The sequence below is a fragment of the Carcharodon carcharias genome, chromosome 2 (genome assembly GCF_017639515.1).
Source record: "Carcharodon carcharias isolate sCarCar2 chromosome 2, sCarCar2.pri, whole genome shotgun sequence".
Classification (NCBI taxonomy): domain Eukaryota; kingdom Metazoa; phylum Chordata; class Chondrichthyes; order Lamniformes; family Lamnidae; genus Carcharodon; species Carcharodon carcharias.
Genome location: NC_054468.1, coordinates 85,003,039 through 85,136,524, shown reverse-complemented (window position 1 = coordinate 85,136,524; position 133,486 = coordinate 85,003,039). Strand labels below are relative to the sequence as shown.

The 133,486-nt window shown below is 45.2% G+C and overlaps 1 protein-coding gene across 1 annotated transcript; it reads right to left on the bottom strand.

Moving 5' to 3' along the window:
* Nucleotides 1-37,641: 37,641 nt before the first annotated feature.
* Nucleotides 37,642-114,553, bottom strand: LOC121287722 (espin-like protein). Its single transcript, XM_041205623.1, has 12 exons — nucleotides 114,260-114,553; nucleotides 111,428-111,618; nucleotides 88,139-88,325; nucleotides 82,961-83,143; nucleotides 73,018-73,149; nucleotides 55,319-55,477; nucleotides 48,541-48,682; nucleotides 47,599-47,729; nucleotides 43,504-43,704; nucleotides 38,806-39,393; nucleotides 38,754-38,775; nucleotides 37,642-38,666 (listed from the first exon to the last, which is right to left on the bottom strand). The coding sequence occupies exons 1-12, from the start codon at nucleotides 114,551-114,553 to the stop codon at nucleotides 37,642-37,644; spliced, it is 3,255 nt and encodes a 1,084-aa protein (XP_041061557.1).
* Between the last annotated feature and the right edge of the window lie 18,933 nt (nucleotides 114,554-133,486).

Genomic DNA, 133,486 nt, shown 5'->3' with positions numbered 1-133,486 from the left:
GAGCAAGCAGTGATAGGAGGAGATAACCAAAAGATGTCACAGACAAAAGAACAAAGAGGTGTTGAAGGTGGTGATATTATCTAAAAGAATGTGCTAATTAAGAATGGAGAGCAGGACAAGCAAGGTACAGATAGCTCTAGTGGGGGTGGGGTGAAATAAGACTAAAAGGGCATAAAAGGTATAGATAAATGATCGGTGGAATACATTTAAAATAATGGAAATAGGTGGGAAAAGAAAAGTCTATATATGTTATTGGAAAAAACAAGAAGGAGGGGGAAGAAACGGAAAGGGGGTGGGGCTGGAGGACGGAGTTTAAGATCTAAAATTGTTGAACTCAATATTCAGTCTGGAAGGCTGTAAAGTGCCTAGTCGGAAGATGAGGTGCTGTTCCTCCAGTTTGCATTGAGCTTCACTGAAACAATGCAGCAAGCCAAGGACAGACATGTGGGCAAGAGAGCAGGGTGGAGTGTTAAAATGGCAAGTCACAGGGAGGTCTGGATCATGCTTGCGGACAGATCGAAGGTGTTCTGCAAAGCGGTCACCCAGTCTGTGTTTGGTCTCTCCAACGTAGAGGAAACTACATTGGGAGCAAAGAAAGCAATAGACTAAGTTGAAGGAAATGCAAGTGAAATGCTGCTTCACTTGAAAGGAGTGTTTGGGCTCTTGGACAGTGAGGAGAGAGTAAGTGAAGTGAAGGTGTTACATATCTTGCGTTTGCATGGGGAGGTGCTGTAGGAGGCAGTTGAGGAGTAGGAGGTGATGGAGGAGTGGACCAGGGTGTCACGGAGGGAACGATCCCTACAGAATGCGGGCGGGGTGAAGGGAAGATGTGTTTGGTGGTGGCATCATGCTGGAGTTGGCGGAAATGGCGGAGGATGATCCTTTGAATGCTGAGGCTGGTGGGGTGATAAGTGAGGACAAGAGGGACCCTATCATGTTTCTGGGAGGGACGAGAAGGCGTGAGGCACGGGAGATGGGCTGGACACGGTTGAGGGCCCTGTGAACTACCGTAGGTGGAAAACCTCGGTTAAGGAAGAAGGAGGACATGTCAGAAGAACTGTTTTTGAAGGTAGCATCATCGGAACAGATGCGACGGAAGCGAAGTAACTGAGAGAATGGGATGGAGTCCTTACAGGAAGCGGGGTGTGAGGAGCTGTAGTCGAGGTAGCTGTGGGAGTCGGTAGGCTTGTAATAGATATTGGTGGACAATCTATCACCAAAAATTGAGACAGAGAGGTCAAGGAAGGGAAGGGAAGTGTCAGAGATGGACCATGTGAAAATGATGGAGGGGTGGAGATTGGAAGCAAAATTAATAAATTTTTCCAGGTCCAGACGAGAGCATGAAGTAGCACCGAAGTAATCATTGATGTACCGGAAAAAGAGTTGTTGGAGGGGGCCGGAGTAGGACTGGAATAAGGAATGTTCCACATACCCCATAAGGAGACAGGCATAGCTGGGGCCCATGCAGGTACCCATAGCCACACCTTTTATTTGGAGGAAGTGAGAGGAGTTGAAGGAGAAATTGTTCAGTGTGAGAACAAGTTCAGCCAGACGGAGGAGAGTAGTGGTGGATGGGGATTGTTCAGGCCTTTGTTCGAGGAAGAAGCTGAGAACCCTCAGACCATCCCGGTGGGGGATGGAGGTGTAGAGAGATTGGACGTCCATGGTGAAGAGGAAGCGGTTGGGGCCAGGGAACTGGAAATTGTTGATGTGACGTAAGGTGTCCAAAAAACTCAGGACAGACAACCATTAAGGAGCAACAACTTGCATTTGTCTCCACCTTTAACATAGGCATTACACAGAAACACATGGATATCTAACCAGTGGAGGAGATGTTAGATGGGGTGATCAAAGGTTTGTTCAAAGAGCTGGCTGTTAAGGAAGGCCTTAAAGGGGAGGACAGGTCCTCCAAACCTCCTCATCCTATCCCGCTATGAGCAGGAGGCCTTGGAGATTGAGAGGCGCAATGCACCTGGGTCAAGCGGCTGCAGTGAGGCTGGGTTGTCAGAAGGTAAGAGTGCAACTCACTGAGGTGAGAATTTCGGCTTGTGCAACCATACTAGCGCAGTCTCTTCATTGATGTGAACCTTGAACTTGAGTCCCCATTGATCATTGAAAGACGAGGGCACTATGATGCAGATCTTCATTGTCTCACCAGGGTGCCTGGCATGCATAGTGAGTGTGATGACTTTAACAAATACCATGTCCTTCTTGTCCCATTTAGGTTCATCAGCAGGCGTTTGCTTTCCTGAACATGAAGGGCCACCCCTGACACTGGAGGACCACCATGCTCCCCAAGCACCTGTATCACACCCACTCCCTGAAGCAGGTACCAGAGCAGATACCAGCACCTCAGTGGGCATTAGTTCGGTGGATACTATCTTGGTGCACACTGGTGAGGGCACTTCACACTCGCTTGAGGGGCAGGCAGAGGCAGAGAGTGCTCAGGGCTCCAGCAGTCAGAGGACTGCTGGGGACCAGGATGATACCCAGTCGAAGGCTGATGATGGGCCTCTGGAGTGGCCCATTAGGCGGCAGATGCTGGATGTCCAGTGGGTGTGTGAGAGGATCTAGCGGAGGTCCAAGAGGGTAAGCGTGTCATGTTCTCCGTAGTGGAGACATCCCTGCGGAGCGTGAGCACTGTGTTCACCATCATGGCTGAGTGTACTGCCTCCTCCATGGAGAGAGTGGTGACTCTCATGGAGAGACTGTTCCAGGAACAGAATTAGGGGTTCCTGAGATTGCGTTCGGGCCTGCAAGCCCACACACAGGCATTGACCTCAGCTGGTCAATGTCCGTGTGTGAGATGGATGAGGCACCAGTATCCCAGCTAGATGCCGTCCATCAATGGTGAGCAGGGAGGTCCAGAGCGACCTCACATTGGCGCACGAGCTGCTTGACTCTTCCGGCTCCATTCAGCAGCCTCTGCCAGTAATCATCACATCCGTTGAGGCTGCGGTGACTGGGGAGATGCCAGCTGTGGCACTGGCCGCTCCCTCCCAGGCAGGTCCAGCACAGGCTCCATGGGCCAGACAAGGACCGCCAAGGTCATCAAGGCCAACAGGACAGCAGAGTCAGCAGGCTGTCTCCAGTGCTGGTGCCAGTGATGGGGGAGCACCTAGTCGTAGCACCCATAAACAAATAACTTAAAGCACCTTAAGCACAAGAGGGGCTGCTCACGGGTGATCTTTTGTTCCCCCTTTTTATTCTTTTTTTAATGGTGTGACTATGACACCAGTTTCTTTCTGTTCAAGACTACGTGAGTTCAAACATACAATTAAATTTGCTTTTGTGTTATTGGCCTGAGTATGCTTCAATTATTTTGTAGATGCAGGGTAGGCCAGTATGTAATGCTGGACATGGGTGGCTTGAACCTTTATTGCACAGGCACTGACTGTATCCCGGGGGCCAAGGGAAGGGTCATTTCTGCGATCCATGATGGTGGCAGCAGCCCTGGCATGAGGTAGTTCTTATTTGGCAGCCTAGCTGAAGGAGCATTGGATCTAGGCATCCCTGGTGTCCCTGCTTCCCTGAAGGATACAGAGGTCTGTCTCCACGACCTCAGCGTTCTCATCACTGGGCTCCTCTTCTGACTCACTACTCGATTCATCATCTGTGGCCCGTGCAGCAGCATCAAGATCTTTTTCCCCACTGCGTCCCCGTTGCCAGTGCCAGATTGTGGAGAGCGCAGCATGCAACCACTATCAGTGACACCTGCTCTGGGGGGTATTGCAGTGCGCCTCCTGAACGGTCCAGGCACCAGAAGCACATCTTGAGAAGACCTATGGTTCTCTCCACCAAGCCCTTGTGGAGCTGTGGCTCTTGCTGTACCACTGCTTGGTCTCTGTTCTTGGATGGCGGAGAGGAGTCATGAGCCAACTTTTTAAGGGATAGCCTTTGTCCCCCAGCAGCCATCCATCCAGTTGGGCTGGAGCACTGAAGAACCTCGGCACCTGGGAGTGTCTGAGGATGTAAGCATCATGGGTGCTACCTGGGTACTTTGTGCAGACTTGCAGTTTCTGCATCCTGTGATCACACACTATCTGCACGTTCATGGAGTGGAAGCCCTTCCTGTTGACAAAGGCACTGGGCTGACCCGCTTGCGCCTTGATGGCCGATTGCACCCTGGATCCGGGGGAACCCAGCAATCGCTGAAAATCCTCTGGCTCACTCGGCCTGGCTGGTCTCGTCCTTACGGTAGTAAATAAAGGTCAATACCCACCTGAACAGAGCTTCTGTCACCAGCTTGATTCAACTATGGATAGTTGATTGGGAGACTCCACATAGATCCCCCTGGAAAGCCCTGGAAAGAGCTGAAGGCATAGAAGTTGAGGGCCACTGTGACCTTCAGAGCCACTGGCATGGAGTGTCCACCCACACAGTCAGAGCTGATTTCAAGCCCAATCATCTGGCAAATAGAGGTGATGGTCTCCCTTGTGAGGCCGAGCCTCCTTCGACATTGCACCTCAAACATATTGAGGCAGCTACATCGTTGCCTGTGAACCCTGGCAGCAGGATAGTGGCATCTTCTGTGGCCTCTTCTGCCTTGGACTACCAGCTAGCCCTGTGCCCCTTGTGCCTGCGCCTCTTCTCCCACAGGTCGCTCCCCTAGAAACTGCACTGGGACACCTGGCCTCGTCTCCCTTCTGCCCCTCTGTTCCTCCTCAGAGCAGGTGCCTCCAGCAGAAACCACTTTCCCCATTACCAGGTTAAGGGAATGCTGTCTGATACCTGAAAGGGTGCACACCGTCTGAATCCTCAGGGGGCCTGGAAGACGCCAATGAGTCCAGAAATGAAGTCTGGAAATACTAAGAATGAAGCCTTGATCAGAGAATAAGCTGCTAAGTCTTAATAAGCCACCAGCAGCAAACTATCTCCAAAACTCCTCACTACTCACATTGACAATGCTGCTGACCCTTCTTATCCCGCCCGTGGATGAGGTTTTGCAAATTCTGGCCTGCCTGTCTGCCCATTTTTCCCGTGTGACGAGCAAAAACTCACACAGGCAATGTTAAATTGCCGTCAAATTGATTGTTAAGAGCCTTAACTGGCCTGTTAATTAATGGTGGTTGCGTCTCGGGCTCCCACGTGTGAAATATCACGCGAGCACGCGATGACATCGGGATGTTCGCCCAACATCATCTCGTATCATTTCACACTCGAGCGGGTTGGGCACACGCCCACCCACTCTTCAAAAAATTCTGCCCCTGAGTTTTTTAAAATGCACACAAGCCATTGGCTGGAATACTGCAGGGCGACTCCCTAAAAAGTAATGAAACCCCACCATGTTGCCAGACAAGGTACTTCTGAAGACATCCAGAAACTAATTGCTCCCTCCTGTAGAGACCAAGGGACATAATGGGAGATGAGTATCATCTCATCAAGAAATCCTGTAAGTAATGCCCAGTCAAATTTGAGAATTCGCTTCCCACCTGGAATACACAAAGGAGGTGATAAGAGTGAGCTGAAAAGCTGCCCCAGTGTCTGTCTGTTGGTGGGTTTTCTGAGAGAGAGTAAGTGCTGGAATTTTGATTCAGGAGTAACAGCCTCACACAGTACCCCTGCAAATCACCATTTTGCAGGTATCCTGATCTCTTTCCCTTCATACCAAATTAAGCGGTACTGGAACTTCAATACCGACTATTTGTCTACTGGAGCCAACTCTACTGGAACCTCGAATTGACTATTCATCTACTGGAGTCAATTCTACTGGAATCTCGAATCGCAATGGCTGCAACACTGAATCACCTGCTCCCCACAAGTCAAGAACTGTTCCATATCTCTTTTATATATATATATATTTATATATACACACACACATATATATATTCACTTACTTCAAGCTAAATTCGTACTTTTAATCAGTATGACCGTATATGCACATATTTCATCCTTTCTTGACTTTAGCAGTTAATAAACTTACTTTTTCCTTTAACTCAAGAAAGTTTGATCAAACTAGGTCCTTCAAACGATTGGGTCTGCGAAAAGGTATCCACGATTAAATCTTGTTGTGACCAACAGAAGTGGGGGGGGCGGTGGGCGCTGAATAAAGATAGGGAGTCAGTTCATCAATCCTCTCCCGGGGCATAAAGATTTGGGGGTGTCCCAGCTAGATGGTGACAAATTGAAGGGTCTCGCCTGGATCAACAAGTTTGGGTAACCTTATCTTCGCTGCCACCACTCTCCCTCATCGTTAAGATGCCATGATTCAAAGTGTAGTATAGCTTGAAGGACAAATTGTCACCTTTCTGAGCAACTGGTAGCAAGCTCCTCTCAGCTATTAATGCCAATGCTGCCAGGCTTCAAGGAGAGCTTCTTAAGAACATAAGAATGTAAGAAACAGGAGCAGGAGTAGGCCATTCAGCCCTTAGAGTCTGCTCTGCCATTCAATGAGATGATGGCTGATATTCTACTTCAACACCATTTTCCTGCACTATCCCCTATTCCTTGAGGTTTTAAAATGTAGAAACCTATTGATCTCAACAACTGAGCCTCCACAGCCCTCTGGGGCAGAGAATTCCAAAGATTCACCACCCTCTGAGTGAAGAAATTCCTCCTCATCTCAGTCCTAATGGCCTGTCCCTTACTCTGAGTGTCCCTTAGTTCTAGGCCCGCCAGCCAGGGGAAACATCCTTCCTGTATCTACCCTGTCGAGCTGTGTAGGAATTTGTTATGTTTGAATGAGATCACCTGTCATTCTTCTCAACTCCAGAGAATATTTAATCTGCCTGCATAGGACAATCTCTTCATTCCAGGAATTAGTCGCTGTGCTCCCTCTATGGCAAGTATATCTTTCCTTAGGTAAGGAGAACAAAACTGCACACAATACTCCGTGTGGGACCTCACCAAGGCTCTATATCATTGCAGTAAGACATCCTACTGCAATACTCAAATTTTCTTTTATTAAAGACCAATGCCTTCTTAGTTGGAAATGAGGTGGATCAAGTAGATCAAGTGTCAGTGGGGGAATATTTAGGAGACAGTGATCGTTGAATTGTACTTTCAGGATGACGATAGAAAAGGATGATGGGCAATCCAGAGTAAGAATAATCTACTCAATGAGAACCCACTTCGATGGGGCAAGAATGGAGCTGGGCCAGATAAATGGAACAAAAGACTGGCGGGAAAAACTGTAGCTGAACAATGGGCCACCTTCAAAAAAGGATTGGTTTGGGCACAGTAAAAGTATATTCCATTGAAAGGGAAAGGCAGGGCAAACAAATCCAGTTCCCTAGATGAAAAAGGAGATAGAAATTAAGATAAAGAAGAAAATGTGTGCTTATGAGGGTGTCAGGTAGAAAATACAATTGAGAACCAAGAGGAATACAAAAGGTTCAGAGCGGAGGTGAAAAAGCATATTAGAGAAGCGAAGAGGGATTATGAGAAAAGACTGGCAGCCATCATAAAGGGGAATTCCAAAGTCTTCTATGGACATATAAATTGTAAAAAGCTGGGAAAAGAAGGAGTAGGGCTGATTAGGGACCTAAAAGGGAATTTACACATGGATGAAGGGACCATGGCTGAGGTATTAAATGAATACTTTGCATCCGTCTTTACCAAGGAGGTAGATGCTACCCAGGCCATGGCGATAGACGAGGAAACTCTGTCACTAGAAGGGTCCAAAACTCTTGTCACTAGAAGGGTTCAAAACTGCTAAGGAGGAAGTATTGAATAGGCTTTCGGTACTTAAAGTTGACAAGACCCCAGAACTGGACGAGATGCATCCAAGGATATTGAAGGAAATGAGAGTAGAAAATGCAGGGGCACTGGCCATAATTTTTCAGTCTTCTCTCAGGTGAGGTGCCAGAGAATTGGAGAATTGCAAACATTATGCCCTTGTTCAAAAAAGGTTGTAAGGATAAGCCCAGCAATTACATACCAGTCAGTTTAGCTTCAGTGGTGGGCAAGATTCTAGAAACAATTATTTGGGATATAATTAGCTGTCACATGGAAAAATATGGGTTGATAAGGAAGAGCCAGCATGGATTTCTAAAGAGGAAATCATCTTTAACTAACTCGCTGGAGTTTTTTGAAAAGGTAACAGGAAATGTCAATGAGGGTGATGTTGTTGATGTGGTGTACATGGACTTTCAATAGCCATTTGATACTGTGCCGCACAACAGACTTGTGAGAAAAGTTATTGCTCATGGAAGAAAAGGGACAGTAGCAACATGGATACAAAATTGGCTGAAAAATAGGAAGCAGAGAATAATGGTCAATTAATATTTTCCAGGCTGGAAGAAGGTTTGTAGCGAAGTTCCCCAGGGGTTGGTATTAGGACCCTTGCTTTTCTTGATATATATTAATGATCTAGATCTTGGTGTGTAGGAGACAATTTCAAAGTTTGCAGATGATACAAAGCTTGGGAGTGTTATAAGCTGTGAGGAGGGCAGTGTAGAACTTCAGAAGGACATAGACAAATTGGTGGAGTGGGCAGACAGATAGCAGATAAAGTTCAATGTGGAGAAGTGTGAGGTGATGCAGGCCAGAGGCTAGGAATCGTGCAACGAGTAACTCACCTCCTGACTCCCCAAAGCCTGTCCACCATCTACAAGGCACAAATCATATTCACTACTTGCCTGGATGAGTGCAGCTCCCAAAACACTCAAGAAGCGTGATACCATCCAGGACAAAGCAGCCTGCTTGATTGGCACCCCATCCACAAACATTGACTCCCTCCACCACCGACGCACGGTAGCAATGGTGTGTACCATCTACAAGATGCACTGCAGGAATTCATCAAGGCTCCTTAGTCAGCACCTTACAAACCCACGGCCACTACATCTAGAAGGACAAGGGCAGCAGATAGATGGGAACACCACCATCTGGAAGTTGCCCTCCAAATCATTCATCATCCTCACTTTGAAATATATCGCCATTCCTTTACTGTCGCTGGGTCAAAATCCTGGAACTCCCTTCCTAACAACACTGTGGTTGTATCTACACCACATGGACTGCAGTGGTTCAAGAAGGCAGCTCACAATCACCTTCTCAAGGACAATTAGGGATGGGCAATAGATACTGGCCCACATTCCATGAATGAATTTTTTTAAAAATCCTTAACGATATTGCTTCTGAAAATCTTGTTGTTCATAAACATTTAATACTGCTTTACTTACTGTCTCGTAATCTACAGAATGCTCCTCTGATAAGATTGCATACACATTCATTGCTATCCCTGAAAAAACATTATGTAACATGGTAGCCAAGCTGTTCTTGGCAACTTCAACTTCACAGCTATCTTTTCAAATGAGGTGAGATATCTTTCAACTCCATCCTCTGTAAATTTAGGCACTAGCCAAACATTTTTAGTTAAATCAATTTCCTCAAAGGAATCAAAGCCGTCATCTGAATCATTATCTCTTTTCTTGCTTCATTCTAAGTTTTACTTTAGTCAATTCATATTGTCTGACTTCTTTCTCTCTCTGAAGCTCTCTACCTCTTTCTCCCTCTCTTTCCTTAATTGCTAATTCTCTCTTTGAAGTTCAAGTTCAAGCTTTCGCATTTCTATCTCTTGTAATCTTTCCTTTTCCTTTTTACTTCTCCTCCTTTTCCCATTGAAGCTTTTTTATTTCTAGTTCTTTTAATCTGTCTTTTGCTTTTTCTTTCTCTTTTCTTTCTAACTCAAGTGTTTTTTATTTCTAATTCAATCCTTTTCAATTCAATTTCTTGTTCAAGTTCAAGCTTCTTCATTTGCAACTGAAGTCTTACTACTTAGGGCTGTGACACACTAATTTCAGGTATCCTTTCCTCCAACGTTAAATGCTGGGTAAGTACTTTAACCATACCAGCCTTATGAAATTCCACTTTTATCTTTAAATGCAATTCATTTGCTAACTCTTTCAACTGAGTTTTAGTCAGAGATTTCAAATGCTCCACAGTTACATTTTCCACTACAATAAAAATCATAGTAAGATCCAAAGCCATTTTGCAGTCCAACAACATTAAAACTCCTCAACATGAAACCCCTGAGTCCAGCATTGTTCTTGTATTTGTATCATTTGGATTCAAAACTCTAACACAATCAAGGAATTTTAATAATCCTGCAAAGAGCCCCCAAATTTGTTATGACCGCAGACAGTGTTAATCGCTGTGCAAACCAAATCTCAGAGGGAAACTTGGCTTATGGGCCATTCCCAGTCCATCAAAGTTGGTTTGGCAGGAGTTTTGCCTGAATGCTTGTGGGGCTAGTGTTTGCTTGACAGTCCTCCCATTGAACCCGGAGGATGTGGTGAGTGCGTCACTGATGGAATTTCTCTAGCGTTCCTATGTGTTGCTGATACACAGTTCAGGCTCACTGTGTTCAGCTGTAATGTGCCCATGACAGACTAGATAGTCAAAGCTCAGCATAGAGCAGATAGATGAAGGTAGGATGATTGTTTGAGGCACCAGAGGACACCAGGTGCTTGTGGTACCCATAGCTGAGCACAAATCCACCTATTCAGCAGAAAATTGTGGAAAACACCATCGCCTGTGATGGAGTCTGAAAGTGTAAGAATCAGGTTGTGCAGTCATGAGTGGAAACATTTTAAACTTGCTTCAAGAAAATTAGTCTAAAGAGCAGACAAACAAAAGTACAGTGGAGAATGTGCAGAAGATAGCAAACAGCCATCAGCAGGGATCTCTTCCTGGAGTTAATATGAGACTGGGAATATCTTCATGGTTTCTCCTCTGGTAACCCTGTTCAATGCATTCTTTTTCTGGCAAATTTATGATGGCAGAGCAGGAGAAAGCCCTACCCCCAGGAAGTTCCCAGTGAGGGAATCAGATTATAGACCGACTTTTCCACAGATCAAAACAAGACAAGGAGGCTTGCTTCTCTAACAGAATCTGTCACTGACAGCTGTCAAGGCATTGGGGAAACTCGCATATTAGGGCTCTGTCTGAAGTATTCCAAAGAGTAGTTTCCCTGACAGCTCAAGGGGCCCATTCCCTGCCCTGTGTGGTGCTGAGTCACATCAGTCAGTAAAGGTCCCAGGTTTGCTGGTAGCCAGGCTGCTGATATGGGCGTTACAATTGGCTCAGCCTCCTTGGGTTTAGAAGGGTTAAAAATCAACTAAGACTTATAATCCTGACTCATAATCAGTGGCTTCTGCAGGAAGATGTGCATATGAGGATGTTGACAGAGAATAGGATCAAATTTCTCTGTGATGGCCACCTGCTTACATTACCTGTGGACACACATGGATAATGGCCATCTGAGGCAATGGGCAGAGCCAGGAGGAGAAAATTTCCTTAATGACCTGAAGGACTAGTTTATTTTTATCGGGATAGGGCATCAAAATAGCAATAAAATATCTGACAGGTCTGCTCCCAGCGAAAGACGTTCAGAGCACCAGCCTACCATGGCAACCAGGCCCTTCCCCATTCGGTGTAACTGATATGTCTTCTTGTTTCCAGATTTTGAAATAATCACACTTTTCGACTCAAAGTACTGGAGCTTTATCGAGTGTATTTCTTGCTGCTCTCCATGTGGCTGGACCACAGATAGACTGATACATTGTTGCTTGGCACATAACTCCAGTGCTGCAATAAAGTGTGGCACACCAGGATATATATTCACACAACCATTGGCTCTTTACAAATAAGATAACACTATAACACCCCTCTTCCTTTTCAAAATATATAATGCCACTATATCAATATAACCGTTCCAATCATTTTTTTCTGAACTAAAGAAGATTAACAATCGGCTTTTATAATTAAACTGAACACCTTTGGAGTCTGTTCAAGCTTGTTTTCTTTTCTAAAAATATTATTCACTGTGTACTGCTTAGGTAGTAGTAGATGATGATCCACATTGTGCCTCTCACCTATGCATCAGTGAGTTGTTGTTTTTCTTCCTCCTGGTCACTTGGTAAGACTATCTTGCTACATATTTATGCTACAAATAATCACATCAACACAGTTGAACTTGCATTATATATATATCAGCAGTAATTAGCAGACGTCATTGCACTGAGTCTGACAGCTGCTGGGGAATATTATGAAAAGTACATTATCAATAAAAGTATGGGCGGATCTGGTGCCTTCATGCTTCTGGAGAATAAAGTTTCACTAGGTGCTGCAGTTCAGAAGGGTAGCCTGTCACAGGACATCGCTGGTGGCACTTTACATAGCTGTAAGCACATCGGTAACAGTAGACATATAGCAGAGTTGTCTTATACTTTCTTCCATTCAACAGTTCTGCAGATGATTTCATGTCAATCCTGAGAGGTGTAGGTTGAAGTGACAATAAGACAAGGTTTGGGTCTTCTTTTGTCTCTTGGCCTTTCATGAGGGTTCTCTTGACTGCTGGACCTGTCTTTCCATAAACCTGTGTCCCTTTGGGTAATATGGTGATGAAGTGATGATGTTGAGCCTTTATTGTTTAGTAAATTCTTTAAAGCCTCTAGTGGCGAATTGGGTTCCATTGTATATTATTCTTCCAGGAATCCCTTGTCCAGTGGAGAGAACTCACTTTTTGGATAAAAGTGAATTTTGAGTAGTAGTCTGCAACTATATTATTGATTGAGTATGAATAAAACAGCTCCCACAATATGCCATGGTCTGAGCGGTACTTCAGTAGCTATCACCTCTTTCAGCTGTGTATTTCTGTGTTTCTGGCAGACATAGACACCATTCTTTCAATGTTTTTGTAAATGCCAATCCAGTACACAGGTAATCTGGCTCTGAGGTTACACCTCTCCATTATCATGTGGCCTTCATGTATCTTATAGAGCAGTTCTTTCGGCATCATTTTGTGTATGATTATTCTGGACCTGGCTATCTGAACACCATCTTCCAGTGAGAAAGCATCTCTGATAGATCAGTATTGCCGTATTGCTGGCTGTGATTGCTGTATCTTATCAGGTCACCTCTGGATCACTTGCTGAAAGAGCATCTGTAACGTCTCGTGTCTGCTGGTCTTGTGGTTTCTGCTCAGATATGGTAATCAGTCTCCATTGTCTCTGCAACCACAGGAGATTAAAGTTCAGTCTTTTTCATTTCATCTCTTCCTTTCAAATGTCTCTGTCTGAAGTAGGCCTGGAGACATGTTGTCTTTGGACTGGTCAGTCAACTTTAATCCACAAAGGAATTTTCCAGAAGGTGCTTACTTTACGTTCTCAGCCAGCTTTTGCTTGTATGCCTTTTTAAAAAAAAGTCTTCCTTAAAAGTGCAATATGCCTGTAAGTAATTTGTGACTGTAATCCACATCGTATCATAGGTTTGCTGTGTGTTTTGATATGCGAGGTATGAAAGAACCCATGCACTAGATCAAGCCAAGGAGACCTCTCAACTCTTTCTTTGATTTTTGGAGCTTCCATCTCAGAGATGCCTCAGAGATCAGCTATGGTCTTTCTGAATGGCGGAGCAGGCTCAAGGGGCCGAATGTTCTTAATTCGTATGTACAAATGACTCATCTTGACTCCATCAGTTGTATACAGCATTCTGAAAAACTGGCATGCTGGCACCTTTACAATGCATTTGCCTGCATTTAGTTTGATCCTAGCTTTTCTGGTTTGCTCCATGACTTCATGTAGATGGAGGTCATGATATCTATCAATTTACACTATAGGTTTGGATATCATCTGCTATGCCGACTGATCTTTACATCCTTGGTATGTCTCGTCTACTTTCTGTTGGAACACATTGAGGCCTCACTTTAAGGCAGAAAGGTAGATGCAGGAATTTGTACTGGCCAAAGGCTGTGTTGAATGTTATCAACAAAGAGGATTCCTCATCAAGCCTCATGTTCCTACAACCATTTCTGCAAAAAAGATGCAAAGTGATTTTACACTTTAATTTTCCGAATTACCTTTTTATCTCCACATGATTCAATTTCGTTTTTAACTGAATGGGCTCTATTTCCTGAAGAAACTTCCTTCATGAACCATGGCTTTATAAAGAAAACAATAATTTTACTGTTAATCCATTTGAAAATTGACACTGGGGTTCAAACAAGATATTGAATTAGAATTGTTAAAATGATACAGTACATTCTGAACTTCCAAAATGCATGATCCTTAATGTCCATCTTAAACTAATCCCATAATCCAAGTCATGTACTCATGATTGGTTCAAGTTTGTTGGGAAAATTGGAAGCAAGAAGCAAAGAAGATACCAGCTAAGGTGGCACCACCCAGAAACAAATGGCCACTCTGGATCAGGAGTGTCTCTTAGCACTCTGAATAATCTTGCCTTTTAATAACTCTTTTTAACCTAAAAGAACACCTCTGGAACAGTGACTTGTCAACAACAAGTTCCAACAAATACCATCCACCATTGATTGACACATAAAATAGCTCTGTGCCCTCAACCCAGCTTAACTGAGTATTCAAAATGATCTCCAACTTGCCCAGGCTTGTTGCTACAATGATTGATCCTCTGCTGTTTGGCCTACAACAATGTGTCCACAGCATAGCCAAGTTAAGTTGATTGCTGTTCAAATGGCCTTTCAAGATTCCTTTTGTTTTCAGACGCACTGGAGCTAATTTAATATTGGGTTTTCTTCACAAAATACAAATGTTCACGATATCTCCCCTTCCTGGGATGCAAATATTAACAGATTTATCTTCGCATTCCAAACCTAATGATATTGAGCGGTAGGTTACACATTGTGAAAGTGGAGGAGAAGTTATAATCGACAGAGGGGTGTACTTCACCAATGTTCAGTCTCAAAATTATACAAATTCAGTTCATGCCTTCCCTGAGCTGGCTGCCTGGCCTTTCTCTGAAGAGGATAGGCTTTAAGCAAAAGTGGGGTTCTGGCAGTGGCGGTTCATGGGGTGGTGTGCAGGGAGGGTGGCTGGTCAGGGCCCTGAAGGACAACCACATTGCTGGGTTCATGAGGAGTTCATAGCCAGGTCACTGAGGGCCCAGGATTTTCATCACAGGTTCTCATTTTTATGTTTATAATAATTTATAATTCATATTTACATTTATTTATTTATATTTACATGTTTATAATTATAATAATTATATACTGAATGTTAGTGTGCTTATTTATTTCTGTAGGGATCTGGGGCCATGTTAATTTTTAATTGTTAAAATGGGATCTTATTGGAAAATAGTTTGCCAGCACTGCACTAGTGATTTTTAATTTCAAAGAAAATGGGTCAATTCAGATCTTGTATGATAGCCTAATGGAAGTCAATAGAAAAAAAAAGCACTGCAAGAGATGCATAACAGGTGGCTGAATCACTCAAAGTCAAGTTGTCATCGATTTCCTTTCTTTATTTCTAAATTATATTTAAGCTTGAACAAATACTTCCATTTCCATTGTATAGCTTGTCCTTTTAAGGAAGGGACAGACTACACTTATATCATTGGGGAATTTTCTGTGATTTGCCCCTCAAACTGCATTGTTCACCAGCAGTTATGACAACCTTTTACCTGGAAGCAGTATAGTTAAGAGAAATTTGTAATTTCTTTAAAGGGTCTGTGGAATCTGTAATTGTTTTGAATGATGTTTGAAATGGACTTTTAAGAGTTTGCATCAATCGTAAAAGGATCAATTGTAATTTGCTTGGATAATAAGGAATACTGGTCCACGTGACCTGGTCAGTCTTGACCTGGAAGCAGTGCCAACAGGGAATTAAGAAAGACGCCATGTGTCTGGCACACACCAAGGAGAGCTGCAGACACAAAGGAGAGCTACAAGAAGAGGAGCTGAAGGGTGAAAGCAATCAGTACACAGAAGCAGGCACAAAGTGAAAGCAGACAGGGACAGAAGGAGGAACACAGATAATTCCTGTGAGAAGAAGAAACAAGTCACTCTGAGAAAGAGGTTAGTGTTTCTTATGGTAACTAGAGGTCCTGGTTTTGCTAGGGCAGTCCCAGCTTTTCATTAAAGGTTGCAGTGCCCTGACAGTTTTCTCCAACTGCTCAAATATCCAGGTTTTCACCTTTCCTGGATTTCACATGGTATCAACCATCAGCATCTCTCTAAACTGTCTCACCCCGAGTACCCTCACCTTTATCCCACACTTTGCAGCCGAATTCCTTAACTGCTGGCTAAAAAAACCCTCTCATGTCGCACTACACTGCACTCTGCCAATTGGAATGCCGGCCACTTGCTGACTGTTAAGTGGCTGTGCTGAGATGCTCCCACATGAGCAAAAATCCTTCCTGGCAGCAGGAGGTGTGAGGGAATCAGCTGGGTAAAGAGGGTGAATAGCCAAGTTTGTCCTGCGATTGTATGGTGTAATGTTCCCCTTTCCCTCAGAGACCCTTCTTACACCTAAGTTCATGACACCAGATTCACAAGCGTATGGCTTGAAAGGGTGACCAACGAGACAAGTTTCTCCTGATAATTCACAATCGCTTTATTGAATCACCCACAATGCCACAGTACAAAACCCAAGATTTAACACATCCTGGTTCCCAGCACCCGACATGAAGTCAGCACCAATGGGGCTTAAACATACACAAATGCTAACTCCACACCCATGACTTGGTTAAGACTTACAAAAACACAGGCAAAACACCATGGGCAGAATTTTATGAGTCAGTGAGTAGGGGCGGGGCCCCCTTGCTGATGCATTAAATGATGCACGGTGGCATCGGGCGGGACTCCCGATGTCACTGCACCCCATTTAAATTTTCAGGAAGGCGGGAGCGCAGCTAAATCAGCTGTGCACCCGCCGAGCTGTCAATGGCCAATTGAGGCCATTGACAGGGTCAATTAAGTAATTAAAGGACCTGCCGTCCAACCTTAAAGTTGATGGGCAGGCCAGGAGCCCCGGCGGGCTTCTGAAAAAACATGAAACCTCATCCACGGGTGGGATGAGGTTTCATGTAGGCTTTAAACATTTTTAATAAAGATTTAGTAAAAATGATGGATGTCCCAACTCTTGTGACATTGTCACATGAGAGGCCATGTAAGGGAAATTTTATTTTTCTATTTTTGTCTTTGTTACATTTACAGACAATCTCCCTGAGGCAGCACTTAGCCTCAGGGAGATGAGTGTGCTCATTCATGCGCATGCGCAAAAGAGCACACTCTCGATTTTGGGAATCCCCCCCCCACCCCCACCCGCACAGGAAGTGCATAGCGCTTCCATGTAGACGTCACGCTGGGCGGGCCTTAATTGGCGCCGATTGGAAGCACGTCCGTACACACCCGCCCATCAACTTCCCCCCAACAGGGGGGCAATTCAGCCCCATGTCCTGTCCTGAAACTTTAAGATAAAGCCCTCAGACCAATATCACCAAGATATGACTGAAACAAGTTACCAGTTACCGCCAAAAAACACCAAGGGCAGAATTTTACGTCCCGCGGGCGGGCGCAGCCTGACCCAATTGGGCATAAAATTGCAAACGATGATGTCAAGTGAGCATCCCGACATCATCATGCACTCGCACGATATTTTGATCAGCAGGCGTGCACGGGAACTGCATCCGCGCCTGCCATTGATTAACAGGCTCCTTAAAGCCCTTAACAGTCCAATTAACGGCGAGTTTTCCTTGCCAGTGCAATTTTGCGCTTGTCGCATGGGCAAAACATGCAGGCGGCCAGATGATGTTTTCAAAAACCTCATCCACGTGCGGGATAAAAAGGGTCAGCAGCATTGCCACTGTGAGTAGGAAGGAGTTTTGGAAATAGTTTGCTGTTGGTTGCTTATTGATACTTGGCAGCCTCATCTCTGTTCAGGGCTTCATCCTTAGCATTTCCAGGCTTCATTTCAGGACTTATTGGTGTCTGCAAGGCCCCCAGATGATTCAGACCGTGTGGACGCTTCCAGGTATCAGACAGCCTTCCCTTACCCTGGTAATGGGGATAGTGGTCTCTGCTGGAGGCACCTCCTCTGAGGAGGAACAGCGGGGCAGAAGGGAGAGGAGGCCAGGCATCCCAATACAGCCTCCTGTGGGAGGAGAGGTGCAGGAAAAAGGGGTGCAGGGCCAGCAGGAAGTCCAAGGTGGAAGGGGCCACAGAATACACCACCATCCTGCTGCCAGGGTTTACAGGCAGCGATGCAGTTACCTCAATATCTCTGAGCTGCAATGCCGAAGGAGGCTCTGCCTCTCAAGGGAGGCCGTCACTTCGATTTGCTGGATCAGGCCTGATTTCAGCTCCGACTGGGTGGACACCCCATGCCCGTGGCTCTGAAGGTCAAGCGGCCCTCAACTTCTATGCCTCTGGCTCTTTCCAGAGCCCAACTGGGGATCTATGTGGAGTCTCCCAACCAGCTGTCCACAGTTGCGTCAAGCAAAGTGACAGAAGATCTGTTCAGGCAGATTCTTTATTCTTTACCGTATGGATGAGGCCAGCCAGGCAGAGTGAGCCAGAAGCTTTTGCAGCATTTTCTGGGTTCCTCCGTGTCCAGGGTGCTATAGACTGTACACATGTGGCCATCAAGGTGCCAGCAGGTGAACCCGGTGCCTTCGTCAACAGGAAGGGCTTCCACTCCATGAACGTGCAGATAGTGTGTGATCACAAGATGCAGATTCTACAAATCTGTGCAAGCCTGCTGACTCTGCTGTCTTGTTGGCCTTGATGACCTTGGCGGTTATCCTCCAGCCAGTGGAGGCCGTGCTAGCTCCACCTGGGAGGGAGCGGCCAGTGGCACGGCTGGCATTTTCCCAGTTGCTGCAGCCTCATCAGATGCCAAGGTCGCTAGCAGAGGGGCGGAGGAGCTGCTGCCATCATCCAGAGCGTCATGAGAGAAGCCTGCGTAGACAACAGGAAGCTCGTGCACCAATATGAGGTCACGCTGGACATCCCTGCTTACCACTGATGGATGGGCACCTAGCTGGAATACTGGGTGCCTCATCTATCTCCCACATGGATACTGACCACCTGCAGTCAATGCCTGTGTGTGGGCTTGCAGTTCCAAGCACAACCCCAGGAACCCCTATTCTGTCCCTGAAGCTGCCTCTCCATGAATGTCGCCACTCTCTCAATGGAGGTGGCAGTGCGCTCGGCCATGATTGTCAATGCAGTGCTGATGCTCCGCATGGACTCCTCCATCACGGAGACCATGGCATGCATACCCTCACGGATCTCTGCCATATCCTCCCGCACATCCAGCATCTGCCGCCTAATGGACGACTCCAGAGGCTCGTCATCAAACTTTGACTGAGCATCGTCCTAGTCTCCAGCAGTCCTCCAACTGCTGGTGACCTGGGCACTCTATGCCTCTGCCTGTACCTCAAGTGAGTGTGAAGTGCCCTCACCAATGTGCATCGAGATACTAGCTGCCGATCTAATGCCCACCGAGGTGCTGGTATCTGCACTGAAGCCTGCTTTAGAGAGTGGGTGTGAAGCAAGTGCAACAGAAGCTTGGTAATCCTCTGGTGTCAGGGGTGGTCCTTCGGGGTCTGCAGCATGGACGTCTGCTGGCAAGCTTAAAAGTGAGAACAAGGGTATGTTATTAGTTAAAGTCAACACACTGTCACTGTACATGCCAGGTACCCTGGTGAGACAATGGAGATCTGCATCACGGTGCCCTCGTCTTCCAATGATCAATGGGAACTGCAGGTTCGAGGCTGACATCAATGAAAAGACTACACTAGAATGGTTACACAAACCAAAAGTCTCACCTCTGTGCATTGTGCTCTTACCTTCGCCTGGCACCACCGCCTCTCCACGTCTGGTTGCACGGAGCACATGTCGGCTCTCAAGCTCTGGGGCATCTTGCTTGTATCTGGACAGGATTAGGAGGCTAGTGGGGCCTCTGTCGGTCCACGACCTTTCAATATTGTTGTGAGCCATTTTCTCCTGAAACAACAGAGGAGCTTTGATTAGTCCACTCTGTACCTGCAGTTTGATTGCAGCCTGGCCAACCCCAGCTGAGGAGCACCTGGCAGAACACATCCAAGTCATGGCTCTTGAGCCGGAAGGCACTCAGTCCAAGCAGCCAGGACCCACCCCCTTGGTCAGCTCCGCGTCATTGACAGTTGGCACTCAGACTCTAACACCCCTGAGGTCCACAGGGGGAACGGCCAGCCCTTAACATTTCTGCACACTGACCCATGCCAACATGATACTCACCCTTCCTGAGCGCAACAAGTCATTGGAGCGCTTCTGGCACTGAACATCGGTGTGCGGCACCACATCATGGCTGCTACCAGTGCTGCCATCTCCTCCCATGCCCTCTTGGTGAGGTGTGGTGTCCTCCTCCTCCCATCCCTGGGGACAAGGGTGTCTCTCCTGGCTGCCATCTCCTCCAGGAGGACAACGAGGCACTCATCAGAAAAGCGGGGAGGCCGAGTGCCCACCCGATCTGCCCTCCCGCTTGCCGTGTCCAACTGCACTCGAATCTATAGCGAGAGTACAGGCGACGTCCCTCCAGCCTTCCAGGGGCTGCCTGGGCCACTTTTAAACTGGCTGCCAGGTCGCCATTGGACCCAGCGACTGGCAGGCCCCCGTTTGGCCCTTCCTGGCCAGTGCAGAGCCACCTTTCATGCTGGGCGGGTCTTAATTGGCCCACTGGCCTGAAATCATGGCACTGGCCCGATTGCGGGCACCGTTCCATTTCCCAGCCGCTCCTGGGCCCGCCGCTGAGCCCGCCCAACAGCCTCAAAATTCTGGCCCAACTTTTCACCCCAAACCTTCACAAGACCCTCAGACCAATATCACTATAATTTGGCTGAAACTTAAAATTGCCAACACGGCTGGTCTGTACGGTGTTGATTGTAGGCCTGAGTCAAAGTGACCAACTCAGCCCTTCTTCCAACTGCAGCCCAAAACCTTCAGGCCAATATCACCATGATATGGTTGAAAACACTTACAATCCCCAACACCGCTAGTCTGTCCAGCGTCGAATGTAGGTCAGAGTCAAGATGACCAGCCCTGACCATCCTTCTGACTGCAGCCCAGATATTCCGATGTGCTCTTCTCTTATAATGATTTAACTCAGACACGTCGAAACATGTTTTTCCAATGTCCATTTTTTTGATTCCACACAATGTCCAGACAAATGTCATCAGCTCCTGCTGTTTGAAATAATACGGCCTTTTCCACGGAAGATGTATCCAGATGAATATTATCAGTACTCATTGTGTGAGCAGTTATCCTGCTGTTTGAGATGACTCAATACCATCATCCTGGTTCCAAACTTAATGAGGGATTGAATTACGCTATTTCCAGTACTATTATCTGTGGTGCAGAACTTAGTTGCATAATTCCTTGAGTGTATTGTATTGATATGTTCCTTGTGCCATTGTATTGGGTAATCAGACTTCTTGATTGCAGTACTCAATTGCAGGTAATGGCATTTCCCTGGTATCATTGTTCCTGATAGCACAGAGACAATGTCCAAATCCTTTACAGAGATAAAAACAAAAAAACTGCGGATGCTGGAAATCCAAAACAAAAACAGAATTACCTGGAAAAACTCAGCAGGTCTGGCAGCATCGGCGGAGAAGAAAAGAGTTGACGTTTCAACTCTTTCTTGGACTCGAACTCAAGTTCTGTCGAAGGGTCATGAGGACTCGAAACGTCAACTCTTTTCTTCTCCGCCGATGCTGCCAGACCTGCTGAGTTTTTCCAGGTAATTCTGTTTTTGTCCAAATCCTTTTGATGAGTCACTGTTATTGTTAAATGTCTGAATTAACCCCTTGCTGCCCAGCCCTGTACTGCTGACTGCAGCTTGGCTTTTGTAATTTATAATTCCAATTGTGAGGTCAAAACATGTCCTTGGCTTTGAAATTATGTTCCATAAATTTTCCAGCTGCAGGGGATTCCAATCCTACAATGGCTCTGATCTAACATTCCATTGAAGAAGCACTGACCCAACAAGAAAGCCAGTTTGGAGCAGTGAGATTCACAGGAGCTGGGGACAGGAGATTACTATCAATGGTCAGGAGACAAGGTTATGGCAATTTGACATGGTAAAATTCAGCCCTTAGTTTCTAATAAGCCAGAAAGAACTACAGTCTAATGGAAAAAAAGAGATGTGGTCTACAGCCCATTGCATTCATGTGGCCCTGGTCATAACAGTAAATCATAGTTCTCTACCTACCAGACGAGTTGTAAGCCGGGGGTGGCTTTTCATCAGCTGCAGGCCTAGGGCTTGATTGGGGAAGGGGTAGAAGTGGCCTCAGGAAAGGGAAGAGGCTGCAGGGTGAGACCTGTACTGGGGAAGGGGGGTATCCCAAGGTGTGTGTGGGGGCACATGTTGATCAATGCAAGTGGCCTCAAGAGGGTGAGGGCTGAGGAGGTAGTCTCCAGAGGAGATGAGGCCAGATGGAGATGTGATTGTGTGTGTGAGAGAGTGAGTGATGTCCCTTGAGCTGGAAGTGAGTGAGATGAATTTATGATGGGCTTGTGAGTGTGTGAGTTTAGAGTGATGAGATGGTTGCCTTACCCTGGTGGCACAGGTGAGATCATTCATCCTCTTTCTGCACCGGATGGCCAGCCTCTTCGGTGCAGCTTTGGCACTGACAAACTCTGCTACCACCTCCTAAGCCAGAGTGGTGACACTGATAGGTCTCCTGCGGCCATAGCAGGAGTAGAGGACATTGCAGCGGGCTCCAATGGTGTCCAGAAGCCGTCCCAGTGATGCGTCACAAATTCGAGGGCTGTAGTCTTCTTGCCTTTTGGGGCCATGTCTTCTATGCATCAGTCCTGGGCTGGAAACACTGAGAGGTGTGCATTTTAAATATGGCGCCCGGCGTGACGAAGTGGCGAGTGATGTTGTGCGCGAATGAGAGCCTGCTCGCCATTGAAATAATGTGTTTCCCGGGAATGCGTGAATATTGAGGCAGGATTGGGATGGTATGGCGTGAGAAGCTGCCATTGCAGCTGGTGGGTAAAACATTCTTTTTCCCATCCACTACCACACTTTGTGCAAATCTAGGACGATTCCACTCTTGGAATCCAATTGCCCCTTCTCTTTTTTCCTAAGCTAAGGAGCAGCCCTTTATAATGTACAATTGTTCATCTCTAGATTCTGGAGTAAAAACAAATAATTTTCCATTACTGGTTCCATAAATATTACTACTGAAATTACATAGCTAACTGGGGAAATCAATTGCCGTTGACTCCAAATTATTCTACTGTAGAGGATGTAGTGTTCTAGCAGTTATCTGCAATCCACATATAAGATACCTTCCAGGCTGAGCCTTTCACAGCCAACTATCACTAGGCATTATAATGACAATCGACAGTGAAAGGTTTAGTTCTGGAAGATAGCTTGCATATGGATTGCAAATAACTGCTGGAACACTATACCCTCTACAGTAATTTGGAAGCCAACAGCAGTAGATTTCCCCAGTCTCCAGGTAACTATATAATCTTAGCCGATAGCGACAAAATCAGTGGTGGAGAAAATGTGGTTCGTAACTGCTTTCTTCAAGAATTGGGTGTCTTTATCAGCTGCCAGCGCTGGCTGAACATATTCTGGGAGATGGCTTTGCTTCAACTGCCTCTCCCCCAGACTCTTTTCATTGGTCACCCAACATGTCAAACATCATGGGAAATCCTACCTTCCCAATGCTTTTCACTGTGTCCCAGTTTTGCTTTTAGAAAGTCCAGTCACTGTAGTTTCCATGTTTGACAGAAAAGGAGATGTGAGCTGTTGGAGGTACTGTGTGAGCTGGCTATAAAGGTCTAAAACCTGGAAAGCTGTGTGAATAGCTCACAGACACTAAAGAGCTGGGTGTTTTCCCAGTGGTGGCCAAACCACGAATCAGGGTGTTATTGGTTGGCTGGTCAGTTGAGAAGGAACTTTGGAAAATTACACTATCTGGACTGTTGTGACCTGAGGGAGACAGGGTTTGTAGAAGGGTGATGATAACTGTACCCATGAAACTCGGAGGTAAAAGTTGTTGTCAGATAAGAACAGCATATTGTGAAACTGTAACAATGTAGTACCACACTTGTGGAGAGTATTCTGAAAGCTTGTGGTTGCATAGACATAACTTTGTTGTTTCAACTAGTTAAAGTGAAATTTATCTTTCTTTTTGATGTATCATTTGTTTGTAAATTCATGTGTAAATTGCATTGGTTCTGATTCATGTTCAAGTAATAATGACAAAAAGTGGAATCTTATTGGTATCAATCGGGGCTCATTCAGTAAATTTGGTTATTTTGGTTTATTGTTTCCTCACAGGGATTGTAACATGGTTTGCAACCTTATTCTACAATGAACTAGAATTGTTGCTTGACAGACCAATGACCAAATAGTGGAACTATTCCACGGTTTTTGGTACAATGGGGAAATGCATTTCCCATGAGATATATTCAGCGTAATTGCAGATGTGGGCCAGATTTTTACGTTTACAATTCAGGACAGCTCCCATCTCACGCCTGTGTAAAATACGGCATGATGGCATCAGGTTGCAAACCCATTGTCAACATGCCAGCTTCTCATAATATAGAAGGCAGGCAGGTTGCCAATTTTGGCGCCCACCCACCATTTTCAAAAATATTATTAATGGCCAATTGAGCTTGTTAACAAGCCATAATGCAGTTGGCACGGACAGGTGGGCAAGAGTGGGAAGTCTGCTTTTTCACCACCTGAGGTAAAAAAGTGGGAAGGGCGAGGGGGTACATCTTAAGGGGGTGTGGGTGCCCTGTTCACATTGAGGGCACTCCCAAGATGAAGCCCCCCCAATCCTTTGTGCCTCCCTGCCTGGCTTCCAAAATCTGCCCCCCGCCCCCAGCCCCCTTGCCCTCCTCCCTGACCAAAAATCCCAGAATTATCTGAGTCCAGGTCCTCCGGGATCCATTGCCATCTTCTTCGTGGGCCTGCCTGCAGTCTCAGCAGCACCCATTACTGAGTTCTGGTGCTGCTGGGACTGCTAGAGAAACTGGTCAGATTGGCTGGCAGCTGTTGAGGGCGGGACTTGCTCCCATTGAGGGTTGGAAGTCCCACTCTCTGCTTGTTTAGATTGCTGCCAGTGTTTAACATTGCGGGGTTGCCTTTTTTTTAAGTTGATAGGTTTGCGAATGACTTTTGCAATGGCGGAGGTGTGGAAGGAGAGCAATATACCCCCACATAAGGTACATCCTGTGATGTACAACATTTATAAATAATGAGCTTTCACAAAAAGTAATTTATTTAATTACATAATTATAGCATTGTATTATAATAATTAATCATGCCTCTGGGATCATCAACAAGCAATAATTTGTAAAGTCCATTCAGTTCAGATGCTGTGACCCTCAGTTTGCCACATTTATATTGGGCTGCAATGATTTTCAATGAATCACAACTCAAAAAAGGCCACACGCTTCCCTCTGAACCAGAGAGGTGGGTAAAAGAAAGAAAATTGGAAGAGATAGAGTATCTTGTTCACATACATTCACTCTCTGGGATTGACTGAGAGGAAGGCGTGGTGTGAGGATTTGAGTATGACAAAGGCATGGTGTAAGACCTTGTGGCAATATTTATGTGAGTTTATGAGTGTGAGCATGGTGATCTTGTAAAAGAAAAGCCTGGTGTGAGGACAGGAGTGCAAAAAAGGCCTTGTGGAAGGATACAAGTGGAAGACTTTTTATGGAGATATGAGTGTGATAAAGGCCTCGTGCAGTTTTAGGAAGAACTTGCATGAGGGTAAAAATGTGAAGAAACCCTGATGTGAGGATACCCTTTTGTGAGAGTACCAGTGTGACAACAGCCAGTGTGATGGTATGCATGTGACAAAAGACTAGGAAATAACAGCATAGTGTGAGGAAGGCTTTGTGAGGATGAGTGTCATGAAGGCCTGGTTGAAGATATGAGTATAAGGTAGGCTTTGTGCAAGGGTATAATAGGCCCCATGAGAATACCAATGTGAAAGAGAGAAAATCTTGAACGTTTATTGCACCTTTCATAACCTCAGAATGTCCCAAAGTGCTTTACAACCAATAAAGTACTTTTGAAGTGTAATCACTGTTGTGTTGTAGGAAACATGGCAGCCAATTTGCACACAGCAAGCTCCCACAGACAGCAACATGATAACATGATAATTATCTATAAACTGTTTTTGATGTTGATTGAGAGACAAGTGTAGGCCAGGACACTAGAAATAACTCCACTGCTCCCTTTGAAATAGTGCCAGATACATGGATGTGATAAAGGCTTGGTGTAAGGAAGGCCCTGTGAGGATATGAATGTGAGGCATGAAGACCTTGTGTAAGGAAAGCCTGGTGTAATGATAGAGTGCAAGAAGGGCCTCAGGAGGATACACCACATCCACCTGAGAGGGCAAACAGGGCCTAAAGGAAGGCTGTTGTGAAAACTTGGAAGAAAAAATGTACAGAACTATTGGAAAAGAGGAAGGGAGTGGGATTAATTGGATAGCTGCTGTAAAGAGCTGGCACATAGCCAAATGGTCTCCTTTTGTGGGTCTATGCTATAATTGTAAGAAAGGCCTGGGGTGAGGACATGATTGTGAGAAAATCCTAATAGTGTAATGATATGAGTGTGAAGAAGGCAGGACAAGAATATGAGTGTGACAAAGTCTCAATGCAAGGATATGAATGAAGGAAGGCCCAGTGTGAGGTTATGTGTATGAGGAAGACCCAGTGACTGCCCGAGTATACCCATCGTTTCAGCCTGTTCTTGGCCTTGAAACTGATTTCTTCCTAGTTGTCCAATCTCTTCATACTCATATACAGGGCTTGTCCTACCTCTCCGCCACATTAACAGTCTCCAGTTTCCCAGCACTGGCTCTCTCTGTTTAACTATGGATGTCCAATGTCTCTCTTCATCTTTGTCCCCAACCTGGATGGTCCGACAGCTCTCTGCTTCTTCCTCGAAGGGAGGGCCAGCCAGTTTCCATCCATCATCTGTTACATCTCTAACTTTTTTCAGTTCTGACAAAGGGTTATTGACCATCAACTTTAACTTGAGTTCTCTCTCCACAGGTGCTGAATAGTTTCAGCATTTTCTCTTTTTATTCCAGTGTGAAGAATGCCACTGCAAGCATTGCAGTATGAGAAAAGCAAACAGATCAGAACTGGTGCTGGATTGGATTCCCTGTTTTTCACAATGATTTGGCTGAGAATAGTGATGCGATTGATACCTAGGAATATTCAGCAAGGTCTTGACAATTCCCCTTTCTCCAGCTGAAGTGCATTATGTGGAAGTGATTGGTTGAGCTCTGAAGTCTCATTTCTCCCAGATAGAGACTATTGTATCTAGAACTTGCCCTGTTTCAGGAAGTTGGATTGGATGAGGATGGCATGCCGTTGCCATGGCAGCAGTTGGTTTTCCTCATATCCGAGCTGATTGAGGATTGCAGACATCTCTTGATTCTCTATTTCCTTCCTTCTCTCTTCCTCTAACCTGTGGAACAATGAGTTATTTTTCTACTTCACTGGTCGCCGACTCTAATCAGATAAAGTGGATTTCCTGCCCATCATACAACCCACCCCAGTGGCACAGATGAAATTAACCACCCCCCACCCCGCTGGGGTTTCTTGTTAGAGTCTAGTTGTCAACTGGTGTTAAATTAGTTAAGTGCTACAGTGGGTAAATGCACTGCCAGATGTGGCACTCAACCATTCAGAGCTAAAAGCTCCCAGACTGGCTCCCTAGCTGTTATTGGATGGTCTCAGCTGAAGCATCGGTTGGAGGCACTGTGATAGGTTAGGAGAGGGAACATTAACAGAACTGATTTTTGCCTAATAACTCCTGTTAGGGATGCAATTGTGGGTATCAGCAGAAGATTGGGCTCACACCATCTTGCACTGTTGGAAAGTCTGCCCGTGCTTAACAAATTGACCATTAGATGTCTTCCTTAGGCCTCACCCCTCCCTCCCTCTCCCTCTATCTCTCCACTTCTAAAACCCTCTGTGTACAAGTCTGGCCTTTTACAGATCCATAATTTCCTTTGCCCCATGATTGGCTCTGGAATTCTTACCCTAAACCTCTCTCCGTCTCTATTTCTTTCTTAACCACTCCTTAAAATTTACTTCTCTGGCCCAGCTTTTGGTCAACTGTCCTAATGCCTCCTTCTTTCGCTCCGTGTCAATTTTTGTCTGATTAACGTGGTAGAATATCCCAAAGAGCTTGAAGGCATTCTATAAATGTAAGCTGTTTTTGTTGAGGCAGCAACTGTAAATTTAGTCCAGAACTAGTAGTGTTGAATTTACCTTCAAAATATCACTGAACAAGTCAGTGTTACATTGCTGATAAGCAGCTCAATGCTCAGTGTACCTTCAATAAATAATCGCGACAGACATTTGGCACTATTAGTACCCTTTACGGGCAGTCCTGGGGAAAGGATAATCCAATGGTGCTACAGTCCCTGCCCACTGCAATGTGTGCCTCTTTGGCTATTGATCGATGACCCTGAGCAAAAAAAATCTCACTGCAAACTAATCTGGCAACCTCTGTGACATTTAATATTACTGTGGCTTCCCCTCACCTGTTCTAATCTATGTCCTTTCAGCATCCTAAATGTATGGTGGATGCTGGTTCTTAGGTGACTTGCTGAGGATTTGCAGCAGAAACCTTGGGGGACTGTGGTGATACTTGCCTGTCCTTGGGCCATTTTCTCTTTAGCAGAGGGTGACGGACTCCTGCGTGGCATCATATGGAGTGCAACTCTGAATTTCCAAACAAGTTACTTTAATGAGGGTGAGATGAATGGCTGGCAATGAACTCGCTTATTATAAGACTTCCAATGGCTTCCTACATGCTCAGCAGCGAGCTAAGAATCAATCACAGGGTAGGGAAAAGGATGAAAGGGGTATTGTGGTATCTTCTGGGCAGGGAGCAGAGACTGTCTATGGCATATGAGTAGGTTGAGGAAGAAGGTTAGAGTAAGGATGTTGAGGAGGAAAAGATTAGCATGAGTGTAGTGAGGAACAAGATTAGAGAAAAAGGAGAATGGGGTGGTTAGTGATTGGGATAGAGGGAAGTTTTAATGAGGGGTGAAGAGGAAGAGGTTACAGGGAATGGAGTGAGGAAGAGGGTAAAGTGAGTAGATTAAGGGCATTAGTGAGTGGAGTGATTAAGCAGTGTGTGTGAGGAGGAGGTTGGAGTGAGTGTGAGGAGGAGAAGGAGGTTAGAGAGATTGTGTGCAGCGGAGGAGGTTGGAGTGAGTGTGCAGAGGAGGAGGTTGGAGTGAGTGTTTGAGGATCAGGAGGAGCTTGGAGAGAGTGTGTGAAGAAGAGGAGGAGGTTGGACTGAGAGTGTGGGGCGGAGGAGGTTGGAGTGAGTGCATGAGGAGGAGGAGATTGGAGTGAGTGTATGAAGTGGAGGAGGTTGGAGAGAGTGTGTGAGGCGGAGGAAGAGGTTGGAGAGTGTGTGAGGTGGAGGAGGAGGTTGGAATGGGTGCATGAGGAGGAGGAGGTTGAATGTGTGTGCAAGGAGGAGGAGGTTGAATATGAGTGTGCAAGGAGGAGGTTGGAGTGAGTGTGTGAAGAGGGGGAGGTTGGAGTGAGTGTGTGAGGGAGCGGAGGTTGGAGAGAGTGTGTGAGGGGGAGGAGGTTGGAGAGAGTGTGTGAGGCAGAGGTTGGAGAGTGTGTGAGGAGGAGGAGGTTGGAGAGAGTGTGTGAGGAGGAGGAGGTTGGAGAGAGTGTGAGGGGGAGGAGGTTGGAGAGGGTGTGCAAGCAGGAGGAGTTTGGAGTGGGTGTGCGAGGAGGAGGAGTTTGGAGTGGGTGTGCGAGGAGGAGGAGTTTGGAGTGAATGTGTGAGGGGGAGGTTAGAGAGAGTGCCTGAAGAGGAGGTTAGAGAGAGTGTGTGAAGAGGAGGTTAGAGTGAGTGCGTGAAGAGGAGGTTAGAGTGCTTGAAGAGGAGGAGGTTGGAGTGAGTGCATGAGGAGCAGGAGGTTAGAGAGAGTGCGTGAGAGGGAGGAGGTTGGAGCGAGTCTGTGAGGAGGAGGCGGTTGGAGAGAGTGTGCGAGGAGGAGGAGGTTGGAGAGAGTGTGTGAGGGGGAGGAGGTTGGAGAGAGTGTATGAGGGGGAGGAGGTTGGAGTGAGTGTGTGAGGGGGAGGAGGTTGGAGAGAGTGTGTGAAGAGGAGCTTGGAGAGAGTGTGTGAGGCAGAGGTTGCAGTGAGTGCATAAGGAGGAGGAGGTTGGAGTGAGTGTGTGAGGGGGAGGAGGTTGGAGAGAGAGTGAGGAGGAGGAGGTTGGAGACAGTGTGTGAAGAGGAGGTTGGAGAGAGTGAGGAGGAGGAGGTTGGAGAGAGTGTTCGAGGAGGAGGAGGTTGGGGAGAGTGCGTGAGGAGGAGGAGGTTGGAGAGAGTGCGTGAGGAGGAGGAGGTTGGAGAGAGTGCATGAGGGGGAGGAGGTTGGAGAGAGTGTGTGAGGGGGAGAAGGTTGGAGAGATTGTGTGTGAGGAGGAGATTGGAGAGAGTGTGTGAGGGGGAGGAAATTGGAGAGTGTGTGTGAGGGGGAGGAGGTTGGAGAGAGTGTGTGAGGGGGAGGAGGTTGGAGAGAGTGTGAGAGGGGGAGGAGGTTGGAGAGAGTGTGAGAGAGGGAGGAGGTTGGAGAGAGTGCATGAGGGGGAGGAGGTTGGAGAGAGTGCATGAGAGTGAGGAGGTTGGAGGGAGTGTGTGAGGAGGAGGAGGTTGGAGAGAGTGTGTGAGGGGGAGGAGGTTGGAGAGAGTGTGTGAAGAGGAGGAGGTTGGAGGGAGTGTGTGAGGAGGAGGAGGTTGGAGAGAGTGTGTGAGAGGAGGTTGGAGTGAGTGTGCGAGGAGGAGGTTGGAGAGAGTGTGTGAGGGGAAGAGGTTGGAGTGAATGTGTGAGAGGGAGGAGGTTGGAGAGAGTGTGCGAGGAGGAGGAGGTTGGAGAGAGTGTGTGAGGAGGATGTCAGAGAGTGTGTGAGGCGGAGGAGGTTGGAGAGAGTGTCTGAGTGGGAGGAGGTTGGAGAGAGTGTGCGAGGAGGAGGAGGTTGGAGAGAGTATGCGAGGAGGAGGAGATTGGAGAGAGTGTGTGAGGAGGAGGTTAGAGAGTGAGTGAGGAGGAGGAGGTTGGAGATAGTGTCTAAGTGGGAGGAGGTTGGAGAGAGTGTGTGAAGAGGAGGAGGTTGGAGAGAGTTTGCGAGGGAGAGGTGGTTGGAGAGAGTGTGTGAGGAGGAGGTTGGAGAGAGTTTGCGAGGGAGAGGTGGTTGGAGAGAGTGTGTGAGGAGGAGGAGGTTGGAGTGAGTGCATGAGGAGGAGGAGGTTGGAGTGAGTGCGTGAGGGGGAGGAGGTTGGAATGAGTGTGTGAGGAGGAGGAGGTTGGAGTGAGTGCGTGAGGACGAGGAGGTTGGAGAGAGTGTGAGGAGGAGGAGGAGGTTGGAGCAAGTGGCATGGCTGCCTGGTCAGGTTGATTGAAGTGATGCAGAATCTTTTCTCAAGTATTCTGTGGTGAAGGTAAAGCTCCTACTGGACAATAACTCAGTGTGACAAACATCCCCTCATGGTCTGGTTGTGAACTGATCCACTGCACTTGGAGTTGTGATATGACTGCGTTCCTTCTGAATTAATCTGACAGTAATATACCTGCCTTTGAAAAAATAGACTCAAATTGATTCCAACTGCAGGAGCAACACTCACCTTTGCTTCTTCCTGTTGAGAAACAAAACAAGAGAACGTGTTAAAAATATGTTGAGGGATTAGCTGAAATCATCATTGACAAAAGTGAGCAAAAGGCTGAGATTTAGCAGGATATGTTAAAGTGTCTCTCACCAGGAAAACAAAATGTGATTTAGAAAGGTACAAAAAGACTTGTGACCCCCACTCTCAGTGAGAACTGTGGTTAAAAAATAGATGGTCACACAGTCCAGAAGTGCCAGGTCCAATTGCTGGTTTCAGTGTGAGTTCAAATGATCTCAGCTGATGTACGCATTAGGATATTTATGTTGACTTCAATGTTCCCAGGCTATGATGAGGCAATAACACAGCCAGGTTTTCTGCCCCTGATCACTCTCTACTGTCCTGACTAGAAATGTGTGTACACCAGGTGAGGACAAGATTGGACCATTGCACCCAATGGTCGGATAGCCAGCCAACTTGTAAAATGGTCACCTGGGTGAGGTATAGAGAGGATGGCCAGTGCCCATGGAGTAGCACCGCAAGGGGCAATGGAGATGGAAAATGGAATGACATGGTATCTCAGCACAGAGGGATGGCAACATTGAAAAGAATCCGACTCAGGTCCATGGTCTGACCATGCAGCAAACTCTCAGACCCACCTGGACTGGTTCATTCATTCAAACACCTCCAACAATCAGATCTACGCAGACTGGGCAGAGCCATTGCTGTAGATCCTTCTGGATGTTGGTGACGATGGGAATAATCCCTCTGTTTAAGTCACTGAAGCAATAACTTATTCTCGCTCAGTCAGGATGTAGGCCATTCCAGAAGGAAGACACTCTGGGAGTAAATCACTCCGATTGAGGAAATTTTAGTATTAAATTACTCTAGATAGAGGTCACTGTGGGTGCAGTCAATATAAGTCACTCTTGGACTAAGTCATAATAAGTTACTCTGCTGTTACGTGTCACACACTCATTCCTTGAGCATACATGTGCATTTTCCACCCAGTTTTAAGCTGCAGATACTTCCTGTAATAAATGAGTTCTGATGTTGGGCCCTTCAATAATAGTTGCTGACTCAGCTGCTTGCTCCATATTCTGATGATACGTACTTTTCTCTGTTCAGTTTCTGAATTATCATTTCTCTTTGCCACGGAGGCAGATCACTGGAGAGCATTGCTTCTTCCTTTTGCTGTGGAGAATGGGCGAAACCAATGATTTAAAAATTTACCCAAGCTGAAGAAACCATTTCATCATTAGCTGTGTATGATATATCTCCCACATTCAACCAAACTGAAAAGTAAAGCATCTCTTTGGTCTAGGAAAATGTTAATTTGTTTGTCTACAATCTCTAATTCTTTATTTTGTCTTTCCAAAATTTAATGCCAAATCTGTGTCTCTTCAAAGTTCCTCCTCACCACATTCCTATTACCCTGTGCAATTTCAACACCACATCCCCAGTCCTCCCAAGCCCCCCTCCCTCACCCCAACACTTCCAAGGCCCCCTCCCTCACCCCCAGGCATTCCAAGTCCCTCTCCCGCACCCCCAGCCCTCCCAAGCCCCTCTCCTGCACCCCCAGCCCTCCCAAGCCCCTCTCCCGCACCCCCAGCCCTCCCAAGCCCCTCTCCCGCACCCCCAGCCCTCCCAAACCCCTCTCCCGCACCCCCAAACCTTCCAAGCCCCTCTCCTGCACCCCCAACCCTTCCAAGCCCCTCTCCTGCACCCCCTGCCCTCCCAAGCCCTTCTTCTGCACCCCCAGCTCTTCCAAGCTCCTCTCCTACACCCCCAACCTTTCCAAGCCTTTCCCAAAGTGGGTTGGCAGTAGGAGCAAAGATTTGGCAGAAGGTCAAATGGAAATGAAAATCGGGGGCGATGTATAATTGGTGTCTGATTTGATATCTCCTGTTGTATGTTGTCTCCCGAAGTCATGTGGAAGACAATTTTGACTGAGGGTAATAAGTTCATCTAGTCAATTAACTAAGAAAAGCAATAGAATAAGACCAAAAAGAAATGAGTCAAAACAGGAGTTTGGTGGCAGTGAGAGAATAGGTGGGAGATTAATGCAACGATCCTATAGCCTTTCAGAGATGTGGAGTGTGATGTTCTGTAAATATATATAAAGAATTGTAAGGGAATTATACTTGATATTCAATTATATCAATTGTATTAGCATCTAAAAGGAGTTGTAGTCAACTGTAATCAGTATTTAATCATGTCAGTATTTCAACTTTGTAACTTTTGAAGTCACTATGTATCTGTCTTAACGTTAGAATCTCTGGAATTTTAGGATCTGGGAGTTCCTATGCCTTTAGACTCTAATGATTTAATGGCACAGATATTTGCGGTCCTTTTATAAGGAACTTTGAGTCCACAGAGGCTCATCACAAATAGTAAGCATTTTAAATTATCATTTCTCTACAATAAACTCAGTTAATTAATAGTGCAAAATATTAGTTTGACCTGGTTTACAGTTGTTGAAGTATTTTGCTGAAACTTTGTTAGAAACTTTACTGAATTTCTGATCTTGTGTTACTGAGAAACTATTTAACCTTTGGATTGCTGAAGTACTGATAAAAGAAAACAGCTTAAGTTTTATCAGAATGTTTGTGCAAAAGAAAATTCCATATAAGGGTCTGTGTAGTCACATTCCAAAGGCATGCAGGATGTACCTGTTTGTGAAAAGATACCATATATGGCAATAAAAAGTGGTCAGGCCAAAGGTGCCTTGTAGGGTAATATTATATGAACTTTGGTCATAAGGGCAGAGCTAAGCTGACTTTGACTAATAAGAGCTACCATGAAAGTCCAGGCCAATCATCAGATAGAAATGGATCATGCATGTGGCAACTGTCATGTTCCAAACAGGATAATAGAGCATAGTCAAGAACCCACCTTCATGTTGGAGAAGAACACCACAGCAGACCACCTCATGACAAGGTACAGACATCAGAGCAAAACACAGAAAGAGAAGCAGGCACAGAGAGGAAGAGGCAGCCAGATTCAAGCAAGTAGTGTGCTCGATGTCCAAGGTTAACAGAGGAACTATGCCTGTCACAATCTTTAAACAACCCCCTGGTTTGTTAAGTTTTATATTTTTATACTTAATAAATTTTGCCGAATTGTGACAAACTAATCTGTTCCTTTGTTGATTTCCTTTTTCAAGTCCAAGAATCTTAGAATTCACATCATATTCTCACAACATGCGAAATTCTTACCATCAACATCTCGATCGTTGCAGGTGAGGCAGCCATGTCGGATAGGTGGGAGGATTGTAAAAATTAAATTACATGTTTTGATTTTAATCTTGATCAGCTGATGTCTGTTATGGTCAAAAACTTATCTCCTTGCTTAAGAGTCTCTAACCTATTGCAGAAATCCACACTGGTGAGGTTTCTATTTGCCTGATACTAAATAAACTCTCTCTCTCTCTCTTTCTCTCTGTAGGGACACATGCTATTGACCCCCATGACCTGAGGGCTTAGGTACTGGTTGGTAGAGCCAATTGGAGATGAAGTGAGTGCAAGGTCACAGCTGGTATTTTACAGACTAAAAGCTTGCAGCTTACCAATGCAGAGCACTGGCAACTTCTATACAGGACCACCCTATACATGAAGGCACTGGATGGTAGGATTACCTGGAGCTTGAGTGGGAAGAATCCGGTGACAGAAATCTGACAAATCTCATGAATGGACAAGCAGGAATGTGAATTGATATATATGTCATCAATGTGAAAGCTTTAACGGGATGCAGATTGTAATATAATATATTGTAATAATACAAGGGTTGTTTTACATTTTGATGGCTAACACAATGTTGTTCTAAGGTCAGTTGACCTAGGCCACAAGAGACCATTTTATGTAGAAGAGTTGGCTGCGTGATACAGCCAAGCCAAATTCCAACCAGTGCAAATGCGGCAGCAGATAAACTCCATTCACAAGCATCAACCTTTCACTCAAATCATGAGAAATATTTTAAAATCATTTACTTTTTTTAATATTCAGCAAATCAAACAGTGACACACAAGCAAAAGAATATCAGTGTTTTGCAAGATATCTGACATCACTGCCTCAGCAAAAACCTTCTCTGGAACCAATTCAATCTCTTCACAATGACCCTGAAGGACTGAGCTCACAATGATTTTTAAAATGCCCATGCTGACAGATTTAATTAATGAACAAAGTGGACAATATTTCCTGAAGTAAGGCATGCAATATTTGAAGGCTAATTTTTGTCCTTATTAAATGCTGCATGGAGTTTACTAAAGAGTCATGTGGCTATTCTTAATCTCTCGGGACAAGCTGGGGAGAGCTGATAGGTCGAGAAAGGGCCTATCCAAATTTCCATTTGCAGCATTCACAAAGACTTAAAGTTTAGAAGAACGAGTGCAAGTTTCAACAGCCCTTAATGGAGCTGGAATAGGCTGATAGGATGAACGAGATCCTCAAGTGTTGATTAAAGGCATCAAACTTGTCCATGGTCTCATTGCCAGAACCTAAACTTTTGAACAGAGAATTGGGGATCCAAATGCAACCTCCTCAATGGCTGATTTGGATGAGTGGGGGGAGGGAGTGGGGTCAGGTCACTAATACCGATGTATTTCAAATATTGCGTGTGGGAGAGCGGATAGCAAAGGGAGTGCTAACAGAACGAAATTCCAACTGCAGAAAATACTGTGATATTCTTCTACTGTACTTAGAATCAGTACGTGGCCTGGCCCATTGGTGGCCTGAATGAACATCACTATAACAGATAGTCTGGTCATTTATTTCTTTGCTGTTTGTAGTATTTCTCTGTGTGCAAAATTAGCTGCTGTTTCCTACATTACCAACAGCAACGCCTCTTCAAAAAGTGGCTGTTTTTGGGTTGTGAAAGGCTCTAGATAAATGCAGGTTCTTACTTTCCCTTCTTTTTTATTTGTGTGTTGGCCAAACTCACACATCCAAAAAGAGTGAGCCATAATAGGCAGTACCCATAGAGACAAACAAATCAAAGGTTACTTTTACTTCCACATGACTTTCAAATCAAATAACTTGAACATTTATTTTGATTTTTTTTCCAATTCATCCTTTTTATTTTACGCATCAGTAGTGATACTATCTTATTCCTCATACTATCATGTGGAGCTGATTTCAAAGGTGATGGAAGATGTGCTGGGTGCATATTAGCTACGATTACATTTCAAGACAGTTTCAAATGAATTGCTTTCAACTGGTAAAGTAAAATTGTTCAAGTTCTACCAGTGGTATGAAATGGAGGGAGACTCATTTTGCTGATAATCTTGAACCTGCCACTATTTATAGAAAGCAGTGTTAGCTTATTTTGGCTCATTTGGCAGCCGTGTCGCCTGAGAAGGAAGGTCATCGCTTCAAGCCCTGGTTTAGTTGTGAGTTTCAGGTAATGCATTAACCTCAGGCACCATCTGTTAGTGCAGAAGTTTGCCTGCTGTCCTATCCAAGATTGGGGTGGAATTATTCGAGGAAACCAAACAGAAAATGAGTTTAGGTGATAGATAGAGTCCATAACAAAATAGATTACATATAGCCTACTGAAGGAGATTAAATGAGTGCCATTGAATCCAGGATCGGACAGATTGTACCATTCGCTGTGGATGGGGTAAAGTCTGTGATAGGATAGATTATATATTGCATGGGGTAGAATAAGATGCAAGAATGCAACAACTGAGGCAGGTTATGTTGCTATCTATAAGCTTGACTCAGTTGGTAGCACTGCATTACAAAGTGGTTCTATTTAGCACACTGTGTTGGACCTCCAGCAACACATCTGGAAAAAATTATTATTTTGCTAATACCGGCAGCTCGGTTGGTGATTAGGTGAAGTGATCTGTTACTTGTTTTAAAAAAAACCTGCTCCTGCCAGACTTATGCCATCAGGATTTGCACAAATGTTCTAGCTAGAGATGTACATGTATAAAGTACAAGAGAGATTCAGAGTTTCTGTAATGGTAGAGTCATCATGGAGCAGGAAGTAATGGGTTCTGTTCATCATGGAGAGTGGATTACTGGGTTTTGCTGATCCCTGATGACAGTTCAGTGATTTTAACGCTTAAGTAGAACTGAAGTGTCCACTAGTCAGGACTCAACCTATAATGCAGTCAGTGACTTCACTAGCACCGAAAAAATGTGTCCTCTTTATTCTAGGTCGCAAAGGTCCAATTGAATGGAACTTGAATCCATCTGGACCAGAAAATTAAGTACTCCTACTGTTCCCCCATCAGCTGGAGGAATCCTAACCACACCATTAGAATGGACAGTCATCTTCAAAATCAAAAATTTCAGCTTCCTTGTCCTTCCAGAAAGCAAAGCTTCTGTCAATGTACTTGCAAATCTCATCATTACTGAAACCTCCGAGGTCAGAGGAGTAACATTGCCCTATCGGCATTTCATCCTCTTCAGGTGTGGCACTTTGCACGATGACTTTGGGCACTGGTCTTACAGCTGTCACATGCTGCGTGGGGAAGTCCATTGTAGCTGCCATATTTTCAGGGTTGCTGAAGAATCTTTGCTTAATATCTTCAAACCCATCCTTCCATTCCCTTTTGCCAGCATTGATCTCTTCAATGACAGCCTTATGAAACGCTCGGACCAAGTCCCAACTGAACTTCCCCAAGTGATCAAACACCTCGAAGCACAGAAGATGCCTCATCTTCCTTTCATCTGGGGGCAGGTCAAGTTCAAGAATGTGGAAGTATCCCAGCATAAAAAGGTCAAGGGTCAGACTATTGTGGTCAACAGGGACACCATTGACACGGGGCAGAAACTGTTCCGGTGAGTAGGTGATCCTCTGCCGGTTCAATCGTCTAATCTGCCTGGATGGAACATGGGATATGATATTTCTCCAGTTGCTAATGAGTTTGGTGATGATCCTTTGCTGTAGGAACAGATGCCTAAATTTTCCATTTTGAATGGATTGCTTGGGTTGGGATTCCAGCGGTGTTTCCAACTCTGGGTTTTGACCATTCTCCCCAGTTTCAGCCCTCTCTCCATCTATTGGTGGTTTGCTGCTGTTTTCAGTGCTGGCAACTTTATGCAGGTCTCTGACTTTCATTCTTAAAGACATGGTGTAAGTTGACTTTTTCCAGTGACCCAGGAATAACACAACTATTCTTTCTTTCCTCAGACTAGTCGACTCCGTCACAAGCAAATGCGCAGTGTTGTCTTCTGCTGCATCATCCTTTGAACCAATTCCTGAGTTGCTTCTGTCCTCCCTGCTGCCTGACCATGCAGGATTGGGCAATCGACCTTTACTCAACTCACTCTGCTGAGCTTCAGTGATATCCTCATGCCAAGGTTCAACTTCAGCAATGGTGGTACCATCACGGGTAGCTTCTGAACTTTGAGCCCTAACTCTACATTCAGAGGACTTAGAGTAAGACTGCCCATTGCTCCTATCTTCCTTTGTCACATCTTTCTGATTTCCCCGTGTGTCGGAGGGTGTTAATGCTTTTTCTTTCATCACACATTGCTTTTCAAAGTTTGCTTTGAGTGTGCGTACAGATACACCAAACTGCTGAATCTCATTCTCCACTTTGTTCCAGCTCATTCTTCTGAACCTTTCGTCGGGCCTTGGAGAGAAGACAGCTGCCAATTCCATATTTGGCATTCTAGTAATTTCCTGGCTTTCGTACTCCACACAACCCTTTTCATTCAAATTTGCCAGGAGGAGTGACATAGTCCTCACAATGCTGGATATCCTGTTGCACCACACAGGCAAAGGCACATGTTCCTCCTTGCCTGCATCCTGAGGCAGTAGCTGAGTATTGATGGTTAGGTTGACAATGGGAGCAGGGAGGATGGTTCGCAGCTGTACTGCCAACTGGTTCAGCTCCCCCTCGTACCCCTGGCACTTCTTCATCACTTGGACAGTCTCGATCTGCTTCTCCAGGTAGATGAGGTCATCCTCAGTCAGAAGCTCTCCAAATGGGCCCAATATGGCATTGTGTTCCTGGGAATACCTCCATATCTCTGTCTGCAGGTAACCATTTCCGTTGTGCTTGATAGAGCAAAGAAGATATGAAATGGAGGCTCAAACTACAGCACAATCCCTGACTAAGGATAAGACAATCTTCCAAATCAAGAGTAACCGAATACTCTAAATAGTGTGAGACTTCCAGAGGAGATCAATTGATGTCCTCCATTTAGCTCAGGTAGTTCAATCTTTACTTGGATCTTTTTCTAGCATGTAAGGGGGTCTTGGGTGGTGTTTCTCCTAGTTTTTACAGTTTACAGCTGCTAATGGTGACTTTTCCCCAGCTGATTCATAATATACCAAAAAAAAATTGTTCAATATTATTGTTTCTGCTTGTGAAAGTGAGAGATGTCAGAGCAGTGGAATGGGATACTCTAACTCCTAGTCAGCACAAGGGGCACATTACTACTGCACCCCCATCCCCCGCCCCGAGTCACTCTAATACAATGGGGTCTCTGATCCTTGATTCACTCACTCCCCAAGTACCAATGCATTCTCTAACTGCCTTACGCTCCCAATCACTCTAACCTCCCCACTGAGTCACTCTAACTGCTCAATTCACTCTAACCTCCCCTGAGCCAATCTAATCATACCAGAGTCACTAAATCCATCATCCCCACCCAACACCCCTCCCAATGGAAGTCACTCTAATGCCCCTGACCCAGAGTCATTCTAACCCAAAGCACTCGAACCTCTCAGTCAGTCTAACTTCAATCTAAGGTCAACCTAACCCAACAAACTAGGCCTCCGTTATAACTTGGGGATTATTTTAACTTTCCACACACTAACTGTTTTGACATTTTAGCCTTTAGGTCAGTCTAACCCTGTTATTTTCAAAGGATGCATGTGTTCAATTCAGAACATTGTAGAAGGAGCTTTACTCTATCTAACCTACACCGTAGTAGCTTTGGAAATGCTCAATTAGACAGCGTAGAGGAGACTTTTACTCTGATCTGTACTGTGTCTAGCTTGTGAGTATTTGACATTGATGTTGAAAGGAAGAAGTGGAAAAGTGTTCTACTTCCCAGCACTGACATCTCCCAGCTCAATAAGCACCATATAGTCTCTTGAAAGAATATTCAAAGGATATAAGCTTTTGTTTGTGAATTGTGTGGAATCCAAGTTTCTTTTTGCAAGATTAGCCTTATCCTTAAAGGTATTGCACAAATACCAAGCAAGGTTTAAACAATTCACTGCAATGCAATTACAATTCACACTGAAAGTGCAGGTCAGCAAAACCCACAGAAACACAGTGAGACTGGAGCCTGCATAATAAACAAAGATTGTATTTCTGTGTGATTTACACACATGCAGAGACTGCATGTTTGCATAATAAAGAGAAATCCCCACTGAAACTCCAGGTTGGGCAAACCACACAAACCCACTCAGGTACCACAGCTCTGCATAATATTGAGAAATCCACACTGAATTGCAGGTATGCAGAACCCACAGAAAAGCACAGCAAAACATGCCAAGACTGGACACCTGCAGCATATATAGCAACACACATTAAGACTGCAGGTTTGCAAAACACACAGTAATGCACATGGAGTCTGCAGGCTTGCAAATACAGAGCAATCCATATGGATATTGCAAGTGAACAAATATACAGCATTGCACACTGACACACTGCAGATTTATAAAACACACAGCAACATAAACTAGAACTGCAGCTCTGTAGGACATACAGCAAGACATCCCAATACTGCAGATCTGTACAATGCACAGTGATATACTCTGATACTATGTCAATAGAACAGCCGCAGAAGTGAACCATTCTTCACCTTGATCCTGTTCATTTATTTATGTTACATCTCAATAACATTTACCCAGATTTGCTTCAGGTCCCTCATTCTCTTGCCTAACAAAAATCTTTCAATCTCAGCCTTGAAAATTCCTGTTAGCCCAGTATCTACAGACATTTGGGAAGCAAGTTCAGATTTCTGCTACCCTTAGTGTGGAAGAAATGCTTCCCAATTTCACCCCTAAATGGCCTAGCTCTAACTTTCAGATTATGTCCGCTTGTTCTTTATTCCCTTGCAATGGGAATAGTTTATTTGTATATACCCTATTGAATCTTGTTGCCATTTTAAGTGCCTTGATAAGTTAACTGCTCAACCTTAAAGAGAATAGAAACCAAGATTATGCAACCTTTCCTCACTTTAATTCTTCAAGCCCTGGGAAATTACATAGGATTTTTTTTCTTTATTCTTTCATAGGAAGTGGGTGTCACTGACAAGGCCAGCATTTGTTGCCCATCCCTAATTGGCCTTGAACTGAGTGGCTTAATAGACCATTTCAGCATCAACTACATTGCTGTGGGTCTGGAGTCACATGTAGGCCAGATCAGGTAAGGATGGCAGATTTCCTTCCCTAAAGGACATTGGTGAACCAGATGTGATAGTTTTTTTTTTCCTCAGCAATCGATTGTTTCATGGTCACTACTAGCTTTCAATTTCAGATGTATTAATTGAATTTAAATTCCACCAGCTGGCGTTATGGGATTTGAACCCAGGGCATTAGTTTGAATTACAGTAACATTACCACTACCCCACCATCTCCCTATAAAGTTTTGTATGATATGTGGTACAGAAATAGGCTATTTGGCTCAACCAGCCCCTGCCAGTGTTTATTCTCCACTTGAACCTCCTCCCATCTTTTCTCATCAACTGTGACCATCTATTACCTTCTCCCTGAAATGTGTGTCTAGCTTAAATGCATCTATACTTTTTGCTGCAACCACTCCTTTTGGTAGTGAGTTCCATATTCTTACCAGGCTTTGGGTAAAGATGTTTCTTTTGTTGAATTCCCTATTTGGTTCCTTGGTGACCATCTTACATTGACAGCCTTGAGTTATGCTCTCCACACAAGATCGCAAGAATTAGGAGCATCAGTGGGCTATGTGGTTCCTTGAGCCTGCTCTGCCATTCGATAAGATGATTATTGTGGCCTCACCTCCATTTCCCACAAGTGGCAACATTATCTCTGTATCATGCTGTCGAAACCTTTCATGATTTTAAAGACTTCTATTAGGTTAGCTCTCAGCCTTCCTTTCTCAAGAGTAAAAAGATCCAGCTTGTGAATTCTTTCCTAACATGTATATCCAGGCATTTCTGGCATCATCCTTGTAAATCTTGTCTGCAGTTCTCCAGTGCCTCTATATTCTTTTTACCATATGGTGACCAGAATTGCATGCAGTACTCTAAATGTGGACTAACCAAGGTTCAATGCAGGCTTAGCATAACTTCCCTAATAATTCTCATAATCAGCACCCTACCAAGGCTAATATTTCTTTTGAGTTGCAGTGTCCAAAATTAACAAACTGGGGCTGCCCAAATCGCTGCAAAACAGAACATAACTTCTTCACTTTTGTGTTCCAAAGCCCTTGAACTCAAGGTCATCAGCCTTTTTGCTTACCTTTTGTGCCTGTGCATAGCATTTAACAATACGAACACCGAGACACACAAATCCTTTCGCTTCTCTACATTCCCTAGTCTCTCATTATTGAAGGAAAATATTTGGATTTTTCTTCCTGGGATTAAGGTGGATGGCATCATTCACATTACATATTAATACCAGAGGAACATCCTGGCACCCTAAGGGAACTTCAAACTAACCCGCCCATTGGGAAACGAACGAGATCAGAAGCAATGCTGGTTTCGCACTCTGACTTCAACAAGGTAAAATCAGGCGAAGTAAGATTCAGCAAAGTGTAAAACAGATGCTGCACCTGATCCCTCGGGTTTCTCACCTGGTTCAGCAGACCTTGGCATCTGTTGCCCTTGTTACACTTGGATTTCCTCAACCTCAGCCAGTAAAAATATAAATGTTGCAATATTGAGCTGGTAAATCCAAAAGAGCTCCAGCTCTATTGATGTTATTGAAACTTGTAGAAGACAGCAATGCATCGACTCGATTAGCTTTTGGGTGATAAGGTTCTGTGTGTAGAGCTATTGTTCCCTGCGGTTTGGACCCTTCACCACAAGAAACAATTTACCTGGATCAGTTTAGCAAATTCACTAAAGGTCAACTTTCTTAACTGTGGCTAAGTATTGAAATCGGGTTGATCGGGCAGTCACACACACAGTAGCAGAGATATACTCAGCAAGCTCCTCAGACAAACCTTCACCTCACCTTCCTCCGTTGCTCTTCTTCATCCTTGAGTCGTGCCTGCAGTTTTCGTACCATGACTTGACGTTTCCACTCCGGAATGGGATATCCCCTCTCATCATGTGTGGGCACCAGCAAATCAACATCAGTAGCGGAGACCTCTTCAACAGGGAGTGGCACTAATCCATTCTCTTTCGACTCCTCTTCAGACGTCAGGTCTTGGCTCTGTATGAGGTGAGATTACAATAAAAAGCTGAGAGAAATTTGACATTAAGAAAGAGAAGTTGGATTGACTTCCAAAACAGTCATTTTTGGCTTCTCTTCTCACCTGCTGCCACATTAGAAGTATTGCGCAATAAGGAACACTTGCATTTACAGAGACTCCATTCTCTTAAAAATGCCCTAAAGCGCTTCACATACAATGGATTATTAACTATCAACTTAAGTGTCAATTTGGCTCTGTTTGATAGCTGTTATATCTTCTTGTATTATCTGTAGATATCTATAAATAGCTAGGAACTAATATGTTATGCCTAAGTGTTCCAGGGACTGCATTTTACAGCTGCACTACAGACTGATGTGAAGTATAACAGAACCAGTTCAATCTGGTCCTTCTTTGTATTAGACAACATGGCAAAATTAAACATAAAGAGTTTCTGATATTTCCAAGCTTAAAGTGTGATAATTAACAATGTGTGGGAACCAAAGGACAAGAACGCATAACAGTAGTCCTCTCTCCTCCGAGTTGGAAGATTGAAAGTTCAAGCCTGACTGCAGGCCTTGATGACACTTCAGACCAATACCTTCTTCACTGAGACTATCTGCTTACTCAGGTTAATTTGAATTCAATCTTTCAGTTTGAAGAAGAGCAGACAATAAAATGATTAACACAGGGCCAGCACCAATTAAAGCTAGCCTGCTCTACTTAAAGCTGGCCTGCATCTTTGAAAAGACAGGTGTGTTGAGGCTGGGCCAGGTGCTGGCAGTCATGTAGGAAGGGATTCTGACCTGGGAAACAGCATAAGGTTGGCACACTGAAGAGAGTGTGCACCTAGGTTTTTGGGATGCTAGACTGGGGACCTTGGTGGAGGAGGAGGTGGAAAGATGTCCTTTAATCCGCAGGGGGCCCGGAGGCTGTCCAGGCATATACTCAGAAGACACTGGGAGCTGATAATCGTGAAGGTCAATATCAAAAGTCAAGAACTTGAATGTAATACTGTAAAAAGTTCAATGGCCTCACACAAGTGGTCAAAGTCAGTGAATGCATTTTCAAATACCATTTTAAAACTTTTTATTCATTTATGGAATGAGTGTCGCTGGCTAGGCCGGCATTTATTGCCCACCCCTATTTGCCCTTGAGAAGGTGGTGGTGAGCTGCCTTCTTGAACCGCTGCAGTCCATGTGGTGTAGGCACAATGCTGTTAGGGAGGGAGTTCCAGGATTTTGACCCAGCAACAGTGATGGAATGGCAATATATTTCCAAGTCAGGATGGCGAATGGCTTGGAGGGGAACTTCCAGGTGGTGGTGTTCCCATGTGTCTGCTGCCCTTGTCCATCTAGATGGTAGTAGTTGTGGGTTTGGAAGGTGCTGTCAAAGGAGACTTGGTGAATTCCTGCAGTGCATCTTGTAGATGGTGCACACTGCTGCCACTAGAGGGAGTGAATTTTCGTGGATGTGGTGCCAATCAAGCGGGCTGCTTTGTCCTGGATGGTGTCAAGCTTCTTGGGTGTTGTTGGAGCTGCACTCATCCAAGCAAGTGGGGAGTATTCTATCACACTCTTGACTTGAGCCTTGTAGATGGTGTGCAGGCTTTGTTTAATCAGGAGGTGAGTCACTCACCACAGGATTCCTGGCCTCTGACCTGCTCTTGTAGCCACAGTATTTATATGGCTAGTCCTGTTCAGTTTCTGGTCAATGGTAAACCCCAGGATGCTGATAGTGGGGTTTCAGTGATAGTAATGCCATTACCAACATCAAGGGATGATGGCTAGATTCTCTCTTGTTGGAGTTGTCATTGGTCATGTGGCACGAATGTTACTTGCCACTTGTCAGCCCAAGCCTGGATATTGTCCAGGTCTTGCTGCATTTGGGCATGGACTGCTTCAGTATCTGAGAAGTCATGAATGGTGCTGAACATTGTACAATCATCAGTGAACATCCCCACTTCTGACCTTATGATGGAGGGAAGGTCATTGATGGAGCAGCTGAATATGGTTGGGCTTAGGACACTACCCTGAGGAACTCCTGCAGCAATATCCTGGAACTGAGATGATTGACCTTCAACAACCACAACCATCTTCCTTTGTGTTAGGTATGACTTCAACCAGCGGAGAGTTTACCCCCGATTTCCCTTGACTCCAGTTTTGCTCGGCCACACTCAGACAAATGCTGCCTTGACGTCAAGGGCAGTTACTCTCACCTCACCTCTGGAGTTTAGCTCTTTTGTCCATGTTTGAACCAAGGCTGTGATGAGGTCAGGAGCTGAGTGACCCTGCCAGAACCCAAACTGAGTGTCAGTGAACAGGTTATTGATAAGCAAGTGCCGTTTGATAGCACTGTTGATGACCCCTTACATTATTTTACTGATGATCGGGAGTAGACTGTTGGGGTGGTAATTGGCCGGGTTGGATTTGTCCTGCTTTTTGTGTACAGGACATACTTGGGCAATTTTCCACATAGCCGGGTAGATGCCAGTGTTGTAGCTGTACTGAAACAGCTTGGCTAAGGGCACAGGAAGTTCTGCAGCACATGTCTTCAGTACTATTTCTCAAATATTGTCAGGGCCCATAGCATTTGCAGTATCGAGTGTCTTCAGCCATTTCTTGATATCACGTGAAGTGAATCAAATTGGCTGAAGACTGGCATCTGTGATGCTGGGGAGTTTTGAAGGAAGCCGAGATGGATCATCCACTCAGCACTTCTGGCTGAAGATTGGTGCAAATGCTCCTGCCTTGACTTTTGCAATGATTTGCTGGGCTCCTTCATCATTGACGATGGAGATATCCTACCAACTGCGCCACCAACCTTCGACACACCCCATCACTTACCTCCCAACACCCTCTATCACTCAGAAATTATACCTGACATTCATGTGTTCCACCCTACCCTTAGCACTGCTGCAAGCCTCAATTAGAATTCATGAACCAAAATTAAATTAGCGAGCAGTTGGAGATGTATGGGTGACATCCAGCATGGATTAAGGACAAGAGTGTGATAATAAGATTTGTTTGAAATAGTAACTGATTGCATAAATAAAAGGGAATGCTGTGGACACTTCTGTGAATCTTTAAAAAGCATTCAATAAGGCTTCTCACAAGAAGCTTGTTACAAAATCTCAGGTTGGTAATATTGGAGAAAATGTAACCGAATGGATAGGAAATTGGTTGATGGAAGCTAAAAATAGTTTGGGTAAATGTGGGTTTACTTGGATTAGATAAGGGTTGTAAGTGGTTTACCCCAGTGATCAGTGTTGGGTATGCTTTTATTCTTGTTATATTTGCATGAGTTGGACAAGGGATAGAGAGCACAATATTGAAATCTGCACATGTGGGGGATTGGCAAATAGAGAGGTGGATTGTAAAAGAACTGAGAACATTAAAAAGCTTTTAGTTAACTTGTAAGAGGCTGTAAGCATCCTGACATGAAGGTGCCTGCTATACATTAGATTATCAATGTAAATTGCTGGTCAAAAGATATGCTGCTATCAGATACAGATTGTTTACAAGGTAAAAAAAAACTGTCCTACACAATGTTATAGCCTTCAACCTCAGTGAATGATTATATTTGGTAGCCATAGATTAGTTTGAGTCGTCCAGCCCCATTGACAGATCTCCCCAGCTCCTCCCCTCCCCTCCCCTCCCTTGCCGTCCCTTCCACAGCCGCTGCAGTCTTTGAGTTCTCCCTCCAAACTAGCACTCGAGCCTTTAATCCTTTTGGTCAGTCTGGAACAAGAGAAATTATTTTAAAAATTAAGCCACATCATCTCGGTCAACCACAGTCACACAAACATTTACTCAGGACCTGGTGTGTGTGTGTGGGTGAGACTCGGTGCCTGTGCTGTAACGTATAACAGATTGACACAAGATCCAGATAATGGAACCTTTCTCAGAATGACTTACTGTCTGTGCTACGGTGCCAACAAACACAGTGCCAAAACCTGCAGATTTTAATGACTTTCCTGATTTGAGCTCTGCTATGAGGGCAGCGTTGTTGTTCTCTATGGAATGTACCATGTTGAAGGGCTTCCCACCTGCAGAGAAAGAAAACAGAAAATTACTCAATTTGAAGCAGGAATATAACCTCAGTCTGATTCCATGAGGTCTCTCGTTAGCCTGGCCACAGGAAGCTGTAACACAGCCAGGATTTAGGAGGCTTCACTCAGCCTGCTTGCAGGAGAGCTGACAATCAGCCTCACCGCAGGCAGTAGTACGTCAGTCTGACCACAGGAGGCCTCAGATCACGGAAGCCATTCGAAGACAGTATGGATTACCTGGAGAAAGCAAAGGATGCAGTATTTTTAAATTATATAATTATGTACCACAGCTCTCATTTTTGTTGTTCGCTGTCAGAGACATTTGTAAAGTGGGTCTTGTCACAAAGTGACCCAATGCACGCTTGCCTGGCTGACAAGCGTCTCAAGCTTCCCTCCCTAACAGCACTGTGGTGTTCCTACATCACATGGACTACAGCGGTTCAAGGAGGCAGTTCACCATCGCCTTCTCAAGGGCAATTTGGGATGGGCAATAAATGCTGGCCTAGCCAGCAACACCCACACCCCATCCATGAATAAATAAAAAGCTCTCCCACATCACCAAACTTGAGATTTATTCTTATTCAAATCGGAGGGCAGGACAACTCAAATCTGTTTAACACATGCAGTTGTGTTCAGGATGGGTTACGATCTGGTTGCACCAAGCATTCAAAGGTCAGGCCACATGGGTGAGTGGCAATGACAGGTTAGCTGGGACTAGCAGTGCTTTTCTTTGCAATTTTTATAAGCACGGGAAGAATAAAAGACAAACAGACAGAGACAAAAGGCGGTTAGAGCTAATCATACTCACCACTCAAATTCTGAATGCTCTGCCTTGGCAGCTCTGGGGCCGGTGGTAGCACCAGGGGTTTTGGGGATGGCAATGGTGGGGCTCCAGGTGGCTGCTGCTGTGCAGATATTTGAGCAGATGCAGGTTTCACCAGGATCGTATTCTGAAATGAAATCATATGCGGAGTGAGAGGGAGTTCACCATTCACTAAAGCACAGCCCCAAGGAAGGAAACATGCTGCCCCCAAATTTAGTGACACCTCCCTTGGGCACCCACTGGATACTATGGAGGGCCACCATGAAGACCTCTACCCTTGCTCTGGGCAAAAAAACAGCCAGCAAGGTCACCAATCCAGCATGGGAGGCAGTGGTCAATGCCAACGCTCTGCAGAAGAGGACAGCCACCCAGTGCTGAAATATGATGAATGATCTCCTCCGTTCCCCCAGGGTAAGTCACTCTTCTCATCACTCTCAACTCACACACTCTCAAATGTATTCCACATCCACAGGGATCTCACTCACTGCCAGCTCAAGGGACATCACCATTCACTCTCTCAGACACAACTTCATCTACCCTGTGGATCGTGTCCTCATTCTGTCCATGGCACTCAAACACGCCAGGCATCCTTCTCTTCTGGCCTGGCAGGCATCCTGCTTACATTCTCTCTCCATCTGTTTTCATGCAGGACAAGCTGGCACACAACAAAAGGGAGAGGTCGCAGACTGGTGGAGTAATGCCCAACATCAAGGTCTTTGAAAATAGAGTCATCCAGCTGGCCGGCAACGATCTGGACCTTTCCTGTGCGAGTGGTGAGGTTGGTGGTGCTCAACAACCAAGTGAGGATCCAGCAGTGCAGCATCCATCAGACAGCCGTTCTGAGTGAGTTCCCCTGTTCTGCAGTCCCCTAATTATCTCCTTGCACATCTGGAAAGCAGCTGAGAGGGTCCTTAACTCAAGCCCTGAAGACACCTCAGAAGAAGAATCTGATGACACCTTGATTGAAGACCTGTCACAGCGCTCACCCACACGTTTCACCAGTGCAGAAACACACACCTCGGTGGGACCTAGTTCTAGAATAGCCTCGGGGTCACAATCTGGTGAACACATCGCACTGTCTGATACATAGCAGGCGGAGGCAGGGACTTCCCAGTTTTCTGCCACTCAGAGGACTGCTGGGTCCGAGTCAGATGAAGAGCCTCTGGATTTGGTCATACCTCAGTTGCTGGAACTGCAACGGCAAGCTCGGTAACATCAGGAAGGGATGTCTGCTGCATTCCTCAGATTACAAGACAGGATGGGAGGAGTCCGTCTGCTTTCAGGCTGAGTTGATAGCGCTGGCATGACAACGCATCAAGGTCAACACTGGCATGATGGTGACTGCCACAGAGACCTTGGTCCAGGACATCGGTCCTGCAGTGCTGCGCAGACTGAACTCCATCGCTGATGCCATAGTTGGCCTCCAACAATGTCATCGCAAGAGGGGTGCGGGCAGCTCAATTTCACTCCAGCCTCCCCTTCTCAAGGAGTCAGCCAGGGGTCCTTGGGCACCCATAGGGAGGAGGATCAGTAGGTGCACAGCCTAGGGCCATCCAAGCAGGTGACTCCGGGAGTGTCCGGCCCATCCGAACCCCCTCTTTCTGTGACCTCAGCAGCTCCAGCTCCACAGGCTGAAGAGGGTGTCACTGCCACACAGAAGGACCCCGAAATCAGGCCGGGGCCCTCTAGGTCTCGGCCCTCCAGAGGATTCAGGTCATCACAGACAGGGTGTAGCAGTCAGCAGGCTGCCTACACCTCCACTGTGAGTATCCGGGGAACACCAAGATGTAGTGGCAGGATTGGGAAATTTAAGAAGAATTAGTTGCACAGCCTGGGCACGGGTGTTAATTGCTTATACATATTGTTCACTATTGTCAATAAACTCCCAAGAATGTCTCCTTGCCTATGGCTCCTTGTTCTAATGAGCAATGTTCATGTCACTCAGATGTGAAACGATCCTTGGTTTATGCACAAGATAAAGTGTCTCAGTCCAGGTCCACCTCCCTGTGCAGTGTGTAACCTTCAGACCAAAGTGATGGTCCAGCTTCACACATTAGTGATGCCTGCACCTCGATGGTGCTTGTCATTGCTGCCAGAATGTTGTGGGCAGGTGTCACAGAGTTCCATCATTCTCTCTGTGTGCTCTAGCACCTTTAAGGGGGGGCTGGCTCCCATCTCTTCAGCATCTGTGACTGGTGACGCTGTGCTACTGAAGGGGACAGCTGCTGAAGGCAGACAAAGGATCAGATGCAATTAAAGTTTCATGGCTGCGTCCCTATGATATTTCCCTGATCACACAGTGCAAGCGAGCTGCCCCCAGCCAGACAGGAGTCAGGCATTTATAGACTACGCGAAGATCTATGGCGTGTCCTCATTACCTGATTTTTTTTTATTCATTCATCCCTTGTTGCCCTTGAGAAGGTGGTGATGAGCTGCCTTCTTGAACCACTGCAACCCATGTGGTGTGGGTGCAGCCACAGTGCTTTAGGGAGGGAGTTCCAGGATTTTGATCCAGTGACAGTGAAGGAACGGCGATATATTTCCAAGGCCAGGATTTTCTGGTCATAGGGTGGGCTTGGCAGGGGTGAGCAGGAGTGGCCGGGAAATGGACGGCCGCCCGTAATCAGGTCCCGACTGCAATTTCATGCGGGCTAGCCAATTAATGGCCAGCCAGTGTGAATCACGCACTACAGTGCATTGCGCTGCTGGGGTGGTGGCTGGAGGAGGGCGAGTGTGAAAAGTTGCACATGCGCGTGGCTGCGCACAGTAAGAACTCTCTGAGGCGCAGAACTGCCTCAGGGAGCTGAAGACTTTTAAAATAAAAAATAAAGAATTTAAAAACGTTAAAAACGTGTCCCCTCCCGTGACTCTGTCAGGTGAGCAGGAATATGTTAGAAATTAGTTTGAAATGTTTTTCTTTTTCTTTTCAATCACCGTTCGAAACCCCATCTCACCCGTGGATGAGGTTTTGCAAAGAAATCCAAAGGCTGCCTGGCCAATTCGCCTGCCCGCCAGGCGTAAGGTTGGCCGGGCAGTGAAAAATTTCTTTTATGGCTTTAATAGGCCGTTTAATTGTTGGCGGGTAGGCTACCAACTCCCACACAAAACATCGCGCGAATGCACGATAACATCAGGACACTTGCCTGATGTCATCGCGCATCATTTTATGCTCGTTTGGATCGGACGCGCGCCCACCCGACAAGCAAAATATTCTGCCCCAAGTCAGGACGGTGAGTGACTTGGAGAACTTTCAGGTGGTCGTATTCTCATCTATTTGCTGCCCTTGTCCTTGGAGATGGTCTTGTCCGTGGGTCTGAAAGGTGCTGTCTAAGGCGCCTTGGTGAATTCCTGCAGTGCATCTTGTACTTGGTACACACTGCTGCTACTGTGCATCGGTTGTGGAGGGAGTCAATGTTTGTGGATGTGGTGCCAATCAGGTGAACTGCTTTGTCCTGGACAGTGTCAAGCTTCTTGTGTATTGTGAGAGCTGCACACATCCAGGTAAGTGGGGAGTGTTCCATCACATTCCTGACTTGTGCCTTGTAGATGGTGGACAGGCTTTGGGGAATCAGGAAGTGAATTACACATCGCAGGATTTGTAGCCTCTGACCTGATGTTGTCATCATCCTCCTGGAATCTAATGACTATTAGGGCCTCCTTTCCGTCTCCATGATATGAGCCTGAGCACTGAGGGTATGTGAGCTGCCATCAGCCACACAGGAGTCAAACATTCCCAGATGCAAGGTGAGGATGTCAGGAGTGTCCTCACTGCACCTAGTCATCATCCTCTATGAATCCTGCAGCTAGTAGGACCTCCCGACCATGCCTGATTTGTCTGGCCATTGTCATGGCCTCATCGTCAGCATCCTCACCTTTAAGGACCTCATCACCATCATTCCTCTTCCTCGATATCCTCCTCATCAGAGGATACATGCAGCTCCTCCTCCTCCAGGTACCCCCCCCAAACTTTATAGTGCCAGGTTGTTGTGCAGGCAGCAAGTGAGGATGATGTGCGACACCATCAGGGGACTGTATTGCAGTGCTCCACTGGACCTGTTGAGGCACTGGAACCTCATTTTCAAAATGCATATTGTTTGCTCCAACAAAGTCCAGGTTGTGATAGGAGTATCTTTAATCCATCACTCTGCTTCAGTCTGAAGCCGCCGCACAGGCGTCATCAGCCACGTCCTCTGTGGGTAGCACTTGTCATGAAGGAGCCAACCCTGCAGCCTCTGTGGACCCTGGAAGAAGTCAGGGATCTGAAACCTGCTAAAGATGTAGGAGTTGTGGACGCTCCCTGGGAATCGTGTGCAGACCTTTAGAATGCATTTGTGGTGTTCGCACACCAGCTGAACATTCAGCGAGTGGAAGCCCTTGTGGTTGATGTAGTTGACTGCTTGTTGCCACTGAGATCTCAGCATCACATGAGTGCCACCTTGGATCTAAACTGTCACAGATTAATCAAGGACAGTCAGCATGGATTTGTTAAAGAAAGGTTGTGTCTGACTAACTTGATTGAGTTTTTTGAGGAAGTAATGAGGAGGATTGTTAAGGATAGTGCAGTTGATGTGGTCTACATGGATTTTAGCAAGGCTTTTGACAAGGTCCCACATGGTAGACTGGGTAAAAAAAAAGTCCATGTGATCCAGGGGAATGTAGCATTCTGGATACAAAATTAGATGGTACCCTGCACCTGTGGAAAACCTGAGATCCTAGCACTCTTGCTTCCTGGCTTTCCTGATCCTGGGTGAAATGCACAAAGTTCAGTGCCTTTGCAGAGATGGCCTCTGTAACTTCCTGAATACACTTGTACATGGAGGCTTGCGCGATCCCACACAGGTCACCTGTGGAGCCCTGGAAGGAGCCACGGACATAGAAATTGACCGCCGTGGTCACTTTCACGGCCACTGGCAGTGGATGCCCTCCATGTCCCCGTGGCGCCAAATCCTGCAACGGGTGGCATAGGTGACTGACCAGCTCCCTAGACATGCACAGTCTTCAAGGGCATTGGTTCTCAATCATCTGCCGGAATGACAAGTGCCACCTTGAGTCTAGTGAGGCACCTACGAGCAACGGCTCTCTGTGGATCTTCAGCTGCCTGCACAGCAGGCCCTGCCACCCCTTTGTATTGAGGGAGATGCTCCTCTCTGTGCCGAGCCAGGCACCTCTGCTGCTCTCTTCTTCTCTGTTCTTTGTAAGCCATGAGCCATATCGCTAAATCACCAGGCTCCATGATCCTGATTTTGCCTTTGTATTTTGCCTTTATCCATGATCCTGATGTTCTCCTCCCGCAAGATCAAACAGAGAGACACGTGGGTGGGTTAGCATATGCGTCTAAGAACCTCTCTTTGTTAAGTCTGAAGGCCCCTTTACGCATACCGGAGAGTGCTGGCCACCGCTTGGATGGCCAGTGTATAGTGCATTCATTGGCTGTCCAAAACTTCACCCACCTCCGTCCCGCTTCACTTGACCAATTGGCAGCAGCTTTGCCCCGTTGGACTGCGTGCTGTGCTCTCAGCTCAGGCATTCTCCTAACCTGCACTGCAAGGCTGCACTGTTAGCTTGAACCATGAGGGTTACTGGTTCAAGCCTCAATAAAGACATTGTAAGGGGCTGTGAGCACGTCCACCAGTGACTGGGGGTGATTCTTCAACTTGCCCACTCGGCCAATTGTTGCTGCCCCCTAAAACGCACATTCATTTGCAGCCTGTGCCTCAGGGGTGAAAAGTTATGGAGCATTATGTGGCACTTTCACGCTTTTACGTTGCTTGAGTGGGCAGAAAAGCTTCAGAGGCCCGACTCCAAGCCTGTCAATGGAGCTCCAGCTGAACGGCTTCAGCTGCAGAAGGATGCTCACTTTTGACAAACTTTTCCAAATGCATGGCTGCTTCCCTCACCCCCTCCCTCCACACTGCCACCGCCACCACCACCCCACCGCCCCCCACCCCCCACCCCCACCCCCTCCCGGCATGTGCCTGAGTATTTCCTCCAGTCTGTGCTGCCTTGCTCCCCACCACATCCCCCACCACCCCACCCCCCCACCCTGGCCTGACCCACACTGCAGCCCTTGGCCCGACACCACACTGAAAGCCAACCAGGGAAAAGTGACTTGCCTGTGCCCCCCCCACTCCCGAATGCATGGCACCTCTTCCTTGATGTCCTACAAGCGATGTTCACGAGCGCTGCGCTCACCTCTGATTCACCTCGAAGGTCAGGTCGCCAGTTGTGAAACACGCCACTCTAAAGTCACGCCGACGTGGGTGGTAAATTTGCCTTGGGGGGGATGATTCCGGCGAGCAGGGATTATAATGAGATGCTAAAGTATTGAAATTAGGTCCCTGATGTGCGGCGGTGGGAAATGCGGCCCCAACATTGACGGGCGGAGCAGACAATCACAAACTGGCTTCATGGCGGTGTGAAACCAATTTTTGGCCTTCTCGCCATATTGTCCACCCCACCCTGCCCGCCATGACTCCTGCTGCCAATGGGGCCAGACGATTCCGCCTGCTATGTTAACTGCTCCATCCATGAAGTTCAATCAATGGGAGCACTGGCCATGTCAAATGCTTCAATAGTAAAATCGATAATGGGTGCTGACTGCAACTCTGTGCCATGCATCCTCTCAATCCAGACTGAGGGAATGCTTTAAACCCAAGAGAGCCCCAATTTAAAAGAGACAGTAAATAAAGATGCTGAGGAGTCTACTTGTAAACCTGCCCTTTCGAAGATAGGATCTAAGGCACGGCCCAGCTGGGGTGAGTACCTTGCCATTCTCCATCACTTTCTGAAAGTCACGTGACTCCCTGCGACCCTCGTTGATTGATCTGTAGTAGTCACCGCTGCTCTGCTGTCTCACAATGCTCTTTGTTCTCCGAAATGATTCTTGCCTCTGCACAGAAGCCAGACTGTCATCCAGTGATGGCTGGAAATAGAGCAGAAACCAGAGATTGGCATCAAACTCAATCCAGAACAACAGGCAACACCAAAGAATAATACTAACTGGTACAGGAGACTGATGCATACCAGAAACCGAACATACAACAAAAAGGTGCATCTATACTGCGCCCATAACATTGAAAAAGCTATTTCATGCAAGTTAAAGATATTCTGCTCTCTCCACCATCTTCCTCTTCAGATATATATATATGTATCCCCTCCTTCACAGCCTATTTGGGTATATGATTTACAAAAGTTTCTTTCTAGCACCCTATTCATTCATTGTTTTGGTGAAGTTCCTCTTTTTTTAAATTCATCCATGGGATGTGGATGTCACCAGTAAGGCCAACATTTATTGCCCATCCCCAATTGTCCTTGAGAAGGTGGTGGTGAGCTGTCATCTTGAATACAACTGAGTGGCTTGTTAGCCTATCTCAAAGGGCGGAGTAGAGTCAACAACATTGCTGTGGGCCTGGAGACTAGGCAAGTCTGGCAGATTTCCTTCCCTAAAGAGCATTAGGGTACAATGCGGTAGTTTCATGGTCACCATTACAGTCCTAGCTTTTTGTTCTAGATTTTAATTAATTAAACTTATATTCCCCAGTTGCCATGGTGGGTTTTGAATTTATTTATCTGGTTTATTAGACCAGTAACACAACCACTATGGTACTATACAGGATGCATTGCCTGCCCTCTGAGCTAATACAGGAGTTTTGTTACTTCAGTAATTATTAATACAACTCACATTGCATAATGTCACAATTCTAAGGCAAGAGCTCACAATTTCACAAATAAAACTGGTTTGAACATTAAACAGTCAGACACTTCCCCATAAGCTGAGAAAAGGGAGATCAATATGGAAGCAGAGAAGAAGCTCCCACCATAGCTCATCCACCTGGACCTGCACTCCCAGCTCACCTAAAAAAGCTCCCTCTTCATGCTTGTGACCAAGCACTCCCATTCTGGGCATAACACAGGTTAGATACAGAACATGTTAAGTACACAGTAAAGCTTCCTCTACACTGCTTACCCAAGTGTGCAAATAAAAGGCACAGCATAGATTAGATACAGATTAAACCTTCCTCCACACTGTCTCAATAATTAGAGTGGAGTACATTGCATTGATGTAGTATAGACAAGTCAGTGGAATGGATGGACATGGAGCATATGAAATTAAATGCAGAGGTGTGAGGTGATACACATTGGTAGGAAGAAACAATAGATGCTAAATGGTACAAATGCAGAAGGTGTAGGAAGAGAGACAGATGGCAGGTTTAGGTGGCAGGTTTAGTTAACAAATCAGTTAATAAAGGAAGTGGGATTCTGAGTCAGTCATTTAGCATTGAGGTGAGGAGAAATGTCTTCACCCAGTGGGTTGTGAATCTTTGGAATTGTCTAACTCAGAGGGCTGTGGACACTCCATCATTGAGTAAATTTAAGGCTCCGAAAGACAAACCTTCGAGATGGAATCTTTCCCTCGTCAGGCGGGAGCGGTGAAGAAATGATGCACCACCCGCCATTGGGCCCTGACTGCGATTTCACGCTGGCTGGCTAATTAACGGCCAGTCAGTGTGAAACGCGCACTGAGAGCCTCAGCCCTGCTGGGGTGGGGGTGGGAGGAGCGCGAGTGTTAAATTTTGCACATGTGCAGGGGTGCACTCACTGAAAGCTCCCTGAAGGCACAGAGCTGCCTCAGGGAGCTAAAGGATTTGAAAATTAAAAATAAAGATTCAAAAAATAAGTGAAACATGTTACCCCCATGTGATTCTGTCACATGAACATGTTAAAAATGAGTTTAAATTTCTTTTCCTTGGTTTTTTATTCACTGTTGCAAACCTCATCCTGCCCGTCTATGAGGTTTCGCTAAAAATCAAAGGCTGTCTGGCCTTTTCGCCCTCCTGCCAACCATAAGATTGGACGGGCAGCAAAAAATTCAACTTAATTACCAGCTTAAGGGCCTTAATAGGCCTTTTAATTTATGGCGGGCCCGCCGCAGCCTCTCATATGCGCCCGCCGACCGAGATATTGTACGCTATTTCACGCTCGGGCATGTTGGGTGTGCGCCCGCACACTGAGCTGACAACCCTGCCTTTGGTCTCTTGGGAAATCGAAAGGTTTGGGGAGCAGTTGGGAAAGTGCAGTGCAGGCAGAAGGCCAACGATGATTGTATTGTATGGCAGAGCAAGCTCAACTGGCCTGATGGCCTATTCCTGCTCTGATTTCTTACGTTTATAAATAGATTAGAGACATAGAGAACAAAAGCGAGAACTCATGCTAAACTTATTATAAAACTCTGGTTCAGCCCAGATTCTGTAATGTGTTCAGTTCTGGGCACCATGCTTTAGCTAGGACATAGAGGCTTTGGAGGGGATACAGAAGAGATTTTCACAGTGCTCGCCTCGGTACGCGGTGCTTGTTCTTGTACACGGTGCTCACTCTGTACATGGCAGTGCTCGCCCCAATACGTGGCACTAGCCCTGGTACGTGGCGCTCGCCTTGGTACGCGGCACTCACCCCAGTACACGGTGCTTGCCCCAGTACATGGCTCTTGCCCTATATGCAGAGGCGCTCGCCCGGTACGTGGAGCTTGCTCAGGTATGTGGCACTCGCCTGGGTACACTGTTTCCTTGTTACATAGTGATAGTTCAGTAGGTCCTTACACACAGCTCCTCAGTTATACCATGCTTGTCCCTTACAGAGTGTTTGTCAGCTACGTGTGCATGGTCCTTACAGGAGACACATCTGTTTCATGGTACTCAGCAGTTACACAGCATACAGCCCTTTCCCATCTCATAGCACTCCCTGTTAACAGCGTTCCTGAGTTACACAGCACTTCTCAGTTAGACACTGCTCATCAGTTACGTGGCACTCAGCTATGCAGATGAAGTGGCAGAGATAGATTATCTTTCGCAACCAATCAATCATTGGTGTGAATCTTCTCACCTCGTACCTGTCCCTGGGTGTAACACGATTCTGGGAAATGTCCCAGGGTTTGCACAGACAGACTTCCCACATTATTTGCAGCCCTGAAGTAGCACTGATGTTTATCCTAGCAATAGAGTTGCTGACAGGCTAACCCAGTCCCAATTGTAATACTCACATTCTCAGGCTGTGCACTGGTTAAGGCTCAGTGCTTGGACATCCATTGAACTCGCTGATGTTCTATCATCTCAATGATTTGACAAGCATTAAACACACCAAATAAAAGTGGCTGAATCTAGTTCAAATGAGCAGGCTCTGTCCTTCACTGGTTTGTTATTCCTGGGGTTACGGCTGCTGAGTGGATTCCCACATCTCCTATGGTTCAGAATAATCTAAATTATAAAGGCTGTAATGCTAGTTCATGGGGCTGCAATTAGCAGTCACTCAATTATTTAAGATAGTTTCAAGTGACTAATTAGGTTATCGACTGTGAGCCAGTTAGGAGCAATTTATTGAAGTTATTGTGCCAGGTTGCAGGCTCTCTGCTCTGCATCACTGCTCTCCTCTTCTCTCATGTCACTCTGAAACAATGCAAGGCATTTTAAATAAACAAGATTGTTTCCCATTTAAGTTATGGCCCTGTTAATTTGTAGATAGAGCCTGAACAGCCAGCCGAGTCCCATGTGCATGACCGAGCAACCAAAACTGTCCCTCCACAATGGATGTCCCTGCCACAGCTTCGTTCCATTATGCTGTTCAGATGAATGCCTGGCCAATCATATCATAGTATTGTCTTTTAAAATTCTCTTTTCAACGTGCCATCATGGGGCATAACAAGGTTGTTGAGTGCATGGAAAAATAGGATTTAATCTGCAAAATAGTCCTATTAATTCCCACAATCCCTTTGCCTTTCAGTCTCTGATACTTCTGTGCTTCAGGCCTCTTGTTTATCTATTCTTTAAATTCCTTCTCTAAAGGACAAAAGTGAACCAGATGGGTTTTTACAACAATTGATGACAGTTTCATGGTCACCATTACTGAGACTAGCTTTTCAATTCCAGATTTTTTTTCCCTTTCATTGAATTTAAATCCCACCAGCTGCCATGGTGAGATTTGAACCCATGTCCCGAAAGCATTAGCCTGAACCTCTGGATTACTAGTTCATTACCCCACTGTCTCCCCTCCTCTTGGGCATCCCCAAATTTAATTATTGAACTATTGGTAAACAGGCCTTCAGCTCCCTAGGTTGAAGGCTCTGGAATTCCATCCCTAAGCCTCTATAGCTCTAAGGCAAATCTTAAAACCCACTTCCTTGTTTAGTCACCTGTCCTAATATCTCCTTATATGGCTAGCTGTCAAATTCTGTCTGATAATGCACCTTGTGACATTGTATTACCTAAATGCTAGTTGTTGTTGTTCAGTCAGAAGGAGATGTTCCTTCTGTAGAAAGCTGAACACAAAATCTAGTCCACTGCAACACTGAGGGAGTGTTGCACTATTAGATGAGGTGTTAACCCAAGGATCTATGTTCTTTCTCAGGTGGACTTACAAAATCCCATGACACTATTCGCAGAAGAGTTCTCCTCCTGTCCTGATCATTGTTTATCCCCCATTCAAAACAGCACAAAATAACTCATTTAGTCAGTAACCCAGTGCTGTTTGCTGCAATGTAACTTGGTTCTCATGTTTCCTACATGACAACACTTCAAAAATATTTAACTGGATCAAAACTGGTTTGGGATATCCGGAGGTTGTGACAGGTCCTATATCAATACAAACCCTGAAGAGCTGCTCCATTCAGCCACCATTCCTGACTTTGCTGATCTACTGGCTATGCCTCAATTTTAAAATTCTGATCCCTGTTTCCAAATACTTCCATAGTCACACCCCTCCCTTTCTCAGCCTCCTCAAGGCCCACAACCCTCCAAGATATTGCACTCCCCCAATTCTTGCATAACCCAGATTTTAAGTTCTCTTCCATCAGGGTCAAGCCTTCACCTGCCCCCCAAACCAGCCTTGTCCAACACCTGGTCCATGGGCCACAGCCTGGTCACCGAAGCCTCTATATCTGGCCCACGGACTCACTGTTCAAACTACGGGTAAGTTGAATGAAAGATCTGTAAGGAGCTGCTCCTCCGCTTCTCTCCTGCATTTGCTGCTGATAGGCTCATGGGCTAGCCTATCAGTAGCAAACGTGGGAGAGAATCAGTATCTGATTGGAAGAACAGTGAATAGTGTGCCAGTGAGTGGCTTCTCCTTTGTTTTCACAGCTCTCTCTCACCATCTGCTCAGACACTGGCCCTAAAGGAGCACAGGGCCAAAATGGCAGAGTGAGTCAAGTAGGCCACAAGAAAAGCAGATTTGCAACAACAGTGGCTGCCCAGTTACCACCCTTCCACACCACCCGTCTGCAGCAGCTGGACTCTCCAACAGTGCGGAGTGAAGAAGCGCAATTTGGCACGATCACAGACATTACACTTTTGTCCAAGTGTAGTTGTTTAAGTCTGATTCATTTTAGGCAACCTATGACCAAACAGCAGCTAGTCTACAGCTTCATCTGAATATGTCCCTTTTGGCTCTGCCTCTCTCTGTTGTTTGCTTATTTAATTGATCACAGAGATATATATATGTGTATTTTAAAAAAGCAAAATAAAATATCAAAATACACAGAGAGCTGGCTGAGAACCTGGGATGAAATCATGCTACTTCCTGATCGTACTGATTGGCTGATCACTCTGCAGGCCTTCCCAAGCAAGATAAGCAAGCTAAGGCTTGAGAGAGGGATGGTGAGAAGGGTGACAAGCAGGAAGCAACAAGTGTTAGGCACGCACGCACACACGTGCATGAGCACACACAGCCTTCCTCCTCCTCCCTCCCCCCCAAAAAATCTATCCACAAAGCAGGCCGGGAGAGAAGGAAAACACCAGCTGAAAGACAACCTGCTTCCAAACCCCACTTTCATATGAATTTCACCAAGGTCAGCATGGAGTGAGTGCCACCAGAGGCAAATGCAAGGTCCGTGTAAGTTAAACACAACTCCATAGCTCAGCCCTGCAGTTCCCCACCCCTTCCCTGGTGATCAGGACTTGGGGCCTAGTCTGTCTCTCTTTAGCTCTGCTCCTTAAGCGATAGGGCAAAAAAAAGGTGAATTCTGCTGCTTGGCATTTTTAATAGGCATTTTTATTAATTAATCTTTTCTGAGATGATCAATTTATTGCTTTTGTCACAACAGGCTAATGGTGCCAATTATCTACAGGCAATTTGAACATTTGAAGGAAGACCTATACTTGTATTTCTTCTTGAAAAAAAACAAGGACACTGAGCAAAAGATAGCTAATAATGTAAAGAGACAACTTTCTGGAAAATTCCTATATACGTTATACTTGACCGATTGGTCCTGAGAGGACATGAAATGTCGCACCTGAAAGATATCATGGAACACTTCAATAGGAACACTTGAAAGGGAGATAGGAAAGATGCAAAAGACTGAACTTTATTCTCCTGATTTGCATATCTCAGCAGACATCCAAAGTCTATCAAAAAAAAAAAAAAACAAAAAAACTGCGGATGCTGGAAATCCAAAACAAAGTTCTGTCGAAGGGTCATGAGGACTCGAAACGTCAACTCTTTTCTTCTCCGCCGATGCTGCCAGACCTGCTGAGTTTTTCCAGGTAATTCTGTTTTTGTTTTATCCAAAGTCTATCACCTGTTGATTTATAGCTTGGCATGTCTAAATGGTCTGAGATGCAAAGAACATGGACTCTGGGTGGAATTCATAGTTTTTTCCTTCCAGAATACACAGGGGAAAAAACAGTTTAAAAGCTGGTGTGTCTGTGTATTACAACAAGCAGAAGAACAAGTCAGTCCACTGCCTCCCCCCATTCCCGCAGCTTACAGGCGAAGGATCTCTCTCTCTTGCTCTCTCTCTCTCTCTCTCTGTTGCTGGAGCCAAAGCTCAGCAAAAGCCCCAATCTAAAGGAAATAGCTCAGACTTTCAGCCACTTTGCAGAACCAAGTGTCTCCAAACTAACTATGAAACTGCCAAAGTCAGCTGTACCAGAATCACCCAACTTAACAACCGCAATGTACCGCCATCTACACCTTATGGACAAGCCAAAGACTGATTCATTTTTAAAAACTTTTTGGACTCTTAGCTTCTCGGGTTTTAGTAACTAATAAACTTACTCTTTCTTTGACTCAAGAAAGCCTGGTTAAATTGGCTCTTTCTAAAAAATAAATACATTTGGACTGGGAAAAGGTGTCCACAGGGGAAGGGATCCCTTTTAAGTTAACCTTGTTGAACCAACTGAGGGGCTGAATAAAGAAGGGGAGCCAGCTCATTCCTCCTCACCTGGGAGCATAACAAAATTGGGGTCCTATTCAGGAAGTTAACAAATTGGGAACCTCGCCCGGAGAGGGCGGGCACCGACGTAACCAAGGGTGCGGGTGAATGCTTTGAGAGAGTTCCCTGAAGGCAGGCAGCTGCCCCAGGGAGCTGCAGACCTTCACAGAAAAAGGACACGACAAAAATGCTGCAAAATATGTCCATGCAGCACAATCAAGCACCTGAAAGCACACCTCATAAAAAACCAGCGCCCAGATATCCCTTTTTATTTTATTTCCCCATGAGGATTTCATCCCACCCTGGATTGAGGTTTGAGCAAATATATGAATGCCGCCTGGGAGAATGGCCTGTCCGCCAACCGTAAATGTGGACGGGCCACGTAAAATCTCTGTTGATTGCACTGTTAATGGGCTTAATTGCCCGCTTAATTCAGGCTGCCCCGTGTGCCTGCTGAGCAAAATATTTCACATCCATTGAGGTCAGGCACGCGCCCGCCCACCCGCAGGACGTAAAGTCCTGGCCCAAGTGATTTGACTTATGCCCGCAGAAATTACTAATCGAGCTCTGTGCTCCTTTAATGTTCCTGCGGCTGATTTTCCCTTCTCTCAACTGTGGACTTGCACTGACCCATTCACACTCAGGGTTTATACACCTACTGAGTGAGAAGCAAGTTGATGTACGGTCAGGGAAACCAGGTCAAGGTCCCAGCGATCTGCAGTCACTGACACAATCTTTGTAGGTTTGATCAGCTTGGTGTCAGTCCAGGAAGTTTTGACAAGAAAATCTCACTAGGTTACTCACCTGTGCCTCCTGCTTAATAGTTCGAAGAGGGCATGATCCAAAGCCTGGCATTCCTCCTTCTCTCGAACAGAAAATGATGAAATGGGATAAATTTAAATAAATGGAAAACCTAATCCTTAATTCTAGTTATTTATGATGAAATAGTCCCAAAGGCCAGTGGTTTAAAGGATTGGATCCAGCGGCTGACTGTGATTGTTTGTGTGGTCACTCTGTCTGAGCACAGTAATCCTATCAGTATTCCATGTTTAATGAGGAATGTGATCTGCTTGTTACATCCTGTTTGCTTGTATAGTTATTCAGTAAATACAGAGCTTAAAAGAGCACATGGTGCATGTTTATTATGAAAACTGTGGTACCCTCAGTCATTCCTTTCAATGCACATTCTTACATTAATAACATGGCAGAAAAAACCCATTTAAGCTTATTTTATCCACAGATGCGAAAGTGCTTGTGCTATGGACTCTACCCTAACCCGATCAACCTCCTGCAAGGAACAAATCCATAAAGACAATCCACCTCTCCATCCGAATTGAAACATTAGCCTTTTCAGGTGACAGTGGTGGTCAGCAGTGGCAACTCTTGCCTCCAAGTCAAAAGGTGCTGGGTTCAACTCCCACTCCAGGACTTGAGCGCATAATCTAGGCTGACACTCCAGCACAGTACTGAGGGAATGCTGCTGCGTCGGAGGTTTCATCTTTCAGATAAGATGTTAACCCAAGGCCCCATTTGCCTTTCAGGTAGATGCAAAAGATCCACTGACACTATTTCAAAGAAAAAGGGAATTTTCCCTCATGTCCTGGCCAACATTTGATCCTCAAGCAACACTAAAAACAAATGATCTGGTCATTATCACATTGCAGTTTGTGGGATCTTGCTATGCACAATTTATCTCTTGCAGTTCCTACATTACGACAGTGACTTCACTTCATAAGTGCTTCATTGGCTGTCAAGCACTTTGGAATGTCCTGAAGTTGTGAAAGGCATTATATAAATGTAAGTCCTTTATCTCTTTACAATTTTTGCCAATACTCAGGCCCCAACATTAACGGTGGGACAGGGAGGATATAGGTGAGTGAGGGTACAGGAAACCAAGGGGAGAAAGAGAAGGATGTTCCACAGACACTGGTCCTGCCCCAGTGACACAAAATGTTTGCTGTTTTATAAGGATGCAGACAGGGGCATAGTCTAATCTGCTTTTAGTGATGTTGTTCAAAGGATAAATATTGGGCAAGACAACTGAGAGAACACTCCTGCTCTTCTTTGAATAATACCATGGGATCCTGAGATGGCAGATATTTAACATCTCAGTTGGAAGACAGCAATCTACTGAGGAGGCATTGCCTGATTCGATCATCAGTTGAAGTTTATATATGAACATATTGCAGCATAGGTCATAGTAAAGAAGCTGATTTTCCCCTCCCACTAGTCTAGGAGCACTGAGATCAATTTATATTAGAAACATTAAGTTTTCTGTGCTATAAATTTTCTATGATTCTACCAAGAATGGTCTGGGCAACATGTGGGAGCACTACACAATCAATCAAAAATACATAACAGCTAAAAGATTCAGATTCATATTCAGTCTCATCTTAAATGTACTTTTATATGTTGTTCAGTATCAGTTCCTGTGGGTGTATGGTACACACTGGGTTAAAGAAGATTCACTCTGTTTCGGGGCCATCTGGCTTCTCTCAGTGTCAGTGTATATAAAATACAGCTCTCACTCACCAGCACATCTTTGGAGTATCCCCTGGATACAACGCCCTGGAGCTCAGAAGTTGTAGACCAATGTCAATGGACTCAAGGACTCTACAAGGAAAGACCTACTCAGACAACACCTCACATGCAACCTGGCAACGCTCAACAAACAGGGATCACATAATGTCCACAATGCCTGGTCTGCCCTTAAATCTACCATAATTAGCACATGCAAGGATACTCTTGGTTGCTCCACCAAGAAACATCAAGACTGGTTTGACAAAACCGACCAGCAGATCCAGGAGCTACTAAGTCACAAGTGCAAGGCATTCCTTAAGTGGAAGAACCACCAAAATCCGAAGGAAAGAAAGTAGGTCCACAGACAAATGAAGGCTGAGGGCCAACAAAAAAACCTGTGACCTATAGAACAGGTGGAAAGAGCACAGAAATACAACAACTCCCTGACAGCCATGAACATGCATGGATTCATCAGTGCAGTCAAGACCTTTTATGGCCTAAGACACAAGACCTATCCCACTGAGGGCTAAGAATGGAGTGACGTTCATCAAGGACAGAGAGGCAGCCAGCGCTTGTTGGAAAGAGCACTTCAAGGATGTCCTCACCCAAAATCGTGAGTGCCCTCGACCACATCCCACAGCATGCTACAAACCACCACCTCAGCACAATCCCAGCCCAACATGAAGCTGGAAAGGCCATTCAACAGCTAAGAACCAACAAGGCTGCCAGCGCAGACGGAATCCCCACCAAAATAATAAAATATGGCAGAGAAGTACTCTCGGCATGAATATGTGACCTCATCTCCTTCATCTAAAAGGAGGAGAGCATGCCAGGGGATCTTCAAGACTCTGTAATTGTAACCGTCGTCAAAACAAGGAGACAAAACTGACTGCGGTAACTATAGAGGGGTATCTCTGCTGTCTACCACAGTGATGGTCATTGCAAGAGTCCTTCTCAATCACCTTCTCCCTGTGGCTCAAGAGCTCCTACCAGACTCACAATGTGGATTCCATCCATCGAGAAGCACAGAGGACAGCGAGACAAGTCCAAGAAAAATGCAGCGAGCAGCAACCCTATTAATTGCCTTCTTTGAACTCACAAAGGACTTTGACTCTATCAACTGGGAAGGACTGTGGAGCATCCTCCTCAAATTTAGCTGCCCGCAGAAATTCATCACCATCCTCCGCCTGCTGTATGATGACGCGCAAGCCATGATCCTTACCATCGGATCTGCCAGAGACCTAGTACGACTGCCATCTGGGGTCAAGCAAGGTATGTCATCGCACCAACGCTCTTTTCCGTCTTCCTCACCATACTACTCCTCCCCATCTCCCTGCCAGTGTGGAGCAACTCTGCAGGATGAGCGGGTAACTATTCAACGTACGCTGCCTCCAGTCCAAAACCAAGTTCACTCCAACCTCTGTCATCGAGCTGCAGCACACGGATGACGCTTGTGTATGTGCACACTCAGAGGCCGACATCCAAACTATCGTTGATGCATTTACGGAGGTGTTTGAAAGAAAGGGTCTTAAGATAAACATCAGGACTACAAAGGTCCCTACCGCCTGCTCCCACTGTGTGACACTGCCTCCCGACTATCAAGATCCATGGCGAACTGTTGGACAACGTTGATCATTCCTTATACCTAGGGGCCTCCTCTCAGCAAGGGCAGAAGTCGATAAAGAAACTCAACATGGCCTCCAGTGTGCCAGCTCAACCTTCAGCTGAGGAACAGAGTGCTTGCTGACAAAGACCTCAAACGCGGCAGCATGCTCACGGTCGACTGGACTGCAGTGTTACCTGCCATCCTGTAAGAGTCAGAGACGTGGACAACATTCAGCAGACACCTTAAATCCCAGTATCATCAGTGATGCCTCTGCAAAATCCTGCAAATTCAATGGCAGGATAGGGTCTCCAATATCAGTGTCCTCTCTCAGGCCAATATCCCCATTATTGAGGCACCGGCTATGGTTAATCAGCCATGTTGGGCAGGCCACATTGTCCTCAAGCCTGACACATGGCTCCCAAAACAAACTCCCTACTCCGAGCTTTGTTATGGCAAGCAGTTACTAGGAGAGCAGACGAAACATTTCATGGATGTCCTCAAAGCCTCCCTGAAAAAATGCAACATCCCCACAAATCTGTAGGAATCTCTTGCTCGAGACTACCCAAACTGGAGAAGAAAGGTCTGCGAAGGTGCCAATTTTTACAAGCCCAGCTGGGAACCAAGCACAAACAGTAGAAGGAGAGTACCAAAATCTGAGCTTCCCGCCCACCCACCCCATCAAACACTACCTGCCCCACCTGTGGCAGAGTGTGCGGATCCAGCATTGGACTTTTTAGTCATCAATCCCAGAGTGGAAGAATGTAATCCTCGGTCCCGAGGGACTGCCTAAGAAGATACATAATACATAACGGGTAAAAAGGAATGATTTACTCCATCTAGTACTGTATGGCTCCTGCATATCTTAGTGTCTGCTCGTGTACCCTTCACTCTGTGTGAACTATTATCTTTTTGCTTTGTCTCGTCACTAGGACTGTGTTACTTTAGTTCTTGTTATACAAAGACACTGAGTAAATTCCACCTAACCCTTCGTGTCAAGTGTCGTGAATATTGAACCAACTCAAACAATTTCACTCCACTGATCCCTTCCCTGACAAAAGCAATAAAGGAAAGTAAAGATATATTGAGATGAACTACCCTGAAACTGAAGTCTGGTGATCTCATATCAATTGAAAACACAGCTCACACAACATGGAATGCCTGAGGAGGTAAGTGGATAACTCACATAGCAGCACACACTTACAATAGCCAGGCGCCTTCATTCACAGCTATCAAGGGTTTGTAATCAAAACCTTTCTTCATTCCATTTTCTTGTCTCCAGTTTGCTCCGAATTAAGGCACTGATCTCGGGGCTAGGAGTTAATATCCCATCCACCTCTGCATTAACCACAGCATTGCTTCAAGAGGTATCTCAAATGCAGGCCAGTGCTTTGCACTGACTAATCATCACCTCCTGAGCCTTATGTTTAATCCCTCGAGTTATGATTTTGACCGACACCTTCCACGGTCTCATGTGCTCAGCGATTATCACAGGAATGACAGAATGACAGTCTGCACACTGTGCCTGTGTCAGTGTTAGCACTGCAGGAATTCACCAAGCCTCCTTAAACAGCACCTTCCAAACCCACGACCACTACCATCTAAAAAGACAAGGGCAGCAGGCACAGGGGAACACCACCACCTGGAAGTTCCCCTCCAAGTCACCACCATCCTGACCTGGAAATATATCGCCGTTCCTTCAGTGTCGCTGGGTCAAAATCCTGGGGCAGAATATTACACTCAGCATGCGAGCGTGCATCCAAAATACCCGAATGTAAAATGACACGTGATGATGTCGGTCATGCGTCCCGATGTCATCGCGCAGTTTCACGATATTTCAGTCGGCAGGCGCATGCCGGAGTCAGCTGCACACCCGCCGATAATTAAAAGGCCTATTAAGGCCATTAACAATCTAATTAAATTCAAAGTTACACTGCTCGTTCAACCTAACGGTTGGCAGACAGGTGAAAAGGCCAAGCGGCCTTTACATTTTTTAGTAAACCTCATCCACGTGCTTCAGGGAGATTGAATTGCTCTTTCTCGCGAATGCGCAAAGTGCATGCTAAGCCCAGCTCTCCCTCCTCCCCCGCCCGCAAAGGCAGCAATCAGCGCTGCTGCTCGTGATCCACACAGGGCAGCCCTTAATTGGCCCGTCCGCTTGAAATCCCGGTGTGAAGCCGATCATGGGCAGCAGTCGGCTTCCCGATCGCCCCCGCCCACCCACGCCAAGCACCACCACCAAGGGCAAAATCATGCCCCTGGAATCCCCTTCCTAACAGCACTGTGAGTGTGCCTACACTACATGGACTGCAGCTCACCAGCGCCTTCTCAAGGGCAAAATAGGGATGGGCAATAAATGCTGGCCCAGCCAGCGACGCCCACATCCCATGAATGAATAAAAAATAATTGGAGCTTCCTCCTCTAATACCAATTCCCTACCCTTTCCTATTTTACATCCTTCAGTTTCAAATATTTATTCAATTCCCTTTCAAATGAAGTATTTTTTTTGTCCACGACGTATTTTGATGTTGGCTTTTTTCTTTCTGGTCTGTCATATTTGGGGTTAAAAACCATGGTCACTCACAGGTGACAAACTATTTTGATCCAAATGAACCAGAATGGGCTGAGTTTGTCTCTTCCTGCCCTATGAGGGGACTCCCATCCACAACCCCAAACCTGCTGAAATGCCAGCCTAGTTTCTCAGTTCATTAAACAGTCCTGGTGGGCTTCTGACACGATTCCTCCCAGCAAGTGGGAGTCTGTCTGTTACCCAGACAGAAATTTCAGTCAGGCAACATGGGAGCCACACCGTAGAGATGGGAGAGGAGGGTGCCCCACTGTAGAGAAATGTGGAGCTCCAAAGACTTCAACTTTGGAGTTAGAAGATCAATGGTTCATGGCGGGGGCAGGTGTGAGGGTCAAAGGGCTTGAGGTCAGGGGGGAGCAAGGTGGTGACGCCTCTCCTGACCCAAACAGTGAAGGAAAATCCAGCCCATAATATCTGGCCAGTATTTCTGAGGGAGGGGCAAGAAACAGAATTTGGCTCCAGCAATCAATTTCTTCAATTAAAAACTTAACCCAGACCAAAACCCGGCTCTGGCTCGGTCACCAGGCTTATTTGGTCAATTGACGCCAATCCCAATTTAAGGAAAAGTCCAGTGAAGCCTGAACACCTTAGGATGTGTTACATTCCTTGTGTGATATTCTCAATCCATCCTTTCATTTTACTGTCCCAGCAGAGACTGTACTTCAACCTTGCGTTACACAATCCCAAATCTCAGCCCAATTTAGAAAGATAGGATCTGGAATGACGCTATTGGGTGTTTTTCACAGTTCGTAGGGTCAGTGATTAAATTCCAAAATTGATAATGTAGGTTTTTGGGACTCGGGAGAACTACAGAGCTGCGGGCAGTGGGATGAGCAGCCAGAAGGGTTGAGGAATGGAGCAGGTAAAGAGGAAACCTGTCAGAAAATGGAGGAAGACAATGTCAGCCTGAAGAAGAGGAACATAACCTTAAAATTAGATCTAAGCTGTCCAGGGGGATGTCAGGAAGCAAGTCTTCATACAAAAAGCTTTTCATGCTGCAGATCAATTGAAAATTTCGAAACAGAGATTGATAGATTTTTGTTAGATAATGGGTATTAAGGGATGTGGGTCTGGTAGATAGAGTTAAGATACAGATCACCATGGTCTAACTGAACAGCGGAACAGGCTCGAGGGGCTGAATGGTCTCATGTTCCTATGTACCCAATAACCACCTGTATTTGGTCAGACATACTTAACACACAACATCATTTGTAACAGGAAATCATAGAGGCGCTGCAGGGGGCAGGGTGCCAGGAGAACAGGTTCCCAACTTGGTTATCAACTCATCCCACTGCAGTCATGTAAGGGAGCCAGTGCTACCCCAGAGGAAAATTGGCCCCTTTTGCCCTTCCCTGAGATGAGGTAAGGCAAACATGGGACCAGTGAACAAAACTGAAGATGTTCTTCCTATTCAACAGGTCAACAAGAAATATATTTACCAAAGGAGATGTTAATAAAATATTAACAAGGAGGATATACAGATCAAATGATGGTATGAAGTGGAGAACATGAAAAATGTTGACTGAACACAACATTCTCTTCATCTATGCCTGTGAGGAGCATGAAATATAGCTGCTCTTCCGTGGCTTGTCACAGTTAGAACTCATCCACTTACTTCCATTATTAATTTATTGCTTCATGCTTCAACGGGAGCTCGAGCACCCTGCACTATGTCAGCCTACTGTACTTCTGCCATGCAAAGTTATTCAGAATCTAGACTCCTGGACCAGTCACCCTTGCTCCTACCCATACCACCACCACTCACAGATACTACTAATTTATGAAATGATATTCCATGTCTTCATCTTGATCACTGCTTGCTTTACCTCATCTTCTCTCCTCCATTTCCTCCAGCCCTATGACCCTCCAAGCACTCTGTGATCCTCCAGCCCTGGCCTCTTGTGCACCCCCTACTCCCTTCCTTGGCCAGACATTGATGGCTGGGCTTTTAGCTGACTGGACCTTAAGATGCAATATTTCCTCTGTAACCCTTGCCATCTCTCCAAATCTTTGTCCTCCTTTAAGACACTCATTAAAGCTTACCTCTTTGACCAAACATTTAGCCCTAATACCTACTTATAGAGTTATACAGCACCGGAGGTCATTCAGCCTGTGCTAGCTCTTTGAAAGAACTATCCAATTAGTCCCAACCTCTTGATCTTTGACCCAGCATTGTAAATGTTTTCACCTCAAGTATTTATCCAATTCGCTTTTGAAAGTTATTATTGAATCTGCTTCCACTGCCCTTTCAGGCAGCATATTTACAATCATAACAACTTGTTGCATGAAAACATTTCTCCTCATGTTGCCTCTAGTTGTTTCACCTATCACTTTAAATCTTTTCCTGATCCTTCTGCCAACTGGAAATTCAGTTTTTCCATATCTACTCTATTAAATGCTTCATGACCTTGAACACCACTATCCTTGTTCTAAACAGAACATTCTTGCTAAGGCTTTGACATCTATCTAAAAGCTGGCACCTAGAATTGGCCACAATGTTTGAGCTGAGGCCTAACCAGTGTTTCATAAAGGTTTAGCATAACTTCTTAGCTTTTATGCTTCTTAAACCTATATGCCTTCTTCAAAGCCTTCTCAAGTTGTCCTACCACCTTCAAGGATCTGTATATGTACATCCCCCACCCCCACTCCCAGCTCTTGTTGTTCCTGCACCACCCTTGAGAATTGTACCTTAAGGTGGATTGGTGTCAAGATTTTTCTGATACTGCTTCAGTTATGTAACTTATGTATGTACATAAGAAATAGGAGCAGAAGTAGGCCATTCAGCCCCTCAAGCCTGCTCTGCCATTCAATAAAGTCAGTTTGTGTTTCGAATTCCACATTCCCACCTATTCCCGATGATCTTTGATTCCCTTGCCTAACAAGAATCTATCTAACTCAGTCTTTAAAATATTCAGTGACCCGCCTCCACTGCCTTCTGAGGCAGAGTTCCAAAGTCACACAACCTTCTGAGAGAAAAATATTCTCCTCATCTCTGTCCTAAAATGGTGACCCCTAATTTTAAAACAGTGATTTGAAATATTTTACTACTTAAAAGATGCTATATAAATATGGGTGTTGTTGTACATTGGCGATGCTTCACTTGGGTTTTTCAAAAAAATAAAGACCAACACCGCCAGCCATCCTGATCAGTGTACTTGCTCCATCCATCCAATCCCAAGAAGCAACAGTGGCACCACAAAGCAAATTCACTCCGACACTGATTGAATGAGTAGCCATCGTAGTACATCCCGACATTCCCACTGGTCATCGACACTGTCCCCAAAGTACTCTCCACAACCAGCTGAGTCACTGGGTAATGATCAGGAACAGTATCCTGCTTGCTTTAATTCAGGGCACCAAGTCTAATGTATGAACACTTGCCCCAAGAATTGAAAGTGTGCCCTTCTGCCCTGTGTCACTGCAACATCCTTGGCAATTAGCTCCAATAGCTTCAATCCAGGAAGGACAGACACAGGTCCTCCAGTGCTGGAGGCTATTTTAAATGCAGTCTACACTTGTGCTCATTAGATCAAATATCTGGATGTTCCTTACCATTTCCTCAATATGCCTCAAGTACTTGGCACACTCCACATTTCCATTGTAGTCTGCCAGCTCTGCGGCAGTATAGCCATCGTCATCTCGAACGGTGGGGTCCACACGATTCATGACGAGGATCTGGCAACACTGAAATTCAGAAGAGTGTGATGGGGGTGGATAGAGGAAGGCCATGACACCCGATTAGCAACCAACTCTACATTATTCTTCAGTTTCCATCCTTGGCTTAACTGGTAGGCCCATTGGGCGCAAGTTTAATGTTCTCCTGACATAGCAGCCAGCTCCTCCTCAGAGTTCTCAGAACCTCCCTAGTGCTCCTGTCTCACCCTCTGCTATTACATCTGTCTCTCCCTTCACTGGTAGATCTGCATCAGCCTCCCCAATGCAGCTGTCTCTCCCTCCCCTAGTCATGAGCATTACATAACATAACAGTGAGTGGTAAGAACAGAAGAACCTGCTCTGGCATTGAATGAGCTCATTTCTGACCTTCTGCATCAACACCACTTTCCTGTCACATCCCTCAATTCCTTTAGTGCCCCGAAAGCTATTGGTCTCTGACTTGAATATATTCAATGAGAATTTCAAAAATTCACAACCACCTGAATGAAGAAATTTCTGCTCATCTCAGACCTAAATGGCTGACAGTTTACCAGATTTGAACTCTCAATCTCTAGTTGCTAGTTTAATAATTTTTGAAGTGTTTTTGTATTTATTCAACATTAAATACATTTACAACATAGTGACCATTCCTTTATACCACACAATCATATCTTAACCAGTTCCTAACTGCAGAAAGTAAAATTATAGACTTTAACTACATCATTATTATTCTGTTATAATGTACATCATTGTTATTGCATACGAACATACGAAATAGCAGCAGAAGTAGGCCATTCGGTCCCTCGAGTCTGCTCCACCATTCAATAAGATCACAGCTGATCTGTTTGTGTTTCAAGTTCCACATTCCCATCTACCCCAGGTAACCTTTGATTCCCTTCCCCAACAAGAATCTATCTACCTCTGCCTTAAAAATATTCAATGACCCTGCCTCCACCACCTTCTGAGGTAGAGAGTTCCAAAGTCGCATAACCCCGAGAGAAAAAAATTCTCCTCATCTCTGTCCTTTAAGGGCGACCCCTAATTTTAAAACAGCGGCCCCCAGATCTGGACTCACCCACAAGAAGAAACATCCTTGTCAAGTCCACCTTGTCAACACCATTCAGGATCTTATATACTTCAAGTCACCCCTCAATCTTCTAAACTCCAGTGGAAGCAAGCCCAGTCTTCATAAGACAACCCACTCATTCCGGGTATTAATCTAGTAAACCTCCCCTGAACCGCCTCCAACACATTTATATCCTTCCTTAAATAAGGAGAGCAAAACTGCACACAGGAGTCAAGATGCAGTCTCAACAATGCCATGTGTAATTGAAGCATAACATCCTTACTTCTATGTTCAACTTCTCTCATAATAAAGGCTGGCATTTGTTACAAAACTATAATTTTTTTCATAGCATTATTGTAGGCTTATGGCTGTGAGTGTAGATGGTTCTGTCTGTGTGACTGATTTAATTGAGTTAGAGCCAGATAGACTGCAAGGCTGAAATTATCAGAAGAGTTAGGTGTAAAGCAAACTTTTGAAATGGAGATAGACAAGTAAGGATGAGGATAAGGTGCGATAAATTTGCATTTTTAGATAAGTGAAGGGGTTGTTTGATTTTCAAAGGATGTTTACAACTAACAAGATAACTACGGCAAAGTTATTGGGCAGGATTTTTACCTCGTCGGGCAGGTGGGCCTGGGAGTGGCTGCGACTGGGCCCCAACCGCCATTTCACGCTGGCTGGCCAATTAACGGCTGGCCAATTAACAGCTGGCCAATTAACGGCTGGCCAAGTAACGGCTGGCCAAGTAACGGCTGGCCAAGTAACGGCTGGCCAAGTAACGGCTGGCCAAGTAACGGCTGGCCAAGTAACGGGCAGCCAGCATGAATCGTGAGCTGAAATGCTCAGTGCTGTCTGGGTGGGATGGGGGAAGGGTGAGTGCGAAGTCAGTGCATGCATGCGGGTGCACTCAGTGAAAGCTCCCTGAAGGCACAGAGCTGCTTCAGGGTGTGAAGATTTTTAAGATTTTAAAAATAAAGAATTGAAAACTAAGGAAAACATGTCCCCAGGGACATGTTAAAAATGAGCTTTAAAAGTTTTAATTTTTTTTTAAATCACTGGTCGAAACCTCAGCCCGCCTGTGGATGAGGTTTCACAAAAAATGCAAAGGCTACTTGGCCTATTCGCCCGCCCGGCAACTGTAAAGTTGGAAGGACAGGGAAAAACTCAGTTAGATTAATTAATTAGTGGGTTTAACAGCCCTCTTAATTGTCAGTGGGCACACTGCTGGTTCCCGCATGCGCCCACCAGCTGAAATATCGCGTGAGTGTGCGATGATGTCGGGACGCTCGCCTGGCGTCATCACGCACTATTTTACTCCCGTTTGGGTCAGGCGTGCACTCAAACACCTAGGGCATAATCTTCCGGTCAGCGTGCAGGGACAGGCCCAACACGCCGGTGCGTAAAATGACGCGCGATGACGTTGGACGTGTGTCCCAATGTTATCGCACGCCATCTCGATATTTCGTTGTGTGCCCGCCAAAATGTCAACAGCCTATTAATGCCATTAAGAATGTGATTAAATAATTTAAGAACGCTGCCCGTCCAACCTTAAGGTTGGCAGGCAGGTGAAAAGCCCAAGCAGCCTTCACGTTTTCCAGGAAACCTCATCCACGGGTGGGATGAGGTTTCCTGAAGCTTTTATAAAATCAATAAAATAATTTCCCCACCTTTACAAACATGTCCCAACTTATGTGACACTGTCACATGAGGGGACATGTTTAAATAAATTTTAACATCATTTATTAAAGTTTTCTATTGTCTATTCAATCTCCCTGAGGCAGCTTTGTGTCTCAGGCAGATTGTGCGCTTGCACGAAAGAACGCAGGCCCTGACTCTCCCTCCTCCCCTCGCCCACACAGGTAGCGCTGCGCTACCGGCTGCGTGTTATGCTGGACAGGGCTTGTTGGCCCGCTCGCGTAAAATGGTGGCGCGTAGGCGGCAATCGGCTCTGCGCCCGCCCCTGCCCACTCCCGCTCAGCCCACCAACCATGGGAAAAATTATCCCCCTAGATCCCTCTGCACATCAGAATTTTTCAGTTGTTCTCTGTTTAAATAATACTCTGCTTTTTTCATTTTTCCTGCCAAAGTGAACAATTTCACATTTTCCCACATTTACACTCCATCTGCAGATTTTTGCCCAATTACTCAACCTTTCTATACCCACCTGCAAATTCCTTTTGTTTTCTTCACAACATACTTTCCTACCTATCTTTGTGTCATCTGTAAATTTAGCTACCATGCCATCGCTCCCCTCATCTAAGTCATTGACATAAATTGTAAAAAGTTGAGGCCCCAGCAAAGACCCCTGTGGGACTCAGCTCATCACATCCTGCCAATCAGACAAAGACCCATTTATGCATACTCGGAGTTTGCTGCCAGCCAACCAATCTTCTATCCAGGCTAACATCTTACCCCTTACACCATGAGCTTTTATTTTCCACAATAACCTTTGCTGTAGCACTTTATCAAATGACTTCTGGAAATCCAAGCACCATACGCCTACAGGCTCCCCTTTATCCACAACACATGTTACTCCTTCAAATAACTCTAATAAATTGGTTAAACCTGATTTCCCTTTCACAAAACCATGCTGACTCTTCCTGATTACCTTGAGTTTTTCTAAGTACCCATCTATAACCTCTTTGATGATTGATTCTTACACATTCCCCATGACTGACATCAAACTAACTGGCCTGTAGTTCCCTGTTTTCTGCCTCCATCCCATTGTATCCCCATTTCTCTTCATCCCCCATCCAGCAAGGGAACCACACACAAGTGTTGAATTTATGCTTGAAATCATTTAAGATATGAACTGTAAACGGGACAGTGTCTCACCCTGTGTCCTGTTTAACGGGCAGCTTGCCATCTCCCCTTGCTCCAGATGACACAAAACAGTCAAGATAAATTTCCAGTTCTCGGCTAATTTAAAAGCCAGTTCAATCATCTCCAGGTACTTAAAATTCATCGACACCCCTTTCCAAATCCAGCTGTGGGAATTTACTCAGTCATAGCTCCTGACCAGGAAGTGTCTTGAACCTCCATTTCCCAAAGATGTTATCAAAATCTCCCTAATTGGAAAAACTCATCAACTTTCGCCAGCTGAAAGTCTGGAAAAGCAGGAATACATTTTATTCCACCGGAGATTCCTGCATATATTTCTTTCATCCAACCTTCCTCACAAATTTCTCATACATGCCTTTCTTCCCTGTCTCCTCATCCTCCTCTCAGACCATGTCCTTCACAACTGCCTCTGGCAAACACTAAGCTGAGTCGCCTTGAAAAATGCATCATTCACACATATGATCCTAGAATTTATAAAAGCTTCCTTTCGACACTTACTCATCTGTTCAATAATAATAGTTATATGAAAATAAATCCCCAGTGCCTTTAGATATGATCTACACACTTCTTAAGAACTGGGTTCAAATCTCTATAACCCCCCGAGAAAACTTAGGGAAATATATAATAGTTTTCAAAGACATATTATTATATTCCTTATAAAGTATCCTTTGTCCAACCAACCCAATTCATTGTAAAAATGCACAAAACGACCATTTCAAAAATTGAAAGAAATTTCTTCACCCATTTGGTTTTACAGGTATTTTTCTTCAAATCGATATGAGATATTGAGCTCTCTTTGATCTCTCCATCCAATGATTGCATTATAAGCTATGAAGGCTGGATTCCCTCCCCAAAAATTGCTCGGACAGGCCTTTCAGTGGACTTTCCCACCCACCCAGGAATATCCTCCACCATCACTAAGTACCATAGCTTGGACAGCAGGAGAGCTGGCACCACTGCTGCTCCTGCATGGAATTCCAAACACTTTTGTCCCCCATTTTACCAAAATCTTTTTTCACATTTCTAACCATCAGTTCTTAATTTACTTAATCCACTTTGCCCTGCCCTTCTTGTCTCCCACGTGATCCCCCCATCCCAGAATTTTTTTTGAATTCGTTCATGGGATGTGCGCTTCGCTGGCTGGGCCAGCATTTATTGCCCATCCCTAGTTGCCCTTGAGGTGATGGCACTGAGCTGCTTTCTTGAAACGCTGAACCATGTGGTGTAGGTACCCCCACAGTGCTGTTAGGAACCAAGTTCCAGGAATTTGACCCAGTGACAGTGAAGGAACGGCGATATATTTCCAAGTCAGGATGGTGAGTGGCTTGGAGGGGAACTTCCAGGTGGTGGTGTTCCCATATGTCTGGCCCTTGTCCTTCTAGAGCAGGGGTGGGGAAGCCCCAGCTTAGGGGCCAGATCCTGCCCTCTCATCCATCTCGTGGTGAGATTTCAAAAAAATATTCATATAACGGATAAGTCTCAGCCAGTTTAGGCCTCGCACTTCCCAGCCCATCTCCCGAGAGCTGTGGAAATCTGGCCCTGCCACCCCCGCATGCTGCAATCTGAGCCAGCCGCCGCCATGTTCTGATGCCTGAGCCTCGGCTGCAGTCACCAGAGGCCCAGGCTATGGGGAGAGAGCGAGGCCTGAGATCCAGGAGCAGGAGCACAGGGCGGAGACGGGAAGCTGCCAGCTGCCAAGCAGGTGGTGAAGCGGGAGTAACCCGGAGCAGGGGATGAAGGGGAGCAGGCTCCATGGGTGGCTCACCCCCTCTTCCCTTCCAGCTCCATTGGTGTCCCTGGACAGGGGCTCAGCCCCTGCAGACTGAGGAAGAGACCCAGGCTCCAGGCCCAGGTGCAGCCTCAGACTTGGAGTTGGCCAGAGCCTTGGATTATTGAGTCACTGCCTTGGATTGGTTTGGGGGTGAGACAGAGTGGCAGAGAGGGAAAGAGATAGCGAGAGAGAGAGAATACGAAAGGAGAGAGAGACACACACAGATTGGGAATTGGAGAGAAAGAGATAGACAGAAGGAGTGGGAATTGGAGAGAAAGAAATAGAGAGAGAGAGAAAAGCCAATTGTGATTAGCAAAATCATCAGTTCCAGCAGACATAATAAAGGCTTATTAAGGAAAAGCAAATTCAGCCATTGCACTAAAGCAGTGGTGAGTTGAACGTTCCTGTATTCTCTCCAAAAAGAAGCTAAATTAAGTTGGTTTTTGTGTGTGTGGTCCGCAATTGATTTTGTCTATATGTGAGTGGCCGTTGATAAGAAAGAGGTTCCCCAGCACTGTTTTAGATGGTAGTGGTCATGGGTTTGGAAGGTGCTGTCTAAGGAGGCTTGGTGAGTTGCTGCAGCGCATCTTGTAGATGGTACGCAATGCTGCAACTGTGTGTTGGTGGTGGAGGGAGTGAATGTTTGTGGATCGGGTGCCAATTTAACAGAAACACCAGCATCTTAAAGGGGCTTTCCTCCAAACACCCCCGCCCCCCAACTAACCCTTCCCACATTCAGAAATTGGGATTTATTGTAGTTTACCCTGGTTCTTGAAAGCCTATACAACTCTCTATTAGTCCCACAACTTTCCCTCTATCTCTTAATGTTAAGGTTTTGTTGTTTGTCGATTGGTGTATCACCGACATCAGCCCAAAACTGGGAACCACAATCTTGGCTGCTCCCATTGTCCTTCGACATCATTTAACCTAAAGGTTCTGCTACCAATGTGTACAGCAATGGGGAAAGGGGATAACCCTGTCTCACTGGCCTCTGAATTGGAAATATGATAGAAACTCATTGCATTTACCACAGCTAAAAATGTTTGAATAAAAGATCCTCAACCAGTCCAGAAAATTTTTCCCAAAACCATAAATAAAATTGATGAGAGACCCCATCAAAGGCTTTCTCTTGATCTATCTTTAACACATAAGCCTCCCTCTCACTCTCTTCCATGAGCTCTGATGCGTTTGGGTCCTTGAGTTCAAATGTATGGTAGCATAGTGGTTATATTACTGGGCTTATGATCCAGAGGCCTTGGCTAATGAGTTGGCAACAATGGCTGAAATATCACCATGGAAGTTGGAGAACTTAAATTCAATTAATGAAATAAATCTGAGCTAATCTGGTCTTAAAACAGATAGTAACATTGATGGTGACCATCAAAGTACAAGATTGTCATAAAAACCCATCAAGTTGACATTTATTATTTAGGGAAATCTGCCATCCTCACCTGGTCTGGCCTACATGTGACTCCAGACCCACAGCAATGTGGTTGACTCTTAACTGCCCTCTGAAATGGCTGAGCAAGTCACTCAGTTGTATCCAAGAAAGCAGCTCACCACCCACTTCTTGAGGGCAATTAAGGATGGGTATTAAGTGCCAGCCTTGCCTGTGATGCCCATGTCCCATGAATGAATAAAATTAAGGTCCTGGTTTACAATTCCACAGGCCAGAGAGGGTGGGACTATCTGTCACATCACCTCCTTTGTAAGATTTTCCATAACCTTCACCATGATCCTATAATCTGCATTCAGGAATGTGATGGGCCTCCAGTTTTTTAAAACATGTCTATCTCCTTTGTTTTTATAAACTAAGCTCATGATACATCTCATAGATTGGGACAGGCTTCCTTCAAATGTAATTTTCTAAAAGACATCTCAGAGAAATGGACTTGAAATGTGAAAGATTCTTTACAAAATTCTGCAGCCTATTGGACAAGGGGCCTTTCACTTCCTTTCCTGCTACTTGTATTTCTCCCAATCTATTGTGTCACATATACTTGCCACAGAGAAAGTTCAACCAAGGTTCACCAAACTGATTCCTGGGATGGCAGGATTGTCCGATGAGGAGAAATAGAGGAGATTGGGTCTGTGTTCTCCAGAGCTTCGAAGAATGAGAGACGATCTCATGGAAGCATGCAAAATTCTTACTTGGCTCGACAAGGTCAATACAAGAAGGATGTTTCTCCTGGCTCAGAGTAAGAGGTAGAGCTTTTAGGATGGAGATGAGAAGGAATTTCTTCACTCAGAGGGTGGCAAATCTCTGGAATTTTCTAATCCAGAGATCTATGGAGAATCAGTGATTCAGTATGCTCTAGACAGAAATTGATAGATTTCTACATGTTAAAGACATTAGGGGATACGGGGATAGTGCAGGGAAGTGACACTGAGGTAGAAGGACAGTCATGATCTCATTGAATAGCGGAGCAGGCTTGAGGGGCTGAATGGCCTAATCCTGCTCCTATGTTTCTATGTACTTCTCTCATCCTCCCTGAAGCCTTCTCATTAAAAGAGCTCATTTCCTCCATCACAATTTGAAAATATCTCCTTTTGTGAAGAATACCTGGTTAAAAATCACCAGTCATCCCTAGAATCTCCCCACTTCTATTAAAGATCCTCTCCCAACCTTCAACCCTCCAATTAATGAGGACCTTTGTCACAGCTGTGAGAAAGTATTTAGTGCACCTTTCTGCCTCCAATGCATCTTAGCTTTTGCACAGAGCATGCACCCCCCCCACCCCCCACCCCCCACCACCCCCTGCATTTTCCAGCTCAAATAATTCCCACTCTTCCTTTAAAACTTAGTGCCTGGTCCTTAATCCCCTCTGTCAACTGCTTTAAGGATAAATCTTCTCTTCATATTCTCCTCCCGCCCACTGGATAGCTGCTGCTCTCTCATTCCCATAACATATTAAGGATACTTTAGCATCAGATTGGAAAATTGTCTCAACAAACTCTTTTTCCTTCTTAAAACAAATGTTCTTTTCAAGCACTTTTTATCTGTAAAATTTCTTCTTTATTAGCACCTGGACAGGGGTCAGCAACCTTATTTTAACCAGCAGAGCCTTTTTTAAAAATGCCTAAAATAAAAACTATTGGGAGTCACAAGCTAAAAAGCTTGGCATTTCTAAACCAAATACCTAGCAGATTGCCAAGTGTCTACGGTAGAATGCATAATTTATATGCATAATGAAGAAAATACATTGAATTTATATATTAATAGAAAAAACAAGAATTAAAATAGACTTAACTCTGAATTATCATGTTTTTCTGATTTTTTAAACTATAACTTTTCACTTTAACTTAGGATGCATAAAATTGAGACTATTTTTTCAGTTATTAATTCTTATGAGACAGTGGCATTGTGGCAATACCACTTGATTAGCAATCCAGCAGACTAGATTAACACTCTGGGGGCATAGGTTCAAATCCCACCATGGTAGCTGGTGGAATTCAAATTAAAAAGCTAATCTCAGCAATGATGACTATGAAGCCATTACTGATTTTTGTAAAAAATCTGCTTCACTAATGTACTTCAGGGAAGGAAATCTGCCATCCTTACCTGGTCTGGCCTACATGTAACTCCAATGTTAAAAAAAGGTTTCAATGTGGTTGGCTCTTAACTGCCCTCTGAAATGCCCTAGTAAGCCACTCAGCTCAAGGGCAATTAGGGATGGGCAACAAATGCTGGCCTTGCCAGCGACGCTCACATCCCACGAAAGAACAAAGAATGATTAAAAGAGCTTCTAATTGCGCAAAATAACTTATAATCTCAGATATATTCGAAACAATAATGGCCGCAACCATAAAACCTATTCCTCAAAGGCATCATTTATAACCATGATGTAGTTATACCACTTCAATAGGTTAATTTAGAGTACAAGTGTTATTTTTTGTTAAAATAATTACTTGAAACTATAAAGTTTAATGATTGGGTCTTTTATCTCCACAATCCGAACATGGCTCTAAGTTTTCTTGATTATTTTTTAAGCTTTTCTCATGTTAAAATGTGATCCAACTGGAAAAAGCCTGTAAGTCTCAACTGAGAAGTTCAATAGCTGCATTTGGCTCTGGAGTCATGGGTTGCAGACCCCTACACTGGAGAGTGGAACGACAACAATTTCCCAATTACCTCAAGGTTGTTAGTCTGACTGAATACTCACCTCCAGCTCGCCATTCTCAGCAGCATCGTGGAGGGGGGTTCCACCCCAGTGGTCTTTCAGAATCCTTACCCCCATCCTTATTAATTTGTCCAAGGTCTCAGCATGCCCTCCGCTGGCAGCAAAGTGCATTGCAGTTGCTCCCTCATTGTCCTGTGCGGACACGTCTATGTCTGTGAATGACCTCTGCATCACACATAGGAAAAGAAAAGAACAAATATTGCTCCAGGAAGATTGATTACAACAGAGGTAAAACAAAAGCTTCTACTTCTACACATCTTTAACACTGTAAAATATTCCAAGCTATTTCAAAGGAGCGTAATCAGATGAAGTTTGACTTGAGCCAAGTAAAGAACTTCCAGACCATACAAATTAGGAGCAGGAGTAGGCCACTCAGCCCCTCGAGCCTGGTCTGCCATTCAATAAGACTGTTGTTGATCTTCTTGTAGCCTCAGCCCCACATTCCTGCCCACCCCCGATAACCTTTCATCCCCTTGTTTATCAAGAACCTATCTAGCTCTGCCTTAAAAATATTCAAAGACTCTGCTTCCAACGCCTTTTGAGGAAGAGAGGTCCAAAGGCTCACAACCCTCTGAGAGAAAAAATGTCTCCTCATCTCTATCTTAAATGAGCGACCCCTTATTTTTAAATTATGACCCCCAGTTCTAGATTCTCCCACAAGAGGAAACATCCTCTCCACATCCACCCTGTCAATACCCCTCAGGAACTTAACGGTTTCAATCAAGTAGCCTCTTACTCTTCTAAACTCCAGCGGGTACAAGCCTCACCTGTCCAATCTTTCCTCATAAGACAACCTGCCCATTCCTGATATTAATCTCGTAAACCTTCTCTGAACTGCTTCTAATGCATTTACATCCTTCCTTAAATAGGGAGTCCAGTACTGTACAGATGTGGTCTCAGCAGTGCTCTGTACAACAGAAGCATAACCTCCCTATTTTTGAAATCCCCCACAATAAATGATAACATTCTGTTAGCTTTCCTAATTACCTGCTGTACCTGCACACTAACCTTTTGTGATTCACGCTCTAGGACCCACATCCCCCTGAATCTCAGGGCTCTGCAATCTCTCACCATTTAAATAATAAGCTTCTTTTTTATTCTTCCTGCCAAAATGGACAATTTCACATTTACCCACACTATACTCCATTTGCCAGATCTTTGCCCACTCACTTAACCTCTCTATGAACCTTTGTAGCCTCCTTATGTCCTCTTCATAATTTACTTTCCTAACTATTGTTGTGTCATCAGCAACTTTAGCAACCATCCCATCCATCCCTTCATCCAAGTCATTTATATAAATTGTAAAAAGTTGAGGCCCCAGCACTGATCCATGTGGCACACAACTCATCACATCCTACCAACCAGAAAAAGACTCTCTGCTTCCTGTTAGCCAGCCAATCTTTTATCCATGTCAATATGTTACCCACTATACCATGAGCTTTTATTTTCCACAATAATAATTGATGTGGTACTTTATCAAATGCCTTTTGGAAATCCAAGTACAATACATCCACCAGTTCCCCTTTATCCACAGCACATCTGGCTCCTTCAAAATACTCCAATAAATTGGTAAAACATGATTTCCCTTTCACAAGCCCATGTTGACCCTGCCTAATTGCCTTGAATTTTTTTAAGTGCCCTGCTATAACATCTTTAATAGCTTCTAACATTTGCCCAATGACAGATGTTAGGCTAACTGGCCTGTAATTTCCTGCTTTCTGCCTCCCTTTTTGAATAAAGGAGTTACATTTGCTTCCTTGTATCTAGGGTATTTTGGAAAATTAAAACCAGTGCATCAACTATCTCACTAGCCACTTCTTTCAAGACCTCAGGGCGAAGTCCATCCAGATCTGGGAATTTGTCAGCCCCAACAATTTGCTCAATCCCACTTGTCTGTTGATTGTAATTTTCCCGAGTTCCTTCCTCCCTTCCATTTCCTGATTTATTTCTGGGATGTTAATTGTGTCCTCTATAGTGAAGACCGAAGCAAAATACCTGTTTAACTCATCTACCATCTCCCTACTTTCCATTATCAATTCCCCAGACACACTCTCCATAGAACCAATGCCCACCTTGTTAACTCCTACTCTAATTTCCCCCCTTATTAATTTTCTTTGTCATTATTTGCTGTTGTTTATATTCTTTCCAATCTTCTGACTTGCCACCCATCTTTGCATAATTATATGCTTTAAGTTAACCACAGATGGTGAGCCCTGCCTTGGAATTTTTCTTTCTCATTGGAATGCATCTATTCTGTGTATTCTGAAGTCCCTTTAAATGCCTGTCACTGAACTTCTATTAACCTCATTTGCCTGTTCACTTTAGCTAGCTCTGCTTTCATGCCCTTATTTAAGTTTAAGATACTAGTCTTAGATGCACTCATTTCTCCCTCATAATGAATGTAAAATGCAATCCTATTATGATTGCTGTGACCTAGGGAGTGCCTTCACTATGAATTTATCAATTAATCCTATCTCGTTGCTCAATACCAGGTCTAGTATAATCTGCTCTCTACTTGGCTCCAGAACGTGCTGTTCTAAGAAACGATCCCGAAAACATTCTATGAACTCCTCATCTGTGCTACATTTGCCCATCTGATTTTTCCAGTCCATATGTAGATTAAATCCCCCATTATTATTGCTGTATCTCTCTAACAAACTCCCATTATCTCTTCTTTTATACTATGCCCTATTGTGTTGTTACAATAGGGAGCCTGTACACCACTCCCACAAGTGACTTCTTGCCTTTATCATTTCTCATTTCAACACGAATCGCTTCTACATCCGGATTTCCTGAACTTAGGTCATCCCTCTCAAATGTGCTAATACCATCATTAATTAACAGAGCTACCCCTCGACTTTTTCCTCACTTCCTGTCCCTCCTAAATGTCACATACCCTTCAATATTCAGGTCCAAATCTATGTCATCCTGTATCCATGTCTCTGTAATCCCTATCAAATTGTGCTTATTTATTATTATTTGTGCTATCAATTCATTTGTTTTGCTTTGAATGCTAAATGCATTTAGATACAGAGCATTTAGTTTTGTCCTTTTATTATTTTTGTAGCATCTAGCCTGCGGATTTACTCTTAGATTTGTACTCTCTGTCCCTCCTTGTCATAGTCTGTTTTTCATTTCTCTTTCTCTCTTGCCTTGTCTCTACTCTTTGGTTTACCACAGCTTCCCAAATTTGATCCCTCGCCCCCACTATTCAGTTCAAAGCCCTCCCCAGTTACATAGCTCGCGAGGACACCAGGCCCAGCATGGTTCAGGTGTAGACCAACCTAACAGTACAGATCCCACTTTCCCCAAACTGGTGCCAGTGCCTCACAAACCAGAACCCACTTCTCCCACACCAGTCTTTGAACCACACATTCATTTCTCCAATCTTATTTGTCCTATGGCAATTTGCACGTGGCTCAGGTAGTAGTCCAGAAGTTATGACCTTTGAGGTTCTGCTTCTTAAGTTGGTGTCTAGCTCCACATACTGACTATGCAGAGCCTCCTTCCTTGTCCTGATTATGTTTTTGGTGCCTACATGAGCCATGACCACTGGATTGTCCCCTTCCTGCTGCAAGTACCCCTCCAGCTCTGAGCAGATGTCCCGAATCCTGGTATCGGGCAAGCAACACAGCTGTCTGGACTCTTGCTCTTTGCTACAGAGAACAGTGTCAATCCCTCTTACTATACTATCCCCTATAACCACTACATTCCTTTGTGCTCCCCCCGACACTTGAAAGGCTTTCTGAACCATGGTGCCATGGTCGGTCAGCTCATCCAACCTGCAGTCCCCACTCTCAACCAAACAAGCTGAGACAGCCTCAAACCTGTTGGACAATTGCAGGGACTGACAATCATACCCTTTGGGTCCTCTTACCTGCCTCTGCTACAGTCCCTCCTATCACTGACTACCTTTCAAATCAGAAGATTTAACTACCTCCTGGTACAAAGTGTACAGGTTGCTTCCCCTCTCCCTGATGTGACAAAGTGCCTGTAGCTCAGCCTCCAGCTCAATGACTCTGAGCCGAAGCTCCTCAAGCTGCGGGCACTTACTGCAGATGTGTTTGCCTTGGATCAGACTAGTAGCCAGGAGCTCCCACATGTCGCAGCCATGACATGTCCTGCCATATTTATGTGCTTTAATTAATTACTTAGTTACTTGATTCAATTATTTATTTTCTTTTATATACTTATTAATCTTATCACAACTTCCTGTACTATTCGAAACCATAGGAATAGAATAGACCTTGACCACTTACCAGTTACTCACCAAACAGCTAGCTCCTTCCCCTGTATCAGAGCAAGAACCAGTTCCTACAGGATGAAAGAGTTAGAAAAAGCAAAGGATAACCTCCCTCCCCTCCTCACCGAACTCCCTCAGCTCACCAAATCCCCGTACTCCATTGAGGTTACACAATCAGTACTAATTGCACTGAGGATGTCTGAATTTATATGGTCTAAACAAAGGAACTAGCTGAGCCTATGAGTCTCCAGGCCCTCTTTTCACTCACTCTTCTAGATGAGGTTTCCGGTCTCTAGGTCCTCTTGCTCCTCCAGGTCGTGGTTACTGTCTCCAGGGCCTTTCGCTCTTCCAGATGGTGGTTACTGCCCCTGGGTCCTCTCGCTTCTTGAAAGAGGTATTAGGAGGGATGGGGCAGATTTTAAGGAGTGAATTGAAGTATGAAGAGAGAAATGGAGAGTTTCTGGAAGTCAGTATGGCATGGTAACTTAGGAGTGGTTACTGAACCTGACTGTGTGAGGGAACTGGTTTAACATTAGTCCACCACCACCTTCTCAAGGGCAACTCGGATGGGCAATAAATGCTGGCCCAGCCAGTGATGTCCACATCCCATGAATGAATAAAACAATAAATAAATAAAATAACACATACAGTCAGTGAAACAGGGAGCTGGCAGGTAAAGAATTACACACATACATTCATTCATTCACTCACGCACACACACACACCACAACCCACCAGCCCCTTGCCCAATATCACTGTCCCAGGAGGCGACCCTCCACTGCCACTCCATCCCAGGGAGTGAACAGCCACCCCCATCCCAAGGAGCAATCCAGCCACACCCACCCCCTCACCCTCCGTCCCAGGGAGCAATGGCCCTGAAATAAATGGTTGGAGCTCCAGGGATGACAGTGACTTACCAGCCACACCACCAGAGCACAATGCCCCATCTGTGCTGCCGCATGGAGAACGGTCATACCATCGTGTGCGCGAAGATTCAAGTTGGCCGTACAGTCCTTCACCAGGAATTCCACTATGTGAAGATGACCTGCCTGACAGGCCAGGTAAAGAGGGGTAGCACCATTCTGGGTCTGTTTATCCAGGGCCCTAGGGAGAAGGGGCAAAAAACGACTTCAGTACAAATCATAGAGCAGGTTTCAAGTAACAGCTGGGAACAGCAGTTAAATTGCTACAAGTTAGAAACAGAAGACAGCTCCCTAGTGTGTCAGTGGGAGCCACTGCCTGGTGTGCATCTGGGGTTAGGCCTGCACTGAGTTTACTGGTATCAGGTGGGAAATCAGTCAGGGTGTTCCGATTGCCCTGGGCCAGGACTCACCTTCCTGAACACAATTTGATCACGTCAGCTGGACATCGGGTGAAAACAATCAGCACGTTTGTGACCAATGCTCCAACTCTGCACTCCAACCCACAACCCAACACCCACCCTTTCCACACCGCACCTCCCACCATCCCATTCCTGTGGAACCCGTAGCACCAAGAGTCAGTGCCTGTGGAACCTGCACACAGAGAGAGTCAGTGCCTGTTGAACCTGTACCACAGAGAGAGAGAGAGAGATAGAGTCAGTGCCTGTGTAATTTGTCCCACAGAGAGAGAGAGAGAGAGAGAGTCAGTGCCTGTGTAATTTGTCCCCCAGAGAGATGCAGTGCCGGTGGAACCTGTACTCCAGAGAGAGTCAGTGCCGGTGGAACCTGTACTCCAGAGAGAGTCAGTGCCTGTGGAACCTGTACTCCAGAGAGAGTCAGTGCCTGTGGAACCTGTACTCCAGAGAGAGTCAGTGCCTGTGGAACCTGTACTCCAGAGACAGTCAGTGCCTGTGGAACCTGTACTCCAGAGACAGTCAGTGCCTGTGGAACCTGTACTCCAGAGAGAGTCAGTGCCTGTGGAACCTGTACTCCAGAGAGAGTCAGTGCCTGTGGAACCTGTACTCCAGAGAGAGTCAGTGCCTGTGGAACCTGTACTCCAGAGAGAGTCAGTGCCTGTGGAACCTGTACTCCAGAGAGAGTCAGTGCCTGTGGAACCTGTACTCCAGAGAGAGTCAGTGCCTGTGGAACCTGTACTCCAGAGAGAGTCAGTGCCTGTGGAACCTGTACTCCAGAGAGAGTCAGTGCCTGTGGAACCTGTACTCCAGAGAGAATCAGTGCCTGTGGAACCTGTACTCCAGAGAGAATCAGTGCCTGTGGAACCTGTACTCCAGAGAGAGTCAGTGCCTGTAGAACCTGTACCACAGAGAGAGTCAGTGCCTGTGGAACCTGTACCACAGAGAGAGTCCGTGCCTGTGGAACCTGTACCACAGAGAGAGTCCGTGCCTGTGGAACCTGTACCACAGAGAGAGTCCGTGCCTGTGGAACCTGTACCACAGAGAGAGTCCGTGCCTGTGGAACCTGTACCACAGAGAGAGTCAGTGCACACTGTTGTGTTTTTATAATGACAAAGACACCGATCACTTATAAGGGATTGGGTAAACACATTGTGGTTTCACTTATTTAAACTAGACACATGAGAACAGATATGCATAGATAGAAAGCTTTAAGAGATGAGTAGCAGGGCTGTGTGTGTGTGTGTTCTCTGCTCTGTGCCAAAATGAAACTAAGAATTGATCACATGACAAACTTCCCTTCTGGTGATGGCATGCTGCTATCCCTTAAAGGAATAATACAACACACACTGTCCCACATTTAATGAAGAATGCCCCCAAATCTGGCATAATGTGGGTTGAACTTTGAAGCTTCATTCTATCCCAGAACTCAGCTACCTCCTCATTCACAAAGAGCAGCCAAAATAAATATTTTACAAATACTTCAAGGAAGACTTCACCATAAGAATGCCGCTGGCTCAAATTCAAAAATATCTCTGATTGCACAGATTCACAGTGGATCAGACTCTTTCTCAATCACACCCATATCACAGATCTGGAAACTATATAAGCTGCCCGAGGCTGTACCATGTGCCAATGCTAAAATAAAAACAGAAAACACTTGAGATAATCAGGAATTTGCAGCACCTATGGAAGGACAATGTTAACATTTCAGGTCAATGGACTGTCAGAGCTGAGAAACATTAGGAACGTCACAGGTTTTAAGCAAGTTCAGAGGCAGGAAAAGAGTGAGAGGAGAAAAGCACAAAAGGGAAGGTGTGGAGGGCAGGAGAGATTAAATAAGAAAAGGGATGATGGTGAAAGCAAAAGGAGATGGTATTGGGAGAAGAAACAAAAGATAGGCCGAGAGTCAGTATAAATGGTAAAGCAGTAACATTACTAGCAGCTGCTGCCCAAAAATATAGAGTCAGAGGTTATGATCAGAAATGGTTGAACTCGATGTCCAGTCTGGACAGTTGTAAAGTGCCCAAATGAAAGATGTTTCTCGAGCTTCCATTCAGCTTCATTGGTAAAGAGTAGGAAGCCAAGGGGCAGAATTGTCTGTGCCCACTGGCGTCAGGCTCGCAGCGGCCATGAGTGGACAATATGGAGTGAAGGCCAAAAATCAGTTTCACACCATCGTGAAAAATGTTTGTAACCATCCACTCTGCCCGTCAATGGCCGCTGGATGCAGGAACCTCGTTGTAATACATCTGCATATCATTATAAGCTCAGCTCGCCGGAATCATACCACTGGATCATCCAAGCACGTTGGCGTGATTTCACACCGATGTGTTTCACAATGGCATTTATAAGGCGTGCACCTGGCAGGCTGCACTTCGAGGGGAACTCGGAGGTGAGTGCACAGCAACATTGCACAGGGCTCGCGAGGGTCACCTGTTGGACCTCAAGGCTGAGGCACCGCGCATTCAAGTGAGGGCATAGGCAAGTCGCTTTTCTCCGGCTGGCTGACAGGGCTGCCCTACGGCTGGGGCGAGTTATGGGCGGGAGGGGTGGTGGTGGGAGCAAGGGCAAAGGGCAAAGGCTCCCTGCAGTTGAGGCGAGTTGGTGAGGGCCAAGGGTTGCCTTCTGATTGATGGTAATGCACAAGCACATGCCGTGGGGTGGGGGGGGGGGGGGGGGGGGGGGGGCGGTGGTTGGTGGTGGTGGTGGTGGTGGGGGGGGGAGGAGGGAAGCGGCTATTTCGCTGCAGCTGAGACAGCATTGACATGCTCAGAGTCAGGCCTCTAGCTTATCTGCCCATTCAAGTAACGCAGAGGCATCAAAATGCCACCAAGTGCTCCAGAGCTTTTCACCCCTTTGGCACAGACTGAAAATTAATGAGTGTTTTAGTGGACGGCAGAACAATCGGATGACTGGCAGGTTGTACAACCTCCTTGCTAAAGCTGGCCATGGAGCAGTCACTGATGGAGGTGCTCACAGCCCCTTGCAATGTCTACATCCCGGTTTGGTCCAGTCTCCCCCATGGTTCAAGCTAACAGTGCAGCCTTGCAGTGTGGGTTAGGAGAATGCCTGAGCCTGAGTTGAGAGCACAGCATGTAGTCCAGTGGACAAAGCTGCTGCCAATCGATCTGGTGCAGTGGGATGGAGGTGGAGAGGTTTCAGGCAGCCATGCAGCTCACTAATCTCTGGCCATCCAAGTGGTGGCCAGCACTCTGCGGGATGCATTAAGATGCCTAGCTAGACTTGGGTCAATGGACAGTCTTTCATTCCTCAGATGACTGAAAACCAGTGTCACCAAAGGTTGCCCATGTCTAGGGAGCTGGTCGGTCACATCTGCCCCTGCTACAGGATTTGATGCCACGGGGACATGGAGGGCATCCGCTTCAAGTGGCAGTGCTCAATTTCTCTGCCAGTGGTTCCTTTCAGGGCTCCACAGGTGACCTCTGTGGATTTCACAAGCCTCCACCTACAAGTCATTCATGAGATCATGGATGCTGTCTTCATGAAGGCACACAACATGGTCCATATCACCCAGGAACAGGAAAGTCAGGAAGTTAGAGCACTGGGATTTGTGCAGATCTCGGGTTTCCCACAGGTGCAGGGTGTCATCAACTGCACTCACATGGCGCTCAGATCTCCATAGCAACAAGCAGTCACCTACATCAACCGCAAGGGCTTCCACTCACTGAATATGCAGCTGGTGTGCGACCACCACAAACACATCCTACAGGTCTGCGCACGGTTCCCAGGGAGTGTCCATGACTCCTACATTCTCAGTAGGTCTCAGATCCCTGACCTCTTCCTGGGTCCACGGAGGCTGCAGGGTTGGCTCCTCTGGCCAAGCTGATGACACCCGTGCGGCAGCCTCAGACTGCAGCAGAGCGACTCTATAATGAGGCTCATGCTGCAACTTGCAACTTGGTGGAGCAAACCATCGGGATGCTGAAAATGTGGTTCCAGTGCCTGGACCGGACTGGTGGAGCCCTGTAATATAGTCCACAGCAGGTGTCATGCATCATCGTCATCTGCTGTGCTCTTTACAACCTGGCGCTACAATGGGGAGAGGTATTGGCTGAGGAGGACATCAAAAGAGATGAAGATGAGGAGGTCCTCGAATGTGAGGATGACGGTGATCAGGCCCTTGCATGGCCAGGCAAGACAGGCGCAACAGGCGGCTCTCATAGCTGCTAGATTTGTGGAGGATGATGACGACATGCAGTGAGGAGACACCATCGATCCTCACGTTACATCTGAGAATGTCTGACTCCTGTCTGGCCGAAGGCAGCTCGCTTGCGTCTGTGATCAGGGTCATATCATAGAGACACAGCCGTGAAACTTTAAATGCATCTGAACCTTTGTCCACCTTCAACACCTGAGCCCTTCAGTAGCACAGCGTCACTGGTCACAGATGCTGAAGAGATGGGGGCCAGCCCCACCTTAAAGATGCTGAGATGACACAAAGAGAATTCTGTGACGCCTGCCCACGACATTCTGGCAGCAATGACAAGCACCATCGAGGTGCAGGCATCACTAATATGTTCAGGGAGTATGAGGCCAGACTATCACTTTGGTCTGAAGGCTGCACAAAGCACAGGAAGAGATCCTGGACTGAGACACCTGCCTTTATCTTGTGCAGAAAGGTTTCACATCTGAGTGACACAAACACTGCTCATCAGAACAAGGAGCCATAGGCAGGGAGACATTCTTGGGAGTTTACTGACAATAGTGCAGATTTTGTACAAGTGATTAACACCCGTGCCCAGGCTGTGCAACTCCATCTTTTTAACTTTCCTAACCCTGCTGCCACATCTTGGTGCTCCCCAGACATCCACAGCAGAGGTGGAGGCAGCCCACTGACTGCTACGCCCTGTCCACCAGTCAGCCTGATGGCACACCCTTAAAGTGAGCGAGAGGCCTAATGTGGGCCACTCCACCCCCGTCTGGGACCTCTCCCTGCTGTTGTGAGCCAGCTTCTCCTGCATGTAAACAGATGGAGAGAGTGTGAGTAGGACACATGACACCGTGTGGAATGTTTGTGTGGTGAGCGGAGCCATGGACAGGATGAGGATGTGAGCTCGAGAGGATATGAGCCTGATGGAGATGTGAGGGTGTGTGTGAGAGTTAGAGGTGTTGTCCCTTGAGGTGTGGGATCCCTGTGGACATGTGATGGGTTTGTGAGTGTGTGAGTTGAGAGTGATGAGAAGAGTGACCCACCCTGGCAGAATGGATGAGACCATTCATCCTGTAGCGGCACTGGGTGGCTGTCCTCCTTTGCAGGGCATTGGCGCTGACCACCACGGCCACCGCCTCCCAAACTGGATGAGTGAGGTCGCTGCCCGTCCTGCGGCCAGAGTGGGGGTAGAGGGCATCACAGTGAGACTCCAAAAGGCGCTCGAGGGACATGTCATTGACCCTGGGGGCTTCAGTCTTTTTGCCTTTCAGGGCCATGTCTTCTGTGCAGCAGTCCTGGGCTGGAGGCACTGAGAGGTATGCGCGCAGCTGGCCTTTAAACATGGCGCCCGGCGTGAAGCAGCGAGGTGGTGAGGTGGCGAGTGAATGAGAGCCTGCACACCATGGAAACGGCATGTTTCCCGGGAATGGATAGTTAATGCAGCAGGTTTGGGATGATACGGCATGAAAAGCCACCATTGCGGCCAGCAGCTAGAACGTCATTTTACCTGCCCGCTACCGCACTTAGTGCAAATCTGGGACAATTCCACCCGTTACCTTTGATCCTCTCTGCATCGATGCTGCCTGACCTGCTGAGTATTTCCAGCATCCACAGTATTTTGCTTTGGCACCAATGTCTTAATGATGTTGATAGTGGTGTTTGGTTATTTACACAATCAGTGCAAACTGGTACCTTAACAGACAGGCAAACAGACAGAACCATTGACAGAAAGAGATAGAAATTGAATCAAGACCATAGTGAAGATGCCTTCGATCAGCTTTGTTGCTGATCACAAAGCCTTGTCCGACCCGATGATGCTGCCCATTTCTCCTGGAATCTTCCAATCCTGGCTAAAGCAGAAATGGGCAGTGTAGATTTGCAGGGTAAGTTCAGTGAGTGTAGGAGAGTGAGGGGAAAGAGGAACACCTGCATTTTACAACAGTAACTGCCGTACAGTCAGTCCTTATTTAACATGGCCCTCGCTGTAACCTTAATAAGTTAATGGGGTCTGTAATCTCGCTGAGCATTGCGAGATTCGTTTTAAAGTCATTTCTCAATTGGCACCAGCTCAGAATGGGATCTCCCCGCTCCCTAAGTTGCGGCTCCTCCTCCCCCATCTTACCTCCAAGTTGCAGCCTCTTCTCCTCCCTGACCCACCCTCATGCCAAACCTCCCGCTCCATGACTCGACCTCTCACCGCTTGCTTTCCAGGATTTGGGTTCCCATTCAAGATCCAGACCCGAACTGAAGCCAAAGCTCCGATGTTGTGAACGATGCAGAAGTGCCAAGCTGGGGCTGGCTACAATCTATGGTTTTTTTTTAAAAACGACTGTCGGGGCTGCTCCTGCCTCACTGCTCTTTTCCCGTGCCCTCACTCACAGTGAGAGGGCTCGGGGAGGGAAGCAGCAAGCAGGAGCATTTAACAAAGAAAACAACATGGATTGTAGCAGCTTCGAATCGGATCTGGATCTTGAAAGGGATCAGGAGCCCAGGAGAGGGAAGCAGTGAGAGGGTGAGTCAGAGGGCGGGACGTTCGGTGAGAAGGTGGGTCGGGGAGGAGGGAGAGACCACAACTCAGAGGATTGGGGAGGGGAAAGCAAAAAACTGCAGATGCTGGAAATCCAAAACAAAAATAAAAATAAAAATACCTGGAAAAACTCAGCAGGTCTGGCAGCATCTGCAGAGAGGAACACAGTTAACGTTTTGAGTCCGTATGACCCTTCAACAGAACTAAGTAAAAATAGAAGAGAGGTGAAATATAAGCTGGTTTAAGGTGGGGGGGAGGGGTTGGGACAAGTAGACCTGGATAGAGGGCCACTGATAGATGGAGATAACCAAAAGATGTCACAGACAAAAGGACAAAGAGGTGTTGAAGGTGATATTATCTGAGGAATGTGCTAATTAAGAGTAGAAAGCAGGACAAGCAAGGTACAGATAGCCCTAGTGGGGGTGGGGGGAAGGAATTGAAATAGGCTAAAAGGTAGAGATAAAACAATGGATGGAAATACATTTAAAAATAATGGAAATAGGTGGGAAAAGAAAAATCTATATAAATTATTGGAAAAAAACGGAGGGGGGCGGGATCGGAAAGGGGGTGGGGAGGGAGGAGAGAGTTCACAATCTAAAATTGATTAACTCAATATTGGGGAGGGGGATGGTCTGGAGTGACCAGGAAGACCAGGGAATGGGGTCCACAACGAGCAGGAGGCACGGTCAGTAGAAAGTTACATTTTTCTTTTATATTTTTTAACTTATTTTATTTTAAAAGTGACTTCACTTACTAGTGTAGGAATTTAGCAATGTAAAATATTTCAACTTACAGTATATAATGTTTTAATATTTTATTTTTCTGTTAAGGAAGGTCCTAGGAAACCTAATGACAGTTAGACATTTGTTCCACAAAAAACCGCTACTTTCAGCACCATAAGCACAGTTTTAAGTGAGGATTTACTGCAGTCAGGTAAGCTTTTCAAGGTCTCAAGTCTTATAACGAATAAGTGTGGATGAATGAACGTGGGTAAGATGGGTAAAGTAGGTAGGCAGGTGAGATGGGTAGGTGGGTCAGGAGAGTGGCCTGGTAGTCAGAAGGGAGTCGTCGGGTCCGGTCATGGGAGGGGGGTGGTTGGTGGGAGTGCCAAGTTGAGTTATACAGCTGTTAGGCCAGCTATCAAACTGTGTAAAATTTCCTGGATAAGAATACAGGTAAGTCCCATATATAAAAACAAAAAAACTCCGCCCCTCACACACACACCTTAAACCAGCTTATATTTCAACTCTTTCTTGGACTCGAACGCAAGTTCTGTCGAAGGGTCATGAGGACTCGAAACGTCAACTCTTTTCTTCTCCGCCGATGCTGCCAGACCTGCTGAGTTTTTCCAGGTAATTCTGTTTTTGTTTAAGTCCCATATACTTGGCACAAGCCTCCGCCTTGAGCTCAGACTCAGACATTTGCGGAGCGTCCCTGGCAGCAGAGAATCAGCCCATCAGAAGTTCGAAACTTCCCAGGCAATTTCCATGTATTTCTAGCACCAGGAACTCTGCAGTGTCCTGACGTGCTCCCCCCAACTTATGTCCCATTGCCAAAGATCCAGAGACCGGAAGATTTGGGCCAATGTATGGGAAAATAGTAGATACAATAACAGGAAATGGGAGTGCCTGCTAACATGGATGCTGCCACCAGATGGCAGTAAGTACCATGGAAAGAGCTCAATCGTGGTTACCATCAAAATTGTGGCTTAGATTTTCACATGGAATGTACAGTGTAAAAAAGAAGCTTGATTTATGCTGGTGTCTATGCTCCATGTCAGCCTCCTCCCATCCATATAATTTTGTATTCCTTTTACTACCTTCATGTGTTCATCTAGCTTCCCCTTGAATGCATCTGCACTATTAGCCTCAACTACTTGTGAGAGTGAGTTCCACACTTTCACCACTCGCTGGGTAGAGTCGATTCTCCTGAATTCCACATTGGATTTATTAGTGGCTATCTTACATTATTGGCCCCAGTTTCAGTCTATCTCCACAAGTGGAAACATCTTCTCCATATCTACCCCATCAAACCCTCTCACAAAGACCTTAAGGGCCACTATCAGGTCACTCCTCAGTCTTCTCTTTACTAAAAAAAAGAGCCTCAGCCTGGTCAACCTTTTCTCACTTCTAATATCATCCTTGTAAACCTCTTTTGACCTTCTCCAGTGTCCCTATATCCTCTTGATAATATGGAGACCAGAACTGTTCACAGTACTCCAAGTGTGATCTATCCAAGGCTCTACCCAAGCTTAATAGAATTTTTCTGCTTTGCATTTCTATTCCCGAATGCCACAGCCTGGTTTTCACATTTTGCAATTTTTTGTTAACTCCTGTCACTACTTTTAAATGATTTGTGTATCTGTATCTCTCCATCAATCTGCTACTCTCAGACACTTCCTTTCCAAGCAGCAAGTGATCTCTCATTCTTCCTACTACAATGCAGCAGTGCACAATTATCCACATTGAAATGCGTTTGCCAATTACACACTTATTCTGCAAGTTTATTATCTTCCCACATTTTGTTGCAGTTTCCCTCATCTTAACCTCCATCTGTAAATTTTGAAACTTTCAAATTGTTTATGTAAATACTGGGCAATAGTGGCCCCCCCAGCACTGACACTCGTGGATCACCATTTCCCATCTTTTGACAGTTTGAGTGCGGTAACTCTTCTTGGTCTTGGGCAGTCCCCTGGGATCAAGGTCGACTTGCTTCTACCCTGGTTTGATGGGATTTGAGATGGCTGATAAGTCTAATGCCTGCTCTACAGACCTTGCCAGATGTGGGGCAGGTGGGAGTGTGCTTGAAGGGTTGATAGGAGAGGTGTTTGGAGGTTTGCACGCTCCCTCTGGTACCCCAACTTTGCCTCTGTGTGCTCCTGATGAAGTCCCTCAATGCATCTGGTGCTCCATTTTGGCTGGTCACAAGGCAGAGACTCCCATGGGTCGGCCGGTTATTGACCTCTTCAGGGATGTTTTGAGGATATCCCAAAAGTGTTTACACTGTGCTCCTGGGAGTCTCCTGGCATGACTGAGTTCCAAGTACAACAGTTGCTTTGGGAGCCTGGTGTCAGGCATACGAACAACATGCCCTGCACAGTGGAACTGGGTTTGAGTAATTATCATCCTGATGCTGAGAATGTTCACTTGGAGAAGACCCCACTGTTAGACCGCCTTTCTTGCCACTGGGTTTGGACGATCTTGTGAAGGCTGGTGCTTCTCCAGTGCTTTGAAGTGCCTGCTAAGTTGTCCAAGTCTCAGAAGCATTTGGAGCATAGGGTTTACTGCTGCCCAGTAAACCATGACGTTAGTCTTGGGTTTGAGACCCGGGTCTTCAAATACTCTTTTGCTCAGTTGGCTGGAGGCTGAGCTGGCACATTGGAGATGATATTGAATTTCATCATCTCTGTCTTCGTTGAGAGGAGGTTTCCAAGATATGGAAAATGGTCCACCATTTCCAGGGCCTTACCATTGATTTTGATTGACAGGGGGAGGTGTTTTGGTGTGGGAGCTGGTTGGAAGAGGATCTTAGTTTTCAGGGTGTTTAGTGAAAGGCCCATTTTCTCATACGCTCTAACTACCTTTAACCCAATCCTCTGTTTACTGTTTTGTAGCCAGCATGCTATCCATTCTGCTACGTGTCCCGTGGCTCCTTGGCCCAGATCTTCCAGACTCTGGATCGTCAGAGACTGGGCATATCTCCCAAGATGCACCTTGGGACCCTGAAGAAGTCCCAGTGCAATTCTGAGGGGCAATTGCCCTGCTCCCTGAGTTAGAGTCGGAGACATCGACGGTTCCTGTTTACTTACCTGGATAGTTACCCAGGAAATGTTAGACAGAAAAATCTTAATCTATTTCCTGGGTAACTATACAACTATACCACCACCACCCCCAAATCTCCCCCCTCAACCCCTTGGCTCTAATCCCCAAACCTCAGACTCTCACCACCCAACCTGACTAACCCCCACCCCCAACACACCCCCGATTCCCAACTTGACATCTCTAGACACCACAACCCGACTCCCCCCTCCGACTCCCCACCCTACTGACTCCCCTGACCCGATCTGACTAGGCTCTGACCGGACAATTACTCCCAGCCAGACCTGGCCACCTCCCGACCCATCTACCCACTTAGCCACCTCACAACCTACTACCCAACTCAGCTGACACCATACCCGCTTTCCTTACACACCTACTCAACCACACTCTCACACCCTCACCCTGACACACCCACCCTCATTCCAACCCTCACTTTCACCTTCACTAACACCCTCACACTTCTCCCTCACACCTCTCCCTCACCAACACCCTCACCAACACACTGAGAGGCTTGGGAACCTCTAAACACTTACTAGAATGCAGCAGCAGCAGCTAGTGCTGTACAAAGGGGGCGTGGGTTCTGCGCCGATTCTCTTCGCTGCTCTCTGCGAGGATTCCTGCGGTGAGGGAGATCTGCAGGATCCTCCATCAGAAGTTGGAGCTGTTTCAAAGTAAGTGACTAGTTTTCCATCTGATCAGAGGCAGACAGGAGTGGTTTGATCTCTGATGGGCTTTGGGCCCATATTTTTTTTTATTCATTCACGGGATGTGGACTTCACTGGCTGGGCCAGCATTTATTGCCCATCCCTAGTTGCCCTTAAGAAGGTGGTGGTGAGCTGCCTTCTTGAACCGCTGCAGTCCATGTGGTGTAGGTACACCCACAGTGCTGTTAGGAAGGGAGTTCCAGGATTTTGACCCAGCGACAGTGAAGGAACAGCAATATATTTCCAAGTCAGGATGATGAGTGACTTGGAGGGAAAATTCCAGGCAGCAAGGGTTCTGTGGTCCTTGTCCTTCTAGGTGGTAGTGGTCATGGGTTTGGAAGGTACTGTCGAAGGAGCTTTGGTGAATTCCTGCAGTGCATCTTGTAGATGATACACACACTGCTGCTACTGTAGGTCAGTGGTGGAGGGAGTGCATGTTTGTGGATGTGGTGCCAATCAAGCGGTCTGCTTTGTCCTGGACAGTGTCAAGCTTCTTGAGTGTTATGGGAGCTGCACTCATCCTGCCAAGCGGGGAGTATTCCATCACACTCCTGACTTGTGCCTTGTGTAGTTGGTGGACAGGCTTTGCAGAATGAGGAGGTGAGTTACTCATCACATGATTCCTAGTCTCTGACCTGCTTTTGTAGCCACAGTATTTATATGACTTGTCCAGTTCAGTTTCTGGTCAATGTTAACCCCCAGGATGTTGATATTGAAGGATTCAGTGATGGTAATGCCATTGAACATCAAGAGGATTCTCTCTTGATGGAGATGGTCATTGCCTGGCACTTGGGTGGTGTGAATGTTACTTGCCACTTGTCAGCCCAAGCCTGGATATTGTTCAGGTCTTGCTGCATTTGGACATGGACTTCTTTAGTATCTGAGGAGTCATAATTGGTGCTGAACATTGTGCAATCATCAGCGACTTTGGTCAAGAGTTGACCTTATCAAAGTACTTCTGAAGTCAAAATAATAAGGAAAGCTGCATTTGACTAGAACCCATTTATCATTAACACAAGGTTTGGAGATGTATATTGATCCAAAGCAGCTCCAATCCAATATGCATGAAACAGGTCCAACTCATTGTGGACAACCCTGGTTCCCTATCACTAAAACACAGACTTGATCTTAAAGGATGAGGAAAACCAACAACTAATTTCTTTGGAACAGAAAGTAATTTTGTCTCTTGAATTTCTAAATTAGAATTAAGGTAAAATTGTTAAATTAGAAGCAGACTCATTCTTAAACACAAGCATGTCAAACCAGCACCCCCCCCTCACATTTCTAACATAAAATAAAAACAGAAAATGCTGCAAAAACTCAGCAGGTCTGGCAGCATCTGTGGAGAGAGAAACAGAGTTAACGTTTTGAGTCTGTATGACTCTTGTTCGGAGTTGAAGAGAGGTAGAAAGTTGATGGGTTTTATGCTGTTGAAAAGGGGAGGTGGAGCAGGTAGAGCAAAATAGAAGGCCAAGGATAGGCCGGAGTTCAGGAGAGGTTAAATGACAAAGATGTCATGAACACAAGACAAAGAGAGTGTTAATGATAGTGATAAAAACACCTATCATTATAGGTGTTAATAGCGACATAAAGGTCAGCCCTGTCTGAAAGCAAGATAGCAGAATGTGTTAATAGCAGAACAGGGGTCAGCACTTTCTTAAGCAAAACATGAGAACAAGATACAGACTGGCAAGTTTAGGGGTGGGAGTGGACGGGGAGGATGGGGATTGGAAAAGATCAAAATGGAGGAGAGAGTTCATGGCCTGAAGTTGTTGAACTCAATGCTAAGTCCGGAAGGCTGTCAAGTGCCTAATCGAAGATAAGGTGCTATTCCTTCAGTTTGTGTTGGGCTTCACTGGAATACTGTAGCAGGCCAAGGACAGAAATGTAAGCATGAGAACAAAATGGTGAATTGAAATGGCAAAAGACAGGAATGTCTGGGTCATGCTTGTGGACTGAGTAAAGATGTTCTGCAAAGCGGTCACCCAGTCCGCGTTTGGTCTCCCCAGTGCTCAGCTCTAAGTCAGAAAGAAAGGCATGGGTTTATATTGTGTCTTACACAACGATAGGTTGTCTCAAAGTGCTTTACAGTGAATGAAGTACTTTTAAAGTGTAGGCATTGTTGTGATGTAGCAAATCTAGCAGCCAGATTACACATTGGGAGCTCCCACAAACAGCAATGTGAAAATGACCAGATAATCTCAGGGACTCAGATATTAATACTTTCCAATTCAGGATTTGGCACATAATCTAACTGATGCTGCAGTGCAGCACTGAGGGTGTGCTGCATTGTCAGAGATGCTTCCTCATGGGTGAAAGGTTAAACCAAGGCTCAGATGCCTTCATAGGCAGATGCGAAAGATCCCATGGCGTTATTTCAATGAAGAGCAGGCATCAGTATCCTGGCCAGCGTTCAACCCTCATCCAAAACCAGCAAAACCATGTGTTTCTGTGGGAGCTTGCTGTGTGTGAATTGACACCATAATTTACTTATAATACTAAAGTGGTTATTAATACAAGATAAGCAAATCATTGGATACAGATCTTTGGAACGATTTAAGGGTGTGAAAGGTGCTATGGAAATGCAAATCCTTTAATCAAAGCCATGCATCTTTTCAGGTTCGGAAACCTCTTTATTTATCTGGCTTTATGGTATCAAAAAGTGAAGGATTGAGATGGCCCAAAGCTCCAGAGACAGGAAGCAACCCTTCAATGACTGGACACACTGACAATGCCCCACAGCTTCAGCCCAGGCTTCTCAGGGGGGCCCTGGTCAGGTTCCAACTATTAACTCTCTCACCACTCAACATGATGCTCTTTGACCCCCAGCAAAGTAAAGGAGTGGCTCTGCTATGTCTAGTTCGATACCAGCAGCCCTTCTCACTCACCCTCCCCTGTTGCCCTCAACAGATTTGTTACATAGAATTACACCAATTTTGCAGCACACAAGCCCCTGTCCCTCCGCTCTTTATCTAACCCCATTAACATATCCCCCTATTCCTTTCTCCTTCATGTGTTTATCTAGTTTGCCCTTAAATGCATCTCTGGTGTTCACCTCAGCCATTCCCCTGGCAGCAAGTTCCATGTTCTGACTATTCTCTGGGTAACAAAGGTCTTCTTGAATTCCATACTGCATTTATTAGTGGTACCTTATATTTACCACCCCTCATTCTGGTCTCACCTGCAAGTGAAAACACCTTTTCTACATTTACCCACACAAACCCTTTCAAAACCTTGACGACCTATATCAGGTCACTTGTCAATCTTCTCTTGTCTCAAGCAACGAGACCCAGCCTATTTCTCACCTTTACATGCAGTCTGTCTGACCATCATGGAATCGAATGCTGTTCCCTCTCCATTTCCATTGCTCAGTGAATAAGGGAAGCCATGATTATCCATACAGGGCCCTATTATGCCAACCTTGGCTCATTGGGTGGTACTCTTGCCTTCACGTCAGAAGACATGCATGTTCAAGTCCCACTCCAGAGACTCGAGTTCATAATCTGGTCTGACACCCCCAGTGGAGTACTGAAGGAGTGCTGCCCTGCAAGTTCATAAGAAATAGAGCAGGAGTGGGCCACTTGGCCACCAGGTCTGCTCTGCCATTCAATAAGATCATGGCTGACCTGATTGTGGCCTTAACTCCACTTTCCTGCCTACTCCCCATAGCCCTTGACTCTCTTGTAGATCAAAAATCTGTCTAACTCAGCCTTGAATATATTCAATAACCCAGCTCTATTGCTCTCCAGGGGAGAGAATTCCAAAGCTAAATGACCCTCTGAAAGAAGAAGTTCCTCCTTACATCCATTACAAGTGGGAGATCTCTTATTTTTAAACCATGCCCCCAATTATAGATTCCCCCCTTGAGGGGAAACATCTTCTCAGTGTCTTCCCTGTCAAAGCAACTCCATAGCTTATAGGTTTCAGTGAAATCACCCCCCCCATTCTCCTAATCTTCAATGAGTATAGCCCCAACCTGTTCAACCTTTCCTAATAAGACAACTCCTTCAGCCCAGGAATCAATCTAGTGAAACTTCTCTGAACTGGTTCCAATGCAAGTATATCTCTCAAGCAAGGAGACCAGAACTGTACATGTTACTCCAGGTACAGTCTCACCAATGCCCTGTACAATTGTAACAAGACTGAACTACTTTTATACTCCCCCCCCACCCTTCCAATAAAGGCCAACATTCAATTTACCTTCTTTATTACTTTCTATACCTGCAATGCTAACCTTTTACAATTCATGTGCAAGGACATCCAAATCCCTCCGTACTGCAGAATTGTGCAGTTTCTCTCCATTTAAATAATATTCTGCTTTTCCATTCTTCTTGTCAAAGTGGACAACCTCACATTTTCCCACATTGTACTCCATCTGTCAAATCTTTGCACACTCACCTATGTCTATGTCCCTTTGCGGACTCTTTGCATCCCCCTCACAACTTATTTTCTAAATATCTTTGTATTGTCAGCATTTTCTCAATGACAGATGTTAAGCTATAGTTTCCTGCCTTCTGTCTCCCTCCTTTCTTGAATAGCGGTGTTATATTTGCAGTTTTCCAATCCTCTGGGACATTTTCAGAATCTAGGGAATTTTGGAAGATCACAACCAATGTATCCACTATCTCTTTTGTGACTCTAGGAAGCATGCCATCAGGTCCAGGGGGTTTGTCAGCCTTTAATGCCATTAGTTTTCCTAGTATACGATTGTGATTGTTTTAAGTTCCTCTGACAATTTTGCCTCTAGATTTTCTATTATTCTTAGAATGTTTTCAGTGTCTTCTTACTGTGAAGACAGATACAAAGTACTTGTTAATAGTCTCTGCCATTTCTTTTTTTCCCCCATTACTAATTCCCCAGTCTTACCCTTTTAGGAACTAATGTTTACTTTAGCTACTCCCTTCCTTATTACATACTTGTTGAAACTCTTACTGTCAGTATTTCTTGTTGGGTTTCCCCTCATACTCCACTTTCATCTTTTTTAAGTCACCCTTTCCTGGTTTCTAAAATGTTCCCAATCTTCTGGGTTGCCATTAACCTTTGCAGCATTGTGTGTCTTTTCTTTTAATTTGATACTGTCCTTCACTTCCTTAATTAGCTAGGGATACTACATCCTTCATGTAGAGCATTTTTGTCTCAATGGAATATATCTTTGTTAAGAGTTATGAAATATCTCCTTAAATGTCTGCCACTTCATCTCTACCTTTTAACCTATTTTTCATATTCTACCTTGATCAAATCTGTCCTCATATCCTTGAAATTGCCTTTAAGTTTAAAATTCTCATTTCAGAGCACATTTCTCACCCTTAAACTGAATGTGAAATTCTATCGTGAGGTTCCTTAACTATGAGGTTATTGATTAATCCTGTCTTATTACACATAACCAGGTCTAAAATAGTCTGTTCCTTAGTTGGTTCCAGAACATATTGTTCTAAAAAAAAAACTGTCCTGAATACACTCTATGAACTCATCCTCCAGGTTGCCTTTGCAAATTGATTTGTCCAATCTATATTAAGATTAAAATCGCTCATGATTATTGTGGCACCTTTTTCTTACAAGCCCCATTACTTCTTGATTCATATTCTGTCTAGCTACTGTCAGGGGGCCTGTAAACTACTAGTGACTTTTTTTCTTTTTTTATTTCTAAGCTCCAAACCAATTCTACATTTTGATCCTATGAACCAAGATCGTTTCTCACTAATGAGCTGATCTCATCCTCAATTAACAGAGCTACCCCACCTCCTTTTCCTTTCTTCCTGTCTCAAATTTCAAGTATCTGGCAATATTCAGGTCCCAGCTATGATCACTTTGCAACCATATCTCTGTAATGGCCACCATATCATACTCATTTATTTCTACTTGTGCTATCAAATCATCCATCTTGCTAGAAATGCTGTGAGCATTCAGATAACGGGGCTTTAATTCCATTGTTTTACCATTTTTCCCTACTCTGGCCTCATTTGCTGGTGTACTCATAAGGTTGTAAGCTCCGTACTTCCTGTCACACTCTGGTTATCATTACCTGTATTGCTACTCTACACTATACCCTTTTCCTTTCTCTTCAGCTTTCCAAATCTCTCCTCATATGAGCCCTCCCTCCCAACACCCGCCCCCTCCACCACTATTTAGTTTAAAGCCTTCTCCACAGCCCAAGTGATGACTCACCAGGACACTAGTCCTAGCGCAGCTCAGGTGAACACCATCCCATCAGTACAGCTACCTGTTCCCCAAGCGCTGGTGCCAGTGCCCCATGAATCATAACCCATTTCTCCCACACCAGTCTCTGAGCCATGCATTCAACTCTCTGATCTTACTTACCCTTTGCCAATTTACTCAGGTAGTAATCCAGAGATTATTACCTTTGTGGTTCTGCTTTTAATTTAGTTCCCAGTTGCTCACATTCTCTCAATGTCTTTCTGAGCCCTACCTATGTTGTTGGTATCCACATGGACCATGACAACTGGATTCATTCCCTCCCAGTCCAAGATCCTCTCCAGCCCTGAGAAGTGTCTTTAAACCTGGCACCAGGCAGGCACCACAGTCTTCAGGACTTGTGTTCTTGACTGCAGCGGACAGTATCTATCCCCTTAACTATATTGACCCCCACAACTACATTCCTTTTTACTCCCACCACAGAGCCGTAGTCAGTTTTCCCATCTTCCCTGCAGTCCCTGCTCTTGTCCACAGAAGTTACAAGAACTTCAAACCTGTTGGGACAATTGCAGGGGCTAAGGCGCCTCCACTTCTACCTTCTGGGTCCATAACTGCCTCACCTGCAGTCACACCCTCCTGTCCCTGATCACAGGCCAAATCTGAAGAATCTACCTAAGGGGTGTGACCAGATAACTTGCCCCCTTCCTGATGCTTTGCAGTGTCCGAACCTTGGACTCCAGCTCATTAACTCTGAGCTGTCAGAGATGCCAACTCTTGGGTGAGACATTAAACTGAGGCTCCACCTGCCCCCTCAGGCAGATGTAAAATATCCTATTGCAGCATTTTGAAAAAGGGCAGGGAATTCTCCTTGGGGTTCTGGCCAATGTTCTCTCTTAATCAAAGTCACTAAAACAGATTGCCTCATCATTATTACAGTGCTATTTGTGGGAGCTTGCTATGCAAAAATTAGCTGCCTCATTTCTTACATACACCAGTGACTACACTGGTCATTTGGAATACACTTGAGGTTGGATATGGTGATATAAAAATGCAAGTTTTTTTTTCTCTGTCAAAAATCAAGCAATTTGATTTTTTTTCTTTGAGTGTGGGGTATGTCTGGCCATAGAGACATAACTGAAATCAGAGTTCACAGTGTGGGTGGAAATCACAGGCACAGGCTCCATCCCATGGCACAGCATGTCTGAGTGAGGTACTGGCTGTGACTGACACTGCTGCAAGGTCAGGTCAGAAACAAATCTTAATCCCCACAACAGGAAGGAAATAGCCACACTGTCGTACAATTACTTACACTATCCAACATATAATGGATGACTAATCGCCATTTGCAGTTCTGCCCTCCCCCAACTGTCCCCAGCCTGATATTGTTTCTGCACAGGTTCATTTGCTAAGGACGATGCACATCTGCACTTGGAATTCCTCTTTGCAGTGCCAGGCTCTGCTAATCACAGAAGCATCCTCCACAACATTCCTCACCATTGCTCTGTTACAACAAAGGTTCAGGAGTTCACATTCATTCGTTGCTGAAAAATAGTTTCCACAATCTGTTGTGTATAACACTCACCGTTGTGTACAACACCTTAAACGGTCACTCCCTCCACCACCGGCACACCTCAGCCGCCGTGTGCACCATATACAAGATGTGCCGCACTAACTATGACAATGCTCCCAAATCTGCAACTTCTACCATTTAGAAGGCGAAGGGGAGTATGGGAACACCGCTATTTCCAAGTCACTCACCATCCTGACTTGGAAATATATCACCGTTCCTTCACTGTTGCCGGGTCAAAATCCTGGAACTCCCACCCTACACCACATGGATTGCAGCGGTTCAAGAAGGCAGCTCCCCACCACCTTCTCAGGGGCAATTAGGGTTGCCCACATCCCAAAAACAAAAAAAAAATGGCCACGTACAACACAAAATGTTGTGTATAATGCACCTGCCATATTAAAATCAAACTGCTGTGAACAACTCAAGTTATAGTGCATGGTTTCTATAAACACATATAGATTTACATAAAGAATAGCATGACCTGCAGTGTCGTCCACTGGAAGACTGACAATCCACTGGGTGCCAGCACATTGAGATCTGCTACAATTGGTTGAAGGTAGGCACTGTTCTTTGGATTCTGTCACAGCCCTCAAACAAGGATATCCTGGGTGGGGTGGGCAGAATTTGACGATAGTAATGTAACTGCAAACACTGTGCAAGATTTAAAACTTAAAGTTTAAAACTGAGCAGGAAAATAAAGGACGAAACCTAGGATGACTGGAACAATTCATTTCCTGACAAGGTAGAACATGACAGCTGCCTAAGAGTTAATTGACTTGATAGCAGTGTCTCATATTCCCCGAACGCCTGGTTCTGTGTTGTACCAGCCCACATGCTGAGCTCCTTAAGTTACTTTAAATGCACTGGGAACTCGGCTCAGCAACAAGTGCATTGTATCATATTAACTTAGACAGAAAGGGGCTGGGTAGGGCTCTGCCTGCCCCACCTGTGCAAACCTGCCTGTCCTCCTTCAAAAACTCTTAAAACCAAGCTATTGATTGCCCTTCTCATATCTCCTCCTTTGTTCCAGCAGCAGTTTCTGCACAGAGCTGCGTCCTGGAGATTAATCTTCCACTTGGACACTCTAGGCTAATCCTGGAGGGTTGGCAACCCGACTTTTACATTGGGCTGGAATTGCCGGTGCCACCAGCAACAGATGGGATGGGAAAGTCCAGGCCGATGTGTTTGGTTCTAAACCTGTGGATAGCAGTCCAAGAGTGTGTCAGGAATAACAAACTGTAAATATTTCAAGCCATCTCAGTGTTGAAATTCATATCCAAAGGGGGCAGCTGGTTTTGATCAACTGAGGGAGGGGTTGGAGAGGAATTTGCCAGAGTATTTTCTTCTCTTCTTGGCCCTGGAGTTCTCTCACTTTGTTTTGCCTCTCTCTGGGTTACTGGGCTTTGGGAGTTGGCAGGGGGAGGGTGTAAGTCATTGGTCTCGATGCACCGGGTATCATGAGTATGGAGTAAGCTCGATGGACCAGCTGGCCTCTGCCTGCCAGTCATCGTCATATGTTAAAGGCACTACACAAGTGCAAGTTATTGTTTAGAGAAGGCATTAGTCTCCACCTTGTCATCATAGTACTGATTTTGAGTACAGCCCAGTGCCAGGTGAAGTGAGACCTTTTATCCTGTTGCATTTCGGAACAATGAGATGAGCTTCCCAATGTAACCATGTGCTGCACTTCTGGTTAGATTATGGTCAGGATTTTATGGCCCCTCCTGCCCGGCGGGATATTATGGTCCCACCGAACTGAATGGAGATTTCAAATGGATTGCCGCAACATGTGCTCAACTGGCAGACATGTTCCAGCTACTGCTAACTTCATCAGGCTCTATATTTTGGTCAGTCCAGGCATTTGAATCAACCAAGCATTAGTCTCCTTGCTTCTGTTAATTAATTAGATAATTAATGAGTTAATTAGGGGCCTGACACCTGTAGAAGGCTCTGCCACCCCCATCCCTCAGGAAATTAAACCCCAGTGGACACAGCAGGAACAGATCCTGGCTTGCTCACACTCAGGGGTCGTCAGAGAAAGGTACACAGCAATGGGTCTGAGAAAAATCAGTGTGAGCTTCAGGAAAATCGTGAGCCCTCCCCCTACCCCTCAGATATTTCATTTAGCAGAGTGTTCAGGGATAGTTTGAGGAGGAGCCAGAAAGTATTTGTAGAAGAGTGCAATGTTTCTGCATCTTTGAAAGGATTTAACATTGAGCTGCTCAGAGTGGCAACGTCCAAGGGACTGATGAAATGGAGCTGAAGCACATCACTACGTGGCTGAAAGGGAAAAGCCTGCATTAGATATGAAGTACTGATTGATCCCTGAACAGACAGCACCCGAGAGTGGGCCATCAGATCTACCGAATGGCCGTGGCTGTCCTACGCATCATTAATCTGCTACACAGCTGGTGAGTAGCACGTTACAATAACAGGATGAAGCTTCCTGGCATAGGAGCCATTCAACAATTGTCCTGCAGCTCTCAAGAGTACAGCCTTTCACACAGAGGGCTCTTCACATTTCCTGACCAAAGCAATTTGGTTTGGATTTTATTCACAGTGACAAATGGAATTGGATTAAAACAAGGTTGTTCATTTCCTATCTTTAGGCACACTTTTTTTCTCCTTTATGGAATAGTGGTGCAGGATTAGCAGGTGGATTAGCAACCTGTTGAACTATGTCACAAATACTCCAAATTCTGGAGTCGGACTTGAACCGGAATTTCTGGCCCAGAGGCAAGGCTGCTACCTCCTGAGCCACCAGACCTCGATTGGACTTGTGTCATATTAAATAAGAGGGTGGATTAATACCATTGCTTTGTATTAGTGGAGCAATGTCATGGTGTTGAGCTTGTGGGTCCCTCCCAGCCCTCACTCAGGTATCGCTTTCTCACTGCATGATGATTAAACATCACGTCAGGCTCACCCTCAACAACAGCAGCTCAGCTGAGACCATGAGCTCTGACAGCTTCTTTGAGAACAATGTTTTCCAGCTGGTAGTGCTTGTGAAGTTTCGTGCTGGACCTTTTACTCACATTCACCCATTATCTCTATAGAGATCCAGACCACCATGAGCCTGGGGGGTTGGGGGGAAGTTGGCTATGGGACAAAAAGCTGCTATTAAATTTACCAGCTTCAAATTGTACCGATAAAACCCCAAAGCATAATGAGCATCTCCTCCACACATACACGCACCTTTTAAAGAACAAGCTTGTATTTATATAGGACCTTTACAACCTCAGGATATCCCCAAGTGCTTTACAGCCAATGAAATACATTTGAAGTTTAGTTATTGTTGCAATACAGGAAACACAGCAACCAATTTTCACACAGCAGGCTCCTGCAAACATCACAATGATAATGACTATATAATCTGCATAATTAAAAACAGATTAATATTGACTTAGTGATAACCTTTGGCCAGGAGGCTGGGGAGAAACACTCCCTTGTTCTTCTTTGAGATAGTGCAATGAAATCTTTACTGGTAGACCAGGACCTCAGTTTGAAAGGAGTCACTGGGCAGAGAGCAGGCATAGGAGTCCTTCTGTCTCCCCTTTCAAAGCCAGCAGCAAAGTGAAATGAGTTGACTCATAAGGAATGTGTACAGTGAATACTAAATGTATCAAAATTGCATTGAAGCACCCCAGATTGCAATATGATCTATGTTGATAACTTGAATACCATTGCACTGTTTGAAATAACCATATTGAAATATCTGTAACGTTTGTTGATTGTATTGGAGCGCCTCATGATCTATGTGGAACAGTTGAATATGATTGCACATTTTGTAATGGCCATTTTGAAATGTTTTGTAATGAATAAAGTATATTTTTCCAAAAAAAAACTCAGCCCAGAGCGTGGAATGAATCGTGTAGTCGTTCACCTTTAAGAGCTGCCGGTGCAAGCTCTGAACTAATGCATCCTTACCTCGGGGTGTGAGCCATGAGGAGTTTCAAACATGTCAAGTCGCCCTTTGCTGCCGCATAGTGAGCCGGCACCGCCCCATTGTCCGTCTCCAACATGGGGTCACATCCCTCAAGCAGCAGCCACTGCACTGTATCTGGCCGGCTAAACCGAGCTGCCAAATGTAGAACAGATGCACCATAGTCATCGCGGTCCTGAAGGAGAAATATTTTGATCAGCGTCTTTCGCAAAAAAAAAACCCATCCGTGTACAGGTCAAGTTAATAGCTCTAAGGCATGTAGAAGAATCCTGTTTTTGCTGATTGTTAAGCTCTTGTGGAAACTGCGCTCGGTTGCAATCCAGCTCTTGCACGGTGAACTGCAGCACAAGATTACTCCTAACTAAGCATTCGGCTGGTAATGACTCTTTTAATTACTTTTCTTAATTTGAACCCGACCTAATTTCAGGCTCCTCGGCTCATTATGATTTGCTGCACTCTCCAAATCTTCACTACCCAAATACCAATTCACATGGAGAAACTGAGGGACGGGTGTCCCGACATCAGCAGCGTCAACAGTCCAAAGGCCAGGCAGTAAACCATCACTCAGGACGCTTAGCTTCTAATGTCCCCGTGGACCCTTTTCATTACCTGCAATAAGTTACGATGTCCACTGCCAGACTATTTACATGTCAGGCAGATTACACCTCTTCATTGCACGTATCCTATGGAAGAGATTGTGTGTACCAGCTGCAAACTCTGTGTGAAACGGTTTTATTCGCCAAAAAGTGAATTTCCTCTAAATTTACTGTTTTCTACATTCTGGCAAATCCTTTCCCTAATCAATACTCTTACATTTGTCTAAGTTTAAGGCTGCACCCGTTTACTGTATAGTTTTTGACTATTTTTAAAAAATCATTCTGACATATATTGTCAGAATAGTTGCCTTTGAGAAGATGGCGTTGAGCTGGCTGGAGTGTAACTCTTTCGAGTACAAACCCTTTCCCATCTGTTTCAGATGAAGTTACATTGTTTCCAATTGTGAGATTTGAACTCTTGATACTCTTTTGAGTAAACCTGTTTCCATCTGTTTCAGATGAAGTTACATTGTTTCATAGTTTGCCATTGTGAGATTTGAACTCTTGATCTTAGGGTTACAAACCCAGTACCATAACCACTTGGCTATTTAGGCCAAGTCTGGCTGGAGTGTAGGTGCACCGAGCCACTTTTTACCTTTATTCTTTCATGGGACGTGGGTGTCACTGGCAAGGCCAGCGTTTATTACCCGTCCCTTATTTTCCTTGAATTGAGTGGCTTCCTCGGCCATTTCAGAGGGCAGTTAAGAGTCAACCACATTGCTGTGGGTCTGGAGTCACGTGTAGGTAAGACCAGGTAAGGAGGGCAGATTTTCTTCCCTAAAGGACATTAGTGAACCAGATGGGTTTTTACCACAATCGACAATGGTTTCACGGTCACCATTGCTGAGACTAGCTTTCAATCAGATGTATTAATCGAATTTAAATTCCACCAGCTGCCCTTTGAACCCGTGTCCCCCATAGCATTAGCCTGGATCTCTGGATGATTAGTCCAGTGACATTACTACGACACTGCCGTCATTTTGACCCAGTGACCATGAGGGAAGCAGACTTGTATCAACTCTTTATGCTGTCGAGTACTCAAATCAGCACGGAACCTTTCAGTGTAAGTACTCCCAGTTTCTGCAGCCTCTCCTCATAACTCGGTGCCCAATCCAGGGCAATTTTCCTTCACTTCACCCTCCCCAATGCCTTGGAAACTTTCTCATAACACTGATCAGATCTGGATACAGTACTCTAGGTCGGGGCAGTGCTCAGTGCACCCACACTGAGAATATCGAACTCTGCCGATTTTTGCTGCCGCAAGTATTTACCCATCAGAATCTCCAAATCCCTCTCCTCTGACATTAATTTATACAATCATTCTTTGTTATCTTCTCCCAGTCTCCTGGTTTTGCACTTATCCAAAACAAGTTGTCGTTGGTCAGCCCAGTTCCCCAGCCTGTACAGTTTCGCTTGCACTTATTCCTAATCGTTTTCAGTCCCTCCCAGTGTGATAACCACCTGTGTTGTTTCTCTCTCTTGTTCCAAGTAATTCATGTACATCAGAAGAAGCACCAGAACCGCTACAGACCCCTGACGCCACCCACCAACCCACAAGCTGCCTCCTTCGATACCCATTGAACTGAACATCTAACCAGTCTTCCCTCCTTCAGCCAAGCCTGGATCCAGTTCAGAAGCGCCCCACTCATGCCCAGCTCTCTAACCTTCCAGGCAAGTCATTTTGGCAAAATCTTTGCTTGTATCCGAAAGCAACAGCATCCAGTGAATTTGTCGGGAATGGTGATTAAATCTAAAATCCACAGGCCCAACCCCCATTTCTGAACGTGGTTGCTTGAACATAACCCTATACAACTTGTGTTGTAGCTCCTGTCTAATATACACTCCCTGTATATCTGCCATATCAGTAATGTACAGCTCCTGTGTGTAGGGTACAGATCCTGTATGTGTACTGCCTAGTTCCTACATATAATTTACACTCCCTGTATATCTTCCATACCAGTAATGTAAAGCTCCTGTGTATAGGGTACAGATCCTGTATGTGTACTGTCTAGTTCCTATGTATAATTTACAATTCCGGTCTATCTCCCATACCAGTAATGTACAGCTCCTGCTACGTATTGCTGACCCTCTGCCTGTTATTTACAAGCTGTGACATTAAGTTGAAGCGAGAATCTTCGTCCCTGGAATAAGTAAATAAATGTTGTTGGGTTTATAGCTGTGTACATCGTATCCCTCTCAGCAGCGCTGTCAGTCACTCACATGAATGTCACAGCCAGCAACGCGGCTCAACCACTGGAGCGCCGCTAGGTTCCCGGTGGCGGCCGCATCGTGAGTGGGAGTCGCTCCGTTTTTGGCTCTTTTGTTCGCCGGCAGCTTAGCCTGGGTGATGAGGAATTTCAGACAGTCCAGCCTGCCGGCCCTGGCTGCGTGATGGACCGGAGTGGCCCCCAGGTGATCCTCGATGCTGTCGTTCAGCGTGCCACTGGCATCCAGGCTCTTCAAGGTTTGTAGGTCCCCATCTTTGGCAGCGAGGAGGGACCGGTGAGGAACCATGGCGGTGCGCAACCATCAAACATTTGCCCTTGTGCCGGCTCCTGTCCCCAAGTGAGAGGTTGCTTCTGTCAGCAGACAGACACAGGAGAGCTCTGTTACCGGATCGGGTGTAGTCACGTACTGAGGTTAAAGGTACACAGTGCAATGTTCAGCCCGCAATAAACTACGCTAAATTTGCACTAACTCCTGCCATCCAGCTGACAGCGGCAGCCTTCTTGACTAACTAATCGCCCATTGTCTGATTTTTCTATCTGATCATTTTCCTAAGTTGTAGCCAATGGATCTTGTCTCTATATATCACCTTTCTGTTCACCACCACCACCACCCCCCCCCTTCCTGTGACAGACTGCTTACCTGTCAAAGCAGATGGCAGGGGGACAAGAGGTAGAGAAGCTGCTGCTCATATTTGCCAAGCCTGAAGCAAGCAGCAGAATATGGTGGCTGGGTGCCAGGGGTGGCAGAATGTCCCCTTTAACTGCACCTTTTCATTCATTTGTGAGATGTGGGCTTCGCTGACTGCCCATCCCTAACTGTCCTTGAGAAGGTGGTGGTGAGCTGCCTTCTTGAACCGCTGGAGTCCATGTTGCATAGGTACACCCACAGTGCTGTTAGGGAGGGATTCCTGAGTTCCAGAATTTTGACCCAGAGACAGTGAAGGAACGGTGATATATTTCCAAGTCAGGATAGTGAGTGACTTGGAGGGGAGCTTCCAGGTGGTGGTGTTCCCATCTATCTGCTGCCCTTGTCCTTCTAGGTGGTAGAAATTGTGGGTCTGGAAGGTGCTGTCAAAGGTGCAGTGCATCTTGTAGATGGCATTCGCTGCTGCCACTGTGCATCGGTCGTGGAGGGAGCAAATGTTTAAGCTGGTGAATGGGGTACCGATCAAGCGAGCTACTTTGTCCTGGATGGTGTCAATGTTCTTGAGTGTTGTGGGAGCTGCACTCATCCAAGCAAGTGGGGAGTATTCCATCACACTCCTGACTTGTGCCTGATGGTGGACAGGCTTTGGGGAGTCAGGATTCTCCACAGAATTCCCAGCCTCTGACCTGCTCTTGCAGCCACAGTATTTATATGGCTAGTCCTGTTCAGTTTGTTATGACCAGCTCCCAGGCAAGGTCGCACCAAATTGTTAGGGTCTAGGGTGAGGAGGGATGAACTGGCTCCCTTTCTTTATTCAAGCCCCTCAGCTGGTCGCAACAAGGTTAATTTAAAAAGATCACCTCCCTCGCGGGTACCTTTTCCTAGTCCAAATAAATTTATGTTTTAAAAGGAGCCAATTTGGAAACATAGAAAATAGGAGCAGGAGTCAGTCATTTGGTCCTTCAAGCCAGCCCCTCCATTCAATATGATGATGGCTGATTTTCTATCTCAACGCTGTACTCCTCTCTCCCCATACACCTTGACACCTTTAGAGTCCATTAATCTATCCATATCCTTCTTAAATATATTCAGTGATTTGGCCTCCACAGCCTTCTCTGTTAGAGAATTCCACAGGTCCACCACCCTCTGAGTGAAAAAGTTCCTCCTCATCTCAGTCCTAAATGGTTTACCCTGTATCCTGAGACTGTGACTCCTTGTTCTAGACCCTCCCAACCAGAGGAAACATCATCCCTACATCCCACCTGTCCATCCCTCTCAGAAGTTTATATATTTCAATGAGATCCCCTCTCATTCTTCTAAACTCCAGTGAATTCAGGCCTAGTCGGCCCAATCTCTCTTCATACAACAATCCTGCCAGCCCAGGAATCAGCCTGGTGAACCTTCTGCATTCTCTCTATGGCAAGTATATACTTTCTTAGGCAAGGAGACCAAAAATGCACACAATACTCCAGGTGTGACCTCACTAAGGCCTTGTACAGCTACAGTAAGACATCCTTAATCCTGTACTCAAGTTCTCTCACAATGAAGGCCAACATGCCATTTACTTTCTTAACTGCTTGCTGCACCCGCATGCTTGCTTTCAGTGATTGGTGTACAAGGGCAACCTGGTCCCTTTGTACATCGACATTTCCCAATCTATCACTATTTAAATAATACTCTAATTATAATTCTATTTTTCCTACCGAAGTGGATAACTTCACACTTATCCACTTTATACAGCCATGTATTTGCCCACTCACTCAACCTGTCTAAATCATCTTGAAGTCTCTTAACACTCTCCTCATCGCTCACATTCCCAACAAGTTTTCTGTTATCAGCAAATTTAGAAATATTATGTTTGGATCCCTCGTCCAAATCATTGATATATATTGTGAATAGCTGGGCCCCAAGCACTGACCCCTGCGGTACCCCACTAGCCACTGTCTGCCACTCTGAAAAAGACAATTTTATTCCTATTCTCTGTTTCTTGTTTGCTAACCAATTCTCAATCTATGGCAATATATTACCCCCAATCCCATGTGCTTTAATTTTACACACTAACCTCGTATATGGGACTTTGTCAGAAGCCTTCTGAAAATCCAAATACACGACACCCACTGATCCTCTCTTATCTATTCTGCTAGTTACATCCTCAAAGAACTCCAGTAGGTTTGTCAAACATGATTTCCCTTTCATAAACCCATGCTGACTTTGTCTAATTCTGTTGATATTTTCTAAGTCTTCTGTTATCACATCCTTTATAATAGACTCTAGCATTTTCTTTACTACTGATGTTAGGCTAACTGGTCTCTAATTTGCTGTTTTCTGCCCCCTACCATTTTTAAATAGTGGGGTTACATTTGCCACCCTCCAAACTGCCAGGACTGTTCTAGCCTCTACAGAATTTTGGAAGATGAAAACCAACGCATCCACTATTTCCATGGCCACCTCCTTTAGCACCCTGGGAATTTATCAGCTTTCAGTCCCATTAATTTCTCCAGCACTATTGTTTTAGTAATGCTAATTCCCTTCAATTCCTCCTTCTCACTAGACCCCTTGGTTCCCTAATATTTCTAGGAAGTTATTTGTGTCTTCCTCCATGAAGACAGAACTAAAGTAGTTGTTTAATTGCTCTGCCATTTCCTTGTTCTCTATTATAAATTCTCCCATTTTGCACTTAAGGGAGCTACATTTGCCTTCACTGATCTTTTTCTCTTTACATACTAATAGAAGTTTTTACAGTCTGCTTTTATGTTCCCTGCAAGTTCACTCTCATACTTTATTTTTCCCCTCCTAATCAATCTCTAGGTCCTCCTTTGCTGAATTCTAAACTCCTCCCAATCCTCAGGCTTGCTACTTTTTCGAGCAACTTTATATGACTCCTCTTTGGATCTAATACTACCCTTAGTTTCTTTTGTTAGCCATGGTTGAGCCACTTTTCCTGTTGTGTTTTTGCTCCAGAAAGGAATGTATAATTGTTACAATGTATACGTTAATTCCTTAAATAATAGCCATTGCCTATCTACTGTCATATCTTTTAATAGAGGTCCCCAATCTATCTTAGCCAACCCACACCTCACATCTTCATAGTTTCCCATGTTAAGATTTAGGATTCCTAGTTTCAGATTGGACTACTTCAACTTCCATCCTAAGGAAGAATTCAATAATGTTATGGTTACTGTTCCCTAAAGGGCTCCACACAACAAGATGATTAATTAACCCCTTCTCAATGCAAAATCTAGGATAGCCTGTTGCCTAGTCAATTCCTCGACATACTGGTCTAAAAAAGCATCTTGTACACACTGCCACAGTATTATTGCTAATTTGGTTTGTCAAGTCTAACTGTAGATTGAAGTCACCCATGATTATTGTAGCACTCTTGTTATATGCATTTCTCATTTCCTGTTTAATGCTGTCCCCTACTATTTGGAGGCCAATAGAAAACTCCTGCTAATGTTTTCTGCCTCTTGTTGCTTCTTAGATCCAGACTGAGTCTACATCTAGATTTTCTGAGCCAATATCCTCTCTCACTGTTGCACTGAATTCATCCTTAACTAACAGTATCCCTCTTGGATATTCAGTTCCCAGCCTTGGTCTCCGTGCAGCCATGTCTCCGTAATAGAAATCATATTGTACCTGCTTACATCTATTTGTGCTGTTAATTATCTACATTGGGCCTGAATGCATGGAGCATTCACAATAGTGTCTTTAGACTTGTCTTTTTAACATTTTTACACATTTTTTTTGCTCTATGGTCCTATTTGTTGCTAGCCCTTGTTTCCTCTGCCTTCCAGTTTTGCTTTCTACTTTTCTGTATTTCATTCCTTTCTTTGTTTTCCTCTCTTGTGTCTCCCCACTCAGGTTCCCAGCCCCTCCCAATCTCATTTAAACCTTCATCCATAGTGCGAGCAAATACCCCTATGAGGATATTGGTCCTGGTCCCGCAGGGGTGCAGCTTGTACAGACCGCATCTTCGCCAGAATCGGTCCCAATGCTTCAGGAATCTAAATCCCCCCTTCCTACACCATTTCTGCAGCCATACATTCATCTGGTCTATTAGCTTTCTTGAGTCAAAGAGGGAGTTTATTAGTTATTAAAATGTGAGAGAGAAAAATGCAACACACATAAACACAAATTAGAAATGAGAAGTGAGTCCAGAAATAAAAGTTAAAAAGATACATGTATCAGTCTTTGGCTGGCCTGTGAGGGGTAAATGATGAGACGTTGTGGCCATTAAGTTGGATGATTCCGGTAGAGCTGACTTTGGCAGTTGAGCAGTTGGTTTGGAGATTCTTGGTTCTGCAGGTTAGCTGAAAGGAGTTGTCCTGTTTCCTTTTCAACTGTGGCTTTGCTGACTTGTGACTTGCCTCTAGCAATCAGGGAGAGAGACTTTTTTACCTGCAAATGCAAGGATGCCTAGTTGATGTACTTCAGCTATGACCTTCACGGTACACCCTTGCACACCAGGCCCCTGGAACATCAAAATTAGCACACAGAGACCAAGGTTGAAGTTGGATTTAAACCCCTTTTCTTGGGTATTCCTGGTAGGGAAAAAACAAACATGTCTTTTGCCCAGATCTGCTTTCTTTTCAACTTACATCATGCCCATAGTCTGGGATATAACTCAGAGCAGATTGTTTCAGCTAAGATGGTAATCAGCCTTCGTTATCTCTGCAACAATAGGAGATTACAGTTCAGTTTTTGCATAGTATATTTTTCTTTGATGTGTCTCAGTCTAGACCTTGACACATTTTCAGGTGTGACATTCCTTTCTCTGGACTAGTTGGTCAAGTGTAATCCACGTAGGAATTTTCCAGCAAGTAATTTCTTTGCGGTGACAGCCAGCTTTTGCTTGTATATCCTTTGTTTAAAAAACATATGTCTTACCTAAAAGTTCAATATGTCCGTAAGTAATTTGGGGCTATGATCTGTGGCCATGACAAATTTCTATTCAATGGAGCCCCCAGGATGTTGATAGTGTGGGATTCAGCAATGTAATGCCATTGAATGTCAAGAGGAACTGGTTAGATTCTCTCTTGTTAGAGATGGTTATTGCCTGGCATTTGTGTGGCAGAAATATTACTTGCCATTTATCAGCCCAAGCCTGAATAATATCCAAACCTTGCTGCATTTGGATATGGACGTCTTCATTATCTGAGGAGTTGTGAATAGCACTGAATTGAATACAATCTTTATCAAATATCCCCACTTCTGACCTTTCGATAGATGGAAGGTCAGTGACAAAGCAGTTGAAGATGGTTGGGCCTAGGACACTATTCTGAGGAACTCCTGCAGTGATGTCCTGAGACTGAGATGGTTGGCTTCCAACAACCACAACCATCTTCCTTTCTGCCAGATATGACTCCAACCAATGGAAATCTTTCATCTGATTCCCACTGAGGTCGTGAAAGCAGATTTTAGGGAATTAGAAAGTAAATTAAAAAGCAGGACCTCAAAAGCAGTAATCTCAGGGTTACTCCCAGCGCCACGTGCTAACGGGCATAGGATTAGGAGGACTGAGCGATTGAACACATAGCTGTAGCATTAGTGCAGCTGTGAGGGCATCAGATTTCTGAACCATTAGGAATGGTTCTGGGGCATGTGGGACCTGTACAAGATAGACAGGCTACACCTTAACAGGACTGGGCCTAATATTCCCACAGGGAGATTTGTTAGTGCTGTTGGGGAGGGTTTAAACCAGCTTGTCAGGGGAATGCGAACCTGAGGGGTCACTCAAATTGAAAGGAAGTACAGCTGGTTACAGGAAGCAGAGAAGTAGCAAGTGAAATTAGAAAGCAGGCAAAACAAAAGCGAGCATCAACTAGGCTTAGAATGTGGAGTAATGTCAAAAAGACAAAGTTAAGGGCACTCTACCTGAATACATGCAGCATTCACAACAAGGTACAATAGAGGTAAATGAGTATGATCTAATTGCCATTCTGGAAACGTGGCTACAGGGTGACCAAGACTGGGAACTGAATATTCAAGGATATTCAACATTTAGGAAGGGCAGGCAAAAAGTGAAAGGAAGTGATATTGCGCTGATAATAAGGGATGGGATCAGTACATTAGTAAGGGAGAATCTCACATCGGAAGAAGAAAATGTGGAATTTGTTTGAGTGGAGCTAAGGAAACAGCAGGGGACAGCAAACATTGATAGGAGTTGTTTACAGTCCACCAAACAGTAGTGGTAGTGTGGGGCATGGTATCAATCAGGAGATTAAAGAAGCATTAAGCGTGGGTAATACAGTAATCATGGGTGACTTCAATCTGCAATGTCGTCAGCGGCAGTCCCTCAGAATCGAGGATGATGTCCATCAGGCTTGGTAAGACTTCAGATGACAGAGGAGCCCAATTCTGGATCCACATGTTCTTCCACAGTGGGAGCACATTTTTGCACAGGGGAGTGGAAATCACAGCTCTGGGTTGGCTTCCCTCTCCTTCCTCTGGCGCCGCCATTCTGCCTCACTGTCAAGTCGCTGAGCTTCAAAGCAGCTTGTGCCTTGATGGACCAGGTGATGCCAAGCCCCGAGTGACCGGCAGCATTCTCCTCCCAGCCAGTGGTGTTAATGTATCCGTGCTTTAGGGCAACTTTGAGCGTATTCTTATATGTTTTCCTTTGGCTGCCCTTTGAGCATTGGCCAGTGGAGAGCTGTGAGAAGAGAACCTGCCGAGGGAAGCGGTTTTTGGGTATCCGGAAGCAATGGCACATCCATCGGAGTTGGTTCTGCAGGAACAAGGCTTCAATGCTGGTAGATGCAATTATATAGAGGATGGTTGCATTAGCCCAGCGGTCCTCCCATCCGATCCCCTCGGATTCGACACAAGCACCACTGATGGAAGCTCTTAAGCATCTTAAAGCGTGGCCATTAGTCAGTCCATGTTTCACTGCAGTAAAGAAGGGTGATCAACAAAACAGCCTTATAAGCCAGAACCTTTGTAGACTTGCAAAGATCCTTGTTGTCAAAGACACGTTGACATAGCTTGAAGAAGGCAGCATTGGCACAGTTGACTTGGCGCTGGACTTCCCCATCGATGGTAGTCCGTTAGGAGAGGTGGCTGCTGAGATAAGGGAAGTGCTGCACATGCTCCAAAGCCATCCCATCTACGTGGATGGCATGGGGGATGTTCAACTGGCCTGAGGAAGATTGGTAAAGGACTTTCGTCTTGGTGATGTTTAAGGGCAGGCAAAGCCTCTTAAACGAGGTGTTGAAGAGGTCAAGCGTCCTTTGCATGTCCTGTACAGAGTGAGCCATCATGCAACGGTCATCTGCAAACTGAAGGTTGTGGATGTCCACGGTGGTGAGTTTTGTTTTTGCCCAGAAGTGACCAAGGTTGAAGAGCTCTCATCCAGCCAATACTGAACGCTGACACCAGGTGATACATCATCTCGGATGAGGTAGACAATGACGGTCAGGTAAATGGTAAACAAGATTGCAATCACACAACCTTTTTTGACCTTGGTCCAGATGTGAAAGGTGTCAGTTTCAGGATGGTGGTGGTCATGTTGTCATGCATGTAGCATGGGTAATATAGTAAACATGGGTGACTTCAATCTATATATAGACTGGATGAACATAATTAGCAATAATGCTGTGGAGGACAAGTTTCTGAAGCGTGTTAGGGATTTTTTTTTATAGAGCAGCATGTTGAGGAACTGACTAGAGAACAGGCTATTTTAGATCTAGCATTATGTAACGAGAAAGGGTTAATTAATAATCTTGTTGTAAAAGAACCTATGGGGATGAGTGACCATAAATGATAGAATTTTACATTGTGCTTGAAAGCGAGGTATTTCAATCTGAAGCCAGGGCATTAAATTTGAACAAAGGAAATTATGAAGCTATGAGGGATAAATTGGTTGGGGTGGGTTGGGAAAATACATTAAAATATATGATCGTACTCAGGCGATGGATAGCCTTGAAAGAACTATTACGCATTTTACAGCAATTATACATCCCTTCAAGGCACAAAAACCAAAAACCCAAAAAGGAAAGCCATGGCTAACAAGAGAAGTTAGGATTGCATAAAATTAAAAGAAAAGGCCCATAAAGTTGCCAGAAATAGTAGTAAACCTGAAGATTAGGAGCATTTTAGGATACAGCAAAGGAGGACAAAAAAACTGATAAAGAACTGGAGAATAGAACAAGAGTCCAAATTAGCAAAAAACATAAAAGCTTCTATAGGTATGTAAAAATGAAATGTTTGGATAAGACAAATGTGGGCCCATTATAGGCGGAGTCAGGGTAACTTATAATGGGGAATAGAGAATTGGAACAGAAAGTAAATGTTACTTTGTGTCTGTTTTCACTGAGGAAGATACAAGAAATCTCAAAAGAGTTATAGGTCCAAAGGATTAGGGAGAATGAGGAATTGAAGGAAATTAGTATGAGTCAGAAGGATGTATTAGAAAAATTAATGGGATTGAAGGTTGATAAATCCCCAGGACTTGGTAATCTATGTCCCAGAGTGTTGAAAGGGGTAACTATGGTGATAATGGATACATTGGTGATCATCTTCCAAAATCCTATAGATTCTGGAACAGTTCCTGCAAACTGGAAGGTAGCAAATGTCACCCAACTATTTAAGAAGGGAGGGAGAGAGAAAATGCAGACCTGTTAACCTTACATCAGTAGTAGAGAAAATGCTGGAATCTATTATAAAGGATGTGATAAATGGACATTTAGATAATAATGATCTGATTAGGCATAGTCAACATCGATTTATAAATGGGAAATTATGTTTGGCAAGCCTGTTGGAGTTTTTTGAGGATGTTACTAACAGAATTGATAAAGGGGAGTTGGCGGATGTAGTGTACTTGGATTTTCAGGAAGCTTTTGATAAAGTCCCCAACAGGAGGTTGTGATCAAAATAAAAGCACCTGGGATAGGAGGCAATATTCTGGCATGGATTAAGGATCGGCTAACCAGCAGAAACAGAGAGTAGGAATAAACGGGTCATTCTTGTGTTGGCAGGCTGTGACTAGTGGAGTGCCTCAAGGATCAGTACTTGAAGCCGCAGCTGTTCACAATATGTATCAATGATTTGGATGTGGGGACCAAATGTAATATTTCCAAGTTCGCAGATGACACAAAGCTAGGTGGGAATGTGTGTTGTGAGGAAGATGCAAAGTGGCTTCAAGGGGATTTGGACAGACTTAGTAAGTGGGCAAAAATATGGCAGATGGAGCCTAATGTGGAAAAATGTGAGGTTATCCACTTTGGTGGGAGGAACAGACATGCAGAGTATTTCTTAAATGGTAAGAGATTAGAAAGTCTAGTTGTACAAAGGGGCCTGGATGTCCTTGTCAGTAAGTCACTGAAAACTAACATGTAGGTGCAGCAAGCAATTAGGAAGGCTAATGGTGTGTTAGTATTTATCACAGGAGGATTTGAGTACAGGAATACTGAAGTCTTGCTTCAATTGTATGGAAGCTTGGTTAGACCGCACCTGGAATACTGTGTGCGGTTTTGGTTCCCTTAGCTTAGGAAGGATATTATTGCTAAAGAAGGAGTGCAACAGGTTCCTGGGATGGTGGGGCTGTCCTATGAAGAGAGATTGGAAAAATTGGGCCTGTATTCTCTGGAGTTTCAAAGAATGAGAGGCAATCTCATTGAAAACCACAAAATACTTAAAAGGATAGACAGGGTAGATGCAGGTAAGAGGTTTCCTCTGGTTGGGGAGTCCAGAACCAGGGGACACAATTTCAAAATAAGGGGGAGGCCACTTAGGACCAAGATGAGGAGAATTTTTTTTTATTCAGAGGGTTGTGATTCTTTGGAATTCTCTACCCTAGAGGGCCGTGGAAGCTCAGTCACTGAGTATGTTTAAAGCAGAGACTGACAGATTTCTAAATACCAATGATAAAAAGGGATATGGGGATAGTGTGGGAAAAAGACATTGAAGTGGATAATCAGCCATGATCGTATTGAATGGCAGAGCAGGCTGGATGGGCTGAATGGCCTACTCCTGCTCCTATGTTGCTATGTACCACCCAGCCCGAGTGTGAAAGGACAGTGTCTGATCCACTGTCCCACCCAGTCCCAGATTGTGAAAGGACAGTGTCTGACCCAATGACCCTCTAGTTCACTGTGCCTCATTCAGTTTTTGTGATGATTATCAAGTAATTACAGGAAGAAGCAGGAGTGAAATTGTTTGGTATTTTCACCATTGCCTCCCTCACAATAAGGCTGAGAATTACCATAAGGTGATTGTTTGGGCTGTTCATTGCAGGTGATGAGAATGATCTTATTCCTGCACATTAATAATTCAGAGAGTATTCCCCTGATGGACTTTTGATTGTACAATTACTAACTATTAACCAATTTGATAAAGATAAGATTAAAGGATATATAACCACAGCCTGGTCAGAAGTCAAAGTCTGCAGAGTAAATTTGCAGCGTCATGATGTTATTTCCATACCTGTTATAAAGTGTTTAAACAATTTGAAATGTTTGTACAGAACAGAACCTAGTTGTAAGACTTCTGGCACTGTTTTCATATGGACTCTAAATGCACTATGTAAATCCAAGAAACTGGGCAGTGACACTACCCTGCCTGTTTTTGCGAACAATATCAATCCCCACGTGGACACAGCAGATAGTCATGGATTCAGTGCAGTTACAAGACTTCAGACCATAGCTTCAACATTCCCACTGGTAGACTTTCAGTTGGTTCAGGCATTACCTCATACCCAGCTACAACTCTCCTTTTAAGACAAAGTCATTTACTTCCGTTCATTGACATGAAGCTGCATTCTTTTGTATAAAAGCTCCTCCCAGAAGTCTGCCCACATCCCTCATTGCATATGGAGGTTAGCAGACAAGGAACCTATCTAAAAAGGCACTCAAGAAACGGAGAAAATTGTAAAAGGTGTCACTCCTGGCATTCTGCACTGTTAGACACAATCATTCATTGCTGATTTATATTCAATAGTTATCGTTAGGGTTAGAATTAAAACTGAGATATATTAAGCCACAGCATTGGGATTAAATTTAGGGACAGGTTAAATGACTACTGCAATAGTATTAGGGCTAGTGTTATGGTTAAGGCACTAATATAGATATCAAAGTACCAGTGCATTTGTATTGAGCATACTGTTTGCATTATTATACTTTAACTCACTTTATTCAGGTTAGAGCTAGGGCTAAGGCTGGGGCTGGGATTTGGTTTAAATTTAAGTCTAGGGGACATTTAAGGTTCAAACAGCACTGTGTTAGCATTAATACGAGAGTTAACATTAGCTTTCAGCTAGGACATTATTGGAGATGTCTTAGAGTTAAGATGAGAAAATTATTATCAAGGTGTAGATACAGTGCCTCAAATCTGGCTGTCCAAAACTGTCTGAAAACTGGACATTTTTAGAATGTGCCATGCATCAACTTTAATTGAGTAAAATAAAAATAAACTTACCTGGACAATTTGGCTGGACGCTGCATTAGCATGGTGTGGCTCCTGACTAGTTATCCCCTTCGCCAGTTGCATGCTGGCCTATTCCAGTGTTCCAAGCGAGGTAGGGTACTATTATAAATGTATTGGGTTAGGATCAATGTTAGCAATTGTATTGTGGAAAGACACTATTATAGACCTGCTATGATTAGAACTGGAATTAGTGTTACAACACTGTGTTAGGGTTGGGGCTAGAGTAAAACCCTTTTTTAGTTGCATCATGCTTAAAGTTAGTACATTATTGTCATTGCATTAGAGTTATAACAGTGTTTAGATTGGAATTCATTTGAGGACCACAGTTGGGTTTAGGACACTATTAGAGTTATTAAAGTGCGCACTCCACTCTTTTCTCCTTACTTAGAGATGAGGAGAATTTTTCTCTGAGGGCTGTGCAACTTTGGAATTCTGCCTCAGAAGGCGTTGGAGGTTGGGCCATTGAACATTTTTAAGACGGAGGTAGATAAATTCTTGCTAGGCAAGGGAATCAGATGTTATCGGAGGTGGCTGGCAATGTGGAATTCAAAACACAAAGAGCAGCCATGGTCTTACTGAATGGTGGAGCAGGATTGAGGGGCTGAATGGCTGACTTATGCTCCTATTTCGTGTGTTCATGTATGGTACTTCTAATAAAACAAAATACAAGTCAGAAAATCCAATACAGACAAAAATCATGATTTGTCACATGAGTTTAGAACCCTTTATACAACATGCAGCTACACTAATCTCAACTGACAGTCCATTTGACATGCACAAGACCGTAACTCTTTTGAGTACAAACCTGTTTCCATCTGTTTCAGATAAAGATACATTATTTAATAGTTGGCCATTGTGAGATTTGAACTCTTGATCTTGGGGTTACAAACCCAGTACTATAACCACTTGGCTATTTAGGCCAAGCCATGCACAAACCTGTACTGGCTCATGATTACATTGATTACAATGTCCCATGGCATTTCAGAGGCAGGCAAGTGTTTGCCAGAATTGAATTTGTGCTGGTTTAACAACTTAAAACAAGCAACTTTTCTTCTAAAGTGGATGGGATAAGGGTGGGATAAATACCATCACAACAAAACCTTAGAATGGAGATCTACTGCAGGTTCACACCCAACTGTTAACCTTATGTTTCCTTGCAGCCTATTGTGCATTTCAAGATGAGGAATGTGGGTACTGAAAGCATGACAGTTATTTTCAGAGGAGCTCTGGGGACATGGTCATTAATATTAGCTGAGGATAAATTTCCATGGGGATTCTCTTGCTTCTGGGATAATTGCAACAGAAAAGTTGCAGAAATTCTGGAGGAATAGTACAAATGCTATTTGCACTATATTTCTGAGGTTTTCGTAATTATTGCAATGAGGTACAGTGAATGAGCAGGAGACACCTCTTCTCCTCCCCTCCCACAGAACTCCACTCCCTTTATTTGATGCTGTGCTTGGGCTATTCCAAAGTAAGTTCCCTTCAAGGGTTCCAAATACTTTAAATGGGAAAATAAAAGCAGTTGTAGGAACAGCAGTAAATTTTAGAAGGGTCCTATTTCTTACTTAGGTAATCAGACACTATTCACAAATTAACATGATACGTTGCGTTAAATGGTGAACCGAAACCTTTATACAACATGCAGCTACACTAATCTCAACTGACAGTCCATTCAACATGCACAAGACTGTACTGGCTCATGATTACATTGATTACAATGTCCCATGGCATTTCAGAGGCAGGCAAGTGTTTGCCAGAATTGAATTTGTGCTGGTTTAATGACTTAAAACAAGCAACTTTTCTTCTAAAGTGGATGGGATAAGGGTGAGATAAATACCATCACAACAAAACCTTAGAATGGAGATCTACTACAGGGTCACACCCAACTGTTAACCTTATGTTTCCTTGCAGCCTATTGTGCATTTCAAACATTTTCTACTTTTGAAACCCAAAACCGCTCAAGCCTACAAGTGACTATAGGGGATGATACCAAACACAGAGCACACTGTGTAGCATTCCTCTCTCCATTAGTTTAAACCAGATGTTAGCCCATTTAAAATAAACAAACGATCAGGTCAATTCTGATAGTCTCACACCTGATCAGGTCGGTCGAGAACTTCCAATCTCAGTGGAAAGGAAAGCTGATTTTCTTGCCAACTAGTTTGTGCATGAGTTAAAAGGCTAAACAAGTTGAAACGGGAACAAAGAAAAAAATGGGGAGAATGAGTGGGACACAGAAAGAGAGAGAGTACGAGAGAGATTGAGCAAGACCGAGGCTGAGAAAGGAGAGAGCAAAAGAGATTTCAGTGGAACTTGAGATTATCTAGGAATTATTACTGAAAAGGTTTATCATTGGACGAATATGGAGAATCTTAAATGATAACACTGAATATGCCGGATGTGGATATCCTTTCCAACTCCCACCCCTCTCCAAATACTCCCCCAACTTGTACTTTGAACAGTTATAACATCTTCACCTGTCCTCCCTCCATCTGTAATACTCCAGGAATTTGCTAAATTATTAATATACTTTGGGAGGGGAATCAGCACCATGAGTAACCTGGCTCCGGTGGTAACTTCTCAGTACCAGGTTAGAGTCTTGTGGGTTCAAATTCCACACCTGGCATGGGTTTATAATCTAGACTGGTCTTCCAGTACTACTTTGTGGGAGGTGCTGTTCTTCAATTAAGCTGTTAAACTGAGGCCAATGATGGGAATTAACCCAAGACTGAAGCTACCTCCAGTGATGTTATTAACCCAAGTCTGTGGCTGCCTCCAGTGATGGGTACTAACACAAGGTCACAACTCTCTCAGTAATGGGTATTATCCTAATTGTGTAATTGCCTGTGGCCCTGGACGTTAATTGAGACTGCAACAACCTGTGTTGGTGGGTTTGAACCAGATGTCACAGCTGCCTGCAGTGGTTGGTTCTAACCCTTGGTTATGCTGTCTTCTATGGTAGATACATCTGCAGTGCTGTTGGGGAGGTAGTTCCAGGATTTTGATCCAGCGACAGTCATGGATCACGATATATTTCCAAGTCAGGATGGTGTGTGGCTTGAACGGGAACTTGAAGGTGGTGGTTCCCAGGTGTTTGTTGCCCTTGTTCTTCTAGATGATAGAGATCACGGGTTTGCTATTGAAGGAGCCTTGGTTACTGTAGTGCATCTTGGAGATGGTACACATTACTGGCACTGTACACTGTTGATAGCAAATGTTTAAGGTAGTGGATAGGGTACCGCGTCTTGGCTGATCTTGAACTTCTTGCATGTTCTTGGAGCTGCATTCATCCAAGAAAATGAGGAGTACTCCATCACACTCTTGACTTATGTCTTGTAGATGGTGGACAGGCTTTCTAGAGTCAAGAGTTCAGTTACTCGCTGCAGAATTTCCAGCCTCTGTAGCCACAGTATTTAAGTCTAGTTAAGTTTCTGGTCATTGTTAAGCCCCAGGATGTTGATGTGTGGTGGGGGGTGTGGGTTCAGCAATAGTAATGCTGTTGAAAGTCTAGAAGAGATATATAGATTCTCTCTTCACAGGATCACAGAATCACAGTGCAGAAGAGGCCCTTCAGCCCATCGAGTCTGCACCGACACGTGAGAAACACCTGACCTATCCACCTAATCCCATTTACCAACACTTGGCCCATAGCCTTGAATGTTATGACGTGCCAAGTGCTCATCCAGGTATTTTTTAAAGGATGTGAGACAACCCACCTCCACCATCCTCCCAGGCAGTGCATTCCAGACCGTCACCACACTCTGGGTAAAAAAGGTTTTCCTCACATCCCCACTAAACCTTCTGCCCCTCACCTTCAACTTATGCCCCCTTGTGATTGACCCTTCATCTAAGGGGAACAGCTGCTCCCTATCCACCCTGTCCATGCCCCTCATAACCTTGTGCACCTCAATCAGGTCACCCCTCAGTCTTCTCTGCTTCAACGAAAACAACCCAAGTCTATCCAACCTCTCTTCATAACTTAAATGTTTCATCCCAGGCAACATCCTGGTGAATCTCCTCTGCACCCCCTCCAGTGCATTCACATCCTTCCTATAATGTGGCAACCAGAACTGCACACAGTACTCCAGCTGTGGCCTCACCAAGGTTCTGTACAACTCCAACATGACCTCCCTACTTTTGTAATCTATGCCTCGATTGATAAAGGCAAGTGTCCCATATGCCTTTTTCACCACCCCACTAACATGCCCCTACGCCTTCAGAGATCAAGTCACACATGCCAGGGTCCCTTTGTTCCTCAGAACTTCCTAGTGGCGTGCCGTTCATTGAATACTTCCTTCTCAAATTACTCCTTCCAAAGTGTATCACCTCACACTTTTCAGGGTTAAATTCCATCTGCCTCTTATCTGCCCATTTGACCATCCTGTCTATATCTTCCTGTAGCCCAAAACACTCAACCTCACTGTTAACCACCCGGCCAATCTTTGTGTCATCTGCAAACTTACTAATCCTACCCCCGACATAGTCATCTATGTCATTTATATAAATGACAAATAATAGGTGACTGAGCACAGATCCCTGTGGTATGCCACTGGACACTGGCTTCCAGTCACTAAAGCATCCTTCTGTCATCACCATCTGCCTCCTACAACTAAGCCAAATTTGAATCCACCTTATCAAATTACCCTGTATCCCAAATGCATTTGCCTTCTTTATAAGTCTCCCATGTGGGATCTTGTCAAAGGCTTTGCTGAAAGCCATATAAACTACATCAACTGCACTACCCTCATCCACACACCTGGTCACTCCCGAAAAAATTCAATCAAATTTATTAGGCATGACCTCTCTCTGCCAAAGCCATGCTGACTATCCCTGATCAAACCTTGCCTCTCCATGTGGAGATAGATACTCTCCTTCAGAAATTTCTCCAATAGTTTCCCTACCACTCACTGGCCTGTAGTTCTCTGGCTTATCTCTACAACCCTTCTTAAATATCGGAACCACATTAGCTGTTCTCCAGTCCTCTGGCACCTCTCCCATGGCCGGAGAGGAATTAAAAATTCGGGTCAGAGCCCCTGCGATCTCCTCCCTTGCTTCCCTTAGCGGACTGAGACACAAATCATTTGGACCTGGAGATTTGTCCACTTTTAAGCCTGCCAACACCTCCAATACCCTATCACTCCCTATATCAATTTGCTTAAGAGCCTTGCAGTCTCTCTCCCCGAGTTCGATACCTTCATCCTCATTCTCTTGGGTGAAGACGGATGTGAAGTATTCATTCAACACTCTAGCGTTGTCCTCTGGCTCCACCCATAGAGTGCCCCCTTGGTCCCTTATGGGCCCTACTCTTTCCCTAGTTATCCTCTTCCCATTGATATACTTAGAGAATATCTTGGGATTTTCCCTACTTTTACCAGCCAGAGCTTTCTCATATCCCCTCTTTGCTCTCCTAATTGCTTTCTTAAGCTCCACCCTGCACTGTCTGTACTCCACTAATGCCTCTGTTGATTTGCTTCCCTTGTAACTGCTAAAAGCCTCTAAAAGCCTCTCTTTTCCTTCTCATCGTAACCTGAATATCTCTGGTCATCCATGGTCTCTGGGCTTGTTACTCCTTCTATCACCATAGAGGGAACATGTTGATCCTGTACCCTCCCCATTTCCTTTTTGAACACCCCCCACTGCTCCTCTGTAGATTCCACCACAAGTAACTGTTCCCAGTCTACATTGGCCAGATCCTGCCTTATTTTACTAAAATCCACTCTCCCCCAATCCAAAACATTTTTTTGCAACTTGTCTATTTCTTTGTCCATAACAAACTTAAACTGTACCATGTTGTGGTCGTTATCACTAAAATGTTCGCCCACCACCACCTCAGCCACCTGTCCGGCTTCATTCCCCAGAATTAGGTCCAGCAATGCACCATCCCTTATTGGACCCTCTACATACTGACCTAAAAAGTTCTCCTGTACACATTTCAAGAAATCCACTCCATCCAAGCACGCCCTTAACACTATGTCTATCCCAGTTAGTGTTGGGAAAGTTGAAATCACCAATATAGTTACCCTATTGTTATTGCTTTTACACACCTCCACAAATTGTGCACATATTTGCTCCTCAATTTCCCGCTGACTATCTGGGGGTCTATAATAAACACCTAATAAGGTAGTTGCCCCTTTTTTATTTCTAAACTCTACCCACAAAGCTTCATTCAATGCCCCCACCAAGATATCGTCTCTCCTTACTGCAGTAGCTGACTCCTTAACTAATAATGCAACGCCAGCTTGGTCTAAATAGCCAAGTGGTTATGGTACTGGGTTTGTAACCCCACGATCAAGAGTTAAAATCTCACAATGGCAAACTATGAAACAATGTAACTTCATCTGAAACAGATGGAAACAGGTTTGTACTCGAAAGAGTTACTTCCACTTAAAATAATGCAAAGCCTCCGTCTCGCCTGAAGATTCTATATCCCAGAATGTTGAGCTGCCAATCCTGCCCTTCCTTCAACCATGTCTCAGTGATGGCTACTATATCACAATTCTACATGTCAATCCTCATCCTTAACTCATCCATTTTACATGTAATGCTCCTAGCATTAAAATAGAGGCCATCCAGCCTTGCCTTTCTCCCTTGAAGCTTATTGCAACTTTACTCCCTCTGACTTAGCTGTTTTACTGTATTATGATGTGTCCCTATTCTGCTAACATTCTGTGTCCCCTCCCCTTGCTGAATTAGTTTAAACTCCTCCCGACAAGCAAACCTGCCCGCATGGATATTAGTCCTGCTCTGGTTCAGATGTAGACCATCTCGTTTGTATAGGTCCCACCTTCCCCAGAAACGGTACCAGTGATCCAGAAATCTAAAACCCTCCGTCCTGTACCAACTCTTAAACCATGCATTCATCTGTGCTATTCTCCTATTTCTGAGCTTGCTAGCATGTGGCACTGGGAGTAATCCAGAGATTACAACCCGAGAGGTCTTGCTTTTTAGTCTACTGCCTAACTCCCTGAATTCTTGATTCAAGACCTCATCCCTCTTTCTATTATGTCATTGGTACCAACATGTACCATGACCTCTGCCATATCTCTTGTTGGAGGTGGCATGTGCGGCATGAATATTATGATCCCCAGCTGAGGTTACCACTGAACAAGCCTGATCCCAGGGTGGCACCCATCTCCATAGATCCTAACT

Coding starts and splice junctions, on each gene's coding strand:
- LOC121287722 (XM_041205623.1), bottom strand. CDS start 114,553: ATGGTTCCTCACCGGTCCCTCCTCGCTGCCAAAGATGGGGACCTACAA. Junction 83,144..88,138: donor GTGCTCTGGTGGTGTGGCTG/GTAAGTCACTGT, acceptor TGTGTGATGCAG/AGGTCATTCACAGACATAGA. Junction 73,150..82,960: donor CTGAGAATGGCGAGCTGGAG/GTGAGTATTCAG, acceptor TCTGAATTTCAG/TGTTGCCAGATCCTCGTCAT.